Source organism: Chironomus tepperi, unplaced genomic scaffold, assembly GCF_022539635.2.
Source record: "Chironomus tepperi strain 1889 unplaced genomic scaffold, CSIRO-AGI_Ctep_v1 contig_364, whole genome shotgun sequence".
Taxonomy (NCBI): Eukaryota; Metazoa; Arthropoda; class Insecta; order Diptera; family Chironomidae; genus Chironomus; species Chironomus tepperi.
The window spans coordinates 1,497,231-1,641,409 of record NW_027226486.1 but is presented as its reverse complement, the minus strand read 5'-3'; the positions used below and the strand labels follow the sequence as shown (position 1 = coordinate 1,641,409).

The 144,179-nt window shown below is 35.3% G+C and overlaps 9 protein-coding genes and 1 non-coding gene across 10 annotated transcripts in view; 4 read left to right on the top strand and 6 right to left on the bottom strand.

Annotated features, from left to right (window-relative positions):
* Window positions 1–14,432, top strand: part of LOC139095388 (uncharacterized) — a 15,122-nt gene extending 690 nt beyond the window's left edge. Inside the window, exons 2-5 of the mRNA XM_070646720.1 lie at window positions 7,449–7,602; window positions 8,653–8,864; window positions 8,929–9,321; window positions 14,087–14,432. Coding sequence (XP_070502821.1) covers window positions 7,449–7,602; window positions 8,653–8,864; window positions 8,929–9,321; window positions 14,087–14,160 — 833 coding nt within the window. The 3' untranslated portion in view covers window positions 14,161–14,432. The remainder of the gene's footprint in view (window positions 1–7,448; window positions 7,603–8,652; window positions 8,865–8,928; window positions 9,322–14,086) is intronic.
* Window positions 14,433–43,546: 29,114 nt separating this feature from the next.
* Window positions 43,547–52,738, bottom strand: Dnai2 (dynein, axonemal, intermediate chain 2). The gene is made up of 7 exons (XM_070646801.1): window positions 51,989–52,738; window positions 51,462–51,599; window positions 48,151–48,750; window positions 46,139–46,408; window positions 44,959–45,105; window positions 44,580–44,772; window positions 43,547–43,875 (listed from the first exon to the last, which is right to left on the bottom strand). Exons 1-7 carry the CDS (start codon window positions 52,331–52,333, stop codon window positions 43,547–43,549), a joined length of 2,022 nt encoding a protein of 673 aa, XP_070502902.1. The 5' UTR covers window positions 52,334–52,738.
* Window positions 52,739–55,055: 2,317 nt separating this feature from the next.
* LOC139095448 (putative fatty acyl-CoA reductase CG5065) lies at window positions 55,056–58,901 on the top strand. The gene is made up of 7 exons (XM_070646800.1): window positions 55,056–55,113; window positions 55,726–55,781; window positions 56,632–56,937; window positions 56,999–57,251; window positions 58,023–58,378; window positions 58,632–58,702; window positions 58,772–58,901. The coding sequence occupies exons 1-7, from the start codon at window positions 55,056–55,058 to the stop codon at window positions 58,899–58,901; spliced, it is 1,230 nt and encodes a 409-aa protein (XP_070502901.1).
* Window positions 58,902–76,472: 17,571 nt separating this feature from the next.
* On the bottom strand, window positions 76,473–80,206 carry LOC139095447 (maltase A1-like). Its single transcript, XM_070646799.1, has 4 exons — window positions 80,184–80,206; window positions 79,687–79,718; window positions 77,496–78,511; window positions 76,473–77,150 (listed from the first exon to the last, which is right to left on the bottom strand). The coding sequence occupies exons 1-4, from the start codon at window positions 80,204–80,206 to the stop codon at window positions 76,473–76,475; spliced, it is 1,749 nt and encodes a 582-aa protein (XP_070502900.1).
* Window positions 80,207–80,247: 41 nt separating this feature from the next.
* LOC139095446 (maltase A1-like) lies at window positions 80,248–82,002 on the top strand. The gene has a single exon (XM_070646798.1). It carries the CDS (start codon window positions 80,248–80,250, stop codon window positions 82,000–82,002), a length of 1,755 nt encoding a protein of 584 aa, XP_070502899.1.
* An 858-nt stretch (window positions 82,003–82,860) lies between these two features.
* On the bottom strand, window positions 82,861–95,109 carry LOC139095275 (calponin homology domain-containing protein DDB_G0272472-like). Its single transcript, XM_070646572.1, has 8 exons — window positions 94,864–95,109; window positions 88,594–89,602; window positions 86,643–86,662; window positions 86,271–86,467; window positions 85,567–86,212; window positions 84,172–84,428; window positions 83,905–84,109; window positions 82,861–83,280 (listed from the first exon to the last, which is right to left on the bottom strand). Exons 2-8 carry the CDS (start codon window positions 89,600–89,602, stop codon window positions 83,086–83,088), a joined length of 2,529 nt encoding a protein of 842 aa, XP_070502673.1. The 5' UTR covers window positions 94,864–95,109; the 3' UTR covers window positions 82,861–83,085.
* A 281-nt stretch (window positions 95,110–95,390) lies between these two features.
* LOC139095565 (U2 spliceosomal RNA) lies at window positions 95,391–95,591 on the top strand. The gene has a single exon (XR_011544880.1). It is a non-coding gene; the product is annotated as a U2 spliceosomal RNA (small nuclear RNA).
* Window positions 95,592–95,666: 75 nt separating this feature from the next.
* Window positions 95,667–97,493, bottom strand: LOC139095445 (maltase A1-like). The gene has a single exon (XM_070646796.1). The coding sequence runs from the start codon at window positions 97,491–97,493 to the stop codon at window positions 95,667–95,669; it is 1,827 nt and encodes a 608-aa protein (XP_070502897.1).
* Window positions 97,494–97,741: 248 nt separating this feature from the next.
* On the bottom strand, window positions 97,742–99,660 carry LOC139095444 (maltase A1-like). The gene is made up of 2 exons (XM_070646795.1): window positions 97,966–99,660; window positions 97,742–97,765 (listed from the first exon to the last, which is right to left on the bottom strand). The coding sequence occupies exons 1-2, from the start codon at window positions 99,658–99,660 to the stop codon at window positions 97,742–97,744; spliced, it is 1,719 nt and encodes a 572-aa protein (XP_070502896.1).
* A 1,099-nt stretch (window positions 99,661–100,759) lies between these two features.
* On the bottom strand, window positions 100,760–102,463 carry LOC139095443 (maltase A1-like). Its single transcript, XM_070646794.1, has one exon. The coding sequence runs from the start codon at window positions 102,461–102,463 to the stop codon at window positions 100,760–100,762; it is 1,704 nt and encodes a 567-aa protein (XP_070502895.1).
* Window positions 102,464–144,179: the final 41,716 nt, after the last annotated feature.

Here is a 144,179-nt window from a genome sequence, read left to right as displayed (position 1 = left end):
TAAATGTTAGGGTCTTTGATTTTATTGGGGAATTTTCCTCAATGTTTACATTATGATATGAAGGTTTTTGTGTATGAATTGAAACTTTTATTGGAGGAAATGACGTTGTGTAATGGTAAAGGGACTTTAGAAACATGTGACAAGGATGTGAAAGTGAAATACAATTGACAATGCATGTCAGTAATGAATAATCATCAATATTCTTCAATCATAATGACAAATAAGGGTTTGAAAATGATTAAATTGTCCATCAAGATTTATCATTGATCGAAAGTGCTCAAAAATGATTCAAAAATGTTTAAAATGACCAAAACTGTCCATAATGGATGAAAGCACATCAAAATGGTTCAATAAAGGTTCAATGATGTTCAATACTGTTCAAAAATGAATAAAAAAGATCAAAAGAGTTCAAAAAGCTTCAAAGTTGATCAAAGCTGTTCAAAAATATACAAAAATTGACCAACATTATTCAAAAATGATTATAAAGGTTCAATGAGGTTCAAAATAGATCGTATATGTTCAAAAATAGTTCAAAAAGGTTCAACAACGAACCAAAAATTCAAAATTTGAACAAAAAGTTCAGAATGGAATCAAAAAGGTTCAAAAATATTCAAATTTGTTCAAAAGGCTCATAAAAGGATCAAAAAAGTTCAAAATTGATCAAAACTGATCAAAAACTGACCAACAATGTTCAAAAATGATTGTAAAGGTTCAAGAAGGTTCATAATTAACCGAATATGCTCAAAAAGGTTCAAAAACGACAAAAAAATGTTCAAATTTGTTCAAAAGGTTCAAAAGTTTCCAAAGAGGTACAAAAATTGAACGAATGTTCCCAAAATTATTCGAAAGGTTTTAAAACTATTCAAGAATGATTGAAAAATATGAAAATTGTTTTGACAGAAATTGTCTAAAATGTGAATTAATGTCCAGAAACTATTAAAAAATTTTAAACTCTTCATATTTAGTGACAATACTATTAAAGTACTTCAAATATTGAAAACATGAAGAAATCACAAATTAAACAGTCAATACAACGACATTACAATCAGTGTCTACATCCATTAATCAACATTCTCAAACATATTCACCTCATCAACAATCCAACATGTAACATCATCTCTAAAAACTCAACCTTGAATTCTCTCCAACCTCTCAAAAAAACCCAAACATCCAACAAACCTCTCTAAATTGCATCTTCAACAAAAAACTCGTCCAACAAACCCACACCACATCACATCACAGGTGTCCTTGAACAATTTTTTTCAAGTATTGACGCATTCAAAATTCCATTTAAAAAGGGTTTTTTTGTAATATGATCATTTGATTGGCACCAAATGCTCCAATTCAATTTTATTAATAAAAAAGAAAAGCCTTACAATAAAGGACGTAAAAGTGTTTGGGGATGGGACAGAGAGCACATGATTGTTTGTAACAAGAACAAGCCATTGAATGAGTTTCCATTTGAGTAAGCTTATGACTTTTTTTTTACATGGAATTATGAGTTATGTAAAGGATTATGTGAACTGTATTAATGCATAAGGCCGAAAATAAAGTTAATAAGCCTTCATAATCATCTTTGATAGAGTCAGAATGAGATGATTTGTGTTGGCATGTAGCATGTGTTAAATAGTATGGGATTGTGTCAGATTAAAAGGAGTTTTGTAATTAAAATTGAACTTATGTCCTGTAAAATGTTTATTTTTAGAGTCAGCATCTGCCTTAGAGATATATTTAGGAGCAATCATCTCAAGATGTCTGTTATTTTTTTGTACAAGATTACGATTACTTAGAAATATTCAGTCTTACACAAGCATCATAGATTAAAAGCTAATTATTATTGTAATCTGACCGTGATTAAGCCTACAACATTGATTATTTGTTGCTTCAACATTGTTTTGAAATCATCAACAAGAAACATCCTCACCTTGGGTTATATACCCATGAAAATAATGTCGTTGAACTTTAAAATGATGTAAAAAGGGAAGTTTTTAAAATTGGGGAATTTTAAAGGATGTTAATGAATTTTGTCATTAGGGGTGATTATTTAGAGGTCGGTCATTTAATAAGTAATGTGAAAAATCGACCCTCCTCCCCCTTTGTGCCTTGAGGTGCCGCAAAGCTTCATAATGCCACCCACCAACCCTCCTTCTTAAGAAAATTATGTAACAAGAGAACGACCCTTTAGATGGTGTGATTCTGGGACAAAGACAGAAATATTTTGATAGATAGTGGACGGAGGGGTAATGTTATGAATTAGGGAGGGGTAAGGAGCATGGAACTTCAAAATTATGCTGGATTTTTGCAATTTTAACTCAAAAAATACGTCTAAAATTGAAGAAAATTGACCAAAACAAGAAGAAGGGGAGAAATCCAGCAGAAAGTGATCTAGTATTAAAATCAGATATGTGTAAAGGTACCTGCTGTGATAAAGGGTATGAATCCCCAAAATTGAGCAGGAATTTTGGTCTTTTTCCTCAAAAAATACATTAAAAATTGAAGAAAATTGTCTAAAATAAGAGGGAGGAGAGGAAGCAAGCGGAAGGTGATTTAGGGTTGAAATTGGATATGGGTAAGTGTCCCTGCAGGGTTATGGAATATGAGACTAAAAATTTAAGCGGGATTTTCGTCATTTTTTCTCAAAAAAACCTAAAAAAATTAAAGAAATTTGAATAATAAGCGGGGAAATAGGAAGACCCCAGAGGGGTTGGAAGATGCTAAGGGGTCAACTGGACACACCCCTGCAGATCTATGTTATGACTCCCAAACTTCATTAAAATTAATTTCTCATATCTAATTCCATCTATCTAACAAACTTATGTGTACCTACAAAAAAAATTAAAATTTCAAAAAATGTTTTTACATAATTTTCCCATCACACTTGCAAATTATCCGTTCCAAAATTTTCACATCCAGAACAGTTTCCAACAATAGAAATTTTATTCAGCTTTCAAAAATTAATTTGATGTTACACAGTAGATAATGATAATTTTATGCATGATGTGTGCATTTAGACTCCTTCATTTTTGTAGAAATTGTATGGACTTTACAAATTTTCTTTAACAATCTTTCCACCTATATTCCTATCATCTATTTACATTTTTATGTCTCATTCTCCCTTTATCTCGTGCTGTCTTGTGCGAGATAATTTTCAATTTATGCAAAATGTATAATGAAGATGTTTTAACAAGCAACTTTTTGGAGCTTTGTAAGCTTTTGCTATGTTTTGTGAGGGGGAGGAATGGGGGAATTCAATTATGATGTCTTGTAGTAGGAGGGGTAGAGGATGCGTTAAGGTGTATGCTAGCTTGAAGTTGAGTTTTGTGTGCTTGTTGGACCATTACCGTTGGTAGAGATTGTCTAAGTTCGAAACCTTCAGAGTTGTTTAATGATATAAACGTCATTTTCAACATATCCATTCGAATCCATTGCTTTTTCCTACCCTGCATTGCTACATGACCTAGAGTACATCAATTCAGGATAGCTAGTCACAATTTGTGAATTGCGAATCGTGTCGGTTTACGTAACCGAGTTGATGTAACAGCAAATAAACTCTGAAATCCCACTTTCCCTGGATTCGAACCCGGGTCGTTAGATTTTGTTGGCCAAAGCTCTTAAAACTAAGCCACTGCTACATTTTTGCTGTATTGCAGCTGTGTGCGCTAGCTATTCTTAAGAATCTGACCAAGAGGATGAGGTAAAAGTAATAATTAAACTAAGTTTTAACTGGATTTATTGACAAGCAGTGATGTATCTAATGTGAGGTTTCCCGAAGTCTTGGTTGCGAGTTGTGTTTGACCTTGAAACACAGGCCTGCATTTTGAATCCTCAATTTTGAAAAACCTCAATGCATATTAAGATCAGGGTTTTAAATCATTTAGTGCGAATGTAAAGCACCAGCTTGGCATTTGGACAAATAATTTTAGCATCTTCATCCAGATTGGGTAAAATGCAGAAGCTAAGTGTCCGAAATGATAATTTATCATATCCAGGAACAGTCTAGCATCCAAAGCAGTAGACCAGCATTCAAAAACAAGAGTTTGTCGACTTTTAACTGCAATTCATCTTTGAAGTCATCGCCTTATCACCATAAACAGGTGTCTAAGCCATCTCCACAGATCATAATTCCAAAAATCAAATTTTTCTATCAAACCTCACTCATAAACCATCCCTGAATAAAAGACAGAAAGTCATGGAAGAAAAATTTCATTATTTGCCTTAAAAATTGTCTCTCTCTCTATCCTTCATGCTTTACATAATATTTACATGAAAATTTTTCGTATTATTAAGACTCATTAACAAAATTCAAACACGAGAAATTCTCGAGAACTTTTTTAAATTCCTTAAAAAACTGTGAATTTGTAGATTGTGTCTCTCGAATGACTTAAGAATTTATTCTTGGAAAATTTTTCGTGAATGAGGATTGAAGTGTAAAGTCTGAAACTTTTTTCAAAAAAAGTTTTGTCTGAAAATAATTTCTTCGCGTGGATTGAGATGAATATCTATCAAGACAATGATGATTGTAATGTTGAGTTGAAATTATGACTGATTTTAAACTTTTTGCTTGATTGTTCCTTCATTTTGGAAGTTTCGGAATGAAAAATGTTTTGGGATTCAATTGTTGAGAAATAATTTGGGAAGAATGGAACTGCTTTTAATATAATTATGACTATGAAGGTTGATTCCTGCAGAGTTAGATGCTGCTAAGTATATGTACAAATATTCGGAGACATTCTGACAAGAGCGTACTAAGGAAGGGCCAAAACATCCTCTTTTAGACAAAATTCGTTAATATTTCCAGTGGAAACATCGCAAAGATATCTGATGATCTTGGAAGATCTCTTACTTTAACAGCACAAATCGGATAATTGATCAATAATCCAGTCACAAGTCGGCATGACTCTGACTTAGTGTCGAACAGAGTTAGTTGGACTCCATATTGGATTCAGACACTTGTGAAGTCTTATTGGAGCACAGTGGAGCTGATTCAAGGGATTCTTCTAATTTTACTGTCTATTTCGATTTCCATCTGGCACCAGCTCAGGGTTATGCCTGCTAAGTGTCAGATTTTGGATCGATTTGGCGACTTATGCTTTTTTTTGGATAAAAGCTCATCGCGGTAGCTGTTTTAAGTTGTTGTTAGTTAGATCAAGCTTTGAAAGTATAGTAGTATCCTAGTTTTGAGGACTAAAGGTGCTGTATTCCATCCTAGGTTAGGTCAAGAGGAAAGCTACTAAAACGATCCTAAGAAGGCAATATTTGCCATCCGAAATTCATAAGTAGTCTCCTAAATTGAATCTTTGAGTCCTTTGAGCTGGATGTTATCCATTTGGTCGAACTAATCAACAAGCTATTTCCTTCGTTTGGCGTCTGTTTGGTTGCCATACCTTAATCTGCTGTTGCGATTCCATAATCCTCTAGGGTATTTAATTCTGAAATTGAAATGATCTGAATTCCGGGAAACATCACTGGACATACAGCCAGACACACATTTTAATCCTCCTTCTGATAACCCGTGTTCTGTTAAATCCTTGCTCTGCTATAAGCTAGCACTTCATTCAGAAAACCCTTCAGTACAGTATGACGGTCAAATAACCAACAAAGTTCCAGGAAAACTCTTCTAATCCATTTTTAAGTATTTCCTGCAATCTAAACAACTCAAAAAAGCAACAACTTACCGTCCCCCTTCCGAGAAAATCTCTTCAAAAAATAAATTTCCTAATAAGCCTTAAACCTCTTATTAAAAAGAATTATTTAGACACTTGTCACACCAACAGCAAGTGGACAACAAAGGTGAAAATGAGAAAATTTTCCTCACCGCACGAGAAGGAAAAACTTTTTTATTTTCCTCCTTTTTTTTCGTGTTCAAAAAAGTGGGAACCGAGACAAGTATCAAACAATGAAGGAACAAGAAGAAGAAGGAACAAAAAAAAAATAAAACTTTTTTAAAACCATAATAAGTTTAATTTGGATCATGATTATAATGAAAACATTTATTGTGAAACGAGAAGCTTTCCATCCAGCATAGATGTATAGAGCAGGTGCAAGTGATTTTCATTCGTTTTAATTCATCTTTTTTTTTTGGTGTGTATTATTATACTTTGCGGGTATACAAGGAGGAATTGATATTGTGTGAAATTGTTGGAGTGACTGGAGCGCAGTTGGGGAGAGTGAGGATGTGATTTTATGGATGAAGTGCAATGTTATGTGTTGTATATGCCAATACAAAGGCAATTGGCTGCAGTTCAAGGGAATAATTGGCTATGCTAACTGTGTCAGACTCACGACTAATTCGGCAGTTTCTTTAATCTGACAATCAAGGGCCGGTTACTCAGATAGAGTTGCAGTATGGTTAAGTACGGTATAGGTACACCACTGATATGTACCATCGGTGGACCATTAGTACAGAATGGTGTGACTTTGATATTGGAATGGTGCAGTACTGCACATTGTTGCAACGTACTACACCGTTTCGCATCATACTGCATAATGTCACACTATACTGCACCGTGTCACACTGTACTGCATCGTGTCGCACTGTACTGCATCGTGTCGTACTTAATTGGATCATGTCACTCTGTACTGTACCTTGTCACACAGTATTGCATCATGTCACACCGTACTGCACCATGTTACACCGTACTGCACCGTGTCGTATCATACTGCACAGTGTCACACCAAACTGCCATACAGTGACCATACAGTGTCACTTAGTAATGCACAGTGTCACCTCGTAATGCACAGTGTTACTTCGTAATACACAGTGTCACACTGTACTACATCATGTCACACCGTATTGCACCGTGTCACACCGTACAGAACCTTGTCACATTGTGCCACACCGTGTCGCACAGTGTCACACACTGATGCATGTGTTACACTACATCGCAATGTGTCACGATAAGTCGCACTTCCCGAGAAATCTGCCCCAATCCAAACTGCATCTCTAGTCTAATAACTCCATTCCAAAAGTAGCATAACTGTATAACTATGTGAAAAAGAACCGACAACATTTTAAAAGTGCACAAGAGTGGTTTTGGTGGAAAGGCGCTTAAGTTTATTATTATAATTTCTCCTCTTATTCCTCTTGATCTGTGCTTGTTGCCTGCATCTCTCTATTCATAGTGCGAGCAGAAATTATTAATTTATTAAAATTTATGCTGCTCTGGAGGAGCACAGAAAGAATTGAAAAAGCGGGGTACATAATTAGCATTTTATTAATTAAAAAGAGCATAGGATTAAGCTTCAGTTTTTTTTTTGGATAGAGCTTTATGTTTAATACAACAATGACCCTTTTATCCGCCATATTCGTCATTCCTCTTTATGCTGCTCACTGTGTACTTTAAAGAATTATTCAAAAATGGAAATGGAACGGATGAAAAAATGCTAAAAAATCCTTTCACACTTAATACCAATTAATTTATATTTGTTCTTCTCTATTCTACTTCCAGTGCCATCATATACTAGAACTCTTCATATTACAAACATTGTTGTACCGCCCTTTGTTGATGTGCGAGACGTTGTTATGCTGTCCTGTAGCTATAATCTTGGAACACAGAAATTAAATTCTGTTAAATGGTACAAAAATGATAAAGAGTTTTATAGGTGAGTTTTTTTTGGGATGGAATGAAGGGAAGTAACCTTGGAATTGATTAATATGAGGTGAATATTGTCAGAGAGTGATTATATAGTACAAAATTGTGAAAGATGTGTCTGTAAAAAAAGATGTCTTGAGGCGCATACAGGGAGAATTTTTAAGGGTCCAGCCCCTCTTCTCAAGACAAGCTTTAGATCAGTGGTAGGCAACCTTCCTTATTAAGCCTCAACCAAAATCGCATACGGTTCATGGCATTTTCAAATAAATTTGACGACACACTAGGCGGCAAAGGTTGATCATCGCTGCCCTTGATAGTGTCTAGACAGTCTAGGGGTAGTGTTGGGATTTGGTGACTGGTTCTTGGATTTATTTGGAACCCTAACAAATTTCAGATTTGTTCCAAAAGGGAGGAAGGTGGTTTGAGAGTCGTAATCTCCCTTCTACTTGAATATTCCCTGTCAGAGCTCGAAGTCGACTCGAATTTTGTACTTTTCCATACAAAATCCGAGTCAACTTCGGACTCTACATCTTTGTCTAATTAAAGGCAATGTTAAGGTTTAGGGAAAGTTCATAAATGACGTAACGCTTAGGATGAGATGACGAATAAGCAATTTTGTGACGGGGTATACCTTTTGGTTCATGATTTTGTTGTAATACGTTATGGTGATGGAGAGAGGCAAAGGCATTGCCAGAAAATAAGCCATTCTCAAAGTGGGAAGGGCAGCGTGTCCTCAATGGTCCTCTCTTAGTTAAGTCCCTGGAAAGAGGGTCAAAATGGGCATTTTTACATAATTTCCGAACGATCCCTTATTGAAGATTCAAAAGTGAATACTGTAGCAATAACTACATCCCTATAAGCAGTGTCTTTTGAACCCCTGATGCTGCCAAGTGAAATAATAAACAACACAACCTGCTACAGGCTGTTGCAGACACAATGAATCAATTTACTTCCATAAAGTCACCAAGAATTTAATAAATAAAGTCACACAATGCTGTAAAATTGAATAAAAAATTTTACAAAAAAAAAATATTTTTTTAATAAATCCTGTTCACCACAGGTATTCTCCTCTGATGCCAGCACAGCAACAGTACATGCTATTTTCAGTTGATGGTATCCATGTGGCATCAGATCACATGTGCAATGAAAAATTCTGTACGATACATTTAGATAATTTAAGTGGAGATACATCGGGTGCCTATCGTTGTGAAGTCAGTGGAGATGCTCCAGAATTTAAACTGACACATGAGACGAGTAACATGACGGTTGTTGGTAAGTCAATGAGAATTAGAAACTGAGGAATAAATTTAATTAAATTCTAATTTATATCATCCAGTTCTGCCGCAAAGTGATCCAAAAATTGAAGGAATCGAACGAAATTATTACGAAGGTGACTTCCTATTTGGCAATTGTACATCAGACTTTTCATTTCCACCGCCAATAATGAGTTGGTATATCAATGAACAAAAGGCTGATCCAAGTCTATTGCAACCGTCACAAGAGACAATTTTTGATGCTTACGGTTTCAAATTGTATCAACGTAGCTTAGAAATTCGATTTAGAATTGACAAAAGAATCAATCCGTTCATAACAGATGGAAAAATTCATATGAAATGTGTTGCACAAATGCGACAAATGCCATCGCAATTACGTGAATCTAATCATATACTATATGTGTCGTCATGGGATGACTTACGCAATCAAAAGTTAATTAATTGGAAGAGTTCAGGTGAGTTGAGGGTTTTTTGTGGGATGCTGACGATTGATTTTTAATTTTGGTCATGTTTCATTTTGATTTTATTTGTGAATTTTGCAATGAATTTGTGGGTGGTTTTTGTGAAATAAAAGGAGATGTTGGATGAATGTTTCTGTTTGACCGTCGGATTGGGATGTTATTGATCATTTTCATGCTGAATTTGAAGGTATTCCGAGCTGCACAATGAGGTGCATTTCATTTTCTGTCTTAAAAATGGGTGTAAATCAACCATCATGATGACGTCTGGGTAAATTCGTGTCTAATCGTTCATACGGCGACGTACCGTTGTCCTAGCGAACATAGTGTGTTGTTCGGGTATACTATAAAGTTGTTGATTTTCAATGGAGCGTTAGGACCTCAAAATTACTTCTACGTCCATAATTTCACTCATTTTACACTCGTTTTATGCTAATCAATTTCCAAAAAATAGAATCAAGTCTCTGGTTAAGACTTGAGCCCGAGTAGCACACCAGTTTTGCTAAGACATCGCTGCGTCGTTAGTCAAATGATGAGTGGCTCTGATGGCACAATGAGGGATTATTTCGACCAATTTTTATTCCGAAAAATGTAGTCTGCCGCAATGTGCTACTCGAAAAAAGAACTTCCCCAGCAACTCAGACAAGCCGTCTTATAGTCTTACCGTTAATATGGCATGGTGGCGTCTTGACTTCGTAGCCGTACCCTATTGAACATATTGCATTGTTTTGGCTTCCTTTTAACTTATCCCAAATTCAATCTCCATTCATCACTAATAAAGTTTTCAATAATTTATCTTAAGTGCTCCAAAACTTTTTTGTTCTGCATAAAAAAGGAATCAAGTAATCAATAGATCTCCCAAAGAAATTCAACATGAAGTACATTAAGATAAAATGAATCAAGACTAAAGAAAAAACTATCGAACAAGATAAGAAGTAGAATTCCATTCATCTGAGGGGATGAAAACATGAATTTCATCACCTCATTTGGGGCAATGAACAATGTTCATTTACCCAATTTTTGTGAGCAGCATAAACTTTCTCTACGACTATAAATTTTTCATATTAAAGTTTTTTTTTTATTACTTCTAACTTAAAAAATAGGAAATATTTTACAGTCTGAATCAGATAAATTTTGAGCTCTATTCAGAAACTTATTCTATTGTAAAGGCTCGGGTAAGACACAAGGAGGGTGTGGGGTAGGAGCTAAATGAATAGATGACTGAATTCTATTGAGGAACAAAAAATAATTTTTCTTATGTGTCGCAATCGCTTCTTTGCCTCAGATTGAAATACGTATCGAAGTGGAAAGTGTAGATATATATGTGACTGAGACATGGAGTTATGGGAATAAGTATATAAACTATAAAAGTTGTTAGCTAGTTTTCAACAATATATCAAACGCAAATTAACAGAATACGCTTTCAATGCTCATGTTTAAGCACTTTTTTTTTGAATTTTATTTATCGTTATGGGAAAAGTTTGGGAAAAGTTTTTTTTTTTATTTTATTTCTTTTAAATTGAACATTTATCATTGGAGTGGGTGAGAATGCTGCGCATTTTCTTAAGGTTTTCGTGATGTTGTCGTGATTATTGTGTGAATTTGTTACTGTATTGACAACAATTTATTCAAATGAATCAGAATTTTTGTGCATCTAATTTTGATTCGATTCAAATTCTATTGAAAATTCAGTCTATTGAGTTTTGGTTGATCAAATCATGTCTACCTATCTAATTGCAATGTCATGAGCATCGGGTGAATCCTTGTCATATTAACAACACTCGATGCAATGATTTAGAGATCGATCGCTGTTAGGAATCGAACCCACAGACTCACAAATGAGTGATACAGGCATCTAATCTACTGCCTAACCACTAGACTACAGAGGACTTAATCTCTCATTGGCAAATTTACCTATATAATGCTCGATACCCAAGATTCCATTCTTTATCAAATCTTCAAATAGATCTAATGGTTTTAACGATTAAACTAATTCAGATACAGTCTTCTTCCTTTCGTATATGCTTGTACATAGGGTTTCCCATATTCTCGAGACTGAGATCGAGATTGAGACTGAAATGAAGACTATCCGGGAAGTCTCAGTATTGATCTTACCATCGGTAACTCTTAATTAAACTTTTGTCCCAATCTGTACAGCCTGTTCGCTAGAATACAACTATGTTGCCGTATTAACGGAAAAACACAAATTTGTCCTGGCATCCTCGTGACGATCCATTTTTATGATCAAAAATGACAGTTTGCCGAATTGTGATGCACAAAATGTGATAATTCATAGATTCTAACACAAATCAGCAGCTACAATTTCAATCACTCATAATTCACCTAATTTTATCGACCAGAACACCCTCAAGCCCTCCGTTTAATATTCATATATTTCCAAATAAATTGCACACATCTTTGTGCTTCCCCCCAAAAAAGAGCTCCGCTGAGATAAGACAACTAATAAGCTATAAATCATCTAAAAACCGAGAAAACCGTACCCAGAACGAGGCGAGAAAATTTTAATATGTGGAAAATGTTCATCCTTATCTTCACATTTTTAAATAGTTTCGAGCACTTTATGTTGTTTATAAAGTCATGCAAGTATTTTAAGCAGTGCTGTGTTCTGTGTGATTTATAAGATTTTAATAAATATACAGTAAAAAAAGACAGGAAATTCCTTTTATAAACCTTTTTTCATGATATGATTTAGCGAGATGCTTGTTGTAGACGGTGGAGTAAAAAAAAGAGAAACGACGAGAAGGAGGAAGGCAAAAAGAAATTCCTAAAATATTTCATCTCACCAAAAAAAAAATAAAAGAAAGAAGCTTTTAACTTCTTACAAGTATGATGAAGACGATGATGATGATGATGAAAAAAGTTTCAACTTATTTATGTATATAATGCTGTGTGAATGATGAGAAAGTAAAGTTAATTATGTGTCAGGGGTGAGAGCTGAAGATGGAATTAGAGCTTGAAGTGTCGACTTACTACCCGGATAGCACAAGTCGTTTAGTTGGTTCAAATTCCAATACCAGACTGTCGTCACACTGACATGGTGCTAGGTTGGCATAGTGCTAATCTGGCATGGTATTAGGCTGACATGTTGTTACGCTGGTATGGTGTTAGGCTGGCATGGTGTTTGGCAGGCGAGACTCAGGAATGATGTCGGATTTAAACTAAATCTGGAACCATGACAGAGTTATGCCATTCTAAGATTCGATTTTTGATCAATTAACTGATTCCAAATCCTCATTCCCTGTAAGTACATCTGTTGAAACCTATTCTGAGTCAACTTCGAGCACTGGAGAGAGGGTCCTCATTTGGATCACTTGAAAGATGACCCCTCATATAACCTCAATCAATCATACGTTGAAGAGTATCCAGGTGGGTTTGGGGTCATAATCCTCAGCCTCATTTCTGGCTCTTCCCGGGTGCACTTCTACCCGCCTTTAGTCAACCATTGGAGCGTACCCAGAAAGATTTTGGGTCATAATCCTTCTCGTTCATTTCTGGCTCTACCCGGGGTCACCACGACTCCTTACCTTTACCCTTCAAATTCCTGTTCCACAAATCATGCCCCTTGTCACACCTTCACTAAACCCCACTCTCAACCCCAACATCTGCTCCTACCTCACATCCAACTACGCTCAGCTCCTCATTCATCTCAAGACTAGAACGGAATGTTGTATTCATTCAAAAACAGAGGGGAAGCTAAAAAGGAAATTCCTTTCCTTGCTAGTTCATTATTGTAGCAATTGTTGAAAATAAATTTACAGCATAAAGAAAAATATAAAGTTTTTTTACTTACCTACTTACTTGCATTCCGTTTTCCGCTTCTTTTTTGTGTGTCTATATGTGTGCTTGTTGTGATGGAATTTGCCATTGGGAAATTGCTTCTCTGAAATATTGTTCGTTTCTCAAAAACCGATTAAAGTTTACTTACTACTGTTTTAAAACTTCTTGGTTGTCTGTTCAATGCTTATAGTTTGATTGATCTTATAAGAGTTTACAATTGTTCGATTTGTCTGTCTGGAGATGAAAAGTTTGTTGAAAGTCGATTGGGAAGATTTTATTTTGAACAAATTTAAAACTTGTAAGTCTCGACTAGAAGCTCAGCATTAGGAGTGAAGTCCCAAATTTGAAGCTCAGCTTTAAGAATCAAGTTCCAAATTTGAAGCTCAGCTGTAAGAAAGAAGTCTCAATTTGAAGCTCAGCTTTAAGAATAAAGTCTCAAATTGAAGCTCAGCTTTTAGAATGAAGTCTCAAATTTGAAGCTCAGCTTTAAGATTGAAGTCTAAATTTGAAGCTCAGCTTTAATAATAAAGTCACAATTTGTAGCTCAGCTTTAAGAATAAAGTCTCAATTTGAAGCTTAGCTTTAAGAATAAAGTCACAATTTGAAGCTAAGATTTAAGAATGAAGCCTCAATTTGAAGCTCAGCTTTAAGAACTAAGTAGCTTTCTTTCTCGAAGAATTGAAATCTTGATTTAAAGCTGAGCTTTGATTTGAAGCTAAGCTTCAATAATAAAGTCTTGATTTGAAGCTAAGCCTTAATTTTCAGAAATTAAGTTCAATAAAGACCGTTAAATGCGCTATAATCACAAAAAAGTAAGCAAAAATCGCTATCCAGCTTCCTATCTTTAAAACCACTGTTTTGAATCATTGCATCGTTCACAAAAAGTTTTAATAAGTTTTCTCCTTTCTCATCCAATCTTAAGCATTACTATATATTTCCACTTCTTTCCTTTTTCTCGTTTCAGCTTCGCAACTGCAATCACTAAAGAATGTTTTCCTTATCCTGAGCATCATCATTTGTGTCAGCAGTAAGTTATAGTGTAAATAAAAAAAAAAAAATGAAGAACTCCAACATCGATGATATTAAAAAAAAAAAGCGTGTAATATTATTAAATTGCTGTAAATAAATTTACTTTTTTTCTTTCATTCTACAACTTACTGACTTTATCAAACGATGTAAAACAAAAAAAAGCATGTGTTACATATAAATTTAAAAAAACGAGCAAAAGAAGCAAAAAAAACAGTGAAAAATGTCATAAAAGAATGGATAAAATTATTGAAAAAATTCACACCAAGAAATGTGTTTATTAAAAAAAAGTGAAAAATGAATAAAAAATGAAAATTGAAAAAATATTAAAATTGGACTTTTTTTCAGAGTTGCGAAACAGGTGTCTGTGACAGGCAAAAACCGTACAATTTCTTGATAATTTATATGGTTTTCTTTCAAAACCATACAAATTACCAAGAATTTGTACAGTTTTTGCCTGTCACAGGCACCTGATTGCAACTCTGCCTTTTTTTTATTTCCACCTTCCGAACAGAAAGAGGAATTTCGATCGGGATTTTAGGAATTTGCATAAGAATCGAACAAAAAAAAAATACATTGAGGTATGGATTACACATTCAGGAAATACACAAGGTTGTGGGATGTACATAGATGATTGAAAAAAGAATTTGTGGGAGAATAGCCTGTGGATTAATGACTGAAACGGAAATTCTACTAGGGAAAAATTCATGACATAAAAACAGGCCATAAATGGAATGAAACGTCAAAAAAAGTTTAAAATTAGAACTGAAAAAGCTGGAATATTTATAGCAAAAAGTGAGATGGACATCTAGTACAGAAGTCAAGGACAATCCTCTGAAATATAAATAGAATCAAAAGTGCCTTAATAGCTCAATTAGCAAGGTGCGGGTCATCTAAAATTGATATTTTGAGACAGGGTTCGAATCACTACTGGCAAATACAAAAGATACTTCAGTTTCTAAGTATAGCGGTTTAATGTCGGAAACTATGAATGATGCAGTTAGAATGAAAAAGATACGAAAGCTGTAAATTGACCGTAGAATTCTTTTATTAGAATGAACCTTAATATACTGAAACTTACTGAATAATCGAAAAGAAAGCTGATATTAAGGGTTCTCGAGATCAAGAGAAGACTATTCAATGTCAGATTTGTCTAGACTGAGACTTCGAGAAATTCCCATTATTCTCAGTCTTAGTACCAGTCTCAGTACAAGTCTCGGTCGCAGTCTCGGTTTCGGTTAAAGTCTCCAAAATTTGTCAAAATTGATACGAGAAATCCTAGCTAGTTCTATGGATAAAATAGGGTTTCTAATTGACTGTCACAAATTCATTTGAGAAGATTTTGCCACTACCTCCCATTGTTTAGAATATCAAGTTGACAAACAGCAAGTTTGCATGATACCATGATGGCATGCTATGTCGCTTAGATTCTAGCAATGTCCAGAAGCTACTAATTTTAAAATCTGCTTGAAACCTTCTAAAGTTAATTAATAACAGTAAGTCAGAGTCAACTTTCGTTACATAAAGCAGCATATCAAATTGCATCTAAATATCCACTAAAAGCTCTCAAAGAGCTTAATGAAGAGCTTTTTTTTGTACAAAAAAGAGCTTTTATAATTAAAAAGCAAATTAAAATTCATTAAGAACGCTCGAACGGTTCCTTTTTTGGAAGCGCAACATAGAAAAAAAGCTCTTTTTTAGGTAATAAAAATTTCATTAAACCTGCAATCATAATTAAGCTTATGAATAAAACATTCTAATTATTAAATTCATAAATGTAAAACCTTTATCACTATTTTTTTTACATAGTATGTCCCGAACGGGAGCTGTAGGATGATGCAGAACAAAAAAAATTATCAAATTATCATAGAAATGAGCATTTTTTATGCTGGATTATAGTCTGCATTTAATGGGGATATAATAATTATACCAAAACCACGCTTTACGCTCTAAAAACTATTAATTTTACCAATTATTCATTGTGTGGATATAGAAAAGTGGATTGGGGTTGAAAAATTATATTTTTTGTGCATTTTTCTTCTCTTTGCATTTGCAATTCCGCGCCAATTTAATTGTTTGCGATATGAGGTTTTAATGGATTTTGCATTGGTGACTGCTGCCAAATATTTTGTGTATGCTTTGAATTTATGATAATATTTTGCAATTTTAAATTCTTTACCATCAGTGAGTTTTTAGTTGCTTTATTTTTTTGGTGTCGTTTTGAGGGTAAAGTTGGTGGTGGACATAGTGTTATATAAGATGGTCAAGAATTTTTGGGAATGTTTGGTTCAGAGTTGTTCAATCTTTTATGTGTCATGGCACATTTTGGTGGTAAGTTGCGACCTCAACTGCATATGTAGCAAAGGCAGTCGCCTAAGACGCATACAAATATGCAACATAGGCCTATGCTCCACTTAGGGCATGTATCTTAAGACAGATAGGACCACAATGCCTTAATCCATTGGTGAACTACCTTTAATTTTTCACAGTACACCTTGGTGGTAAGTTACAGCCAAAACTGTACACGACATACAGTTCATGGCATTTTTCAAATAATTTTTAGCCGCACAATGGTTGTCCACCACTGTCTTAATTGGAAAGAAATGAATGGAAAGTAAATATCATCAGATTTACAGAATTGAGACACTTAAGTGACAAGTCTAATGACCATCAAATTATAAACCATTTCTTTACTATCTCCAGCACCAGATTATCGTCATTTTAGTTCGAAATCTTTGAAATTGACTTCAAAATTTTCGAAACTATGATGAAACTTATTGAAAAACTTTACTTAAAGTATTTTAACGGCTAAATAAAATTCAAATTCTTTGTCTAATTTTCGAAACGAATTTAGAAGTTTTAAACATCAATTTCGGAATTTTCGGCCTTAATTTCGAATTTTTCAGCATTAATTTCGAAGATTTCGGCCTTAATTTTGAAGCTTTTGACCTCTTTTGAACTCGAAAGTTTTAACATTAATTTTGAAATTTTCGAGGTTTTCGATATAAATTTCGAAGATTCTCAATATGCGATAATCAATTTTTATAATTTTCAATAATCTTGAACAACCTCAACTCTAGTAGATTGCTAGTTCATCAAAAAATCTACAAAAGTTCCTTTAAATTCACACAAATTCAATCCATTCCCAATTGGTATATATTTGTGGTCCTTTCAATTCTATCCACAAAAATGTATAAAAAAGTATCTTAAAAATTCATAACTGGAAATTCGTTTCATTCTAAGCTTTCAATATCTCAAATCCACTCTCGTCATCATCATCAAATGTTTGTCTCTATTTCAATTCATCCTCAAATCCTGATATTGACGTGATTTGTTGCTGTATGTTTCAAATTTTAAATTTTCATTGACTAATAAAAAATAATTTTTTATGTCTGTTGTGTTGAATGTCTAGCATGTTTGCATTCTAGCTTTATTAATAATTGATAAATATGGCAAATCTGTGTATTGCCAATTCTACCTAACCAATAAACTTTGTGATTTACTCATGAAATATACGGAAAATGGAGCAGTTTGAAAAATGGATGAATGAACTGTGAGTCCATTCTAAATTCATGCATTTTGCGGGGATAAATTTATGTGTAGAATCGCTTTTATATTTTGTTCTGTTGGCTTCTTGTTTTGGGGCATCGGATTCATGATGTAGGTTATAATGATAAAGGCTGATTAATGGAAATGGCGGATCATTTAAAGTCCTTGAATTTCAGATTCCAGGGGAGTTTTGCAGGCTTGTCAATATTTGAGTCAAAGCTCGAAGAAATCTACGATTTTATATGAGAAAGTCAATTTGAATGGCTTTCTGTATAAAATTCTAGACGATCAAGGCACATGTTCAGGAAGAGTTTGGGGATCAAACAACTTCTTTCTCCTCCCAGAACATAATTGGTTGGATTAATAGCTGTCCCTAATTGGCTATCTTAGCTCCTAAGCGCTCTCACACACAGGTTGCTCACCTCTGATGTATTAAAACCTAGCAACATGTCTAAATCAGCAAAAAATCACTCAAATCCGACTAGACGGTTCCTAGAATCCATTTATAATACGCAAACTCTTCATCAAAGCTGTAAAACAGTGTAACTAAACGACATGTCTGTATTCAAGCTTTAACGACTTCGTAGAACTTTTTCAAATCCTTCTTTGCAAAACTCACACGTTCAATACACATTGCTGTTCCTGAAAAATTGTTTTCCACTTAGCGATTTCCTTGAAAAACCGCAATATTTACATCCAAACTCCTACACATCACTTAAATTTGTTTAAACATACTTTTTTGTTTCTGCTACACCTCATTTTAATTTCATGTTATTGTGACAAGAAACAGAACAAAAAAAAAAAACACAATTACGAAAATGTCATGAGGCGGAAAGTCCCTAACAACATAAGAAATGTTATGACAGCACGAAATGTCCGCAGGCATGACAGTTTATAAATATTTAATTTAAATTGAAACAATGTTGCCTTGCTTCCATATTGTCCTTGATGAATTTTTATCTTTTGGTTTACTCTTTTTTTTTTTTTGTTGCTCGTATTTCATTTATTTAAAATATATTTTGGTTGTTGTTTACTTGTTTTCTTCAGTTGTGGAAAGTAAGGCTGAGCTTTAGCTTATTGGAGCTGTTGAATTTTGGATAAAAATTTTGGTTTTCTGTGAAATTTAAGATTTGAAATTTAAAGAAGGCTTTAATAGAGTTTGTATTGAATAGCATGATGCGTCAACATCAACATAGAGCATAGATAGGCAACCTGTGTCTCGCGGCACACCAGTGACTGCTTACCATTGAAATAAATCACGAATTTCCTAATGAGCTTTCGTTTCAATTTTTTGAGGGCATGACGTGATACTTTCAGATCTGATCTTACAATATTCAAATTTTAGGACAGTATTGTTCATGGATAGAAGCTATCGAACGAGGTAGTATTGCATTTGGAATCGGAAATTCGGCAAACGGTAACCAGCGATGGATCTGTGGCTGGATTCAGCGACATTTAAGGGAGGTCATGGACGACAACTGATCTGTACGGCTAAAAAAGTAAGTAAATAAAGCAGTATTGTAGCTCTCGTTCCTATTACTCTCGCTGCACTTCAAATTCCTAATACATTACTTATATCCAACGTTGTCTAAAGATCCAATTCATAGTTTATCTATTACATTAATCAGTAGAAGTATCTAAAACTATCGATTAAGCGCAAAATTTTGATATGACTGGGATTCGAACCCACCACTGTCGAGTTACCATACAAAATTTGAGCCAATCATCTTAACTCCTTGACCAGTAACGCACTTAACTGCTTTGATATATCTAGGACTATCGGTTGTATAGTTGATAATCATCCTAATATTGGACGTACCCAGAGCTTGAAGTCGACTCGGATATTGTATCATACAATTTGTACGGAAAAGTAGACTTAATTCGACATCAAGCCCTGGATGTAACTCATGAGCAGTCCATTAGAGAGCGAACAACCTCTCCCCTTTTTAAAGCTTTACGTAATAGGTGAACATCCCCTTTAATCAAAATGACATTTTTAAACCCATTTTTCCAGTTACTTCCGGATATAATTTTCAACAATAACCATTTAATTAAGATGAATTTATTTTATAATCCAAACAACTTGCTCATTTCACCGTCCACATTATTACCGTACCTACCTTGACAAAAAAAAGAACGTATACATCATCATGTAATAAATGTGTTTCAATTTCACTTTGACAACTGTTTGCTTGAAAAATATATAAAAATGAGTACTCGAGGATAACAATCATGAAATGTTTATTTGTTGTTGACATTCTGTCAAGTGGACTTCATTAACATTAAAAACGATACAATGCATTCATAAAATGAATAATGAAATTGCAGATGAATGTAAAAAAAAAGTTCATTTAAACTGGATGATGAAATGAGGAAGTAAGATGGAGAGAGTAAATGCGCTCATGCTGATAATACTACAAAATGGACAGTTGCGAATGCAGTAAATTTATGATATTTGATATTGCTTCCGTTATACATTACAACAAAAACTGTCGCCTTAAGAAGAAGATTGTGTGATTTTGGGAATCATTCATATGTGATGTCTTTAATCTTAAGACAGTGGTGGACAACCTGTGTTCCGCGGTACATTGATGTGAAGTAAATAATCTCAGCTGTTCTGTAAAACTCTTGCTTAATTTGGTGAGTCACGAAAAATTTAATAGGACTGAGGTGTGCCTTGACACAAAAAAAGGCTCACCAATATATTCTAGGTCATATGATTGTCTAAGACGTCCATAATTCCACTTCGCAGTATGTCCAAGAAACAGATTACTACCATTTGTTGCCGAACGTCTAAGTGACTTGTTTTATGTAAAATTCCAGATGCTTCAGACCTGAACGATTCTTCGTCAAAAAACAGAGAAATAGCCACCTTTTCTCAAGAAGGTCATTCAGAGTTTTGCTATTAAAATGATGGCTAAGGTGGACTCTATAGACTATCATGTGCAGCCAGCAGATGAATGGTGCAATTGAGTTTTGTTGGAATGAGATTCATGTATTGGCCTATCAAGAATGTATAATTGACACTTCGAAAACGGAACAGTACTCCAGGAATGCCAGTTATATGTCTAAACTGAGAATTTGTACAAGCTTTGTGATACAGCCAGCAACAGTGTCAGATGGCATTTTGTAGCAACCCAGGCTCTAAGTCGGAGCATGGTTCCAGTAAGTAAGTAAGTACTTGGCCATAGAGTTGAATATCCCCAGATAGCTCAATGTTAGGAAGATTCGACTGCAAATCGTACGTCGTGGGTTCAATTCCCACTCAATATCCGTTATTCGAAATCATACTTTTTTTCTGTTTGATCATAGATACTCATCATAGATTGAGTACAATACAGACAAACCTAGATATAAGCAAGCTATCCCAAAGAAAAGCGTCACATCCACCACCATCCTCACATCACTTTCCTATTTACCAAGCTTATTACGCTGCAATAAAAACGTCCAACATAAAGCAAATAGCTGAAGGAAGATTTCTTGGTTGCAATGAGAAAAAAAAAATGTTGCAAAAAAATAGCAAATCAGAAAGCAATTGGGTAAAAAAAAGGCAAAAGGCATTGAGTATGAGAATAGAGGATGTGAAGAGTTAACTTTAGGAAGCGAGGAATCATTCGAACGTGATGAAAATATAAAAGATGACTTTCAAATATTTACTGCTCTCTTTTCAGTTCGTTTAACATTTCATTATGACAAAATAGTTTTTTTTTGCTGCTGCTGCTTCTTCTTCATATTATATACAATATAAATACAGCAGCAGTAGCATTAAGTCGAAAGCTATACGTGTAACATTTTGTTCGGGTTCATTCAGTTCACAGAATTTTGCACATTGCCATCATGGTAATTAATGTTTTAATTTTTTTTTTTACTTCTTATTCTTGTGTCATATTCTCTCATTTTTTTTTATCTGTAGTCACTCCTTCCATCCTGTTTGACATTGTTTGAATAACAAGTAATCGTGAGCAGTGATAGCCATGATGGTTTATTCAGACCGTGAATGATATTTATGGTGGAATGCTTTGGTGGAATCCTGGAGATTAGTAGAATGTTATGAGGTATGATGTAATAGTTGATGACATTTTCTGGGTTTGGATCTATGCTAGATCTAATTGTCAATGTGGATGACAACCGAGAAACAGGATGATTAGTTGGGACTGTTTGTCTGCAGAATGAAGCGTTTAAGATAGGGATGGGTTGGGGTTTTTGGCTTCAAAACCATTGAATTTAGTTCAAAAATTGGCAAGGCTGGACACCAACCTCGATCCTCTTCTTCGTTGACCCCTGAATCAAACAAAAATTCTGATTTATATTGTAAATACTAAAGGACGTAACCCTTGCAGCACAGATCAATAGTGATCGATGATCTCCATCAAATGACGCCCATAGCTGGCTCTATTGATGGCTATTATCTGTCAATTGCTAATATTAAATGTAATACTGTTCCTATCGACAACTTCCTTCTAGGAGTTCTTTTGTCTTTCACGAAATCTTTTATCGCTAACTACTGCTTCATTTATGCTGTAATTCGGAATTAATCAGGCACACAATGGATCACATCGCTAAAAAACTAGGCTTAGCATGGACCTTGCTATCATGTCAGCGCAACACTTACTCTAAGCCACATTTTGGTTATTTTGACCAATATGAACGACACAAATGAAAAAGGCTCCGTAACTGAGCTTCTAAAGTTCTTTTACTTACGTCAAATGGATGCTGCCTCAATTTGACAGCCATATGGACACCAAATGAAACCAGCTTCCATTTAGTGTTATTAATAGTGCTTTAGCGGTGCCTGAAAAGCTTCATGACAGAGCCATCTTCATTTGTGTTGCTTGGGTAAAGAAGCAGACCTTGTGGCACTATACTCTATGGAGAAAACTGGGAAAAACTGGACCTCCTTAATCTAACATCCTTAAAACATCAATATATTAAGCTCATCCCCAAAAAATCCCACGGTGCGAACACAAAAAGCATTCAGAACAAAGCACATCAAATACACACACAAAAAAAAAGCATTCTTGTCGCTTTTTATCGCATGCAAATGCTGCTGCTTGCAATTTTTATCATTGTTTATTTGCCTTTAATAATTTGTAGCTTCTCTTCTCCCATGCATTCATTTAACATTCTTTTTTTACTGCTTATTCTTTTCATCGCTTTTTTCGCATTTCGTTTGCTCTTTTCGAAATAAAAAACAATATTTTTGACCCTAAATGGAGATAAAGTGAATGAGAATATTTTCTCACAGTTTTATTATTGTTGAGCTTTTTATTATTAATAATTTAATAGAATCTACTTATTTTTTATTAAGGTAAACAGATGCTTGGAATTTAAGAATTATGAGTAGATGGAATGGAGGAAGTGGACTTTATGGATGAGTTGTGAATATGTTTTGATGGTTAGATAGTTTATATCAGTTGTACAATGCTGTTGTGTCAATTCAACAGTTCTTGCCAATTTTCTCAGGTGTCAAATTTTGAGCTAATTCGACTCGACTATGCTCATACAAAGCCAGTGCCCGACTTTGAGCTATGTTCCACTCTGTTACTGAGTTAATATGACTAGGATCCGCAAAAAAGTACCCAAATCCGACTATCCTTTCCCTGGGATCGAGCCGGGGTCGTTATAGTCGTTAAAGTCGGTAGACCAACACTCTAACCACTACGCTACTGCTGCTTTTTCCCTGACTCTAATCAAAACTCAAATCCCTTCAAAATTCACATTCCTCTAAACTTCAATTCAAATATTAAGAACTATTAAGTACCAAAAACTTAAATGAACACAGTAAGTCACATGCATTTTAGTCACATTTACTGCAAATTTACTTAACTATCTAATCCCAAACTCTTCGATGTTTCAGTAACTATGAATAAATATGAATAATTTATTCAAAATTTACTAACTTACTTAAAAATAGATATAGAATCCACACGTAACCTTATTGCCATTCATTAAATGGGCTACAAAACAAAATGTAAATTAGTTTTAAAAATAGATATGCTAATGCTGATAAAGTTGAGTGTGATTTATGTATTTTTTGAATTTTGAGATCTAATTAAAAGTTTATATTGCAATTTGCATGCTATGTTAAGGATGAAAATGATAAAAAAAAACTTCTAATTGGAACCAAATCACGAAATCGAGTTGAGAATTTGAAGAAGCATGAAATTGGGTCAAGTTGAGTTGAATCTTTGGTATGAAGCTCAATATTTGAACATAATTGAAGAGATAATAAGCAAATCAGTCTGCAAAGTTAATTAGGTCTTACGATTGATGACGAAAGTGCATCCAGAAGGGAAGAGGGAAGCTGGGGTTGTACTAAGGAAGCTGGGATTGTGTGGAAGCTGAAGTTGTGGATCGAAACAAGATTGCATTCGAGCAGTTGAATGCAGCCTTTTTGATATGGATTACAATCCGCATCCCTTAAGTCCACAAGACAGGGTCTTCAATAGCGAATTGTGGTAGTGGCCAAAGATGCATAGTTAAATAAGGATTCGTACCAACGGTTTGATGATGGACTTGCACTTTATCCAAGCAAAGCGACTTAAAGTAGCCAAAGTTAGAACTACAGGATCCATTATTAGTCCTTAAACACTTCGCGTAGCTTCCATATGTATGACAAATTGAGCTATCAGATTGTGATTCCTTCTAGAAAGACATCTTTGCATCTCAAAAAAAAGCCACAAACAAATTCAAAAATTTCCAATTAAACTCCACAAATAAAATAAAGTCGCAGATTATATCCAAAAATATATCCACGACACAAAAAAAAATCTTCCAAGTAATTTCACAGCAATTACTCATCATTTCACAATCAACGGGAAACATAAAGTAATTCCAGATTAAATTTTTCTCATTATAATCACAAAGCTCAACATCCATCTGTGCTTAATCATTTCTATGACAATTTTCACATGAAAATTTTTCTTGATGATTTTAATATCTTTAGATATGATTATATGCCTGCCTTACAACAACATCAAAAGTACGTGAAAAATTCTCCCTACGAGAATCGAGGGCACGGCATAGAAACTTTCTTTTTTGTGACATTTTTGAGAAGCGAGAAGACGCAAAAATAATTCTTGTAGGAATGAAAATTAATGAATGTGTCATATTGTGTCACTGTCTGTTAATTCAAATGAATAAAATTTTCTTCCTCGCTCGTTCTTTTCCCACGATTATTTCCCTCATACAGCTATTCTTGCTGATAAAGCGTTAGATTACAGGGTTGGTGATTTGGATGTGAATGTGATTCATAAAAGGGGATGTTGCATGGTTGCCTGGATGTTGCATGGATTCTTAGATGTTGCATGGATTCTTAGAAGTTGCATGGATTCTTAGATGTTGCATGGATTCTTAGATGTTGCATGGATTCTAAGATGTTGCATGGACTCTTAGATGTTCTTCCCTAATTACAACACTGCATTCGATAGAGCAAAAAATAAAGGAAGATGAAGAAGAAGATGTACGATGAGAGATGTTGGTTAGGTAGGGATATTGCGGAAGAATGAATGAAAACGTGGAAGAGACACAAAATAAAAGATAACAGGGGAAGTTGTTTAACAAAAAAATATTTTTTTGCCTTCCTTCCCTTCATCATTCCGTGCCTCTTTTTCCTCATATTTTTTACGACATTTAAGTGGCACAGTTGTAGACATAACAACATAAAAAACATCACCCAATTGTACATTGTTGTTGTTGTTGAGCTACACAAGAAGTATCGTGGAAAGGTTCACCTTGATCCCCAATGTCTGATTTTTTTTATTGACGATTTGGCGAGAATAACTTTTCGTTGTAATTTTCGGTGCCTTTTAAGAATAAGAAATTTTTTATGACTAATGGAGCATTAAAAATCGATGGATGTTATTGGTGCTTATTCGATTGAGATTTATTGTCATTGTCGGAAGTGTTTTCATTGTGATTTAATACTGAATGATGTATGAATATTTATGATAATATTTTGTAGGATGTTATGGATACTTTTGGATTATAAATGTTCTTGGATGTTGACATTTGTGTCCCTGACTTGATTTGAGTATGAATATTCAGCATAGCTATGTCTGTAGAGATTTTGAGACTAATTTCATGGAAATTACTATGAATCATTGTTTATTTTGAATAGCGATGCAAATTAGCAATAGTAAGTCAAAACTTGTCTACACCTACACGCCTAGGCTATCCGGAACACAATCTGCATTCAAAAAGTACTTAAAAATAGACAATTTCAAGAACTGGATATTTTAATGATTTTATTTGCGTTGACTAGCCTCTGGTAATTAACATTTGGCAAAAGATTCATTGTAAATTATTACATTTTTAGATTTTTCAGAGCTGCATAAGCTCATAGACAGCAAATTTAATGAATGTATTTTCCGTGAATGTGTAGGTGAATGCAAAATTGGAATGTCCTACACATATAGCTTATTTACCATAAAACGTGCATTTTTGTTCATTAGTAATTTACATAGAGAGTTGATAGCTGTAATAATCTGAGGGAGAATGATGATCTGAGGCTGTAAATAGCGTTTCTAGACCCCTAATACATCCAATTTCCCTGAGTCTTCTGGTTATTGAGTATCGAATATTTGGTTGCTGATGAAGTATCTTCAATAATAAGGTTATAGTGTTCTGATGACTCTAAAAAGCTTCCGATCGGCACATATTGAAAAATTGACATCACGGTGACGAGGTGGCAATATACTTATAGCTAAGTCGCAGCCAGTTGGAAAAAACAACCAAAGTGAATACTCGAGCAGCACAATACAGTTGCCAGGGCATAGCATTGATGACAAGACGAAACTATGCCCTGACGGCTACACGTCGCCTAATTTCGGACCATCTAAGGTCCCTAAATCAAATTTGACACATAATGGTGTTCAGGATAACTGAATTCAGAATTTAAGAAGAATGTCACTTTAGGAAGCATTCAGTCATTGAAGAGTTTGAATATAAGTAACACCAAGGTCGTATTAAGGATAGCAAGGTCAAAGGTTTGAACATTTGATCCTTTTTAGACAAAATTCTTCAAATTTTTAGGGATTTTTGTGACAAAGATCCAATCCCTCCCTAAATATTGGCTCCCCTGAGTGACTGGAACCTCAAAAACACTCTGTCTATACCCAAGAGGAACACCCAATCCCATTTGACTAAAGAAGCACCCTCAAAACACAAAAAGGCACAATAGTGATAAAAGAGGCAAAAAATTACATTTTTATCGATAAGCTATTAAATTTGACAGAATGAACATCCTCTAAATGGCCACCCTTCCTTCTCATCCTTTATCCTGCCTGAATATATAAAAAACGGCTTTATTTGTTTAGCACTTAATTTGATTTATTTCTAATGCTAACTAAAAGATTTATTTACGTCTCTTTCTCACTTTAATTTTTCTTCCATCTTCAGCTCTGCCTTGTGCTTGTTTTGTACGATTTATTCCAATTTTCTTCGATTATTCCTTCATCCTTTATTTTTCCTCAAGATGGAAAAAAGGCGGACTAAATCGATTTTTTGTCTTATTTTTTAAACGAAATTTTGTTCTATGATTTTTATATACAGTAAGTGTGCGTGCTGGCTGCAAATGAATTCATTAATCTTATTCTTTTGCCGCTCTTTTTCGATTCCATGCTTTTTGATATTAGGAAATTCGATCCGAAAATTTATTTATGAATGCTTTTTCTTTTGGGGTAATGACAATAATATTGCTGCATGATTTGCTTGCTGTGATTTCTGGGAAATGAATGTTGCTTGAAATTTGATTACTAAGGAATAATAATGAGGAATTGAGTTACATGGGGGATATGGATTGTGATTTTAATTGACAATTTTTGATAGAAGAGTCTTTTCTGGTCAATTCCTGGTAAAATTTAGGTTTGTCGTTCTTCATTACTTCATGCTTGCTTCATTCAATGAAGCATTTTGTGTAAAATTTAACAAATTGAGAGCTTTAATTCAACTTTAATTATTGTAACGGCCATTTGAAATTCGAAATTTATTTGCGTCAAGTTTACCGAAACTTGGAGTCAACTTCATGTTAATCGGAGTAGTTTAAACCGAACCTTTAATCAAAGAAAGCATTTTGAAGTAAGTTTTAGTGAAATTTAATGAATTAAACTCGAAAGCAGGCTCTGAAGGCTACTTAGGAAGATTATTAAGGATAGACAAAGGCACGAAGGATCTAAGCAAAGAGGAAAAGCTTGAATCCAAGGTAAAAATGGTCAAATAAGAGCAAAAATTAGTTAACTAAACATTATCTTTAAAAACTTCATAAAAATTTAAGGTTTTAGTTCTAAGATCCACGATTTCAAGCTGTTTTACCCATGTTAGAATGTTCTAGTGGCATTAATGTGTCATTCGGATATAAAATTCGGAATAATTGCATTAAAATACAAAAAATGATTCCAACTTCAAATTTGAGATGCTAAAAGCATTTATGCCGCTCCTGTATTGAACTATACCCTGGAAACCATACAAAACTCTTGCATTAAAGGTCTTTCCTAAAAGTCATTCACTTATTACGTATTTCTAAAGCTTTAAACAATAGATTCTACTAGAAAAATTACTTAATAACTAAACGTCACTTTAATACATCAAACCGCCATCCCCATTCCTGCCTACTCATCAACCATTCCAACCTCTCATCATCATCATCATCACAACCATCACATCCAACTAAATAAAGAGATTTTGTGTATTCAAGCTCTGTAAATACAAATCCTTCCCAAAAAAAAAACTTTGTCAATCGCATCTCGAAGATGATGACAAAGACTAAAGTATGTAAGAATAGCAAGAAAGATTCTCATGTCAGGAGAAGAAAATGAATCTCATTCCACATAATTTTTTGTCATTGTCATAAAAATCATGAAAACGAATGTCTCAAACTATTTACGCTCTCATTTTTTTCTCATCAATTTTTGCCTGCACATACACATATAGATCTATACTTCCGTTTTGTCTTACATTAGCAGAAAAAAGAATATGTGTGTGTCTATGGGAATGAGGAAGAGCAAAAATATTAAGATGAAAATGTTATCTTCCTTATGGGTTTTGAATGTTGATGATGTCAAGGATCTGACTATGATTTTAGGGATATAGCATGCTATGAGAAGTAACGCGGTCCTACAATATGGACTCAGAATAGTCCAGGAAGGACTGGACACCAGAGTGGACCATAAAACATCTATCCTGAGGTCATATATCACTTAACCTGACTCAAGGACTGAATAACGCCTTCCTGAAGACGGAAGCTTATCCTATTCTAGACCGTGTCCTTTCTGGGCTAGTTGTCAATTGCGGATGTGACTCAAATTGCCTTCTAAATGGTTTATTAGCCATCCAAAACAATTATTGGAACCTTAACTCATAGAATCACATCATAAGTATGTAGAATAAGAACATAAGATGCAAGATTAATGTGCATCACATCAAACAATTGTGCAAATCCAACATCCAATACCCATCACTTTCCAATTGACCCTTCAAAAAATGAGAAATACGATTTAGAGAAATGATTGCTCATAAGCTTAAGGCTTAAGCCTTGGTTTGATTTTGAGGAGAATTTATGGATTTTTTTTTGTTGCTAAAGACAGATACTTTTCTCTCCTTATAAAGCCCTTCATACGCTCAGGATGGGATGAAAAATTATTGGGGGCTATTTTTGTTGTTGGAATTAAAACTTTGTTCCTTAATGGCTTTGACAGTCCTTATGACCTTTTTTTGAAACTCTCTATCCAGCCAATGCAACATAATTTTTTGAAGGCTTCGACAGGCTTTAAGGATCATAAAGTTTTTGGGCTCTATATAATCAGTCATGAGTCTTTTTCTTTCCTTTCCTTTTCCTTTAAATCGAAGCTTTAAATGCTGAAATTGATGAACATGATGTGGGTGGTGTAGACAGTTTGATGCGAGACTATAGCTAGGATATTTACAAATACTTTTTGATGGGCATTTATGATAGAATGTAATTTGGAGAATTGAAGGCTAAATCTACAGTCTGTGAATGGTTTGGTGTGGGATTATTGTCTGGGATTCGATGGATTTGGATGTATTTAAAGTATGTGAAAATGGCATAGCTGTTGAGTACAAGTTGAGTATTGCGTCATGTCAGTGTTGTTCAAACTTTTTTGTGTCGCTGCTCACCTTTGTGGTGAGCCAAAAACGAAACCAACTATTTGGTTCAGTGGTGTTTAAACCACTGTTTTATTGATTATAGCGCATCTTAGTGATCTTATAGCAACGACCGAAACCACACACGGTATAAACGCTGGTAGATGAATGTGCAAGTAGATAATATCCCATGTCGAGACTCTAAAGCTTAAGAAGCACGTTTTTCGACTCGTCCAGTAGTCCAAGTTCAGTAGTCCAAGTCCCAATCTACTATTATAGAACATGTTCTAGATATTTAGATTGATAGGTCCTCGTCAGACCGTCAATGTGACCCTAAAACAGCTTTCAAGAAGCAAGAGGCCAGCAACACGTCGTTTTCATGTTCAGACGTATACATACCATAGGAAACGATAAGCATACTCACCTAAATCAGCATTCTCATGAGTATACTCGATCAACATGCTTAATTTTACATCCCAAACTCTTGAGCATCTGCTCGATCAACTCAACAGTGTCCTAACATCCACATACGACATGTGGTTCATGACATGGATTCAACAAATTTCGACAAAACAGAACGCGGTTAAGTAGTGCCACGGTTTTCACACAAAATTGATGGATTAAACAACATTGAAAATCCATAAACATAAAGGCTGCATATATTTGAATGCAATGCTGTTAAAAAATTTAAGGCAGTTTTCCTGATTTGAGACACTAGTAAGGAGACCAAAATCTTCTGATTCAAGAAAATCTTAGAGAGTGTTTATTGATACCTTCAGAGATATAAAAATGCTTTAAGAATCAATTTGCTGAACTTTTCATATCGAGTCCAAAGAGACAATTTTGACTATGACAAAACATCATTCTGGAAATTTCCCTCATCCATTGACAACTTAAAGAGGCAAATTCACTGATTCAATAAAGTTGCTTTTGTAGTTTCATGCATCATGATTCAAAAATGTGCAAAATACCAATCCAACAGTAGATAATATACCATGGCAAGACTCAAACTCAATGTCTGCTGGATCGGTATTGTCCAATGATTCCATGGTGAAAAAACTTATTATGTCCCGAAGAACACAATAAAGTCCTACGACACCGAGCCAACTTCGACTTGTTCAATAAAGGATCCCAATCTACTATTAAATGAAAGTGTTCTAGATATGTTAAGATAGATAGTTCCACATCAGACCGTCAATGTGAACCTAAACCAGGATTCATTTTAATGGTCGAAGCCAGAAGCCAGCACCATGTCGTTTTCATGTTCAAGACGCATTTTACATACTACATCTCATTTTAATGCAAAAAATGAGCAAGTATTCTCTTAAATGGTCTGCATTCTCATTGAGTCCTATACTCAAAGTCAACATAATAGAATGGATCATGCTCAATTTGTTCTGGAAGGTATATGGATCCTACATCCATTTTAATGGTCAAACTCCTACGCATACTCCTTGTATGCTCTGTTGGTCTCCTTGTCAGTATCAAGATGGATCATCGAGAAGTGAACTCAACAGTGTCCTAACTTCTAGAAGTGAACATCCTGTTGCCCTGCTCCAAGATATCCTACTTCCATTTTAATGGTCAAATCTCCAAAACAATTACTCATCTTATTTATGTCAAAGTTTACCTCTGAATTATAATGTTCAAAACCTTAATCTTAAAGTCTTTAATTGAATCTAAATAAACGAACAAATTAAATCATCCAACTTCAAGCCTATAAACAACGTTACTTGCAGCTAAGTGATTTACAAATTTTTCTCCCTTCAATTTCTGTTGAAATAAAGGCACAAACAAGCTTGTTAAAAAACAAATTTGTTTGACAAAACATCATTCTGATGAAAAAAAGTTTCCCTCACTTTTCCATCCATGCTTCTGTTAGGACAACAAAAACAATTGACGGTAATTTTTCTGATGATTTGCAAATTTATTTTTAACATTGTAAAATTCATGAGACACCCCACTTGCTTGTAAGTCCGACTAAATATGTTCTTATTATTTGTGAAAGAAATTTGACTATAGAATTTTATTTTTATTTAGTTCACAGTCAGTTCTGTTTTGACTTGAGTGAATTTTACTTGAGGCTGCATCTGTGAATGTCAAGGGGAATTGACTTTTTGGGTTTTATCGGGTTATTTTGGTTTTGAAACCGGTAAAAAGTCGTTTAAAGTGTTCTAAATTGTTCTAAACAGTTCTAAATTGGTCTAAATCAATTCTAAATCGGCCTAAACAGATCTGAATTGGTCTAAATAGTTCTAAATTGGTCTAAATAGTTCTAAATTGGTCTTGGCAGTTCTAAATTGGTCTTGGTAGTTCTAAATTGATCTAAACAGTTCTAAATTCGTCTAAATCAGTTCAAAATTGGTCTAGCTAGTTCTAAACTGATCTTAAACAGTTCTAAATTGGTCTAAACAGTTCTAAATTGCTCTGAATAGTTCTAAATTGGTCTATATAGTTCCAAATTGGTCTTAAATCAGTTCTAAATTGGTCTAAACAGTTCTAAATTGGTCTAAATTAGTTAGATTGATTCAATTAGTTCTAAATTGATCTAAAAGTACAAAAATCACCAATTTCTTCAGAAATTGACCAACATAACCTCAAATCATCCTCCCATTGTTGCAAATTTGTTGTTCCTGTTTGCAAAGGCGAAGATAAAAAAGAAATTCTTTTCGATTTGCATTTTTTTCTTCTCTTTTTTTTATTTTATTTCCACACCAAAAAATTTCAACAAACAATTTTGCAGCATGCAAATTATTTCCTTTCACTGCTGCTCGCCATAATCACAAAATAGCTTATGGCAAGACGATTGGAGAAGCAAATACTGTCCTAAAGATGAAAAAAAAGAAAAAATTCTTTTGTTTAAAGAAAAGTTTTCAATTTTTTTTTCTTCCTTTATGCTTCTTGTGGCTGTGGGGATGATAAAGTTTTATCAAAACTTTTTAATTCTTTGATAATTCAATTCACTTTTGACATTCTGTGTGGCATTCTCGATGGCACTTAAGAAAGCATAATGAATGCAAACAATGAGAATTTATTCAGTTCTTATGATCTTAATATTTTTAGCACTTTTTTTTAGGTGGGGTTGAATGTTTACTGATTGATTTTGTGTTGGCTGTGGTTGAGTTCGGGTTTGGAGTTTGTTTGTTGATATTGTCTAGTTGGGATTGATTTTAAGTGTGATTTAGGTTTACTAGTCATTACCAGGAAAACATGGTGCAGGAGGGCATTCAAAGGGGTAGGAGGGTTGGTGGTCATTCCCCTCTAACCGGATTTAGGTCAAAATTATTCAATTTTCGATTGTTCTTCGCGAAAAAATCCCAAATTTAATTGAAATTCATTCAAAAACTACTCAAACCAACCCTCTTCCCCTACCCCTTGGCTACGCCTCCGGTACATGCTCATGAAATCACTCACAACCTACCAAATATGCACTCCATCCACAATTATCACTCAACATCCCCCCAAACTCTTACTTATCGAATTTTATTTTCAATAATCATTAGGGGTTTCAATCCCGGGACAAAATCTCAATCCCGGGATTACGGGATTTGAAATCTCAATCCCGGGATCCCGGGATTAATCCCGGGATTGGATGATGAAAAAAATATCAAGTTTTTAGTCGAATTCAAGTGCAAATGTAATACTAATAGTTTTATTAGAAATTTTGAGGATGAAAAAAATCATTTCCAGTACACAAAAATGTGTTCTAAATAGTTAACAAAACAAATTAATGACAAAAAATTGCCAAGATTTGTGATTTCAAAGCCGAAATCAAGATGTCAATATCATGCTTTCTCAAAATCCCAATTTCGATAGATTTTTGGGATCGGGAATAGAAATTTCTCGGGATTTTTCGGGATTCCCCGGAAAATCCCGATATCAAGAAAGCATAATCAACACAGAATTTGCCTAAATTTTTGAGATCTTTGGTGCGCATTAACAGAATTTTAAGAAATTACAAACAAATAAATTTAATTTCTGGCCTTTCAAAACATTAAAAATTTAATATGAATTTTTAAAAAAATTTTCAATCAATTTTTGTTATTTGATACTGAAAAGCCTCATTTTTAACTTTAACCTGAAAAATTGTGGATGAAATTACTATATTATATTATTAGACATGATTTTCAAACGTGTGGTTCTTAATTTTTTTAAAATTTTAGACTTTAAACTTGAAGTTTTTGTATCAACTTCAAATAAATTCTCAATCCCGTAATCCCGGGATTGAAGCTTCTCCAATCCCGGGATTTCGGGACCGGAAAAACGTCCGGGATCCCGGGATCCCGGGATGCGGGATCCCGGGATTGAAACCCCTAATAATCATTCAATTGCTTTCCGCATTTTTAAGCGCGATAAGCATGTCCACATAAACGCTGAAAAATATTCAATTAAAAAATGTGAAAATAATTATAAACTGGATCAATTATCATTTCAATTCAGTATTCAGCATTAATATTCACTTCACAAATTATCCATTTTATTATGTTTGAAGAGTATAAATTAATAATGAAGCTGAGGATATAAAAAAAAATCCATTTAACTTTTTTTTTTCTTCTCCGGATTCGAGTGCTTCCGGAATAGCTTTATGCTCTTTTTATAAAATGTATAAAAGTATAAAAGTTCACATTCCCATTGGATTATGTAAAAATGTGAGTTTTAAAATCGTAATTTGTGTAGCATTGCTGTTAAATTTATAAATAAGTGACGATGTGTAAGAATTTTATGAGTTTGCTACGCAGTGCTGGAAGGAGCTGTGTGGAAGGAATGTTTCTCTAAGAATGATATTTATGATTTTATATGCAATATTTGTACGACTTTTTAAACGAGTTATAGTGGCTCGGTGGTGGAATGGTTTAGTACTTAGGTACCTAGTTATTGGAATACCGACCCAGCGGTCATGGGTTCGAGACTCGGCAGGAGAAATTCTTCGACAGTCCTTTTTTGACTCATTTCTAGTGTAAACACCGCTCATAGCAGAGTTTGCGCACCTTTTAAAGGCAAACAGGCACCTGTTTCAGTCCAAAAACCGTACAATTTCTTGATAATTTGTATGGTTTTGTAAGAAATTGTACAGTTTTTGTCTGTTACAGATGCCTGCTTTGCAACTCTTGTTCATAGCCCTCTTTTGAAGGCAACAAGCAGTAATGTCATCAATTGAGTGTTTCTGGTTCTACTATAAACTGTGAAGGCCAACTAAGTGCGATGGTCTGGCGCATCTTCACTCAGTCTTGGTCTTAGAGACTCTTATAGTCCTCCAGACACTCATAGAGAGCTCTCTTAGCTTGAAAACGTTCATAATATGTGAACTGATCCGAAAATTAAGTATAAAAGACACTTTACTGAGATCACCTATCGTCCTGTCATGTTAAACGTATTTGTCTACAATATCCATGAATTCTCCTATTCTAGACACTTATATCAACACCACCACTGCCTCTATAAAAGCAAGCATACCTTCGAAAATTCTTCATCTTATTACTCCCAAAAGGACCTCCATTGCGTTTCTCGCGTTATCGCTCCCAAATAGCAATTGAAAAAATTTTCTATTGCGATGGCAAATTTTCTGTCTTACTGCCTCCCATCCGTATACACATTTTCTCACCTCTACCATTTGCAATAAATTTTAACTGAAAATGTTTTTTATTATTATTCTCCTTGTTGATGTTGATATCGCTCGTAGGGTTTTTTGTATTTTCATTGTTTGCTCATGTTATGTGTTATGTGGCAAATAAGTTAGTATGAGACGATGGGAAAAAAGTATACATTGCAAGCTAATTAAACTTTGTACCATTCGCAATAAATTAAAATTTTCTCTCTATTCACTTCTTTTTCTTCTTTCCTCTTTGCTTCCTTTCATTTTTCTTTGCTTGTTTATCGCGTGCCTGTATGTATCTCATGTTAACAAGGCAGTCATAGGAAAAAGGGATGGAGGAGATGAAGAAAATGAATCAAGTGTGGATGGTTATGAGGACTTTTAGGGTTTAGAGCGACTTTTGGAAGGAAGGACGGACAGCGTTCGGACCTAAACTGACAGCATTTTAACTAAAATTGTCAGCAATTGAACTAGAATTGACAGCAATTGAACTAATATTGACAGCATTTGAATCAAAACTAACAGCAATTGAACTATAATTGACAGCATTTGAACTAAAACTGACAGCAATGGAACTAAAACTGACAAAAATTGAACCAAAACTGACAGCAATTGACCAGCAATTCCCAAACTGCTCAAAATTCTTCAATCTCTTTCCTAAATAATCAGCTACAAAAAATGAGAGGAAGCACAAAAATGGCCATAATTCATTGTAAAAACAAAAGAAGGCGAAAGTTCACAAGCGTGATGGAGAAAAGAAAGTAAGGAGCTTTATCGAGTGGAGAGATGAAAAAAAAAAGCTACGTGTACAAATTCCAGCAGCAATTTGTAGCACTTCATAAGAAAAAAGGGAGCCATTTTGATCGTGAAGGAATGCCCTTGATACTCGTAGAAAATTATAAATTTTTCGTTCGTGTAATTAATAGCTTAGTATCATTCTGAGACAAGTACTTTGCGATTGCATATTAATGAAGAGGAAAGAGGAGAAAAGTTCATGTTTTTGAGATATATTTCGTTATGAATATGATTATTATATGATGGTGAAACTAATGAAATTGCTTGAGATGAATGATTAATTATGAAGCAATGGTGTGGCTTGATGCATAAATGAGAATGATTTAGAAGCTTTTAAGCTGCTTTAGTGATACTTTCATAGAATAACGGTTATTTGAAGTTTAAATTGAGTTGATAAATGGATTAAAATTCAAATTTTAAGGGTTTTTAACAGCATGTCTTGATTTTAGCCTTTGTAATGCCGGGAGCGTCATTAAGATCCTTGTCACATCGACAGGATTCTGTGCATCGATTGGGAGATTGGCTTCTGATGTGAATCGAACCCACGCACTCACAAAATGACTCTTGATGATCTTTTGCCTAGCAGAGTCGCCCATATATGGCTACATACCCGAGATTCCACGCCAATCAGACACATCAATCCCATCTGCAGATTCCAGCATTGTCTTGATCTCAGTCTCGTCACTTCAAGCCCTTACTAATAAGTACTCACAACTCCATCTATTCCCAACACATCCAAGACACCAAGCTACACACCATATCACAATCTACACAAAATAAACAATATTCAAGCCCAAAAAAAAACAAGTCAAAAAAGAAGAAAAGAAAAAACATTTCAAATTCATATCAATTTAAACATCCAAAAACATATGACAGAAAAACGAATTTTCATTGATGAAAGAAAGCATTTACGTTAAGAGGAGGGGATGCAAAGAAGAAAAAAGGAACCCTGAATTGGGGTTCAATGATGTGTTAGAATAATATATGAAAGTAAAGAAATATTCATCGATGAATAAAAAAAAAGGGATCGAATTACATTCTTGTCATCATTTTTCCTCATCTTCTTACAGCTGATGCTCTTAAAGTTAATATACATGATAAAAGTATGGTTGTACATTTCCTACATACATGATTTGAGAGTTTGTTATGTTGATCATTTTTTGAGAGGCTTGTTAAAGGAAATTTTGTGAGTTTAGAGTAGGTATGAAGCACATGAATGGTGTTGGAAGGTATGAATTTGGATTTTGGATGTGCTTTAGATGGTATGTGTATTTAGTATGGCTTTAAGGTAGCCATGCGCCACTTATGGAGAAAGAAGGAGTTTTACCGATAAAAAACACTAGAAAATTGAATAATTTTGTCCAAAAGAGCCTCCTGGCTTATTCGACACTCTTTGATACCCGCTGACACCCTCTGACAACCCATGACACCCCCTGACACCTCATGACACCCATTGGCATCTCATGACACCCTCTGGCATCTCTTGACACCCTCTGTCATCTCTTGAGACTTAATGACACTCTCTGAAACCTCTTGACACTCCCTGACACCTCATGACACTTTCTGACACCTTCTGACACCCCTCAACAGCCTTAGACACCTACTGATACAACCTGACACCCTCGAAATCATCCTGGACGATGGGAACTTTCAGATTTTTGTCTTAGCAATTTGAGGTTGCCCTAAGAATGAATGGAAGGGTATTTGCACCCAAAAATCCACCAATGCTTGCCAGTTACACCTCTGTACTCTCTACTTTGACTCCCCAAAGCCAATGCCCGTGCAAAAAGAAATCAAATTTTCCTCTTAAGTGCATAATTTGCTTCTTAATCTGCTTCCATGCTCATCCATGTCTTTTGCTTTGAGTCGTCAAAAGATGACATTTTAATGTTCAGTTCTTTCATATTAAATATCAAAGGAGAAAAAATGTAGTTTTCAGCATTGACGTCAGTAATAAATTTAACATATCCCGAGCAGCACAAGTATGTTGATTCATTCGAAGTCAGTCAACAGGTCGACATGATCCAATCATGATTGGAATTCCAAGATCAAGCTAGAATCATGCCAACCTGAAGCCTGATTTTTGATCAATTAACTAATTTATGCTCCTCGGGATTCATCTCCTTCGACTAACATTCTATGTCACTTTTCAGTATCAATTTGCATGAAGCATACTACTCTAAACTTTATCTAAAGTTCTATGATGCAAGTTGAAATACTTTGAAGCGAGCATGGCTGTAGAAAAAAATGGCATTCAATTTGCTTCATCCAAGCAAGAAGTTAGATTGACAAAGTAAATGCTCATAGATGAAAGTGTAGGATGTTACTGGAGTCGGGATATGGATGGATGTGGCGCAATGGATGGTGTTAGATGTTAATGGCGGTTGATCTTATTGAATTTGAGGGCATTTGTCATTAGTTGGGTTGGGTTAAGAATTACAGGCCTGAATTACTTGCGTTTCAGGAAAACAGGTCCGCAATGACTGCATTTAAGAGTCACAGGAATGCATTTCTTGTCTTTTTGAGAAGCAAATCTGAATTTTCTGCTATTTAGAGACGCAGGCCTGCATTTACTGAAATTTAGAGGCGCAGGCTTGCATTTAATGCCATTTTGAGGCGCCGGGTTGCATTTTCAGTTTTTTAAAGAGACGTAGATCTACATTTCTTGAGTTTTAGATGCGCAAACCTGCATTTTCTACTTTTTATAGGAATTTTAGAGGCTCAAACCTATATTTCCTGCGTTTTAGAGACATTGGTCTGCATTTATTGCGTTTCAGATGCTCAAGAATGCATTTACTTTGTTTAAGAGACACAGAACTGCATGCTTCGACTGTACCTTGTAGTTTTTGTATTTTTGCCTGCAATTCTGCGCTTTTGGATGAATTCTAATAGTTAATGACTGTGCTAACCCTCGAAATCCTCTATTTTCATGTTCATGCTGGAGTATTAGCCATTATAATCCAGAAATTCATTAAAAACTAATCCTAATTGAGCCAGCACCTGGGGTATGGATCGTAAAAATGGAAGAATTGAGTTTTGACTCCCCAGAACCTCCACATCCCCTGAATACTTCCCTTAGCAGCACAGTACATCACAAAACGAGCTAAAAAGAATTTCCATCAATTTAACAAATTCATTCCGAAAGTTTTACGGCAACGATTTCAAAAGAAGAAGTGAAAGAAAAAGGAGGAGGAAAGGAGATGGAAATTTAACAAAAAAAGATGAAGATGATGAGAAGCAGTTTGTGTGAGCGACGAGAGCAGCAGTACTGTAAAAAAAAGGGAATATATATGCGGGGAGGGTAAACTTTTATTTAATTTAAATGTTGAAATGGAAAATTATTAATGGTTCAATGCATTTCTCTTTGTGATGTGAAAAGAGAAGAGATGGAGAATGAAAAAAAAAAGAATCGCTTTTGCTACTGAAATGTGAACGGTTTGGCTGACTGATGGAATGTAATGTAATGCATTCATTCATTCAGGATCGAGTTAATGGAATTTTTGATAGCAGAATAATTTTTTCTTTCTCTCCTATCCATTCTATGTATTTATTTATTTTTTCTGTCTCCCTTTTTACTCTTTTTCACTCTGTTTTTTACGTTTGGATGTCCTCAGTCAGAGTTGGAATGCCATGTGGAAATGCATGAATTTATGTTAATTTTTTGCTGGAATTTTGACAAAAAATGCTAAATTAGGACGAATCTTGAAAAATTCTACCAAATTCTATCAAATTTCATGGACTGCAAACAAAACAAAATGCAAACCTGGAGCCTGCGACGATCTATAACAATATATAAGGTACAGCCGAAAACTACAGGTCTGTGTATCTAAAATGCAAAAGATTCAGTCCTGTGGTTCGTTGCCCAAAGTTTTAAAATGGAAGAGGAGTTCAATCAACTTGGATCCTCGATTAATTCGACATCGGATGTGAGTTTGGAAGTGCGTAAGCGGATGCAGTCGCGATATAGTGCTTTCAGAACTCTTAGGCACCTTTTAACATCCAAAAGTTTATCGAGAGTCACCAAAAAGAATATTTATAAAACGTTGATTAGAATAATCGAATTAAATGGATCTGAGACCTAGAATACAACGGCTGGAGACAAAGGAGCACTTGGTGTCTTCGACAGACGTGTATTGATAACGATTTATGATTCCACCAAAGATGGCGAGGAATTTGGAAGCAAATATCAGAATGAACTTGATGAGTTATTTTAGGATGCTGGATATAGTGAAAAGACTGCGAATAAATCGGTTAAAATGGGCTGGTCATGTCAAAAAAAGACCAGATGATGCCTTAATAATTAAATTGACAATCTATTCCTTCTGAATGGAAAGAGATCTCGAGGAAGACCAAAGACCTCATGGGATTGCTGTGTGAGTATCGATGTAAAATTTTTGGGCAACGATGTAAACTGACAAAAGTTACCTAGAGACAGATCCAGCTTCCAACGAACTCTTAATGCTGCAATGGGTCCTCGATCACCTTCGTCAAGAAAGTAAAAAAATTCCAACTGTCCCCAACCCTGCCTGCATCAAAGAGAGTTGAAGTGTTTGAAGATTTTTTTTTGTACATATTTTATTTTCAACTCGAAAAATTGTCACGAGGAATTTACAGAATCCCAATCCGATTTGTGACACGTTTAAAAATATGTGTATATAAATTTCAATGATATAAAAAAGAATTCAATTCATCCAGCCACATCATCTCAATTTGTCGGTGCCTATTCAATCATAAAATAAAAAAAAAAAAAATCCATTTCCATCTTATTCCATCTTAATTCCTTCACAATTAATTCACGTCGATTTCAGATTCAATTAAGTACTTTAGTTTTAAATTAACTTTTAATTAAATTTGCTTATTATTCATTCTTGAATGCACGTTTAAAATAATTGGACGATGAATAATGATTGCATTTCAATGAATATATAAAGGATGTACGAAGGAGACGATGAAAGAAGTTGAAGAAAAAAAAAAAAATGAAGATAAACTTTCCACTTTTTTATTTTGTTGTTGTTGTTGCTTCCTTCACTTTGTTTGTTTGAAATTTTTTTTTCAGCTGCTGAACTGACAGCGCTTACAGTTGGAAAGTTAATTAACTTTTTAAGATGTGGAATGTTAATTATTTAGAACACTTACTTATTCATAATTTATTAATGAAAATTTCTTAAAATGTTATGGATTGAGTGGCTGATGAAGATCTGTATTGTTGAGGTGGTGATTAAGAGGTAGACATGATTGGATTTTTATTAAGACTTTGGTATTGTTTGAAGCTAATTCGAATTGCATAAATTGGCATATTGAGCAGAAATCAGACCTCTGGACTGCTTGACTCTGATTTGGTGTCAGATACTGATTATGGCTTCTTTATGGCATCTTACTTACTTCCTTGGCCGGGCCGAACGGGGGCCCATTGCCGTAGGGCTGCTTTATCATTCGATAACTTCTGCCAATTCGGAATATTGAGAACTCTAACATCCTTATCAACACAACTAATCCAAGACATTTTCGGTCTTCCTCTTATGGCATCTAAAGAATATAAACTATGACCATTTTAATCATTATTTGTCTAGCAAATAACAATCTCCTCCCTTAAAAATGCTAATGAAATGAAAAATCATTAGTGTCCATTCTTAGAGATAGTTTTATGATTTAAAATCAGTCGATACCAGAATAATTCGATGACACAGAGCTAATGCTTCAAACTATGATGTCTACTTGTCGATATATTACGCCTCGTTTTGCCGTTCACCATGCCAACCAAATAAAGTGCATCAGAGTTAGTAGGACTTCAGAAGTCGGACTCCTCTGTATTCCAAAGTCCGACTCCATGAAGGATTCATTTAGGACTCCATTTTAGACTTTACAGGAGTTATACTTAGGATTCCAGAGGACTCCGACTTCCGGAGTCCTTCCAACTCTGTCCATGATTTGCTTATGAGATTGACGTCGATCCAAATTTTAGTTTGAATCAAATTTTCGACACTTTAAGGGAATTCTTAGAAAATTCAGTCTCAAAAAATCTCAAGACAAAGACCAAGACTTTACAGTCTAAGTACTGTTCCCTAGAATCCATAGCTCAACTATGCAACCCCCCAAAAAAATCAATTAAAATTCTCACATTTTCATACAAACTTTTTCATAATTTTAAATATCTCGTCACACATCACATCCATACATGCACAACTATAACGATGCGGAAAAACTTTCAACTTAAAAAGCAAAAAATTTTCATCCTGCTTAGCGGAAGTTTTGTCATTAATTCATATAAAAAGGAGGAAAAAAAAAATTCTTGCTGACAATTTTTCTCGCTCTTCATCCTCAATTTTTTTAACAATAACTTTCTCATTTGCTTTTGTCATAATCTTGTGCATCTCGTCTTCGTCTACGCTTCATTCTTATTATTTTCTTATTCTGTCACTCTTGAAAGTTTCTCTAGCATCGCTGAATTTCTTTTTTTGCGTAATGAATATTATAATCTATACTTTTTTCTAGGTCTTTTCATATTGTAGTTCGTGAATTATGAAGCAACGTCAATGGCTTAATTTATAATGATGAAATGTCTTCCTGACATACTTAAAGTGTAGTGGGAGTTATGAACAAATTTAGAATAGATATATGTTGTCTGAATCTGTGTTGCTCAAGGTTTTATTGTGGTATGGCATACCGTGCGGCAAAGGAACAACACATTCTCTTCTTATTTGGTGGGTATGGGACCATGACACATCCTTGGAGACAAGACAAGTCCTTAATCGTCGACGAAAGATTCAATACTTCTTATTCTCCTTGGTGGGCATGGTGTCAAGGCACACATTAGTTTTTAGCCACCGCTGAAACCAAATACGGCAGAGAGTCAACTCCCGCTCCCTATCTCAATCTTTGGTGCACACGGTGCTATGACACATCGTGTTGGTAAGCCACGACTGATATCGGAAACTGCAGGGGCTTGCCAGACATTTTTAAAGGGGGTTTGGGGGTCCACTTCTTTCAACCCTATCCACTTCTCCTCTCCCATCCTCCCATCATGTAGAGGGGTTCCCCATCCAGTCATCATGAAAACGTCTCTAGCACAAATCATGCGGAAGTAATACGCACACAGTTTGACCAACACCGCATCCATATGTCATGCCGCTGCACACAGCTTGCACAACACTGTGATCTCTAAATGACAAACTATCACCCAAATCCCTTCCATTCCCACCCATTTCCCAAAAATTACCTCCCATTCACATAACAAGCTTTACATTCTCATCATTATTGAACTTTATAATGTTGGTCATTTTTTTTTTTTATTATTATTTCAACTGTTAATTTAAACTACATACAATACTCGAAACTTAATGGATGTAACTACAATATTTTTTTTTAATTGTCATCATTATGGTCATTGCCATTTTCAGTTAATTCATGATCATTGTCATGTCCATTCTCATTATCATGATGACCATTTGTAGTTGTTCCATTTTCATGAATATCATTTTCATGATGTCCATTAACTCCATTTGTTGTTACAGGCTCCTCTGTTGAGTGCTCTAAATGTACTTCTGTGTCAGTTCCATCATCATCGTGCTTCTTCTTGTGACCTTTTGACTTTTTAGTCTTATCATGTCCATCATTTTCTAGTGCTTTGATGCGTCGTTGTGTCTCTTCGTTTATCATCGAGAAGAAGTCCTTGTCGGCTGTTTCGATGAGTGCTGGAAGGTATGGAATATTAGTATGAGAGTTATTGGTCATGTCTAGTGCATTAGAAGCATTGAGAGGATCTGAGGAGCACGAGATGGCTCAACATTTAGGAAATATGTATTTAACAGACTATCTAACATAGTTATTGCTCAGATATCACCAAGGCATAGACAGCAGCTGTGATTAAACTGCATTTTGAATATATAGACTAAACCAGTGGTGCACAACCTTTTATTTTTGGCGGCACACCTTGGAAATAAGCGTCAATCATAATTGCACACATTATACGGTTCATGGAACATAAATCAATTATTGTCAACACACTGGAGTGCCGCGGCACATAGGTTGCCCACCACTGACCAAAACTCATATAATTTCTATGCACGACACATAGACAGTTCACAAAAAAGTGCCCAAAGTACTACAAATCCACTACAATAAAAAAAGAGAGTCCATAATTCACCAAGACAATCTCATATAAAGCAACAACAATAGCATATCCTTACGGGGGAAATAACCATTATGATAAGATATTTTATAACCCGTACAAATAAACTAGATAAAGTCATGTCTATGTTCATTGATTGCTCTCTAAGGAACATGAGATTCAATCTTCTATATAATGCACATAAATCCTCAATAACAACAACAATAAGCATGCAGCATCAACATTAACACACCATAATAATCTGCAATGTAATAAATTAAAACAAACCTTGAACTAATTCGGGCTTGATCTTGGGTAAGTCATCTTGTACTTTATTCTCCTCCGGCGGCATTTCAGCTTGCAATTGCAATAAATCTGAAACTTTTGCATCCTGCAACTCGACTTGCTTCTTTAGCTTTATTTTTATTTCACGCAATTTTCCTTCGAGAATTTTCTCACGTTTGCTTTCACGATCGAGCATCTATCCAGGAGGTTATATGAAAAAGGAAAGAAAAAGGTTGAAATCTATGCACAGCAGCACAGCTCCTTTCTTTAATGAAGCATCATAATAAATGTGGGACTATAAATCGACAGGAAATCGCAAATGCTTGCGAATAATAAAAGGAACAAGAAGGAAGATGAGAATGAGGCACGGCATTTTACTCACAGCATTTAATATCGCTTTATCATTCTTTGCACTGAAACTCATGTTCTCTGATACTTCCATTAAATGTACGAATCCGCTTGCGCTACCACATGCTATCATTTTGCCTGATTCGTGGGGCTTTAGGCAACTTATGGCATGATCAGAAACCTAAAAAAAGAGAAAAGGAAAGGAAATGACAGGAAATGAGTAAAATGAAGGAAGTTTCTTCTACATCATTGTGCATCGTCATTCACACTGTGTTCATTCTACTTCATTATTGCATTCATTCCTTTAAATGTAGATGATGTCATAGACTGACCATTGAGAAATCATTACTACACATTTATATCACTTTATATTATTCATTCACAGTTATGGACATGTATGAAGAATTGCAAATTATCTAAGGATGTGGGAATTCAGATGGAAACAAGTTTGAGATGAAGGTGACTGGAGCGCATTTAGAGACTTGCTTACTTGGTAAGTTAAAACTAGATTTGGCTCGTCAAATAAGCAAGTAGGTTGACCGGGCAAGTTAGCAAGTAAGCATGTTAAGCTAGTCAAATGTCAAGTTTCAAGTCGAGTGTCGAGTCAAATGCCAAGTCAAGTATCAAGTCAAGTGTCAAGACAAATATCAAGTCAAGTCTAGTCTAGTCTTGCAAGTAAACAAGTTAATCAAGTCAAGTGTCAAGACAAATATCAAGTCAAGAGTGAAGTCTAGTCTAGCAAGTAAGCAAGTCAAGTGTCAAGTCAAGTAAGTCGAGTAAGTCAAGCAAACCAAGCAAGTCAAGTAAGTCGAGCAAGTCAAGTGAGTCAAGCAATTCAAATCAAGTCAAGTCCAAGCCAAGTCCAAGTCAAGTCCCAATTCAAGTCTCAAGTCAAGACACAAGTCAAGTCAAGTAACAAGTCAAGTCAAGTAAGCAAGCAAGCAAGCAAATTGCATTAATCCTTCATTACAGCTACTCTATCCCAGCCATCTGCTCCTTCATCAAGATAATCATTCAGCTATTAAATCAATTGGTCACTCAGTCAGCATGAGATTCAATTAAACATTAAGGCATTCACCATATATACACACAATGAATTCACAATCAGACCAGCTATCATGCAAAAAAAAAGAAAAAAATGCACAAATGAACAATTAGATGCACAGACACACAAAAAAAATAGAGAAAAGAGGAAATGACATAGAAAAAGGAACCTTAATAGTCAAGATTGGCTCGCTCTGCTGCTGCAATAAATCCCATGCTTCCACATTACCATCCATACGACTAAGATAAAATAATGAACATTTTGTTGGCGACCAACAGCCATCAGTAAGCTCAACATTGCAATATTTTGTCCATATAATGGAACTCTCTTTACAATCTTCCGACCAGATGCGAGCATTCCAATCTCCGACTGTGATGAAATTTTTAAAAAACGATGGATTGCGGGCTAACGTGTAGATGGGACTAGCATGACATTGCATCTGAAATGAAAAATTAAGATGTATAATGTGAGCATGTATATATCTTTGCTGGTCGTTCGTTCAAAACGAACTCATGCTGATGCCTGTTGTATATCTCGAAGGAAATATGAATAGGAAGAGGATGAAGAAAACCTTTCAATGACTAATTTTACATTCAATTGGTGTGTTTTCAGTTGCTGATGGGAATGAATGAATCTAGCCAAAATATACAGTTAGGGACGGCATCGAATTATGTCATTTTGTCGACAATGATGAACTTTTGTCACGAAATGTTGCGTTTTTTGCACTGATTCTGTTTATGATAACTATGTGCAATAAACAAGATCATGTCATTATATTGATGTAGCTTACAAGAACTGTAGATGAGACATGACATTTGCATGACTGTTGCCATTTCTGTTAATCAGTTTTAGGATTTGATTTAAATATTTTTGTCAAAATTTTTATTGTCAACTTGAGTGCAATTTTGTTGTTGTAGGACATGATTAGCAAGTACTGGAAGAGATATTGCTGGATATTATGAGATATTGCTGAATATTATGAGAAATTGCTGAATATTATGAAATATTCTTCTCATTTGGGTATTTGTACTGAGAAGTAATTGGTATGGAGCCTGGATATCCAAAATAGGAAGTTAGTCTTGTAATATGATTAGCTCAGGGGCCAGATTAGCTCAAAGGCTGAATTTAGATATATTTAGACATATGGACGTAATGATGTTTAGACACAGTAGAGTGTTGTTAATTTGGCATATAATGGGGCAGGTTACCTACTGAAAAGCTAATGAATCACTGTTCTGAGCTGTCCTCAACAGTGTGCCGCGAACACTAATGTGCCAAAAACCGTATTCCATGTGTAATCTCGGTCGCGGCTTATTCCCAAGATATGCTACTGATCTGCCTACTGTGAGTATCCACTCACAGAAAGGCTAACTAAGGTTTAATATGATTTTAGGCTAAACTAAATGTGTAAGTCGAAGTGCCACGGTGGCGTAGTGGACTCATTCATTGGTCCTTAACTATTTTTCACCAATCTAATGATCATGGGTTCGAGACTCGGTATAGGAAATATTTTCATATGTCCTTTTCTCAAACTTTATTTCTTGGAATTCAGCTTACAGTCTTTTTTAGTAGCCTGAAGGCAGTAATGTCGTCAAACAAGTATGGAGCTTAGTTGCTGTAACTATGAACTGTCGCTCCAAGCTTGAGTAAGAGTTTGGATGAACTCTAACTAGTTTAACTGCCACTATTCATCTTAAACTTTGATTGACCCAAGGTTGATGTCTGGATTGCATACATTTCGATCCCAGGATCGACAGCCATACTTGTATTTGAAGGATGGAATATCTACAGTTTGAGGATACTCCATACCCAACAGGAGAACTAAATGCATTAATTGCAGATCCAATATCTTAAGAATCTTATACCAATTCTCAGTTCCATCACTAACTGCGTCTTTAACACCATCACAATTAAGTTATATCCACACTCTATCTACCAAATCTCCAACATTCCATTCTAATGTCTTATAAGATTTCTCAATGGAACTTAAAACAATTGTCATGGAATATCTTAAAACAAATTTTTTGTTTTGTTCTATACAAAAAGTCCTAACCAAAAGATTTCTCATTTAAGTAAGACGTAGTATCCATTAAGATGTATATCTCGTCGGTTTTCTTCATTCCATCTCGCCTTTTTTTTTTACATTTCTTTCATCATCATCATGATAATATCAGTCCTTACCCGCAAAGTGATTTTCTCCATGGGTGTCTTTCCTTTACGATTGCAAAAGAACAGCATGCCCTGTTCAGATCCAACCATAAAACGAGTTGGTATTGTTGTTTCATATTCAAGAACAGAAATACCATAAGAGCGCTCAAGAAATTGTTCATCTGATTTTACAGGATCCATATAAAGTACATCAAGTCGTTCCGTAAACTTTCTCGTATCCCACCATATAACTTGACCATCAGAACCACCCGAAAAACACTCACTGCCTGTTTTACTGTTAATCCATAGGACAGAATTAACACTTTCACGATGACATATTTCACGCGGTGTACTTGCCACACATAACGGACCAGCACGTGTATCAAATGTACAACATTGTCCATTCTGTTGTCCACTAACCAAAATATTTGTATCTTTTTGATGATACTCAATGCATGTTGATGGACTCGTTGGTGATATTGTATAGAGTGGTCGATTTGGATTCTCTGTCTCCCATATGTATGAGTTGAATGATACACGACCGAATGCATTTTTTTGAAAATTTGTATCACAATATGTAATGGCTAGTTTGCTACCTCCATCTCCTGACCATGATAAATGGCTAATTGGACGCTACAAAATAAAAGAACAATGAGGACATGAGCTTTTAGTATAGGAATTGTAAGCAGACATCATCATGAAGATGTGTAATTCATGTGCTGTATATAAGGAATAGCATTGGAAGTGCTCATTAAAAATGTAAAATGTAAATATTTATGTTAATCTGGGTGGGATTATTAACTGATTAATTATTCAAGGCATTCGACATCAACTTTTTTAATTACTGTTCCGAAGAAAGTTAAAGCCTAGGATTTTTTTGTTAAGAAAATTGAATGAGGCATTGTAGATGTGGAAGTTAATGCCATGATTAGTGTAAACAGGTGCTTTGAAGGAACAAGAAGTCAATAATTCAAATGTTTGTAGTTTTTGTGGGAAGATCTTGTTGTTGTTGTTGTTGCTTGAATTAAGTGAGATTTACATAACTTTTGGGTTTAAAGTAGCTAGTAGGAGGTAGGGAGGGTAAGTAGGAGGGTTCAATGATGTCAAGCTGATCAAAAGCTTATTAATCATGTGAACATTTTCGGTAATTTAATTAGTTCTTTATTATTTGACAGGAGCTCATTCCTCTGGTATTGGTACGGAATGGTACAGGAGTATTACTCTGCCATGCTGCATAAGTGGACGATTAGACTGTTCCATGCTTCATGCAGCTGTACAGTACCGTATCATCTCGGAAAAATCGTCCAAAAGCTCAAAGTTGACTCAAATTACGCAAACTTTATAATCAGACTCAATTTGGAGCTTTGATCGGATGTCTCCGGTTTGATACGATGTCGTATAACCACAACGTTGGAACAGGGTAATGATGTACTTAGCATGACAAACAGAGTTGCAAAAAAGGCACCTGTGACAGGCAAAAACCGTTTTTGATTACAAAACCATATAAATTATCAAGAATTTGTACTGTTTTCGCCTGTCACAGACACCTGTTTTGCAACTCTGATGTCAAAGGAGTTCATCTGTTTGTACCAGAGATGTCAGATAGGTGCCTAGCTGTATCATGGTAACAATTGACATTGTCTACACTTTACCTATGAATAGGCCAACAAATTTGCATTCTTGTAGGTGCTAGAATATTGCTTTCGATAGATGACAACTCTGGTATGTGCAATATTGTACCAATATCTGAGAAATGAGTCCCTCACAAAGAGTTAAGTTGCTATATTTTGGATATAAACCCTGAATATGACACTGTCATGAGTTCTCAAGATAGCATCTAGTCATCCTGAACACATACTGCAATTTTGACAGTTGTACCCAAAAAAATTGAGCCAAAAACCTTATTTCCCATTTCCATCCACAATAATTAATTGGTATCATCTAGTTATCAGGACATAAAGTTTGACATGAAAGAATTTCCAAAATAATTTTTCAGTTTCCGATGTTTTGTGTAAAAAAAACGGAAATTTTTTAAGAAAATTGTAGAAAATCGGGTATCGTGCAAATTATGAAAATGATAAATTATGTCAATTTGATGCCATTTTATGTCATTTTAAGTTATTTCTCAACATTCCGTGACGTGAGTTGGCATGAATAATATGAAGTGAATTATTGCGATGTGATAAATTTGGGTTGGTTGAGGAAAATGTTATTTTTAGAAAGGAAGGTTCAGGAGGTTATGTTGATACTTTAAGGCAGTGTTGGGCAACTTGTGTGCCGTGGCACACTAGTGTGTTCTCAAAAAATGTTAGAAATGTCATGAGCAATATGTCGTGTGCAGTTTCTGTCAAGGTTTACGACCAAGGTGTGCCGCGGCACACAGATTGCCCAACAGTGCGTTAAGATATGCTTTTTCGTATAGCCTTGGTCGTCGTTGATAAGTCCTGCGTCATCTGGAGCAGGTCTATTAGTTATGGTTTTTAAATTTGACTTTCTATATGCCAAGAGAACGCGAGGGTGACCTAGCAACTCCTGGAAGGATAAATTGTGATAGGGATAGTGTTGCAGTTGTCCTTAGAAATCAGCAACTTGATGCAAGTGGTACAACCAGCTTCATGCGTCATCTAAGGGAGTATATTAATCACAATTGTTCTGTACGACCAGCGAAGCAAGTAAGTAAGTAGTTAACGTATGACTTGGGAGTATTCAGAGAGTATAGGTGGTGCAGTATGCGGAAGTAGGATCAATCTCCCCAGATTGAACTAAATTCCTCAATTTTCTAGAGTTTTTGACTTCCCGGAACATTTTTAAGTGAGTTTCTTACAATTGTGTTCAGAAAATTGGAATAGTCTGTAAGTTCCATAGATGTAGAAGCACCAATCTGCTCACCAGCCTACCTACCAACCCACATCACTTATCAAAGCCTTGTCTTTATGCTTTATCTACCTTAATAAATTCTTAATTAAATAAAATCAACAAATATGGCATAAATATTTAATTTAAAGTTATCTCAAGCATAAAACAATAATAACAATAATCATTAAGGCATAAAATATACACAAACATTTAAAATTTAAGTATAAAATGTAAATTATTTGAATACTTAATCAGTTTCAATCATGTTTATATCATAAACTACTTTATATTATGTTAATTGTCATGTTATTTTCATGAGTGCCTTTATATCGATTCCATACTGATGTATGCTTATGAAAACAAGTCATTAATATTGATAATGGCACAAAGATAGAGAGAGCAATGGAAATGCCACAAGATAAATTAAACAGCCTCAAAGAATACATATGGAAAATCCAAAAAAGGATCAAGTTAATTTATTTACTCACCGGAGTCTCCTCGACATCCTTGTAAACATACATCGTACGAGAATGACATCGATCGATAATTGGTGCCGGATCCAGATCCGAGAAATATTCCTCATAGATATTTACAGAATTATTTTGTAAAATGCAGAACTCGACTTTCTGTTTGGGGATTAGAATGTTGGTAAATATTGTTTTGGATGTAGACTGTTATGAATGGACATTTGACAGAGTTGGAAATTTGTCGAACTTAAAAGGACAAAATTATTGAATTTTTTCCTATTTTCGAATTTTCGAAATTCGAAAAATTCGAAATTAATTTCGAAAAATTCGAAATTCAAAATTAATTTCGAAAAATTCGAAATTCGAAATTTTAAACCTCAAAATCAAATAATCTTACTTGTGACGCAGCAAAAACCAAAATTAGGTAGAAAACCTGTTTAAAGTACCATTTTCAGCCAGACTGTTCCCAAAGAGGACCAAAATTCAATCCAGAAATCCAAACATTCTTTATTTCCAACCCTGCCCCTATCCCAAATTCCAACACTTACCTCTCCCATCCTTGGAACCTGTGTAATATACGTTTCATCCTTCTCCAACTTTCGACGATAACGCAATGTCTGTTCACTGTCTAAATAATTAACATCTTTTGGCCATCCACCCTCAGTGTGTAAAATTCCACGATTTTCTGTTGTCGTTGAGACTGTATTGACTTCACTCAATGAAAATTGTTTGCCCAATTGTGTTCCCTCGGATACTGGATTTTTTAATATATAGCTATTAAAGTCATCATAATTTGATGGAATTGACACCATAAGATATTTTTTGTCAGCAAATTGACATTGTCGACCAAATTCCTTTCGTTCTTTTTGATAGGCATATTGAAGGTCCGTCATTGTGTGGGCTGTGACTCAAATTCTTTTTGATTGATAAACTTTTTTTTTGTGACTTTTTTTCAATTCTGTCTTGGTCGAGAAATTCCTTTTGAAGTTTGAATGGAAAAAAAAAAATATAAATCACAAAGATGACTTTGATTGCTTTTTTTTCGTACTTTTTTCTAAAAATTCCACATTTAAAGCAAATAAAAACAGATTCACAAATATTGTGGAATAGACTCTGTGTAGCACTGACTCAGGGTAGAAGTAAATTGGCTTCGATTAATCAAACAACACAAAAAAATAACAAGAAAATGTGAAAAATGAAAATTACTATAGTAACGATGAGGTTTTGAGGGGTTGAAAATGTCAGAAAAAAGTATTCAGTCTCACATGTGATGCATGTTTGTAGTCCCTGTGGTTGGATGTTTCTTTTGTTTATTTTATAATGAAGAAATTCGGATTTTATGGATTGGAATTTTTTGAGGTTTAGGGATTTTAGGTTGAATTTGTAACGGAAAAATTCAAAAATTTTGAACTTTAACGGAAATTTTTGAATAATTTTTTGAACTTTGATGGAAGAAAATTTGAAATTTTGATCTTTGACTGAATTTTCTTGAACTTTTTCATGAAAATGCTATGAATTTTTGAACTTTAACGGATTTTTTGAACTTTTTCATGAAAATAATTTTAAATTTTGAACTTAAACGGATTTTTTTGAACTTTTTCATGAAAATGATTTGAGATTTTGAACTTTAACGGATTTTTTGAACTTTTTTAAGAAAATGATTTGAAATTTTGAACTTTAACTGAAATTTTTGAATTTTGTTCAAATTTCAAGTTTTACAAACAAAAAATAGTTTTCAACCTTCATCCATATCATGCACAAATCACCATAAAACTTTCCATTTCCCATTTTCTCCTTACCATACCCAACATAGTGCCATAAAATAATTTTTCATTTGACAACATAAATAAATTTTCAACAACTTTTACAAAGACTAAGAAGACGACGACAAGCTACAGATCGATAAAATGCGATGAAATCAATGTTGTCAATGTCATTCATACTTCCGCTAATATTACTAAGAATAAATTTTTCAAGCGCATTATGACAAAAATATTGTGTTGTGCTGGATTTTATTAGATTTAGCTAGCTGTTGTGCCTTATTTATTTGATGTACATTGTGTGGCATGGCAACGGAAATGTATTGGAATTTTGAGGAGACTTTATGTTCAAACCGAGCAGCACAGGGCGGCAAATTGCATTTTTGGGTATAAAATGGACCAGTTGTTATGACATTGGTGGGCAACCTGTGTGCCGCGACACACTAGTGTGCTGCTAAAAGCCATAAACCGTATGCTGTGTGCGGTTATGGTCAAAACTTTACGGTAAGTCACAAAATATACAAAGTTGCCCAACACTGTGTTGCTGTGACATTAGAGCAACTGTGTGTCCAACTGTTGCGACATAGTGATGCGACATACCAGTCCCCCAAGTGACTACACTGTGCTGTTCGGTCAATGCCTTCAGGACACCAAAATTATGCTGACATTTTTCGATCTGCAGCTCATTAAAATTCCGAACTTTTAATGATCAAATATTTGCTTTTAATTCCTGCAGAAACAATTTTTAATTCATCAATTTCACGTCGCAGCACTGTCAACAGCATCCATCGTAAGTTAATTGATGGTAATGCATCAATAACTTTATTTTTTATTCAGCTCCTTTCCCGTCAATTAAATATTTTTTTAATTGAATTATTTTATTTTAAGTGAGATAAAAAAAAACTTTTTTTTTTTGTCAACTTTGTCAATATTTCAGACTGAAAGGTGGAAAGAGGAAAATTATTAAAAATTAATTTCCACGTTAATGAGTCGTAATTAGTTCATTGCATTTTTTTTTCTGCATGAAATATTGAATTTTCCTTTTTGTATAATTTTATGCATGTGTAGTTTCTATAATATGCACTCGTTCACACGTGATCGATAATGAAAGAGCGAGAGAATGACAACTTCTGATGGCTGGTTTGATTGAGTAGTTAATTAATTTGAATAAATAACGGTCAAAATTAATTTGAAAAAATAACGGTCAAAATTAATTTGAATAAATAACGGTCAAAATAAATTTGAAAAATTACGATACTGATTAATTTGAAAAAATAACGGTCAAAATAATTAATTTGAAATTTAGAAGTCAAAATTAATTTGAAAATTAAATTTATTTGAAAAATAACGGTCAAAATAAATTTGAAAAAATGACGGACTTGACATCATTTCCACAGGAATCCCCTGCCAACTCCCACCTCTTCAACAATCAATTCCAACTTCATAAATAAACAATTTAAATTTTAATTCAATTTCACTTAATTATTCATCAATTTCAAGTCCAATAACAACCAAAAAAACAAAAATTCAAGAACCGAAGACAACAGAAGTCGTGAATAATAATTATGCAGACACAGAACCGAATGCAAAATTGAAATAGCTTAAGGTCACAATTTAGGAATGTAAATTTCGCTATTTAAGTTCATAATTAATATAAACAAAAACAATTTTTGGAGCTTCTGTGTGGATTTATGAATTTATAATATTAAGGCACTCGTCATTCACTCAGTTGCTTTTAAAGTGCCGAGTTGAACAACATTATAAAAGTGCTTTTCGGATAGAAGCTGTAAAACTTTTTATTACTATTTACATTTATTTTTTGGTGCAACAAAAAAGGAACAAATTACTTCCAATCATGATTACAATCCCGGAGTTTTATAACAACCGAGATATATTCATAACTGGTGGCTCAGGTCTGACGACTTAAGTTGATTAAATGATGTGTAGCATGGATGTGGAAGTGATTGGAATGGTTTTTTGTCAATTTTTGATAATTTTTCCATCAGTTCCTCGTCCTAGAGCTTAAGTGGAAGTTGGAGTGTCTGTGAATTTACCCCGGGCGGCACGGTGCAGCAAGGTGCAACAAGATGCAGCAAACAAAATTGAGTCAAAAAGCAATTCAATCGGTTCCATTAGGGCATCTTATCCATATTTTGTAGTTTAGCCGTCCATATGGCAAACCTTAGATGCACTAGTGACTATGTTGTGCTGCACGGTGTCAAATTGAGACATAAAGCAACTGAATCAGTGCTATTAGGACATATTAGCCATATATTGTAGATTTGCTGCTCATATGGCAAATCTATCTAAGCACTAGTAATTATGTTGTGCTGCTCGGGTTACCCCATGTCAAATTCGACTCGACTTCGAGCTCTGCTGGATACTCAATACTAAAAAAATCATTAAAACATGATTAGAACCAATAACCCATTCCAATCCAAATCCACAGCTTCACACTTCCTAACCCCCTCCATAACTCTATGCTTCTTTAACTTGAACAACTTTCCATTCTCTCAAATTAATAGGTTTTGTTGGTAAAGTCTTAATTGAAAAACTACTCCGTTCATGTTCTGAGATCGAGGTGTCTTTGGGATTGTGACAATTAACGAACTCTAGGAATAGATTCTATTAAACCAAACTGTAAGTACTCTGGTATCGGTCACCGTCTCCGTCGACATATTGTCTTCGTCTCTGTCGACATATTGTCTTCGTCTTCGTCGACACATTGTCTTCGTCTTCGTCGACATATTGTCTTCGTCTCTGTCGACACATTGTCTTCGTCTTTGTCGACACATTGTCTTCGTCTATGTCGACACATTGTCTTCATCTCTGTCGACACATTGTCTTCGTCTCCGTCGACACATTGTCTTCGTCTCTGTCGACACATTGTCTTCGTCTTCGTCGACACATTGTCTTCGTCTCTGTCGACATATTGTCTTCGTCTTCGTCGACACATTGTCTTCGTCTTCGTCGACATATTGTCTTCGTCTCTGTCGACACATTGTCTTCATCTCTGTCGACACATTGTCTTCGTCTCTATCGACACATGGTCTTCGTCTCTGTCGACACATTGTCTTCGTTTCCGTCGACACATTGTCTTCGTCTCCTTGACCATGGACAGTCGATACCCAACTACACACCAAACAACACAATTCCATCCCAACATAATTGAACAGCGTGCTAACAATTTACTTAAAAAACAAAACCTTCAATGCTTATAACCTCTACAAAAAAAAAACTGTTCATTCATCATTCCTTAATTCATTCATCACCAAGCATGTTTCAATCTGTAATTTCTTTTCTATTTTTTTTTTCGATTTTCTAAATCGACAATCAATCAAATAGAAAGGAGAATCATGAACAAGGCAATTAGAGACGAGTGAAACTTTCATCTTCATTAATTTTTATCTATTTTGCTACTCAATTTCCAGCTGTTCAGTGGATTAATGGAAACAGATCCAAAAGTTTTCAATAAACTCGTACCAATTGAAGGTGATGTGACTGTCATTGGACTCGGTTTAACAGATGAATCACGTGCAATATTGAAGGATGTTTCGGTTATTTTTCATTCAGCAGCGTCTGTTCGTTTTGATGAAAATTATAAGACTGCAATAATATTAAATACTAAAGGAACGCATGAAGTCATTAAATTTGCTCTCACGCTCGACAACCTGGTATCGTTCGTGCACGTCTCAACGACTTATTGTTATCCGGATCGTCAATTTATCGATGAAAAGGTAGGAATTGCTCTTCATGTCACTTTTCTCTTCCTTTTTTACTGCCATGTCATTCTTATAGCTCTATACAGTACCTGGTGACTGGCAGGAGACAATTAAAATTGTGGAAAAAATTGATGATGAATTATTAGAGTACTTTATGCCAATTTACAATAACTTCAAACCCAATTCATATGTGTATGCAAAGGCATTAGCTGAGCATGTTTGTGAAAGCTATAAAAATCAAATTCCAATTTGTATTGTTCGTCCTTCGATTGTGGTTGGAACGGAATTGGAACCGATTGGTGGATGGTGTGACAACTTTAATGGACCAGGTATGAAGAGGGCTCTAACTTGTAAAAAAGCTCATTTTGTTCAAAAAGCCCAATTATTTTTTAAAAAGCTTATCAAAAACCAAATCATTCAAAAAGCTCTGACTTGTCAAAAAGCACGTTTTGTTCAAAAAGCTCAACTATATTTCAAAAGCTCTGTATTTTTCAAAAAGCCTTGTATTTTTTAAAAAAGTTCTGAATTTTTCAAAAAGCTCAATTATTTTCAAAAAGCTCTGACGTTTTCAAAAAGCTTGTCAAATTCAAATCGTTCAAGAAAACTCTGACTTAAAAAAATGCACGTTTTGTTCAAAAAGCTTTGCATTATTCAAAAAGCTCTGTCGTTTTCAAAAAGCTTACCAAAATTAAATCAATCTAGAAAGGTTTGACTCGTCAAAAAACACAATTTGTTTAAAAAGCTCAACATTTTTCAAAAAAGCTCAAATTTTTTCAAAAAGCTCAGACTATTCAAAAAGCTTGTCGAAATTGAAGTGGTACTAAAATGTTCTGACATGCCAAAAAATTCCGACATGTCAAAAAGCCCCGACTTGTCAAAAAGCTTACTTCATTCAAAAAAAGCTCCAATTTATGTCATTCAAAAGCGTAACCTCCCCATTACTCCATAATCCTCAACCATAAAATCCAATAACTATAAAAAATCAATATTTCCATTAATCCTTGTCACGCTGCGATGACCAACGCAACAACTTTACATTCTTTTATGATTTTTATTTTTCCTTCTCATTCTTTCCATATATCCAACCGCACAATATCTAGTCGGTCTTCTAACAGCCTGTGGACTAGGCATTATGCGAACGATGTATGCATCTAACAAAGCTCTATTGAATTGCGTTGCTGTCGATGTTGTTGCAAAAACTTTAATTGTTGCGGGATGGAAAACGGCAATAGACAATGGACTACAATCTGCTATGACATTAGGGGAAAGTGCAAAAGTGGAAGTTAATGAAAATTGTGAACAATTGCAGGTCTACAATTGTGCATCGACACATAACATGGATCTAGAATTACTGGTGTATGATGGTCAATATAGAATACGGAAATATCCATTTGAAAAATGTGTATATTTGCCAGGCGGTGGAGTTACATTATGTAAAGTCATGAACTATTTTCGGGTGAGTTTTGGGGCTGCAAGGATGCTTTATTGGCTGTAGGCATGAGGGCATCTGGAAATATTGTAGATGACTCGAATGTTTGTGCAAGTTTGAGCATTTTGATGCTTAATTTCATTGGAATGTGCCTGACTTCCTCAGAATCTCCAACATCCCCACTACCCCCTCCCCTTACCTCCACAGCCAATTCCATCACAATTTTCTAATTTGTTAAATTCACCATTCATCTGTAAAACTGACTTCATTCTCTTTACAGATCGCTTGCTTCCAACTAGCACCAGCTGTACTCGTTGACCAAGCATTGATATTAAAAGGAAAGAAACCAATGTAATTGCAAAATGCAGACTGCTTCCTCTACTGCAAAGTAATACTTTATTCATTGTCATTTTTTTGCAGGCTGATGTCGCTTCAGAGAAAAATTGCGGCTGCAAGTGTTGCATTGAGGAATTTTGTATTCACAGAATGGGAGTTTGGAACAAAAAACTTTAAGAATTTGGAAAAGATTATTTTGGCTGAGGACTTGTGAGTATCGAAATGGTTTTTGTTTGAGATGATGGAGATTGATTGGAATTTGGTTAGTGGAAGGATGGATTTTTAGTGATGTTCAGGTATTGCTGAGGATTACAAATTTGAGTTCATTTTTGTTTGGTCCATTTCTTTGTCAAAAAGCAAGCATTCTTCTAAAAAGTTCTGTAACTAAATGGAAATTGACAAGTTCAAGCATACTTGCCGTGGTTCGATTCCCAAAAATTATTCCTAACTTTGCATCAATTCATCCTTTCACCTTTTTGCTGATCATTATTGTGTACTTCCAATTTGGATGCTTAAGAGCTTCGTCAACTAGACTAGTCACTTAGACAACGCCTATCCTAACATATCATTTAGCAATACTATAAACATCCTAATTCTAACAATACAAATTTCCATTCAAACCCTTCAAGTGTCTTCAATATCATCTCAACATCACATAATCCTTCCTCATTTCACAATTTTTTCTCAAAATATTTCAGGAAAGACTTCAGTTTAAAGAGGAGAGTGAAGAGCAACAAAGAGTATTACGAAATACAAATTATAGGTAAATTAATGAATTTATAACAAACTTAATTCTATATTTGAAATGAAACAAAGAGCATCATGAGAAGATGTCGTGAAGATTTATATATTTGGGGGTCCATGATTTGAATAACATGAGCTTAAGCATGAAATTTTGAATTAACAAAAATATGTAATAATCAATTAATTGCAAGTTATTGTCCAGTCGATGATAATTTTGAGTTGAATTTGAGAATCACCTGCATAGACATAATTATTAAAACCATGGACCCCCTCTCTTGTAAAGAATGAAACAAAAGGCATTGCTTTGAAGTTTCACTCAATTCTCATGATTTATATATTTTCTCTCATGAATTTATTATTTGTCAATATGTATGCAGCATGTCATATTATTGTTATTAAAAAATATTTCTTATTCCTTCCTTTCCAAAAATATTGAAAAATATCTTCGGCACATCCACACAACACACTTAAAAAAAAAGGCGCTCGAAGATATCTCATGAAGGAGCCCGATTCATCGATTCCAGCATGTCGTCGAAGGATTTATCTACTTTTAATATTTGACAGATTATTTCGTATTGTGCTGTTTGGATACATCCTTTATTGGATGGGTAAAAAGATCAATTTGTTTGACAACAAAACTCCCTTTTTTGAATACAGCAACGATACAATTATTCAGAGAATTTAATTTAATAACCTCGAGCAATTTGAATTTTTTTATTTTATTGTAGATTTGGACCTTTTTTGTTCGGTTCCATTTAAATTTGTTTTGTTTATGCTGAATAAAAAGGAATAAGTATCGAGAAAAAAAATTTAATTTTGTTTTGTTCTTTTTTTGTTTCTTTTGACTTTGTTTGTTACAGAATAAAAAAGTTTTCAATATCCGCAATTTGCTTATTTGACTGTCGTTCTGTCTACCTGTCGATCTGTCATTCATTTTGTCCATTTGTGTCTGTCTTGGCCAGCCGGAGTTCATCTTGTTCCATTTTAGTTCATTTTAGTCAATGCGAATTTGTTTTGGTTCATCTTAGCTTGACTTAGTCTTTCTGAGTCTGTCTTTGGCCACCTGAATCTATCTTAGCCTACCTGAGTGCTTCTAGTTCCTTTTGACTTCGTGTTAGTCCGTTTGAATTTGCTATAGTCCATCTTAATCGGCCCAAGTCGGTGTCTATATGTCTTAGTCTATTGAAAGAATCCATCTGAATCTATTTTGTTCCATTTGAGTCCATTTTGGTCTATCTGAGTCAGTTTGCGTCCGTCTGGATCCATCTGCATCTGTCTTAGTCCCTTTTAGATCGACCGAAGCCGTTTTAGTTTGTATGAAGACGTTTGAGTATGTTTGAAGCAACCTGTGTCCATTTACGTCTATTTGAGTCTATTTGAGGCTGTCTTCAATTTCAAATGACTCTCTTTGAGATCGTCTTAGTTCATTTGAGTCCGTCTTAGTTTTCTTAAATCATGGTAAGACCACCGAATCCATCTGGATCTATTTGAGTCTATTTTATTTCATTTGAATCTGTCTAAATCCGTCTTAGTCCACCTGAATCTGTCTTAGTCCTTCTGAGTTTATCCTAATTCATCTGTGTCCATTTTTATCCTCATATGAGAGTTCATTGGGATTTTTTTGAAGGCTTCATGTCGAATGGCATCAACAGACACAATAAGTATGTCAAAAAACACCAAAATTGATTCTATATGAAGTCTCAAAGCAGGTTTTGTTCCTTAATTCATTCAAAATGCGCCTATGCCACTCAGAATTAACTCCATTTATTTACAACTGCAAATGGCCTAAGCAAGTAAACAACAAAACTTTTCTGTTTACAAATCATGATTTAATGCTAAAAATAATACGGTTCTACTTAATATTAAGCATAAAATTGTACAAATTAAGTTTCAAATGCACGTTTTGAATTTCATTGTTGTCAATTTAACTTCCGGGAGCTCATTAGGATCAATTTGATATCTTCAATGAATTTGCATTACTTCCTTGTGATTCATGATTTGAAATCTGATTGTGGGTAATAAAAAGTTTGTAATTGTAAGGCTCAATTTAATTATAGGCGGATATAGCATTATAAATTGAGATTAGAGGGTTTGAGATGAAACTGGGTAATCGAAATTAGGAGCACATGCAGCATTATTTGTTGATCCTTATGTGTTTGTTGATGAAGCCTTAGTGACAAGGACATTGTTGGGAATTAAATAGGAACTGAGTAATACATAGTGGATCATGTAGACTAGGCACTGCTGAGGATGATGGTGACTAGATTGATCTAGCAACGCGACACACATTCCGAATAGCACCAGTGGGTTGATCGACCCGCTCAGCTCTGGCATGGTATCGAATTTACATAGATGACGTCGGCCTGGGACCAATTTTTGGATCTATGAGCCAATTTGTGCTATTCAAGCATCCCCTCCCCTAAATATTGTTAAGTAATAAGACAGCAATCCCCAAAATTAATTTTCAAACTCTCTAAAAATTCTCAAAAAATATTTTGCATGTTCTAGCAAATCATACTTCACAGAACACCAAACAACACGCACCTACATAACTTCCACTATCCCAATTGACATATAAAAATTGGATTATATACATGAATGATATTTTTACACACACACACACACACACACACACACACACACACACACACACACACACATTTGTCATATAAAATAAAATTGTAAATGGCAAAGAATGAGAGAATGAAAAGGCACAACAGAACAGAACAGAACACAACATGCAAAGAAAAAAAAAATAATCAAAAAATATCACCAGGGAAACATTTATTCCAACTTTTACATCACATATAACTGTATAGCTGAATATGTGAATGCACAAAAGCCCCAAGAAGAATGAAACTTTTTCATCATCTTCGTTGCGGTCGTTTGAAGGAAAAGGGAGGAATTGTATTGCACGAAAGACAAGCACACAAAAAAAAAGTGAAAGAAGTGCCATCAATTACGTATGTATCTTTGACATTCCATTGTTTCATTCTGTGTGCTGAACATTCCATTAGCGGATTTACTTTTAAAAACTGACATGCTGAATAAAAAATTTCGCTGGAATGAGATGGTCGTAAAAAAACTATTTAATGGATGCTGCTGTGCATGCTTTCGTGCTAAAATGTAATTTTTTTTGTGTGTGTGCTTCTGAAATTGATGCTGCTTGTTAGGAATTCGAGAATCTTTTAAAAGTTAAATTGAGTTAATTTTTTTCTGAGAAATTAGATTGAATACATTTGGAATGTACACGAGCATGTCTCAGTTCCGCTGAAATTTAAGAATAATTTTTTTTAAAATATTCTCTCAAATGTCAAATATTTTTGCAAATTCTATCCTTTTTTGTATTCGTTTGAAAAACCCACAGCTTAAACAAATAAATGTCATCTAGAATTTTTGAGAATTTCTTCCACCTACCATAATAAAGAGCCACAAAATTTGCATACAAAAACATTATGTATCGAGTTAAACAGCTTGAGAACTTTTGTTCTTATCTCAGCAACCCCATCCCACCTCCCTTGCTTCTTTTTGTCAAATACACGTGGCATTCTACTCTTGGAGAGGACAAAGAGGACAGAGAGAGGACAGGGAGAGGACAGAGAGAGGACAGAGAGAGGACAGAGAGAGGACAGAGAGAGGACAGAGAGAGGCAGAGAGAGGGCAGAGAGAGGACAGAGAGAGGACAGAGAGGGACAGAGAGAGGACAGAGAGAGGGCAGAGAGAGGACAGTGAGAGGACAATAAGGTCAGAGAGAGAGAGACAGAGAGAGGACAGAGAGAGGACAGTGAGAGGACAGTGAGAGGACAGAGAGAGGACAGAGAGAGAGGACAGAGAGAGTGCCAGAGAGAGGACAGAGAGAGGACAGTGAGAGGACAGTGAGAGGACAGAGAGAGGACAGAGAGAGGACAGGGAGAGGACAGAGAGAGGAGAGATAGTAGAGACAGGAGAGAGAGATCAAAACTTGCTTGATCTATTCACTAAGCTTAATTGCTCCTCAACTCGAAATTCATACCTATATCTCAACTAAGTCTTGAATCTCTTCTAGAACAATGACTAGACATAAAGCCAAAAATCTACTATTCTCTCCGACAACTACTTCAAACGACGTCTAATAACAAAATAGATAGCACAAAAAAGTTTTCTAAAATTTTATTAATCATCTTCTACACAGGAGTAGAGTAAACAGCAGGTCATTCATGACAATAATGTCCTCATTTTTCAATAAAGTATAGAAAATTCAATTAGTTCTTCCATGAACTGCACAGAAAAAAAAGCCACAAAACTTTCTAATTTATTATACGGTCTTGATGCTCCATAGTTCAAGTAATTCTATTGGGGGTGTGTATATGCTCTTAAATTACATTTTTTAGTACCAACAACAACAAAAAAAATTATTAATTAAATATTTCTCATCTCTTCCTCCTACTTTATGCTGTATTTTTTTTTTTTCGAGTGAGCATCGCGAGAGTAAACACTTGTGCTATAGCATTCGATAATTTTGTGTTATTTATTGATGACCTTTTTCATCTCACATAATGTTCCTTGAGATATATACTTGAAGCACTTCCCCTCCTCCCCCACTCGGCCCCCCTCGATGTGTTTCATCAAAATTATAAAAGAACAAAGCAAAGACATTCTCATCGTCATGGATGAAGCATTTAAAGTTTAATGGAATTTTTTTTTTGTTCTTGTCATAATATTTTTGTGAATAGTAAGGATGTGATGTGGTAAAGAGGATGACGAAATATGAGTATTTGCTTAAATTAAATAGCTTCTTTTGTTTTAAAAATGGATTTTAGCAAAAAGTGCATTTTTTGAAGGCTTATACAGAGTTACTCAGTTTTGACATGTTTTGTACTAGGGAGGTACTTAAGGGACATGCTCGGGAATTGAACCAATGCCACTGATTAAAGAACATAAAGTGTAGATCAGCTCAATCTTATTACTACTTCTGCCAGTTCTTTGGCTATGGAGAACACGAAGGCTAGTAGTATGCCATGTTGAGAGAACGTCTGTAGATTCAGCTCTACGGATTACTTTAGCCAGTTCTGGATATTGAGAACTCCAGCTTGAAAGTATCCATTAATCAAGTTTCGAACCCTTGACTTCAGAATTGGAGCAAAGCAATTAAGTCCCCAATAACTAATATACTTTACAGTCTAGACATTTCAACCCATCTAATTCCCACATAATAACCACAAAATACTTAACAGCTGACATTATTATTCTAGTTTTACAGACAAAATATGCGCTGGAACCACCAAACAAATAAATTTTGTGTAGCTTTAGTGTTTTTCTTCATAAATTTTGCATTTAAGACAGCATTCTTTAAAATGGAAAGCACACAAAAAATACTTAGTGCTGCGATGCTTTTTTAATGCATTCCATGTCGCTTTGTATTTTCTAGGTGAGATGTTGTTAATACAAAGAAGAATAAAATACATAAAAAAAACAAAAAACCAGCAACTTTATATACCATTTGTGAATAAGAATAATGGAAATAAGTGTAAGTTGACTTCATTGTTGTTCTTAAAAATTTCTTGGTATTGTTGAAGAAAATAAATTAAATGGAATTTATAGTGCAGTAGTGAGACAGAATATGGAATGTTGAGTTTTATTTTTGAACATTTTTTTGTAATTTAAGAAGTTTTGCATTATTTCTTTAAATTAAAGTTCAAGTAAAGTTGTTAAGTTGAAGTTAATGGTTCAGGGTCGAAGTGACGGTTGGTCTTATCACTTTGTGATTTAGAGGTCGAGTTGGATTCGATAAATTGGGTGCGCTAAGAATTAATCAATATTTGAAAGAATTGAATATTATGCTTTACAAATGGCAGCAGAATTAGGAGAACATTGGAATATATAGCCGCACAAGAGCGTATGTAGGAGTATAAGGACGTGCATAGCGGCATATTTAGAAGTATAAGGTATGTTTAATGGGACAAGGGCATACATAGGAGTATAAATTCATGTATTGGAGTGCAAGGGTATGCATAGAGGTATAAGGGCGTATCTAGGAGTATGAGGGTATATTTAAGGGTACAGGGGAGTATGTAGTGGTATATGGTCGTATAAAGTTAAATAAGAGCATATACAGGAGGACAAGGGCATAATGAAGAGTGCAATAATGATGCAAGGGCGTATATAAGGATGTAAGAAGGTATATATGGGTACAAATGCGTATAAATGTGTACACGGCCGTATATAGGGATGCAAATTCATATGTAATGATACAAGAGTGTATATAAGGGTATAAGGGCGTATATTGGATCACAATGGTGTGCTTTGGAGGCCAAGCCTTTCTTTTTATTAACAAAATTCTTCAATTTGCAATGTAATTCCAAGTTAAAAATCTCTTAGCACCGACACGTCAGAAAACTATAATTAACTTCAAATAACAATTGAATTCCCTCACTTATATGCTAATACCTTTCTTGATGCTAATAAATTCCCCAATACTAATCAAAAATCAACAATGAATAGCAAATTGAAAACTAAATCTCGCTAATTTGTTCATAAATTTCCAATCCCTCTTCAATATGTGCTAAATTCGACTATCTAAGATCCAAAATAGTTTGCATTTTCAGGAGAAAAAAGGAAAAACAAAGAAAAATTCGTCCTAGACGTGTATAGAAAATACATAGAAAATCAAGTGATGCTTAAATCATGTTGTTGTTGATGGCAAAAATCAACAAAACAAGGAATTGTTTTAGAATATTCAGCATCCACACATTTTGCAAATTTATATCCGTCGTCGACATCGTCTTCACTCCATACCACACATTTACCTCCCGATTCTCGTTGATCTATGATGAAAATAAATTGAATTTGTTTATATCTACACATAAAAAAAATAGCAAGCATAAGAAAATGAATGAATTTGAATATAGCATTAGTACTGCTAAAAGTTAATTTGCATGTATGTATTACGTGAGTGAATAAGGATGAGAATAGGATGGATAAAAAAAAGAATTTGTCTATTTACCTTCATACTAATGTCTGTAGAATCATCAGGAGTTGATAAGGAATGGACCGAATGCAGGAAGATAATAGGTAATTAGGCAGGTAAATGAATCACTGAAGCATTCAAACATGATCAAGTTGCCGGAAACAAACACGATACTAGCAAATTAGGGCATTAATCTAGTAAGTGCAGTGTCTGATGAACCACTTAAATGTTACGTAAAACTAGCTAATCGCTGGATATCGCTTACTGATTGCCAGCTTCTTTCTAAGATATCTTATATAAGTGGCTATCCAAAGACCTGTTAGAAAGAAGCTGGCAATCGGTTGTCCACAATATTTCAACAATATTCATTATTTCCTTCAAATCCGTTCCTGAATAGCCCAAATCGGTTAGTTCATCGAAAGTCCGGTACCAGGCCAGCGTGATGGTCACGCTTAATGTCGGAATCGGTTTGAATTTGGCATCATGTCAAAGTCACGATGACCTGGACCCTAGCTGTGCTCTTCGGGAGTCCAAAACAATAAAAAAGGTGGAAAATGTCTCCATTTTCCTTCATATCAGCATTGATTCACAGCTTCAAACCTTTATGCTAATGAAAAAATATTTTACGACAAGCCTGGCAATAAAACGACAAACATGAATCATAAGATAAGAGCACACGTATACAAGGACATATACACGCATAAATATGTTAATGAGAAGAAGCTGAAAAAAATGAGTAGCAAATTAATTGAAATATTCAGCATCCTACTACCCATTTTCATCTCAATTCTCTAATTTAATTTTCATTCAAAGGAATTAAGTAAAGTCAAAAGTAAACAAAAAATATTTTTTGGATGTTGTCTGTATGTCTTGAGATGTAGATAAAGTTACTTGAGCAGATTTTCATTCATTTACCCAGTGTGACATTTATGTTACAGACTAATATGAGGCAATTCATTAAAAATTAAAATAAAATTTGGAAAAATAAGAAGAAATTCACACAGAGTTGAGAAAATTAATGGAATCGACATCAAAGAAAGTTTTGTACTTAAATTAATGCTGATGTAAATTTTCTGTTTGGGTTTTGTGGTAACTATGCGAGGATTTAAATATCAAAGTTGATGAGTTTGAAGCTGCTGATTTAAGAAGAAGTTTGGATTTTTGTGATTATTTAGAGGCTGTTTAAGTATGACGCTCATTTAGACTAAGATGGAGATAAGAGTTCCTTCCTGGAAGGCACAGGATGTGAAAAATGGCAAAAATCAGGCTCCAGGCTGACGTGAGTCTTGCCTGAATCTAAATTTCACTGAATCGGGGTACATACTAGTGTCAAGCCGGTCTAGCACCACATTTTTACGCCTTGTGCCTTCTTGATTACCGATCTGGGAAGATCCATTCTGTTTAGGACTCAAATTAGTTCATATTAACATGAAAAGCACAACTCGGTTGAACATTCCAAAATCTGACTCAATGCCATCTTGACTCCGATATGGTGCCTGACTTAAACCGAGTTCAGAATTAAATCTAATTATGACCTAAACTGAGTTTGAGCTTAAAGTTCGAGTGCGGACTTAAAACTCGAGTCCAAAACTTAAAACTCAAGTCCAGACCTTAAAACTCGAGTTCAGACCTTAAAACTCGAGTCCGGACCTCAAAACTCGAGTTCGGACCTTAAAACTCGTGTCTGGACCTTAAAACTCGAGTCCGGACCTTAAAACTCGAGTCTGGACTTAAAACTCGAGTCTGGGCTTAAAATTCTAGTCCGGACTCAAAAGTGCGAGTCTGGCACCAACTAAGAGTCTTGCTGGATTCTAACCAAATCTGGTACCAAGTCAGAGTCATTCCGACTTAAAGCCCCTTCCTCCCTTTGTGCCTACACTTCCTAGGAAATCCCACAAAAATTTCCCACTGGGTATCTCAAAAAATCTAAATTAGACAACAGCAAACATCTTGAAAAACTTTCTTATTCTTACTCTCTTTTATTGTTTCTTTACAAACAGTCCTTTTCATTCATTTTACTTTCTACCCAGTGTTTAGCTGCTCTTCTTCATCCGAAAAAAAAAATAAGGAAACAAAAAAAAAAGAAAATCTCATCAAGCACAACAAAACAAATGTTCTTGAATGAATGACACAAGTAAAGAAAAGAAAAATAAAAAAAATTATAAAACAATGGAATGAAGATGGGGAGAAAGGGATGGAGTTGCTTGAGGCACCGAGCGGCACGCTGAGTAAAATTTGGTCCAAAAATAGCCATTTGTCATTTAGAATTAGGAAAATCTCAAAATAGATCCTAAATCCGCTTAGAAATAGAATTTACGGACCCATCTGGACACTTCCACATCACTTTGACAATTTGCTGTCAATATAGATTTATTTGTGATGTCGTGAGCAATACATGGATCTATGTCATATCAACAATACTGTATAATGCTTGTGACATCGAGCTTTGGGGGATTGGTAAGCTGTAACTTACTTCTATAACTAGCTGGAAGCTAGCCTGAGCTTGAAATGTTTATGAATCTGTCTTATGAAGATTGGAAAACTGTAACTAGCTGTTGTAAACTAGTTTGATGTTAGCTTGAGCTTGTAATGTTTGAGAATCGATCATATGGGGGATTGGTAAGGTGTAACTAGTAATAGGAACTAGCTTCAGGGGATATTTATGGAATATGATGGATTATAGTTGATCTGTAAGGTTAGTGAAGTACGGAAGACACCCGAAATTGGTAGCGTTGGCCGAAATCGTATTCGAGTATATTCAAATATTTGCCCAACACTTGAATTTGGTAGGAATCGAACCTATTGCCATCACAAATTGCCCTCACTAGAGAGAAGGCTGCAGATTTCCAGAATGATGTCTAACCCTTCGGATACTGAGGCCTTAATCTCGGATTGGTAGTTTTTCCTTTATAAGACTCGATATACCAGATTCCATTTGACATCATACCCGAATAACCAAAAAGTTGGTTCAATGCCAGTTCCATGTTGATCCATATCTTACTCAAAGCAATAGTTTTGACAGAAACGAAAGCGATTTATTGCTTGATCGAGCATGCATTCCTAGAGAATTGAGGGAATTTTAGAAGAACTCTACCGAACAGCAAAATACGGGGAAAGTCAGTTTTCGTTACAAAATTTGGACAAAATTAGCCGTCCGGTAGCATTTATAGCACCTTCTTGACTTGCCATCAACGCGGCCCATGTTACTATATGAATTATGCGTCTCCGTTCATACATTGAGTATTGAGCATGACTAAAGTATCAATACCTAAGCATGATTACTGAAGGATAGCAAAACGATGTCCAATCGACTATAATATGCTGCTCGGTACCTAAAAAACAATTTTTCTTCCTCTCTAATTTCAGTTTTAAGACAAAAAAAAATCTTATAATTAATATTTGCACAGTCCCGAGGAAGAGATCTTCAAGGAATATATATAACATACCAAAAATGCTATCAAAGAAAAAACATATTTTGTTCTTTAGGCAACAAAAAAAATGAGCAGTCCTGCTGGCGATTGTGCCGACGAGCTTAATTTTAATTGCTTTCACATGAAATTGCATTTTGTCGTTATCACATTTCTGACGACAATTAAATAAGATGAAGGCATGAGAGGAAGGGAAGGGAGACAAAAAAACACAATTAAGCTTTTAGGATGGAAAATAATTTTTTTTATGTAAAAAGAGAGTATTATTGGACATACAATGGAGATATACAATATTCGTTCCTTTCTTTTTTTTTGGCACAGAGAAAAGGTTATAAAAATTTTCTGGCTGTAATGTGCAGTTGATATTGATAAGAATTCTTTCGGAACGAATTTATGACTGGATAATGCTCGGTCTAATCTTTGTCGCTTTTTCCAAGCTCCTTTTTATGGCATTTGAATTGCTTTCGTCTATAAACGGGCTCTTTTATTACTTACGGGTTCTAATTTTTAATGGATTTTTCTGAAAAATTTTAAAATTTGATAGTTTATGGGTGGATGGGATTTAAAATTTTGTTACCAATTCTGTTTTGGAAATATGCTTTTTTTAATTACTATGTGCTGTGCTTTTGTGGTCATGCTTAACATTTCGTGAAACATAAAATTTAATTGATATTTTGATGGGAGTTTTTTTGGATCTTTTTTGAAGGAACTTCGCTTTTATTGTCGTGGATTAAATAAATTTCAATAATGGATCCTGAATGGGAAATTGGTAAGCTGAAGCTAGAGTTAGGGCTAGTTTCAGGCGGCATCTGAGAGAGTTTTGATTTCTGTACCGCCAGTGAAGCAAGTAAGTAGTAAGTAAGTAAGAGTGGGACTTGAACCCACGTCCTATGATTTCCAGTCGTATGGATCTACTATTGAGCTATCGATGGATTCCTTTTTGCTTCTAGGTAGCAAATTGGCATATATAAATTTAATCCCTTGTGAATGACTACTGCAGTCCAATGATATACTCTTGAAAGGACCCAGGAAAGGATTGATGTAGGTTAGTTCTTATTGATCCATTGTGAATCGTGGGGCGTTAATAAAGCGTTTTAACAGGTTTCTGTTCCTGGCTTACTTAAACGGCTACTTCTGCTAGTATTGGAAGGGAAACCCATTCCAACAATGTTCGTTAATCAACTTTCTAGTTGTTAATATACTTTTAGAAGTCAAAATGATGATGCTTATTGGTCATACAGATTATCTGTGATCCATCGTCTTACTCAGCTGTGGTTTAAAACTGGTATTTTTACTGGCTGCCAAGCACCAATTCCAAATGCTTCATTGTCTCTTTCAACAGCCTTTCTTCAAAAGTAACTGCACATCAGGATTTACCAATATCTTGTCATAAACGGCACAATGCAGATGATTTTATTTTTCACCGTAAAAATGGACCAAAGACAGTCATCACGAAGCTGTCAGGACACCCAATTGCCTTTCCGTCTAAGCAACCGTCTATCATGTCCTATCATTTACATTATGCTGCTCTCTTTCAAGTCACTAAAACTAACAACATTACGAAATTCCCAAAAACTCCCTTTAACTGTCCCAATATTCACAAAAATATACATTTACACCATATATTCATTAGCTCATCCATCCAAATGCATACCCAAAAAAAAAAAAAATATCCTTCTAACATAATTAAACCCACAATTACACATCCCATACCCGATCCATTAATATAAATTCGTATACACCAACAAGCAAGCATTACACCTCTATCCATTCTATCTGGCTGTGAGATCCATTTTTGCGGTGCACGAGTATCATGTTAAGCAATATTCAAAGTGTATAGAGACTGAAAAAAAATACATAATGTAGAATGTGTGAAGAAGCAAAAGAGGAAAAAAAGACGTCTCCATCGAGAATCATTTTTGGGAAACATGAAATTTCATGATAATTTCTAGTACATGTATTTGTACTTGTGGAAAGACATCAAATGACATGTTTCCTTTCCCCCCATCCGCTTCACGATACAAATCTCACAAAAATAACTAATTTTTATTTCCTTGGCAGAATACAGCACAACATACTGTCATGTGACCTCTTCATTCTGCCAAAAGATATTAAACACAAAAAATATATGTAGATGTACATACATACATAAATGTGTGCTTGGTGCTCACTATAGACGACAACGACGGAATATGTTTGCTTAAAATGACGAGAATGAAAACAAAACATAAAAAAATGTCATGTATGTATTCAATGTAAAAAGGCTTTTGGTGTCCGATTCAAGAGGAGTTGGAGGAGATGAACAATTTTTATCTTTACTGCTCTTAATCTTTACTTCTTCTCTTACCCTTTATTGTGCTTGATGAAAAAGTTTGGATGGGATGGGAATTTGTTGGTGATTTGGGGAGCATTTGGAATTGGATTTTGGGAATTGAGTTATTGTGGAGATTTCGTGATATGCTCATCAATTTTAAGTAACATAACCTCAAAATTGAATAACATAACCTCAAAATTGAGTAACATAACCTCAAAATTGAGTAGCATAACCTCAAAATTGAGTAGCATAACCTCAAAATTGACCAACTTAACCTCAAAGTTTAGTAAAATAACCTCAAATTTGAGCAACATAACCTCAAAATTTTCCGAAACTTTGCTTTAGACCAAACTTATACTTAAGCTTGATTATTTTGAGTTCTAATCTAAGTATTACCTAAAGGTGAACCCATGAGGATGGGATATTCGGGAGTCAACCCTTCGGACCTACCAGATATCTACCAACTTAAAGTATTGCAATCCTAAATATCCTCTACCATCCCGACAAAACACCAACAAATCCACAACATGATAAAATTTTAAAATCCCCTTTTAAAAACGAAAAGAAAAGAGTACTTGACATGACTTGAGAGATCAAGAGCTATGCTATGACAAAACACTGAAGGATGAGGAGATGAGATGAGATGAGAAGGAGTCTAAACAAACACACAAGCTTTCTAAAAAGGGGAAAAATAAATGAAGCCTTTTTTTTCTTAATTTAATTTTTGTTATCTCTTAAACTTACTGTCAAAACATGAGAATGACATTTCATCCTCACTCTACTCAATTTGGCTCTTTTATACACACTTGCTAAACATTTCGTCCAATATAAATAATTCAATTAAATTTCTGATTAATTTGCTTCAATTTTTTTTGCCTGCCTGCCTTTTTTTTTATTTTTGCATGCCTAAAAGTTCATTTATCGTTGTCGACTCTTTGGGTATGGTAAATATTCTTATGTATTAGGGTTGATGTTGCATTGAGAAATGGGTATGGGGTGTAGTCAGAGATGAGCAGGGGAACAGATGAGCAGGGGAGCAGATGAGCAGAAGAGCAGATGAGTTGCAACTACTGGCACCGAAATTGAGCAGACTTGAACCTCTTCTACAGCACAAATTGGCTACTTCCTAACTTCGCTGGTCGTACAGATCAATTGCGATCCCTAACCTCACACAGATGTCGCCTGAAGCTGATTCTACACACAAATTGACTGATCGATCAAAAATCCAACCATAGCCTCACCAAATCCTGACCAAACCCTGTCTTGGTACCGGAAATAGCTCAAAACTGGCCAGAGTGACGCCATCCTGATGCTGGAACAGTCATCCAACTTGTCAACCAGATAATCCAGTGATTAGAAGGTCTGGGCTGAAGCTACTCGCACTTAAGCTGGCTATTCGAGCTACTGAACGTATCCTCTCTAATATGGATGCTTCAATAGCAGGATGATGTCATACTGGCCCTTGTGGTCCTCAGAGTCATACTGCTCAAGTCATAAGTACCATTTCATCGATTCATCTTGCCAATGCTCCTTCCAATTGGTCATTATGACAGGGGCGACTCTCATCAACATTCTATCTCCATCCCTGCATACCGTACTCTAAGTCTACTATCAGAAAAAGCTGTGTAGGATGAGGTAAAATGACTAAAAATTTCAGTTCTTCTTCTTGATAATGAATGACGAAAAAAGGACAGAGAACAAGTGAGTACGAGGATGGAAGAAGCAAGCAAAAAGGAAAGAAAACATTTAAATTTAATTTGCTTGATGAACATGAAACGAAATAAAATTAAATAAAATGGAATGGATAGTTTTGTGGCTAAAATTAATTATTTTAGAGAAAAATCTTTAGAAAATGGAAGTAGCTCGTAGGATGATATTTAATTAAAACATTATAGAGCCATGACATTTCAACGTAATTTTCTAAACTGTAGGCGTTTTGGATGGTTTGTGATGTGTAATTATGCTATAAGATATATAAACTTATGATATGGATTTTATGGAGCTTACTACTAAAATTTCTATTTATTGAGCTTGGTTGGTGAGTTTCGGAGTAATTTTGTTTATCTGTATCACGTTAATTAGATTTAATTGATATGATTATGGATGATTGTTGGGTTGAATATGGTTGGATATAATGTTTAGTTGTTAAGTAACCCAGAAAGCACATGGCGTTGGAAATTGCCTAATATTCAGCGGCATATTAGCTTCAAGACTAGTTTTGAGACTCTAAATTGGATGCCGGATTACATTTTCCAGTGGTGGACAACCTGAATTCCACGGTACAGTTGTGGACCACCTGTGTAACGCGCTACAGTCGTGCACAACCTGTGTGTCGCGGTACAGTCGTGCACAACCTGTTTGCTGCGGTACAGTCGTGCATAACCTGTGTACCACGTTACAGTCATGCGCAACCTGTGTGCCATGTAACAGTTGTGCACAACCTGTGTACCGCGGTACACTCGTACACATCCCACGCTCGTACATACCCTACAATCGTGTACACTCTACACTCGTGTACACCACACACTCGTGTAGACCTCAAACTCTTATACACAGCCATAGATTTTTGGAAATGCCATAAACCGTATGCTGTTTCGTTTCAGGCTTACCACCAAAGAGTGTCGGGAGTTTTGAAAAGCTACCCATCCCTGTCATAATTGTGCGTGGGGTGCATGGACCTAGTACTAATTGTTTTATGGTGAAAACCTTTTAAAACCAATGTGCAGGCACATGAAAGCTGCCCACGAAGGGCGTAGATAGCTTTTGGAGAAATTACTTTCGAAAACGGAACCCAACCCACTCCTACCCTCCTTAATACAATACACTCCAGTTGCCCCCCACTTAATACACTCCTTAATGCAACCCAGCTGCTCACCACTTCCTCACAGTAATCATCCAAATCACAACATCATGTCAACACATCATGCAGTCCATTTATCATCACCCAACCAAATTTTCTGATTCCTTACAAATTGAATAAACTACAAATTAAACTACAATTTCTCGTCCACCATCACCTGCTTATACCACATAATGAGCACGCCATTCAACAATGTAGAATTGAGAAAATTTCCCCAATGCACAAAATGAATCCACGTCAGACGTATGCAAAAGGAGCACTTATCATAAACCACTTTAATCAACAGACGCCACACCGAGTAAATTGTACATGAATTGCTATTATCAAACACTTTATATAAATTATGTCAATTATTGAATGCAAATATAAGTCTGATTCGTGTAAAGTTCCATGTAAATATGGATACAGATTGATGTGTTTGCATACTGTTGAGTGAAAATTTATATTAAGTTTATTCAGTGATGCGAATATTTGAGATTGGAAACTTTTTTTATAAAAGGAAGTGATGGATAAATTGGTTGAATCAGGTGAAGGTGTAAAATGTAATTTCATTAAGTGGTACAAGATATATAGTTTGAATTCAAGATATCCAGGGTTATAGAAGGCTATGGAGAATACTTATCGAGGGACATAATGCTGCAAATTACATTCTTCGGGTGGAATTGGGTCAAGATCAGGTGCTGTCAGGGTATCTTTGAGACTTGCCTAAAGGATGGTGACGTAGAGCTGGTAACTGCGTACTCTTTTGACTACGGTATGTTGCTCGGGCTTGTATTGAAGAAGATGAGTTGCGAAAGCTGCGTTGCAGAAGCTTCGTTGAAGAAGCTGCGTTACAATATGAATCTATGCGACATGATGAGAATAGCAGATGACAGAATCGTACCCAGGTAAAGTATTCCAAAGTTTAGATGATATATTGGTAATTTTGTCAGCCAAAACCCTAATAAATTCAAGAATTATGGAGAAATAGCAGAGGACGAATTGACCAAAAAGCCTCCTTGCTTCTGGACACTCCCCTAGAAGGTGACATTGAAGTCGAACAACAATGAATAGTCAACAACATTAAAGACATTGAATAGTGGAGAGCATCTTTCCCCGATATCACCGAATCTGATACCAAGACAGAACTCTTGGAAGATAGCTGTCGATAGAGACATTATTGAACTTGCTATGGGTAATGAACAGACAGAAGACAGCGATAGAGCCAGCTTTAGGCGTCATCTGAGTGAGGCCATGGAGCAAAATTGGTGAAGTAAGTAAGACATCAAGACAGAGTCACGCCGACCTGAAGTCACAATACATATTTACTTACTTCCTTGGCTAGGGTGCACATGGCCCCATTGCTTTACTTAAAAGTTCCTACAATATTGCTCAAAAATTGCAAATTTTCTAAGATTTTATTAAAATTCAAGCATTTTCTATTTATTCAAATTCTACAAACAACTTCCTACAAAATTAATCACATCAAGCAATTGACACCTCCTACCAAAACCCTATGTCACAACAACATTAGTCAAAACGACAGCCTTATTAGCAGCAACAGTAACACTACTCAATGTTTGTGTTGCACCTTCGGTAAATGTGTCAAGTGATGCTGTATATACAGTCAATTGTGCAGGCAATGTCTTATCCGGATATGCATCAATTACATTAACAGATTGAGATGAATCCCCAAAGTTCATAATGACAATTGCTACATCATTTCCATACGATCGATAGTTCACAATTACATTTCCATCATTTACCAATTTCAAGTCATATGCTCCTTGTCTCAAGACATTTTGCTTCCTTAATTTTGTTAATTTAATGAAAATTTTCAAATGTGAATTGCTTGCTGCCTTCTGTGCCTTTACATTCATTGTCGTATAGTCAGTATTAACTGGTAGCCATGTCTTAGATGCATTAGAGAATCCAGCATTTGTTGAGTCATCCCATGGGAATGGAGTCCTGCAGCCATCACGTGATGCCTTTTCATAATTAACTGGATCTTGTGTATTACATGCACTTGGATCGACTGTTTCCTCCCATGTGAGATGAGTATTAAGTAATCCTAATTCTTCGCCTTGATATGTAACGGCAATGCCTGGAAGTGTTTGGAGTAAAATGTTTAATAAGTCTGTACGTTCGACACCGAGACGTGTTGCTAATCTCCATTGATCGTGATTGCCGAGCTGGAAATAGATGGAATGAAATGTTTGTTATTATGGTAGACCCGAGCAGCACAAGTTAGTTGCTAGGACAAATTTATGTCGCTGCGTTGATGGAATGACATAAGTGTGCCCTGACAGCACCGAGATGGCTACTATTGACCAATTAGTATGGAGACCCCAGTAGCACAAGGCAGTCGCTAGGACACAGCTACGTCATCGCTTTGATGGTATGACGTAATTGTGTCCTGACGGTACTGAGATGGACGGCACCACAACGTCGCCATATCAACAGAATGAGTGCAATTCATAGGATTGTGCTGCTCGGGCCATGATTAAGTTGCATCTATTCCTAACTATAATACTCACAACCCAATTAGCTTGTAGACCTTCAGGAACTCTCTCCAACCAATTATTAATTCTCGTGAAGTAGTCACTAGCTGTACTTTCAGAATTGACATTACTAATAAGCTCAAAATTAAATGGAATATGACTTCCCAAACGACTTCCTTCACCATAAAATCTTATCATGTTGTCAAGCGATGTGTAAGCTTCCGTCATAATAACTCGTGCAATTTTATCGCTACTCTGTGCAAACTCATCCATCAATGCACGCCATTGATAAATCATATCATAAGTTTCACTTCTATCATTTGTATAGACATGCTGTGTATAGCAATAATCATCTGGATTTGTACATGATGCACCTGTCAATGGCTCATTTGGAAAATTTCCTTTTGCATCAGCTTCAACTTCAAACATGAATGGAACAGCATCAATTCTGAAGCCAGAGACACCTTTACGCAGCCAAAATGTGATAACGTCCTTCATTTCCTGCACGACACGTCTATTGCGATAATTCAAGTCAGGCTGCTTATCCAAAAATGCATGATAATAAAATTGTTTACGTATTGGTGACCACTTCCAGCCTGAAAATCGGAAGACACTGACCCAATTGTTGGGTGGAATGTGTTCGCCTTTTACAGGATCAAAAGTACCGGGATGCCATGTATAGTAATTCTCATAGCCAGGTACGCGATTCTCTGAATTTATAAACCATTGATGCTCATCTGATGAATGATTCGGAACCAAATCGAGAATTAATTTGACATTGTTGGCCTTACATGCTGCTAGCAATACATCAAAATCATCTAAAGTTCCATAAGCTGCTTCAATATCCGTATAGTTGGAAATATCATATCCATAATCAGCTTGTGGGGATTTCATGATTGGCGATAACCAAACACCATCCATACCAATTTCAGCTAGGTATGGTACTTTTGATGCAATACCCAATAAATCTCCCAAACCATCAGCATTACTGTCCATAAAGGAACGCGGATAAATTTGATAAAAATTTCCACCTTGCCACCATTCCAAATCTGCTGCATATGAACAATGCACAGCCAAATACAGCAACAAAAGTTTAAAATGTCTCATGATGGACTTTAACAAATAAAACTTGATACAATTGTGCTGCTGCAGTGACTATTTTTGTCTTTATATACAGCTTGAATTGTTCTCACAAACAAATGAATGTTCAAATGTTGGTTGATAAAAATGATAACTGTATCTTGATTACACATTATATGCCGCAATGACACATAAAAGTGCACTTGAAAGTGCCATTTTTCCTTCATGCTTCTCTCTCTCTCTCACTCACTCACTCGTTGAATGTTTTTTTTTTGTATAATATTATGACTTTTATCAAGCCATCATGTGAATGTTTCTATTCTATTTATTTTGCTAATGCTTTAGGTATTTTAATGCACAATGGGTGGCTGTGCTTCATGTGGAACAGGTTGATGTTAGAATGTATGAACAAAAGGTATGCAAATTAAGCAAATGATTTGTTTATGCTGATGAGGATCTGGGTGGTGGATTGTTCTTTAGATGGTGCCCCATGGGGAAAGACGGGGTGGATTGTGGGGTACAATATTAGGGTATGTACTAGTCGACCGGATATTCTTGGACACACTTTCGTTTTTTGAATTTATTTTATCACAAACAAGAATTAAAAAGGTTCAATCAAGAGCCCAAAGGCTACCTTTCCTGTATTTTAGGTACAAAGGCCTGGAGCTTGATGCTGTGCCTTACACCCCGTCCAAGGCTGCAGGCCTACAGTTTGGGATGAACCCTAGAACTATCCTTACTTTCAGTAAGGTGTCATGTCCTCGTCAGGATGATGTAAAACTGGATTCAACAGAGATCTGGCACCATGTTGGATGGACTCTGTCCTTAGGTCACATTTTGAATCTTTTCGTGATCTGATCCATCCATGTCAAGGGTCAGATACTATATCAAAATCGCAGAAATCGTGATTTCTAATGGAACAGACACAAATAGTGCTTGACCTCAGATACGAGTAAAGAAGGATATCACGTAAATCACTAACCCTGACAGGTGTAGCGAACGGACTTATTAACTAGCAGTTATATAATTCTAGAGAACTGCTCACTATGCAGTTTCTGTTCCAACGTAGATGGAACTTAAGATTGAACATTGGAGTTGCCTATCTCTTAGGCATTCTGCCTATGTCTACTACACAGACTATCAAAACCTACAAAACCCAAGCAACCCCAAATGCACCTCCTAAAACTCCAACCAAATCAGTCATTCCAACTTCCAACTCAGTAGAAAAGAGAGCAAGTTCCAGCATATTAAATTGAATTTCTGTACTTATTGTTCACACAACAATAGAGAACAACGATGACTTCCTGCAGCGATATCTAAATAATCATCATATTCTCAAATATCTCTCACTTAAAATGCTTTCATGAAACGAGATGAGACATGCTTGATAGTCAGTGACTCGTTAGTAAAAAAAAAATAAGCATGAGAATTAAAAGATATTAATTAAGATTGTGCTAGGTCATTTGTAAAATTTAATTACATGTTGCAGTAAAATGGTGTTAAAAGTGTGACTTGAGTGCTGTGCTGCACAATTTAATTCATTTTGTAAACAGCGGAAACTGATAACAAATCTTAAGTGCACTGCAAATCACCTCGAGTGTAAACAATTTAGAATCAATTTTTAGAAGTGTCTATTGGATATACGGTCCAATATATTGAGCAGACATAATGAATTTTCAGTTAGTCTTAATCGGAATTTTCCATTAAAATGACAAAAATTGTAATTGTGCTGATTATAGCAGCTGTATGTGCTGTAAATTGTCAGGATCTTGACTGGTGGGAAGGTGGAAATTTTTATCAAATTTATCCACGTTCCTACATGGATAGCAATGGTGATGGCATTGGTGATTTACAAGGAATCAAATCGAAGCTTGCTTATGTCAAGGGATTGGGTATGGATGGTGTTTGGTTATCTCCAATCTATAAATCTCCACAAGCTGATTTCGGATATGATATATCGGATTATCGTGATATTAATATTGAGTATGGAACTCTCGATGATTTCAATGAGTTAATAGCTGAATGTGAACGATTGCAATTGAAATTAATCCTTGATTTTGTACCGAATCATACATCCGATGAGCATGAATGGTTTTTAAAGAGTGAACGAAATGTATCTGGATATGAGGATTATTACATCTGGCGTGATGGAAAGATTGATCCGTACACAAATCTTTTAGTTCCACCAACAAATTGGTTAAGTTTCTTCCGATATTCAGCATGGCGTTGGTCGAATATCCGTAAGCAATTCTACTTACATCAGTTCCATTATAAACAGCCAGACTTGAACTACCGAAGTGCTAAATTAGTTCAAGAAATGAAGGACGTATTAAGCTACTGGATGCACAAAGGTGTGGCTGGTTTCCGTATTGACATCATTGTTTGCCTTTTCGAGACAATGTATTCAGATGGAAGTTTCCCAGACGAGCCAATTGATAATCCAAATTGTGACTATAATGATCCTTGCTATCTCAATCACATTTATACCCAAGATCAAAATGAGACATACGATATGGCTTATCAATGGCGTGAATTACTTGACAATTTTAAAATTGCAAATGGTGGCGATACGAGAATCATGATGACGGAATCATATTCGTCTGTTGAAAAGGCACAGAGATTTTATGGTGATGGAGATAGGAAGGGATCTTATGTCCCATTCAATTTTGAGATTATAAAGAATTTGAATCAAAACAGCACGGCAAAGGATTACAAAACAGTTGTAGATTCATGGTTGGATCGTATGCCCAAAAAAACAGGCATTGAAGCTAATTGGGTGATTGGTAATCATGATCAGCATAGAGCAGCAAGTCGGCTAGGTGTGACTCGTGGTGACTTGCTGAATATTTTAGTTCAGACAATGCCAGGCATTGCCATAACTTATCAAGGTGAGGAACTGGTCATGACAAATGTCCATTTGTCATGGGAGGATACAGTTGATCCACAAGCATGCAATACACATGATCCAGTCAATTATGAAAGTTCATCACGTGATCCAGCTAGAACTCCATTTCCATGGGACAGTACTAAAAATGGTGGATTTTCAACAGCTGACGTAACATGGTTACCAGCTGGCACAAATTATCAAACAGTCAATGTAAAATTACAAGAGGAAGCGACAAACAGTCACTTGAAAATATTCCGTAGACTAACGACAATTCGTAAACAGCCTGTATTCCGGCAGGGAACTTATACTGGCATTTTACTGAATAATGAAAATGTTTTTGCATATAAAAGAGAATATGGGGATCAAGTCGCGGTTGTTTTATTGAATTTTGGTACATCACAGCAATCTGTTAATGTCGCATCGGCATTTAGTGGAATTCCTGCGCAACTGAAAATTTATACATCATCATTATCATCAGGGATGACAAACGGTGCGGAAGTATCAAGCACAAATGTTAATATAGGCAAAGATATTGGTGTGGTGTTGTTGTCATCAACCGTTAATGCTGAATATTAGAAAATGGAATAAAGCTATTATATGAGCTGTTTGTTATGTGAGCTCAAAGAATAGACAGAACGTTGTTTAATGTATTTATAATGTTTGCCAAAAGTGCATTAGAATCTGAAATAAAATGAATTTTCATGTGGAATATTTTGAGATTTTTTGAAATGCGAGAAAATGCTTTTGGGAATTATGAAATCATGTGGGGAATGTTTGGAAGTTATGTAACGCTGAAAAGGCTCCCCACCTCCTCCTCAAGATTTTAGGTCCAATTTTACTAAAGAATCCAAATTTTGGTCTACAAAGTGTTACGGTATGGAAATATGGTCCTATAGTTAGCGTTACGTAATTTCCGAACGTTCACCAATTGCTTTGTGCATTATATCTCTTATCAAAGGAAAGTTTAATGTAGAAATTTGATAGTTAGATTATGATCATTAGTTTTGATATGCTTTGAAGTTGCAGTTGGAGTTGTTGGGTTTTTAATATGTGCTGTGGGACGGTTAACTTCCCGATTGGACTATGGTCATGATTGAATACGTTAGAACTCGAAATAAACTTGACATTGACATGCCGCTCATTGATTATAACGTATTTTTGTCCCCTGGAGCTTATTATGCAAGGCGAAAAATTCCCGGCACTAACTTGGTGACTGATTTGTTGCGATATTTAGTTTAAATTCTACATGACTCGGTTAAAAGCCGACAATGGCTTGGTGACTCTGTTTTGACACAAGATTCGTCATGTCAGTCATCATGTCAGAGTCACAACGATCAAGTGCCGGAACTTGAATCGAACTTGAATCGTTTAACCAACTGTGTCAATTATTCACTTCCAGCCAGTCCACAACAAACACAATAAAACAATACAAAATTTACATAAAGTCAAAACTGACCTTTAATCCATTTTTATTATTACCATACCGTATCATCAAAAATTTAATTAATAATTCATTCATCAATAATTAATATAATTTTATTAAAAAAAAAAATTGTTATTGTGCATAAAATCAGCTGCAATTTACTTTGATAAAATATAACAATTACCATTAAAGAATAAAAATAATTTCATTATTTAATCCATTTTTTTTGTATCTATCTAGCATAAATCAATTACGGAGTCGAGATCCGCCTGGAGGGCGGCACATTTCTCTTTGTGATCCTTAATCTCATCTTTGAGACGTTCAACGTTTGCTTCTAGTAAGTAATTGCCCTTCTTTAATGATGATAGACGACCGTCGTGACTCTTTACACGTGGATCGAGGTTCGCCTTCTTTTTGTGGTCGTCGGCGTCCTGGAAATAGTGAGATTAAGGTGGTTAGATAGGGTTATGAGAGAATTATTGGAAATTGAGGGTTTATGAGGGTTTTAAGGCATAGCTAAGTATATGGCTACTTTTTGGACAAAATTAAGATAATTTGCTTCATTTTGGGGTTTTATGAGGTACTACATCTATAAGACAAGCTGCTCGAAGAGTCAGAAGTCAAGTTGAGTCGACTCTAGTCGAATTGACGGGTATCAATTGCTTTTAAGTCTACTAGATTGAACTACAACTATGTAGACTTCATACTCTGGCCATACTTGCCAATTTTGGTCAATTTTTGGAATAGTTCCAATGCATAGCAACCCGAATACCACAAATTGATCCAATGTGCGATTCCAGACTGGCGTGACCCTGACTTGGTGTAGAAATCAGTTTAGAACTAGAACTTTCCCAGAGTGATGCTAGCCTGGTACTAGATTTTGGATCAATTAAGCTATTTGTGCAACAATTTCCCTAAATTCACCCCTCTCCAGCTATGTCGGCTAATGTCGGCTAATGTCGGAATTTGGATCAATTAACCGACTAGCACAACATGTCACTCAAACCCAGCCCCCCTTCCTCCCACTTCCCTAACTATTTATAAATCCAACTTACTTCAGCTTCCGATTGACTTTCAGTTTCACTTTCGCTTCCTGACTCGCTCTCATCTGATTCTGGCTCTGATTCATCCTCCTCTTCCTCTTCTGGCTCCTCATTCTCTTCATGCTCCTCATCTGAATTTTCCTCTTCGACTGCTTTCATCATTGCTGCCATTTTTTCAACTTCCTTTTGCAATTTTTTGAATTTCTTCTTTTCGTCTCTGTAAATATTATTGAATAATTTGATCAAATTAAGAGTAAATGGAAATGCTTATTAAATTACTTGAGAATTTGTTGATTCTTCTTCATTCCGTCCCTTAATGATTTTCTTTCATTTCTTGCATTTTGTTCCTTTTCTTTTAATCTGACTAATTTTGATCGAAGCATTTCAACTTCACGTTTAAGTCGTCTGGCAGCTCGTTCAGCTTTCTGCTCTTCTGTTTCATCTTCTTCCTCTTCTGATAGAATTAATTCCATTTCTGGTGAGCTTTCTTTAGTTTGTTGGGCTTCACTTTGACGACGTGATTCAATGCCTCCGCCCTATGGAATATAATTGTTAAATTTTAATTAATTTTTATATAATTCAGGTTATTACTAGACTTGTGACGTAAGAACACATCCATAAGTTCCACAATAGACATTTTAAATCTATACATAAAGTTATTCTAGCATGTTCCACACATAAGAAGTTAAATATAAAATTTACGTAATTTTCTATGACTTATCAAACCATAAAATTACAAATTTTACAAAGCAAATTGTTATTATTATTATGGTTAGTTCTATTGAAGATTAACACATAATTAATAAAATGTTGTCAACACGACAGCCAAGCTGGTTATGTAGTTTGAACAAAAGGTTAAAGTTGAATGGATTTGAGTCAAAATTAGAGTCGACTTCGAGCTCTATAGGAATCAAGCAGCACTTGAGTAGCATTGATGACTTGATAGATATCTTGAAGCTCCTTTTGAACTGTTCGGCAATTTAATTGCGTAATGCGACTGGTTGACTCTTACTTCCTCCTTCTCCTCCGATGGCCCTTCTTAACTGTTCAAAATTCGGCAGTCAGCGTGACTCAAACTTGTTGTCGGATTCAGTTTGAATCTAGAACTACCAAACAGCACAAATACGTTAAAACGTTACAAAGTCCGACAACAAGTCAGCGTGACTCTAACATGGAACTGGATTTAAACCGATTCCGTCACCAAGACAGTATTTCTCTGGTCTTGTGCTGTATTTTTGATCGATGAAGCGACTTGTGCTATTTTGGCATGTACGGCCAGGATAGTAGCGAGCCTGACTCTCCTAATAAATCTTATAGAGCACCATGTCTAACCTTCATGCATTGTAACTACCATCACACAGAAAACCAAACACATTTGTACCCCATTAATGACAAAACACCAATAATTGTGCCTTTATATCCAGCAATCCAGCACTAATTTTTAAAAATACAAATTCAATAAAATGCCAAACAAAACGACAACCAGCTGCATCATGTTAAAATTTCATTACCTCATTTAAAGCGTATCCGCTTTCCTCATAGGTCTAAAATTATATTATTAATAAAAACAGCCGAGAAAATGTTCAAGAGAGAAGAATAAGAAGCATAAGCATTGTTTATAGTAAATAAGCCAAAAAAAAAAATTATTTTTATATCCACAAGACACAAACTCACATTCAATTTCTTCTCAAGATTAGCGATATATCTCTTCTGTTCCTCAATTTCCTTATGTGCATGATCTAATTGTTCAGCTGCTTCATGATACTTCCTTTCTAAGAACTTTGACTGTCTCTGTGCTTCATCAGATTCCTTCTTTAAGGTCTTAATCAATGCATCATCTGTAGTTCCATTTGATAATGAAACTGATGGCTCTGCAGCAACGCCACCTCTTGATTGTTGCAATTCAGCTTCCAATAATGCAATTTTAGCAAGTAATCTCTTATTTTCACGTTCCTGTGCTTCTTTATTTCTCAATTCTAATGCCAACATTTGTTTCGTACTTTGCAAGTCATCACGAACACGATCGATGTCATCGAGCTCATCCTCCTCGTCCGGTAGTGGTGATTGTGGACATTCTGTATTCAGTACAGCTTTTGATGCCGATTTCTCAAGCTGTTCCTCAATTGTCATCTGACGACGGAATTTCCTTAAGCCATCTAATACCGGTCGACTACGATCATTTGTCTTTGTTGGACGCAATTTAACTCCACTTTGAATTTCATGCAGTAAATTATCCAATGCTGTATTTTTCTTTTCCGTTTCAAAGACATATTGACCTTGGACTTTTGTCATTGATTTGCATGTTATTATTGGACTTGAACTAAAAATTTCACTTTATTATAATATTTATATGCCATAAATAACGAGTCATTCCTTACCGGTCATTGCATTGCACGTGTCTCAACTTTTTACCGTCTCTCATCATTTCGACTTCTTTCATCATTTCTGACCAGTCTGGACGCCGTCTTGGACGAGTTTTTAATTTTTCTATTGTCTCACGGCGCTTTTCAGAGATTGGCTTCTTATCGAAGTCTGGTGGTGGTTTGAGGCCCGGAGGAGGTGGTGGTGGTGGTGGCTGAAATTGGAAATTGGATAGAACAACTTAGTGCTTTAAGTTTTGGACTGTCCAAAGCAGTTTTAGAGCTATTTTTTGAATTTTACAGGAACATAAGAACTTGCTCTTGATTCCAATGCGTGATGCTGACTGGAAATTTGAAAGAGATTTTTGAGATTATATTTTAAATACTTACAGGTGGTGGTGGAAGTGGAACTGTAAAATAAATGAGATTAATAAAGAAAATATTGAATTAAAAAGATTCTAGACGTAAATATTTGTGATTAAAGTAAACATCATGGGTTAATTGAGGATGATGTCTAATGATTAAAGTTGGATTGAAGGGATGTAGGTCATGAACAGGATATGCATTTTTTCTAATAGACAAAGGCTTGATTTTAGGTACAGTAGAAGTATGTGAGTGATATTACGGACAGTGCGCTACCTTCAAGCATTCTTTGTGTCTGTTGGGATTTTGGATTCTGATTTTTATCTGGCTATCGATAGAGACAGTGGCAGTTAACGATATAGCTAGTTTAAGACCTCATAATCATGGAAAGTGAAAATCGGAAGAGACACGGCTAAAAGCGTGTAAAAAATGTGGCCTCATCCTGGTGTGACTGTGATATATGGTCAAATTCACACCAGCATCCACATTTTTCACATTTTGTGTGTCGTGCTCCTTCTGGGAACAGATTTTGAAACGTCCGAAGCTTTTCAATGGAAGGACGAGTACCCTAACAGATAGGATGTTTCATTAATTCAGAATAACCACCACTGTACCTTAAGAGCGGTATATTTGCCTTTAAAGGCTAAGTCCTTAGACATATGCATGCTCACATAATTTGATTAACTATACTCATTTAGTTTGCATATTTAGGTAAAGCACCGTTTACTTATTGTGTTAAGGGAGAGATCGGAGGGAATATTATTTCATCAATAGAACTTCCTAGAACACAATTGTTCTTTTTTGAAAAAAGTTCGTCATTTTCTAGGTAAATAAGTGAACAATCCCTAAGCAACATTCTAGTCTATATCGAGAAACTGCATATATTCAAAAATGCTTCATTTGTCTTCTTATTGCGTCAAACGATTAATTTTGAAAAAATATCGTAAATTATTTTTAAATAACAATGCAGTCATGAATCACTAGCCAAAATTCTAAAATAAATCTTAATAAAAATAAATACAAAACAATGCAAAACTGTCTAGTCATTCCTTACGAAAATGCTATTAAAAATTCTTTATAAACAAAAAAATTGAGGAAAATGTGAAAAGTGTGAAAATTTAGAGTGAGAAAAAATATAGCTGGAATCAATAAATAGACAATGATAAATTGCCTCACCAAGAAATGAAGTTTTTAAGTAAATATTTAATAAATGAGCATTTTCTCACTATTATTTTTGATATTGGGGATACAGAGTTAGGAATTTGGATAGATTGACTGTCTGGGGTGTAGTCAGGGTAGGAAGGAAGTCATTTAGGATCATTTCCTTCACATTTTGGACAATCGCCTTCAATTTTTTATGATTTTTTGTGAAAAAAAGGCCAAAATTTCTCCTAAATTCTGAGATTTTTGAAGGATTGAGTGACTATGTAGTTTGGGTATGTAAATTATCCTTTCAAAAATAGACTGAATCTAAAGAAATTCTAGGTCCGTTAGCCTCAACCCTAAGCAGGCAAAGAGTATGCTTTCAATATCAGATCAATCTGAGAATATAGCTAGTTAGCATGCTCAGCTAGTGTATATTAGGGTTCGTACAACACTGCTGTTATCCACGTCTACCAAATAATGCAGGCCAGCAGCCTTAGACGAGCTATGGAGGACAGCCAAAAGATTGAGGCCTGTTCATCTAAAATTAAGGAAATGCAGGCCTGTAGCATTAGACGAACTATATGCTTCAGTCAAAAATAACAGGCTAGTGCCTCTAAAATGCAGGAAAGGCAGGCCTGCGGTTCAAGACTGAACTCTAATACATTTAAGGAGAGCTCGCTTTAAATGAGCTCTAGTGATCATGTCTTTCAGCAGCTAGACCAAGACACCAACTCTGACCATCATTCACACTAAACTAAACACAATCAATTCCTACAGTCAATGACAAAAATGACGCAAGAAATTCTTCAAAATCAACCATAAAAATACTCACTTTTCTTGCTACTTTCAGCACGCAAAATTGCAGGCTTAAGAGGAAATGCCTCTAAACTCTTCTTGGTCTCAAATTCCATTTGCTTTGATGGTGCCTTCTTTAATTCAACAATAGGTATTTTCTCACGTGCTGGTAAATTCTTTGTTCGTAATGATGACGGAACTTTTCGTAATTTTGGCTTAATAAATTTTGGCTCAGGCGATGGTGAACGTTCGCGTACAATTGTCGGTTCTTTTGTGACGACTTTTTTAAGTTCTGGCTTTTTAAATGTAAATTCGGGTGATTTTGATCGGGTCTTCTCTGGCTCCGGTTCGGGTGCTTTTTTGACTTTCCTCAGAGCGGGGATGATTAGCTTTTGTTTACTATTGACTGGGGAAGGTGGACGATACGGTTCATTGTCACTAAAATCAAATTCATCGGAATCAATTTCATCTTCTGAGTCTGATTCCGTTTCTGATTCGGTTTCGGTCTCTTCCTCCTCTTCTTCTTCTTCTTCCTCATCTTCGTCAGAATCTTCATAAGTTTCTGGTGTCTTGCTTGGTGACTTTGATGGTGTTGATGCTTTTGATGGTGTTGGTGACTTACTTGGTGTTGTGCTGGGTGTTGACTTACTGGGAGTCGTACTTGGTGATTTACTGCCAAACTTTGGTGGTAGCTTCTTGTCAGCAACTAATGATTTTATGTCTGGTTCCTTTTTGACTTCAACAGCTTTTGGCTCTGGCTTCTTTAAAATTGATTGCGGCGGAATTGTCTTTTCCACCTTTAATGGCACTTTGATTTCTCTAGACTGCAGTTTTGCTGTCACTTCCTTTTTAGGTTCTGGCTCCTTTTTCACTGCTGCTGGTGAATCTGCTTTCGTTGCATCTGTTGATGCCTTTCTTTGCCATGTTCGTGTTGGTGTTGGTGTTGGTGATGGTGATGATGATGATGCCGTTGCTGATGATGCTGACGTATCTTTTAGCCATGACGGCTTTGATACTGTAGTTAGTCTTCCGTTGTTTAAAGGCATCTAAAATTGGAAAGATTTGAAAGGTTATTGAAAATGGCAGTAATTGAGTTTGAAGGAGGATGTGACGAAATTTTCCAAAATATACCCGATTTGGGGTCTGTTCCTAAATTTTGTCAATTTTTCAATGCTAAATGCTAGAGTGTCTCAGACCTCCAAACCTGAGTATGTCCAGCTCATGTCCATTTCGAACTCATTTCTGATCACTCTAGCTTGTCCATTCCAACATCATATGCCAAATACTTCCTAGACTTTTATTCCATTTCCAACTTAAATTCCCGTACATTCCAAACAATTAAGCAATGATTCATGCTAACCAAAATCATCTTCTGGAATGTTTATGCAAATAACTCATACAGCATGTGCAACAATTGTGGTTAAACGCCAACCATAATTTGTAATACACAAATTTGCTCACAAAATTTAATATTTCAATTCTCGTAAATTTAATTACAACAACAAAAAAACTGCATTCACATCGCGAGAATGACGATGATGATGAGAAGAAAAAAATTTGAGGATGAGTCAGAGATATTTATAGACGTAAACAGAAAATGTGATGAGAATTTTCTTTGAAAATCGCGCATTTTCGTCGTTAATTTGTAGAAATTTGTGGAACTTCCCATATGAGAAGTACATTGGAGTTGCTGGGATGTTGTTAGGTTGCTGACAAGACTGAAATCATTATGGTATAGATTCTGGGTATAGGAATGAGTTTAAGACACTCTGGAACTATCTAGATCTCGAAAATTGTAGAATTCAATTCATCAGCAACCAATAGACTACATATCAGTTCAATTCGTCGTCATTAAGATCCTGTCAAGTGTCAAACTACATCATCAGCTTCCATATAATCACCCAAAGTCCAACAAACCCAAAAATCATCAACAATCTGTGACTAATCACCCAAATTCCTAATCAAATCACTTGTAAATTGACCAAAAACTTGCCCAACATACTTCTGAGGTCAACAAGAGCACTCAATCGGTCAAGATTGACTAAATTCCAAGTATTAACAGCCACTCAACCTCAATCCTCTTTTGAAATTTTATTGATTTACTTAAACCCCAAAATTTATTTCCGTATACTTAATAAATAACCAAATATCTCCATCATGACCATTAGGAATATGATTTTAGGAACAGATGTTCACCACCTGTTTATTGATTTGTTATAAAATTTTCTGGATTATTTGAGGCTTATGTGGTTGAAGTAATTCCATTTATCCATCAGATATCATGGTTGAATTATTTGAGGGGAGGCAGCATGTGTAAGATTAATTGGAATTGAAATAATTTGCATAGTTTGGAATAAATTTTGATGATGTAAAGGATTTTGAGGAATTTATGTAAGAGAATGTAAGTGAGGAATTGGAAGTTTTGTGGATATTGTAATTTAGATTGTTGTGTTTAAGGATGAGTTGGGCTTAAAAGATGGTTAAATAGCACGTAATTGGTATAGGAAGTTAGTAAGCTGTAGACAGCGATAGAGGAAGTTTCAGGCGACATCTGAGGGTGGCTAAGGATCACAATTGATCTGTATAGTCAGCGAAGTTAGTAAATAAGCTTATAAAATATCATATTTGAGGCTAAAGAGCTATGAGAAGGGTCCTGTTGAGAGAGGTACCATTGAACTCGATGTTGGTCATTAGCATGCATTAGCCAGCTATATAGTCAGCTTCCGGAAAGTAGAACTAGTCCATAATGAGTCTAGATGGACTCCAAATGGATTTTGTACCTTTTATGGATTGGACATCGTTGGTTTTATCAAGGACATAGGTATTTTGTAGAAAATTTGGTATGGTACAACAGATCATCAATCGCAGTGCCGTTGCGCAAGCAAACCCTACATTATATTCTATTCTATGGATTTTAAGAGAAGCCTGGTGCTCAATTGGCTGGTTGTGCAGCTAAATAGAGCTCGAAATTGACTCCAACCCACTTTTCCATACAAAATAGAGTCGATTCTGAGCTCTGCAGCAAGGTAAGTAGCCTAAGATGACAAAATTGCGTCATATCACATCAATATCCAGTTGATGACTTATTTTAAAGTATTTTTGTAAGTAAACTATTGACGCAATCATATAAGGATGGCCCAGTCTCAAAAATCATTGAAACCAACACAAAATTTTTGGACCATTTCATTGATTTCCTTCACTAAGTCCTTGAAATGCTCTCTTTTCTTAAAATGACATCAATAATATTTTACAAATTATTAATATATTTTTTTTAAAACTTTATAACATCATCGCTTATTTCAGCATTGACATTCACTCTTGAACGACTAATTAAACTTTTAATTGGCAAGCGAATTGAAAATATAAAAAAAAATGTGGGAAGTTGCTTGTACTTATGGAAATCAATTTTCTGTAAGTCTTGAAAAAAAAAAAAGAATTAAAAAAGTTGATCTTTTCATTTCAATAGCAGCCATGAGCAATAAAAATGGATTTCCAAAGGGGGGATTGTTTAGATGTTATGTAACTTAAAATTGTGTTTCTAACTCTCGGTAACTGACTCTCTCTAGGCAATGGATAGCGCTTGACCTTTACAGCTAGCGAATTAAGTCAGCAACAGATTCTCTATATAAATAATTTTGTAAGGCTTGATATAATCTTAATCCTCTTCCCTACTGTTTCTCCCTCTAAAAGTGACTCCAAACATGGCCCTTCATGCTAAAACGGAAGTGTTGCAATACCATAGCCCAAATAAGAGCGTCTGCTTCAACCTTCCTGTACACGTCTGTGACTAGAATTGCAAGTCGTTTCCAGGCGACATGGAATGAACATGGCGTTATGTGCCATGTGACTTCCTGGAACCGGTTTATCAGTTTACCTATACCCAATATAGATACCTATAACTACCTTTGCCTCTAACCTAAGATATACTCTAGGGTATGCACCAAGTATAATCATAGGAATAGAAGTCTACCGATAAACCAGCCGTTGAATACGCTCCTGACTAGTTTGTTTAGTTATAGAGTTTACAAATCGCATCTAAACGACATTCCTGGTATGCATATGACACAAAAACAAGGTCAGATGGCTCTGGCATTGGGCCAGATTACGTGAAGATCGGCCTCAAGCCAGACTCACACCTTTTGGATTGTTAGCCTTTTGTATGTCTTGCTACTTTCGAGAATTTTGCTTTCTTGTTCACTAGGATTGAGATAAGGTTAGTCTAGGGGTGTATTATGCTTGAATGAGTTTCCTACTACATAGTAGATGCCAAAAGAGAGTAGAAGAACCGAATTTCCACCAGACATCACTGACAAATAACCATAAAAGAAGAAAAAGACTTCCTGACATCTTTGATATGCGATTTCCTATTTCTCTGAACTTTTTTTTTTTGACATATTATTTATCGATATATCGTCATGTAATGTCACTCATATGTATCAGTTATAGCTATAAATTGATTTCCACAATGAGAGCCATGAGAGCGAAACAGAAAATATTTTTTAGTAAACATAAAAAAAAGATGGAAAAAGAAGTGAGGCACATAGACGCATGAGAAGCAAATTTTATCACAAAAAAATTTTTATTTTTAGATTTTTTTTTTCTCTTTCCATTTTCATTTCTGTATTTTCAGCAGCAGCAAATGTTTAATGAACAAAAAAATGTCTCAAATTGCAGAACACAGGAAAGAGAAACAGTAAATTGATTTGTGATATATTTAGACAATCTAATGTTGTCACTAGAGTAAAATAGACGGCATTAATGTGTGTAAAGATTTGACTTTTTTATGTATTGGCAACGACGTCATCGTTTCAGACGAAAAAGTAATTGGGTCATAAGTATTCTCACTTATTGGTTTCTGTTTCTGTTATTTTTTTGAGAATAGTAGGAAAGGTCATTGTAAGATTTAAGTGGGTGATGTCGAGTTGAGGGCAAGGATGTGGTTTAATGAACTTAGAATCTTTAAAGGGTTCGGTCATGAGCTGCAGGTCTACATTTCTTGCGTTTTAGATGTGCAGGCCTGTACTTTCTGCAATTTTGATGTTCAGGCCTGCATTTCCTGCATATGAGTTAAGCAGACCTGTATTTTACGGCTGTATCTTGCAATTCGTCTAATTCTGTATGCCTACAACTTTAGACAAACCTTAGAAATTTTTAAAACATTTTCTTCAATTTTTCAGCACATATTTTCATCAAGAACTGCGATTGTCGTCAGTTTGTCTACAATTTGGCAATGTTTATGATTAGATCATTCACCTACTAATTCTGTCTTAAGCTTGCGTGGTCAGCTTTTCACGAAAGGGTCAATGTCCAGTTGATGCCTAGTTTTAACGTTTTTTTTGTATACTTGCTAGATTAAAATGTATATATTGAGCTGTTCTTGCTAAAACTAATATCTTTAGCTAGTATATGGGCTATCTGAGAGTGGACTTTACAAGACTTATCATACAGTTTGTGATTTGTAGAATATGAGTTATTGAATATGTAAATTTGCGTCAATGAACTAGGCATTGTAGTTGAACGGACACAAGAGGCGAAGCAAGTATTTTTTCGTAGAATGACAGGTGGGCTTGAGGTCAAACTTCTTTTAACTGCCTTCTACTTGCCCTTGATTGTGAGGATAATTAGAATCAAGTGTCATTTGCTTGGCAATTGCAGGCATAAGCCATTGAACACTGTTCTGAATGATTATTGCTACTAGATAGTCTATACTCGACTTACAGCCTATCAAAGTGACTGTTGTCGTCATTTCTGTTTCAACCAAGAGTGTAAAGCTAATCATAATTGATAGAAATTTAGTTGATCAGCTCTGCAGCCTTGATTGACTCTTAATATGTGTCATAAAAATGCGCTTCAAAACCACACCAATGCAGATTTGTTACTTCCAATTTTTGTTTCCAATTTTTCGTAAAAAATAAATAAATAGAGCTGATATAAAAGTATATCAGCTCTGCACCCTTGCTAATTCCTGCTTGTAAACAATGATCTTAGAAAATGCGCTTTAAAACCAAACCAATGCAGCTTTTTTACTTGTTATAAATTTTTTTTCCAATTTTTTCTCATCACATTCTGAATCCAGAAATTTCATCGTCATGCTAACAAAACCCATCCCATCCACAATAACATCAATTAATGTCGAAATAAGCATTTTGACTTATAACTTGTCCAAAATATCCTTCACACTTTTCATCTTATTACAAAAGAAAATTTCAGATTTTTCATTCAAAATTTTCTTCTTGATTTTTCATCACCTCCATTTTGGAAAATTTCATTCAATGAAAAATTTTTTTCATTTTTTTTTCACACTTACAATTTTTATCTCATTTGTTACAAAACTATTCAAAAATTTCAATTCCTTAAACTTTGCGGCACCGACAATAAAAAATTTTCCCGTTACATAAAAAAATTTACATTAAAATTTTCACTTTTATGAAGAAAATTTTTCACTTTCCCGAGACTAATTTTTCTTTTCTGTTCCTTTATTTTCTTCTTCTTCGCTCAATGTCCACACACATTCAATGTGTGATTCGATCGCGAGTTAAATTCTGTCTGAAAAAAAAATATAAATTGAGAGTTTTTCTTGTTTTCTGAAAAATTGCGAAACGAATTTTCACGATCACTTTTGCAAAAGAATCACTGCCTTTTTTTTTGAGGAACATTTTCATGTTCAGTGATCGCGAGAAAATTGTGAGAAAATGAGAAGAAAATTCTTTTTTGAATTTATGTGATGTCACAATCAATACAGCCGTAAGCATCATTTCCTCTCTCTCTTTGCGTCTTTGCGGTTGGGTTTTAGCGGATTTTTAAAAACTTTTTTATGTCTGTTGATCAGGAATGATCGCTTCTCGGCTGTAATGGCTAAGATCAAAGTGTTGTAGCTGTTCTTATCAGTTTAACATCTGATGACTCCTGCATAGCAAGGGGTCGAATGTTATACTGATTTTTGAGGAATTGATGGAAATCATGAAGCCTGTTTCTATTCTGTCCGGGTTAGCCTAGAAGAGCAATATGGGGTTGATCGAGAATGAATCAAAATTTTTGACAATTTATGAATTTTTATTCCAAAAATTTCAACAAAATTCAATAAAATACTCAAAAATTCTTCAAATTTCTTCACAGAATTAAGAAGGAAATTGAGAATATTAACAAAATAAGATTGACTTTGGCCATCGTCGATGAGTTGAGCAACACAAGTCCAATGTTTCCTTTCACTGTAACTTTTGATGCGTCCACAATTTCACCATCTGCAATTGCAGACTCAAGTGATGAAGTATAAACTTTCAATTTTGATGGAATTGATGTAAATAGTGAAGACACATCCACAACCTCCTGACTCTTTCCAAAATTCAAAACAACAACAGCAAATTCATTCTCATGCTGTCGCTTGTATGAGTAGACATTGTCGTTATTAGACAGGATACCCGTGTAGTTCCCAAATCTGAACATTGACTCCTTTCTGATTGTTGTGAGCTTCTTGAAAATCTTCAAATGACTGTTTGCAGCTGCTTCTTGTGCTTTAACATTGACTGTCTTGTAGTCATCACCAACCGGAAGCCAAGTGCTGTCAGCCTTAGAAAATCCTGCATTTTTGCTGTCATCCCATGGGAATGGAGTTCGTGCAGGATCTCGTGATAATTTCTCATAATTTACTGGATCATTTGTGTTGCATGCTTTAGGATCTACAGTATCATTCCAAGAAAGATGAACATTTGTCATGACAAGCTCTTCACCTTGATATGTTATGGCTGCTCCAGGAAGAGTTTGAATAAGAATATTAAGCAAGTCTCCACGTTCGACTCCTAACCTTGAAGCAATTCTGTGCTGATCGTGATTTCCTAGGACCCAATTAGCTATGTGTCCAGCTGGCATGTTGTCTAGCCATAAATCAACAGCACTTTTGAAATCTTCTGCTGTGCTGTTGATGTTTGTGTTTTTAATGAGTTCAAAGTTGAATGGGAAGTGTGCACCAGGTGTTGTTGCGTTTCCATAGTAAATCATGTTCAAGTCAACATCAGCATATGATTCCAACATTAGAACCTTACTTCCAACCTTGTTTTTAGTTGCAAAATCATCCATCAGATTCCTCCATTGATATACCATATCATATGTCTCTGGCTGGTCACGTGTACAAATATTTATCAATGAGCAGTGATCATACTGATCGCAGTTTGGATCATAAGATCGTGGCTCACCTGGAAAACTTCCATCTGGGTTCATTTTCTCGAAAAGTGTTCTGATTGCATCGACACGGAAGCCATCAACACCTTTGTCCATCCAAAACTTGAGGACATCCTTCATTTCTTGTACAACTTTAGGATTTCTATAATTCAAGTCTGGTTGCTGATAAACAAACATGTGATAATACATTTGCTGTCTAATCTCTGACCATTTCCATGCTGAGTATCGGAATCTTGACATCCAGTTGTTGATTGGAACTGGAATATTGGATACTTCATCAATTTGTGGGGTTCTCCATATGTAGTAGTCCTCATAGCCCGAAATATTGCGTTCACTCTTCTGGAACCATTCATGTTCATCTGAGCTGTGATTCGGCACAAAGTCAAGAATCAACTTCAAACCTATTCTATTACATTCAGCAATCAACTGATCAAAGTCACCTAGATTGCCAAATAATGAATGTATGTCACGGAAATCAGAGATGTCATAGCCAAAATCAGCATCAGGTGATTTATAAATTGGCGATAGCCATACGCCGTCTATCCCTAGATCCTTCAAATATTGTAATTTTGACTTGATTCCTTGCAAATCTCCAATGCCGTCATTGTCGCTATCCATAAAAGAACGCGGATAGATCTGATAGAAATTTCCAGATTCATACCATTCGTATGAATGTGCAGCACAGCAGAAAGCACTTACAGCTAATAAAATTTTAATGAACTGATGCATTGCAGTTATGTATAATGTACTAAAGTAAGGCATTTATTTCTAAAGAGCTTTATATACTCACTTTACTTTGCTTACTGGATAAAAACATCAATTTCATTTGTCAATATTTGTTATTTACCTACTTGTTAGGTACACTTAATTCCTTGCAACCTGCCTTGATATAAATTAGAAGACTTTGATAAGAGTGAGAGATTATTTTCACATGATTTGAGGAACTTAAATTGAATGCTGCAAAAAAATTCTAAATTATGGAACTAGAATGAATCCTAGCTGAGTTAACTTTACAAGTCTGACATGTCTGATGCCTTTGGATAAGAAATAAATGGAAATTTTTAAAGTTTATGAATTTTTTATTTTATAAAATTAACAGAACTTAATGAAAAGTTTGAAGACTCTACAAATTTCTTTTCAAAAATAAGAAAGAAATTGAGAATATTAGCAAAATAAGATTGACTTTGGCCATCGTCGACGAGTTGAGCAGCACAAGTCCAATGTTTCCTTTTACTGTAACTTTTGAGGCATCCAAAATTTCACCATCTGCAATTCCAGATTCAAGCGATGAAGTATAAACTTTCAATTTTGATGGAATCGATGTAAATAGTGAAGACACATCCACAACCTCCTGACTCTTTCCAAAATTCAAAACAACAACAGCAAACTCATTCTCATGCTGTCGCTTGTATGAGTAGACATTATTATTATTCGACAGTATACCCGTGTAATTACCCAATCTGAACATTGATTCCTTTCTAATTGTTGTAAGTTTCTTGAAGATCTTCAAATGACTGTTTGCAGCTGCTTCTTGTGCTTTAACATTGACTGTCTTGTAGTCATCACCAACTGGTAGCCAAGTACTGTCAGCATTGGAAAATCCTGCATTCTTGCTGTCGTCCCAAGGGAATGGAGTTCGTGCCGGATCTCGTGATGCTTTTTCATAATTAATTGGATCGTTTGTGTTGCATGCCGCTGGATCTACAGTCTCTTCCCAAGAAAGATGAACATTTGTCATGACAAGTTCTTCACCTTGATATGTTATAGCAACACCAGGAAGAGTTTGAAGCAAAATGTTTAACAAGTCACCGCGTTCAACACCTAACCTTGATGCTATTCTGTGCTGATCATGATTTCCTAATACCCAATTAGCTATGTGTCCAGCTGGCATGTTGTCTAGCCACAGATCAACAGCACTTTTGTAATCAGCAGCTGTACTATTGATATTTGTGTTTTTAATGAGTTCGAAGTTGAATGGGAAGTGTGCGCCAGGTATTGTAGCATTTCCATAGTATATCATGTTGAGATCAATCCTAGCACCAGATTCCAACATGAGAACTTTACTTCCAACCTTGTTTTCAGCTGCAAATTCATCTAGTACCTTTCTCCATTGGTATACCATGTCATAAGTCTCTGGCTGGTCATGTGTATAAATATTATTCAATGAGCAATGATCATTCATGTCACAATTTGGATCATAGGATCGTGGCTCGTCTGGGAAGGTTCCATCATCATTCATTTTCTCAAAAAGATGCGGAATCGCATCAACACGGAAGCCACTGACACCTTTGCTCATCCAAAACTTGAGGACATCCTTCATTTCTTGTACCACTTTTGGATTTCTGTAATTTAAGTCTGGCTGTTGATAAAGAAATATGTGATAGTACATTTGCTGTCTAATCTCAGACCATTTCCATGCTGGATATCTAAATATTGAGATCCAGTTATTTATTGGAACTGGAATGTTGGATACTTCATCTATTTGTGGTGTTCTCCATATGTAATAATCCTCATATCCAGATTCATTGCGTTCACTTTTTTGGAACCATTCATGTTCATTGGAGCTGTGATTTGGTACGAAATCCAAAATTAGCTTCAAGTCTAATCGGTTACATTCAGTAACTAATTGGTCGAAATCGGCTAATGTGCCGAACAATGAATGTATATCACGGAAGTCAGAAATGTCATATCCAAAATCTGCATTTGGTGATTTATATATTGGCGATAACCAGACACCGTCCATGCCTATGTCCTTTAAATATTGTAATTTAGATTTGATTCCTTGCAAATCCCCAATTCCATCATTGTCGCTGTCCATAAATGAACGTGGATAGATCTGATAGAAATTTCCAGACTCATACCATTCGTATGAATGTGCAGCGCACCAGAAAGCACTTAGAAGTAAAAAAATTTTAATGAACTGATGCATTGCAGCTTATTTAATGTATTAACTAAAGCAAGGCATTCCTTAAAGAGCTTTATATACTCACGTACTGGATAAAAACATGAGTTTTATTTGTCAATATTTGTTATTTACCTACTTGTTAGGGGTTGTGCTGGAGTGACGTCTAATTGAAAAATGGAGCTTTTTTGAAGCGTCTTCTACTTTGCCGTAACTAGTTCCAATAATTCGAGAACCCAAATTGACTCTTCCTTATCCTGGCCACGCCCCTGTCTTCTATTGTTGACAATTGTTCCTCTACGAATTCTCTTGGCTACCAAACCTCCTTCAAATCCTTTCAAAAGTAAGTTATGGTTAATGATAAACCTATGCATGCACTTACTGTATTTACTTTTAATTGCAATTTGTATGGGCACTCAAATTCTCAACGATATATCAGTAGCCTTTGATAAGATTATGTCTACATGATTGGCGGAACTATATTGCATACCAATGAATCAATATTTGTTTGATCTATTGCATCATTGCACGTGATCAGTAGCTTTAATGGGTTACCGATGTATTTCCTTGTCTCGATCTCGAGAAATTATTGATACAAAGACTATAGACGGGAAACTTTAGTTGATATGGAAAATTTTAAATTATATAATCGACTCTCCTTTTTGAAATTTAAGGAAGTCCATTTCAAATAGGATGAAATTTACATCTTTAGGTGATATAAGGTTTGATAGCTTTAAAAAATTAAAAAATTCATCGTATTTCTTGTGTGAAAATGAGATTTTATTCATTATTTTAAAATTTATATGATGTCACAATTTATACAGCCACAAGCATGATTGCAGTTTAGTTTCAACTAAGTTTTAAAAATTAGACAAAAATTCTACAAATTTCTTCTCAAAACTAAGAAGAAAAATGAGAATATTAACAAAATAAGGTTGACTTTGGCCATTGTCGATGAGTTGAGCAACACAAGTCCAATGTTTCCTTTTACTGTGACTTTTGAGGCATCCACAATTTCACTGGAATTGAAATGAATAATATTTTATCAATTTTACATGCTCCAAGCTAGTATAATGAATAGCAGGAGCACTATTGATCCATGGGTAGGAAGTGATGAACAAAAAACTTACCCATCTGCAATTCCAGACTCAAGTGATGAAGTATAAACTTTCAATTTTGATGGAATCGATGTAAATAGTGAAGACACATCCACAACCTCTTGACTCTTTCCGAAATTCAAAACCACAACAGCAAATTCATTCTCATGCTGTCGTTTGTATGAGTAGACATTATTATTATTCGACAGTATACCCGTGTAGTTGCCAAATCTGAACATTGACTCCTTTCTGATTGATGTGAGCTTCTTGAATATTTTCAAATGACTGTTTGCTGCTGCTTCTTGTGCTTTAACATTGACTGTCTTATAGTCATCACCCACAGGAAGCCAAGTGCTGTCTGCTTTTGAAAAGCCTGCATTTTTACTGTCGTCCCATGGAAATGGAGTTCTTGCCGGATCTCGTGATGCTTTTTCGTAATTAATTGGATCATTTGTATTGCATGCCGCTGGATCTACAGTCTCTTCCCAAGAAAGATGAACATTTGTCATGACAAGTTCTTCACCTTGGTATGTTATTGCAGCACCTGGGAGAGTCTGAATGAGAATATTCAGCAAGTCACCGCGTTCTACACCTAACCGTGATGCAACTCGATGTTGATCATGATTTCCAAGGACCCAGTTTGGGATATGTCCAGCCGGCATGTTGTCGAGCCACAAATCAACAGCTTTTTTGAAATCAGCAGCTGTACTGTTGATGTTTGTGTTTTTAATGAGCTCAAAGTTGAATGGGAAGTGTGCACCAGGTGTTGAAGCATTTCCATAGTACAGCATGTTGAGGGCAACCTCTGCATATGACTCCAACATAATAACTTTACTTCCAACTTTATTTTCAGCTGTAAATTCATCCACGACCTTTCTCCACTGGTACACCATATCATATGTCTCTGGCTGATCATGTGTATAAATATTAACTAATGAACAGACATCATACCGGTCACAATTTGGATCATAAGATCGTGGCTCATCTGGGAAGGTTCCATCATCATTAATTTTCTCGAAAAGGACTGGAATAGCATCGACACGGAAGCCATCAACGCCCTTGCCCATCCAATACCTGATGACATTCTTCATTTCTTCTACAACTTTTGGATTTCTGTAATTTAAGTCTGGCTGCTGATACACGAAATTATGATAATACATCTGTTGTCTAATGTCTGACCATTTCCATGCTGAGTATCTAAATGTTGACAACCAGTTGTTGATTGGAACTGGAATATTGGATATTGGATCTATCTGTGGGGTCCTCCAAATGTAGTAATCCTCATATCCCGAAACATTGCGCTCACTCTTCTGGAACCATTCATGCTCATCTGAGCTGTGATTAGGTACAAAGTCAAGAATCAACTTCAATCCAATTCTATTACACTCAGCCACTAATTGATCAAAATCAGCTAGTGTACCAAACAAGGAATGTATATCCCGAAAGTCAGAAATGTCATATCCGAAATCTGCATTTGGTGACTTATAAATTGGCGATAGCCATACGCCGTCTATTCCTAGATCCTTCAAATATTGCAATTTAGACTTGATTCCTTGCAAATCTCCAATTCCATCATTGTCGCTATCCATAAAGGAACGCGGATATATCTGATAGAAATTTCCAGATTCATACCATTCGTATGAATTTGCAGCACAGCAGAAAGCACTTACAGCTAATAAAATTTTAATGAACTGATGCATTGCAGTTATGTTTAATGTACTAAAGTAAGGCATTTATTTCTAAAGAGCTTTATATACTCACTTTACTTTGCTTACTGGATATAAACATCAATTTCATTTGTCAATATTTGTTATTTACCTACTTGTGAAGGGATTGTACGGGAATGATGGGTTAGTGAGGATTGGGAGTTTAAGGAGGATGTCTCTGTGTTGGATGGTTCTAGGAAAGAATGTAGAGGACTATTATGGGGTTGTTGAGAGTCAAAAAACCAGTCTGGACCAGGTTTCGAGGATTTTTTGGAGAAAACCAACAAGCAGGAGCATGACTTCTAGGTCCACAGATTCTTGGCTCTTTGCTATTTGGTTTGAGATTCTAGATTCACTGAAGCTTAGCCCCTTTGTCATGAGCATTTCTAGCTACGCTCCTGGCTTGATAACATCCGCTCAACTGTTTAACCCCCTCTCAATATCCGCTCTAGTCTGAAGTTAGAAGTCATTAATCATCAACTCCCACATTAATGTACTTACTTTATACTTTTCAATGCTATATGGCCACTCAAATTCTCTTCGATGTATCAGAAGTCTTTGATAAGATAAATAGATTGAAAGATTACTTCAACATGATTGGCGGAACTATAGTGGAAGTCGATGAAAAAGTAGTCTTTTAAGTAGTTCCACTGATTTGATTTGTAGAGCTATATGAAAGACTATTGGATGCAGATGTTCTGTTTGATGACTTGAAAAAAGGAAGTTTTGGTGCATTAGGAGACTAGAATGGATATGATGGACATTATGTCATGATAATCCATAGAAAATTGAAGATTTTGGTCCAAAAAAATGAGTAGGATGGTTCAAACCACCACTAACCTCCCCATCCCTGCGTACGGCACCGACTAGAGTTATCCAGTGCTTGTACATAAATCAACAGCCTCCAAGAGCCATGTCCTGTCAAATAAAATCACATAACTATTTAAATAATCCCTACCTTTCCCAAATCAGGAGAACAATCTTCAGAGCAGTGCTGTCCACCCTTTTATTCACTACGACACACCTTGGTGATAGTCTGCGGCCTAAACAGCACATGGAATCCGGTTTATGGCATTTTAAAACATTTGTGTACGGCACGTGCGGTAGCACACAGTTTGGACACCACTACAATAAGGAGCTACATTACATCCCATCTCCATCATCTCAATGTGCCTTTAACTGCTCATTTAAACTTCATTTCATTAACAAACAATTGATTGTTGATACAACCTAACCGAAACAATTTGATTACTCCAATCACATCCTGAGAAATGACAATATGAAATGGCATTATTCAAACATCAAGCCTTAATCTATAGACAAATTCAAAATCTACATAATTGAGCTAGCTTGAAGAAATAAAATCAATAAATTTCATCAAGAATGAGGAAGGTCACTGATGGATATTATACAAATGCTATCTAGTACATTACATCAATAACAGAGCAAGACCAGATACATTAAATAAAAGATGAAAGCAGCATGAGGCAACAAAGAGAGCTTTAACATGTAGTTAACATCAATTTGCAAATAGTAACAAAATATACATACATACAGACAGTACCGTAAAGTACAATCAACCTCACATTATACATAGTATGTATATTATTTAAGGATATACATATATGTTGTTAGAGGGAGGAGAGATTCATGCTAGATAAGAATTATCTATTGAGTAGTGTTGTAGGTATACATAATATTTATTTTGTAGAAACAGCATCAACATTAGAAGTAAAGTAAAAAATGAACGATTGGTGATGAAGGCGCATTTTGAGTTGGGAATGGTGCTGGAATTGGCGATTCTGGAGATGTGGATTTATAGCAGATTTAGCGGACTGGAAGTTCAAAGGGTGTTGAATTGGAAATTAGGGTTGAATTGGGGTTAATCCTACACTGATGAAGGACAACCCGTCACTGATGAAGGAGTCAACCCCAGACTGATGAAGATCAAATTCATTCTGATGAGGTTCAACCCTGTTCTGATGAAGGTCAACCCTCCACTACTGATGGTCAACCCCAGATTGAAAGAATCAACCCAACACTGAAATCCACTCTTTTAAATTAACTCTGATGATGGTCAACCCCACACTAAAGGAGTCAACCTCACACTAAAGATGGTCAACACCTGATTGATGAAGGTCAACCCCAGGTTGATGGGGACAAACTCTGTTCTGATGAGGGTCAACTCCAGACTGATGAAGGTCAACCCCAGACTGATGAAGGTCAACTCCAGACTGATGAAGGTCAACCCCAGACTGATTAAGGTAAACTCCAGACTGATGAAGGTCAACTCTAGACTGAAGGAATCAACCTCACATTGATGAGGGTCAAATTCATTCTACCCGGGGTCAACTCTCCACCCAACTTCCTTCTATACGTCCCTGACAAGAGATCAAAAATCAAAAATATCCCCGCCAAACCTCCACCAATATCCCTCATATTCCCACAATACCATGGTACAGCATATATAAATGCACTTGAGAAATGAAGTCTCATCATCATCATTTTCGTCATCATTGAAATGATATGTTTGAGGCACGTTTATAACATGACTGAATTGCTCTGTAAATAAACACATGATAAAATTTCATTTACGATCGATATCAATATCAAATATCGTGGAGAGAGAGAGAGGTGTAAGTACATGTATTTCTGTGCATGTATGGTTACCACTGAATAAATATTGAAAAGCACAAAATGAGATGGAAAAGAAGCTGTAAGATGTTGGGGGCGCACAAATAAAAGTATTGCGAAAGAAGTACTTGAGGCCTGTAATAGCATATCATATCGTCATCATCATCATCATGTGTACATATTGCCTATATTATATATTTACTGTACATTATATCCCTTCCTATCATTTTCATTTGATGCCAATTTTATTACATTCCAAAAAAAATAAGGCGATACTTTATACACCCTTACAATATGTAAGCAATAATACCTGCCATGCCCTTGGTTATTTGCACTTCAGATAGATTATTTATTGATTGAATGGATATTGTTGAGAGTCTAACAGACGAAAATAAGCCTTAAAAAAAGGATAGAAGTTGTCGTAATTTACTTAAGTCATAAAATAAAAGGATGAGACTGTGGATATACCTTTAGTATTTTTTGGAGAGAGATGGATGTTAAATGGATCCAAAATTGATAATTTATGCTTCATTTTGTGATAATAAATTATTAAAGAGCTTTCATCAATGCTTTTGTATCTTCGAAGCTTACTGGTGTTAATATATAAAGCTCATTATGTTCCTTATGTAAAATATTATGCTATATTCTATACCAGTGCTGGATAACCTTTTAATTCTCGCAGCACACCTTGGAGATAAGTCTCAACCGAAACTATACACAACATACGGTTCATACTTACATACTTACTTCGCTGAACGTACAAATCAACTGTGAACAACGGCCTCCCTCAGATGTCGCCTATAACTGGTTCTATCGCCTGCTTCCGCCTGCCAATTGCCAATACCAAATGCAATACTGTCTATCGACAGCTTCCATCCAGGAGTTTTTCGGTCTACCACGAGCTCTCTTACCATCCACAAAGTCTGATTTAACGACATTATTTAGTGAAGATTCTGCATACGGTTCATGGCATTTCCAATAGTATTTGGAGGCACATAAATGTGCCTCGCGGCACACAGGTTGTCAACCTCTGCTATACTCTATTCCAGAATTGTCCAAAATGTGTGGAACGACAAAAAATTTTTTGGATTCTATAAATTCTATGAAGCTCTTGCCGTGTACGATTAAGATCTTGACTACCAAGGTGTACCATTGCACAATAAGGTCGGACAACACTGCAATATACTATCATACTGTTGTTGTTACTAGGAATTTTCAAGTATGTAGCTTCTGAAAAGAATCTTCGATAAATTACGAATAATGAGTACAATGAATGGTCTTACAGGTTTAAAACCTAATCTTTCTATACACTTAGCAAGGAGTTAGTCCAAAATTCGAAGAGGAGAGTGAAGGATTTTGAACAATTTTCATGTTCGACCAAGAACCGACATTTCAAACGTTTAAGATGCGCAGACCTAGTCCTGATCATCTAGCAGAAGCTATAGAATCCACAATTTATAGTTTCTGCCAGATAATCCTCTCTCATGCAGACCTGTAGTTTCCTGTAGTACTTTACAGTTTGTCCATGGCTATGAGCTTGTGCTGTCTCCTGGTCTAAGCAGTTTTTGACTACCTTCTTTATATGGATATTCCTAGTAAATTGAAGAATTTTTAACCAAAAGAAGTGAGAATGGGGTTGGGGATGGGTTGTTATCCTTCTGAATACTTCCTTGATACCATCAAGCTCATTAATTAACGCTAAAGCTGCAAAGAAATCTCAGCAAAATTCTTATAATTTCATTAAACTCTGAATAATTTATTTAATCATAACAGCTGTAAATATATGCAGCATAAAAAATAAATTAAATTAATAAAGAATTTTCACAAAAAAACATTTCACAAGAAATGCCACAAACAGTCTGCAACAGCAGATAAACAACTTCAATCTTCAAAAATTTAAATTATTTGCATGCGAGCGCTCATAATCTTCATCCAAGATATGCTGTTGAATCTTCAAATGCTAATTGATATAAATCCATCTTATCTATCTTAATAATCAACTTATTTACCTTAGATAAAGCCAAGATAAAGCACAGAAAGTCATTCCACCATAAATAATAATTCATCCGTTGCAATGCATGCATTCTCACAGTCATTCATTCATAAAAAGATGAAAGTGCATGTTTACAGCAGCAAAAGAAAGAAACAGACAGTTAAAAAAAATCTGATGCTGAATAGTTTATAAGCTACACTGCATAAGTCAGTCATTAAAATTTCTTTTCTGTAAGAGCTTAACAAAAAAGAATTTGTAACAAGGTGCACCACTCATACAGGCAGCTACTGTAACTGAATAATTCTTTGAACATTCTTTCTTACATTTTTAGTCAGATGGAAGTTTGGATGGAAAATGAGGGGATTGTGCTTGGTTTGGCTAGGTGACGTTTTCATATAGGAATGACTATTTACTTGACATGGATACGACTTAGAAATATTTAAAAGTCCAGCATAAAGCCGGTGTGTCTCTGAATTGACATGACATTATGTCATGTGTCTTTCAGGTTATCCGCGGGATACATTGCCAAAACTAAGTGCATATCGTTCCTTCTAATGGCAATGGAACTTTCCCTGAAGGCACACAGTGTAAAATCTGATTCCAGGTACACTTGACACTTGTCTCAGGTCATAAAATCTGGCATCATGATCTGACATCAGGCCAAAATCAAGTTTATCTGGGAACAGATTTATGGCCACCACTGGGACTCCATATGCTGTGAGGATATGTCCTTCTTGTCCGTTACAGGCTGCATAGTCCTACTTTTGCATTTGCAGATTTGACCAAATTTGGTTTTATATCCCCAGATTTTTCTCTGATCTGAGACTAGTCAAAGATGAAGAATCCTGCAGCATTAGCATGCAATGATAGAACAACAAGTTGTTGCAATTGAGAAGTAAGTGGAGTTGAATCAGTCACACTACAAGCACAAAACAATACAACATAAAATGGCAAACTTAATACTGCCAGAAGGCAAGTTACACTACTCATACAGAACAAGAAATAGCAACAAAAAAGCACATTCAATGCGCTTCCTTCCCTCCAACCCTCAAGCATTCCATGCCACTCTATATTTTTATCATTGCATATATATTCATTCACAAGTAGCAATATAGAAGAAAACATGGAATGTGAATAGTGCATGGCAAGGTATCATAAAGGAACTGAAAAAAGAAAAAGCATAAAGGAAGATAAGGAGGGAAAAAAAACTGTTCCTTGTTCTATGAAAAATAAACATAATTTTTCATGCATGTGAGAAGAATAATAGCAGCCAATGGAGTCAGAATGAAGGAAAAAGTTTATGCTGTAAAACATAGATTGAATAATCAGATTTGAAAAACTTTCTCGCTTGCTTGCTGCTTTACAAATTTTTTATGAGCCAAAAATGTTCTTAAAAATTATGGATTTAAATAAGCATCCTGTGCTTAATGCTGTTTTGGAGCTTCTGTATTCAATCATCGATATTATTGAGGCTTTTTACTTAATTCCTTTAATTTCACCCCACACAAAGTCTTACAAAGTTTACAAAACTTTTTAACGAAAAGGTCACTAGCATTGTAAGCAATAAAGCCACTGAAATGAATGAATCTGGACCTTTTACCGATGTGAATTCATCAAGTCAGTACGGTTCACTTGCAGTTAAATGAATATTGAATGTTTTGATTGATTTAGTTCTATTTTTAGATTGAATAAAGGAAGGAGCTTCCAATATTTCAAGTTCAAGGTGAATTTTCGGGTGTGGGATGTCGTGTTGATGACGATAATCAATCACAAAAGTATTTCTCAATGCTTTTTGCATGTCAAAGGTATCATTTGTATAAGGAGCAAAGGATGTTAGGTAATGTTGTGATATGTTGGATGGTGGAAATTTAGGAAGTGGAAGGGAACGTTCGGAAATTATGCACTTACTTAGTTACTACGCATGTCATACAGATCATCAGTGATCCATATTCATTGGCCTCTCTCAGTTGGGGTCTAGATCTTGCTCTATTTGTCGGATATTACTTAGAACTAAAAAAGCTGTTTCAGACCCCAAGTTACGCTACACTCTACCACGTTACGGAACTTTTAAACGCTCCCTAATAGTATTCGGAAATCTTGAATACTGATACTTTATTACTTGATAGGAATGCATATCAAGAGTGTACATTAGGAGAGTTTTTGGGGTTTAAATCACGCGTGTAGGTGAACATTCGAAAATTACGCACTGCGTAGGAGATTGGAGCTGTGCTATTTTGTTAACAAGTGCAAAACTGCTTGGGATGGAGAAAGTCTGATTTTGTAGATATCAAATCAGCACAAGGACGGTCAAGGAACTCTTGGAGAGAAAAAATCTTGATAAAGATAGTGAAGCATTTTGTATTAGGAATTGACAAAGGGCAACTAGCGATTGAGGCAGTTTTAGACATTAACTCAAAAGGGCCATGGATTACAGATGATCTGTAGAGTCAGAGAAGTATGTAGGTAAGGAAGAGAGGGTGGTAGGTGTTAAAAAATAGCATTTTATGCGTTACGCAGTCTCCGAATGTTCCTCTATTGATTCTCAAATTCACGTGCCTGTGATTTGCTTTAATCCTCAGATCCACGTGTCTATGCCACAACAATATTCTCTAAACCATGATAAATCTCATCTTCCTAAATCTAGATGCCAGATCCTCAAAAACAGAAGCCTCATAATTTATATTAAATCTATTCATACCTAATCAAAGCTAGAAGCTCAACTTCCTTTGCATCCTGCATGCACTAAACAGAACACATAGAAATTTTTCATTATAAAATTTCACATTTGATTAAAAGTGCAAAAAAATTAGCCCATAAAGCTTTTATTCATCTCAAAAATGAGAAAAGGATGTGCAAAAAATGACACAATTTCGTTTACTTTATGGAATGTTTATCATATTACAGAGCATATCTGCATCTCGTTATTCCTTTTTTTATTTTTGTTTATTTATTTTGTTTTCCATTCAATTTCTCATCCTTACATTTTTATTTTGTAATAAAACCCATATACAGTTTGATTATTTGATAAAAAAAAAAAAGATGAAAAGAGAAGGAAAAAAAATTTTTTTTTACGGCGAGTCATAAAAATGATGAGGAGCATGGATGGTGGAAAATCATAAAAAGCAGCACAAGAAAGTACGCGTTTAGTAATCCACATATAAATATCCATTTTCATCTGATATTACTTTTTTCTTGCTGTGTGCTTTAGGGATTCTAGAATGTTATCAAGCCGAGTCTAGCCGAGCCAAGTTGAGTCAATCCAACCCAATCGAGCTAAGCTGAGTTAAGTCGAGCTTAGTTGAGCTTAGTTGGCCTAAATCGATCCAAGCCAAGTCGAGCTAACCCCAGCTAAGTCGACCCAAATCGAGCTTAAATGATTTAAAACGATCCAAGCCAAATTGAGCCATGTCGAGTCAAGTCGAGCCATACCGAGCCAAGTCGAGTCAAGCCGCGCCAGGTCGAGCTAAGCAAAGCCAAATCGAATCAAACCTTTCTAAGTTGAGTTTAGTCGAGCTAAGTCGAGTCAAGCCGACCCAAGTCGAGCTAAGCCGATTCAAATCAAGATAAGGCGAGCCAAGCCAAACTGATCCTAATCGAGCCAAGTCAGGCTATACCAAGCTAAGCTGAGCTAAGCCGAGCAAAGACGAGTAAAAACGAGCCATGCCGAACAAAGCCGAGCAAACTCGACTCAACCCGAGCGGATCCGAGCTAAGCCGAGTCAAACCGAGCAGAACCATCCGGAGGCAAACCGGATAAAGCTAGAATAAGTCATATCATGAACCCCTATTCCCATTCGCCATGTGTTTTAGATTAAGAGAATAAAAATTTATCATAAGTAGAGACAGATAAATTTCGCATCTATTTTTTGTAAATTTCGCATTTATTTTTTTTGAAAATTAAAAATTTCGCTGAAATTTCGCATCAATTAAAAAAATTAATTTTATTGAATATTTTGGCAGAAAAAATATATTTAAAAAAATTACAAATGATTATAGCATAACATTGTTGTAATTTCAATGTTATTTTCTATGAGATTCGCACATAAAAGTTTTAGATATTTTGAATCTCAAAAAACTGTTACTAAAATTCTTGCAGGAAATTTTTTTTTGAAAAATTTTTATGAGATAGAATTAAATTTTCGTAACAGAAATCATTAAAATTGGGCCCTGAAGTTACATATTCAATTAATTTACTTTGAAATTTAATATTCATTAAAGATTTCCGCTAAAATTTCAAAAAATTTCGGAATTTCGCATTTGTCTAAAATTTTGTAAATTTCGCATCTATCGCCAAAAAATGCGAATTTTCGCAACAATTCGCGGAAATTTCGTAAATACGAAATTTATCTGTCTCTAATCATAAGCATTACTTAAAGGCTATTATGATACATAATGTTGTGTAAAATTAAAGAGATATTGAGTAAAAAAAAGAAGAAAAGTTTTTCATGATTTTTTATATGATCGATCAAACTACACGAGTAAGAAAGAAAGTTTCATAGCTTTTCCATCTCATGATAAAATTTATTGATCAATTGAGATGAACGAGAAGCTTTAAATGAAATAAAAGAGGAGGAGAGAAGTTCTTCATTCTGCACGTTTATGGTGTATATCGATTTAAGCAAATGGCTAAGCTTATAAGTTTTTTTTACCATAAAAAATGATTTGATATTGCTTGGGTAAATATCATAAATCAGATTGACACTCTTGGGGATGATTTTGAAGGATATTTTCGGATGAATGAAATATTTTTTTGGATGCTGTAGATATTTATCACTTACTTATGGACAAACAACAAGAAGAGAGGAAAACTAGCTTTGATTTCACCTAGACTGGCTGAATTTAAACAGCCTTAATAAAATCCCTAAATTCATGTACGAATAAATTTTTCATGACAGTACAAAATGTTGTTCCGCAAATCTTCACCGACTCAAATGCACAACATAAATCAAAATTTTGAGGAAGACGAAGAAACAATTCGTGGGGACTGTTGATAAATGGTGTGATATTTTTAAGGTTTTGAGGAGGAAATGGGTCAGGAACCATATACATAGAAGATTGTGATACATAAAACCGATAGAAATTCATATTCAGTTTAGAATTATATCAAAATTCGGCCAAATTCCGACCAAAATCTGGCCAAAATCGATGTTCGGACAAAAATTGACCGAAATTCAGATAAAATTTTATCAAATTTCAACTAAACTCGCAACGAAAATCGGCATTATCTTGCAAAATTCTGATGAAAATCTGTCTAAAGCATCATCCGAAATCACAATGAAAATTGAACTAACAGGACGACCTTTGACCAAATTCGGATGTAAATTTAGTCAAAATCTGATCAGAAATCTGTAATTTCTGACAAAACTTTGGCCAAATTCGGATGAAAATCCGACTAAAAAATCAACCAAAATGAAATCTTACAAAATCTGACTGAAGTCTTACCAAATTTCGATGAAAATTCGGCTGAAAATCGGCAAGATCTGAAAGAATATGCCCGAATTCTGATGAAAGCCCGACCAAAAGTTCCTATACCATCTTATAAACAATGCCCAATCTTTGAATGAATCCCATCCTCCAATTTCCATCATTTCCTAACAACTCCCCCATTGTACATACAAGACAAGAAGACGCAGAGCGAAAAAAATTACATTATAATGAGTATTTGGAAACATTTATCAATCCACTGTATGAAGCATGAAACATGACCGACATGTACATAATAGCATAAGACAATCTATAAACCCGTAAAAAATATATACTCACTGAGCCACATGTGTTATGTATGTAGATATATGATATATGTAATATATGAAGCAAGTCATTCATTCACTCACTGAATAAAAATGTAATGAAAGTGCGATGAAGCCATTTAGTTCGTATTTCATGCACACCTGACCACCGACACTTATGAGTCATATCAAAACATGATTAAAGACTGACAAAGAATGGATGGTCTTTGCTTTTTTCGGATGTTCAGCTGAGGGTGATGTAGCTCACATTGTATTAAAGTGCACATTAATCATTGCGTTTGGGTCGGTTTTGTTCTTCTTTGATGTTCTGAATATTTGTACTGTAATCGGAGAATATTTTGATGGACGTTGTAAATGGGAGGCTGGGTAGGTCTATGGCAGTGCTTCTCAAACTTTGGTTCACGATACTTTAGTGCTGTTTTGTTCGAACTTTCTTGGGTCACTACACAATTCAAGGCGTGTTTTGACTTAAATCGCAGATGGCATACGGTTTGTGACAATTCAGTACCGCGGCACACAGTTTTGACAACACCACCCTAAACAGTGCATTTCATAGCTACAATCTTAAAGCATAAAGCATCGCAGCAATCAAAATTTATCTGAAAAGGTTGAGCAGCACTGGTCTAACTAAATATACCCGAGCAGCAAGATGTAGTCACTAGGGCGCCGCTATATTGCAACTATATCACTAACATTGACGGTAAGGAGTGCGACTGACTTGATGAGTATTGTCCAGATTCTCAGCTTCATCCTTTCATTAAAGCACTTGCTGACATGCTTAAACTTGAACAATATACATGCCTAGACTCAATAGTGTGGTTATTTCATAATTAAGGACCAAAAACAATAGCAATGGCTAAATTCTTCTGACCAGGCTTCTGACTTTTATTGATACAAATCAAAAAAGAAGCAGGAGGCGAATTTTATAGCTGCATTGGCATATCCAAACCGAGATAAATGATAATGGTCGAACAATCCTCTTTTTTCCTAGCCACAGCATCTTCGTGTGCGTTCGAAACAAAAAAAGGCTGATTTAACAAATTTTATGTCCACTATGACGTATATTCATGGAACGGACGATGTTGGACATCCAAAAAATTAGAGATGAAAAATTTCCATCCACTTTTCATGGCCAGTAAATCTTTCATCTGTAACATGCATGTCAAATTCCCCCATATCTTGATTCCTTCCCTGCCATCCTCTTCTGGTTCTTCCCAAGAAAAAGTCATCAGATCTACAGTCACCACAAACTGTCACATAATTGCCACAGAAATCATTAATTTAACCTTTTGTAGTAAACCCCCTAAAGCCCTTTTTGTGGTTGATTTTTTCACTTTACATCATCCTTTTAACTTTTTCATTCCTCAACCAAAAGAGAGACAGAGAGACAACTTAACATGGGGACAGTTTGATGTGGGATGAAAGTCTTTAGAACGTTAATCATAGTGAAAAATGTGAGAGAGGTCAATGGGAATTTTTTTGAGATTTTTTTTTTTGTGGATGCAAATTAGCAATTTATATGAAAATTTCAAAATGAACAGAACTGTTAAGGTGAGTATGATGCATGGCTTTCAGACGTGACATAGAATGTAGCTGCTCAAATTCAAGTCTAAGTCAAGTCCAAATCTAGCCTAAATAAAGTTCAAGTCAAGTTCAAATTAAGTCCATGTCAAGTCTAAGTCAAGTCAAATCTTAGTCAAGTTTTAGTCAAGTTTTAGTCAAGTACAAGTCAAGTCGAAACCAAGTACCTGTCAAGTCTTAGTCAATTTTCAGTCAAATTCATCTCAAATCCAAGACCAAGTCAAGTCAATGTCAAGTACAAGTCCAATCCCAAATCAATTCTAAGTCAAGTTCAAATCAAGTCCAAGTCAAGTCCAAGTCAAGTCCAAGTCAATTCCAAGTCAAGTCCAAGTCAAGTCCAAGTCAAGTTCAAGTCAAGTTCAAGTCAAGTCCAAGTCAAGTTCAAGTCAAGTCCAATTCAAGTCCAAGTCAAGTCCAAGTCAATTCCAAGTTAAGTCCAAGTCAAGTCTAAGTTAAGTCCAAGTCAATTCCAAGTCAAGTCCAAGTCAATTCCAAGTTAAGTCCAAGTCAAGTCCAAGTCAAGTCCAAGTCAAGTCCAAGTCAAGTCCAAGTCAAGTTCAAGTCAAGTCCAAGTCAAGTCCAAGTCTAGTTCAAGTCTAGTTCAAGTCAAGTCCAAGTCAAGTCCAAGTCAAGTCCAAGTCAAGTCCAAGTCAAGTCCAAATCAAGTTCAAGTCAAGTCCAAGTCAATTCCAAGTCAAAAACAAGTCAAATCCAATTCAAGTCTTAGTCAAGTCCAAATCAAGTCGAAATCAAGTCAAAGTCAAGTCGAAGTCAAGTCCAATTTTAATCTAAATTCGGGTACAACCATCAAGTCCATCCACATAACTTCATGTCAGTAGAAAAATTTGCCAGAAAAAGTCAAAAAATTCTAAACTTTTTTTGTCATCCCAATAACAATTTCTCTCCCTCTTTTCCTGTCTATCTCTACAAAGATATGTATATACAATAAAAGTAAACTAAGAGAGGCGTAGTACGCGTTTGTAACAGAGGGCATATCTCTTGACATAATCACCATTCATCTTAACCAAGGCAAATAATGCTTGACTAGAAATTGTCTGTTATAATATTATATAAAGGAATAACAGAATTGTGCTTCCATAAAGAACAAGTAAATGTGATGCTATTAAAGGACACCCGAGGCGCAATGTGGTTTTGTGTCTTTGAAGAATAGTTGAAAGGAGAAGACTGAGGTAGATGAGTTGATTCAATGGTTTCTGAAGATGTCAAGGAGGAAGGAAAAGTTTTTTGTCAAATGACAAGTTTCTTCAGTTTTGTGAATATTAGACAGATTAGAATGATGTGATTGAGTAAGATAGGGATGATGGGAGGTATGGTTGGTGAAGGCAAGGGGTGTGGAACTGATGGGTGATGTTGATGGGATCGGCTGAGTTTTTGGTGGAATTCTGTTACATTTGAAGCGTTTGTCAGGAAGACAAGATTGAAAATTGCCCATAATTAGCCCCTAACTGCACGTAAATGACGGAATTTGGAAGAATTTCCACTTTTCTGAACAAAATTGTAAAGAATTCAGACCAAAAACCTTCAAAATTAGTAGTTAGTGGGAATTTCCATTCTGTTGTCGACATGATGTCGATTTTTCTGCCAAGATCTGCCATTTTTCCGACAAAGTTCTGTCGTTTTTCCTACAAATCAGATGAAGTTGTCCTAATAACGTCCCAACCTTTGTTAGAATCTTAAACGACTTGAGGGGAACTAGTGGGGAAAACAGTCCTGAAATTGCCAATAACTACAAAACAATCGTGGAATTTTGAAGATTTTAAGACTGAACTATTACAATTTTGTCCAGGAAATTGAAATTTCTTCCAAATTCTGTCCTAAACGTGCAGTTAGAGACCTAGTCAGGGACAATCTCAAGCTTGTCGTCGTCACAAACTCCTTTCTAATTGCTGCTGGAGATGAATCACATCCGAAACAGATCTACCACAATTTCATCAATTTTGGATCACTTTAAATCAGTTCCTCGTCCTTGTCGATAGAAGCTAGATCACATCTCAGTAATAAATAAGCTATTAGCACGTTAAAGCCTTTTTGCTGCTTCAAATTGCTTTACAATGCCTGAAATAGATTAAAATTTATTTTAATACTCACCCAAAAATCCAGCCAGACCATCTAAATCCACAATCAACTCCACATATATTCCCTACCAACAAAAAAGTCAAGCAAATACAGCAATGAATTGAGCAATTCTCGCTCTTCCTATTTGTGTGACACGCACGCACACAATATTTTTTCCTCATCCTTAACTTATTCCTATATATTTTCATTGTGTGCCCAATGAATGATAATTATTATCTTTATAGCTCAAAGTTTTTAATTGCTTTTGATAAAGTTGAAAGTTTTTTTTTTTGCTTTACTTCCATCGTCTTCAGCTATTTCGCAAGTTTTATCTTGGTATGTATGGAAGGAAGCCGCAGATTTTTTTTTTTGTGTGCTCTGTATTGAATGAGTAAAGGCAAAAGAATGTGGGGATGAAAGGAAATAAAAAAAAAAATTGAAAAACTTTTATACGCTACATCACGGTAGGTGGAATGAAATAAACAAAAACAAGGCAGGAACTAAACAGAAGGGAATTTTTATATTTTTTCATGTTTTTTTTGTTGCCACATTAACTTTTACATGTAGATGAATAAAGATGATTTTGATTTTTTCTTGTAAGATATTTCTCATTAAGCATGTAGGTAAGTGAATTTCTATTTCTTTTCGACCCCTGAGACACGTTCCTGCAATTTTTTCTTGCTTATTATTAATTCTTGTAAAAAGTTTCTGGCATTTTCCCCTCGGAATAGTTGAGAAAGTATTGAAGGAATTTTTTGGTTCAATTTGGTATTGATAATTGACTGGATGGATGATTTGCAATTGAAGTTCTTTTAAAAGCTAGGTTTTGGCAGAACAGACCCATTCTTGATGCTCTTCTTGTAATTTCCAAATACAAATCCCATCTGGAAGTAGGAAGAGGGGATCAATTTCATGCTATAACCACTAAGTAACACATAGTAGGAGGAAGTGCACAAATGGCATATAGACAAAGTGCATATAGAGCACAAATGGTCTTCGGACTATAAGCAGCGAAAAAGCGGCAATGGTCAAGTAGTTAGAGCCTGGTTCGATCCCAGGGAAAGCCTAGTTGGATTTGGATGCTTTTTTCGCTGTTCTAGTCACGCAAACTCGAATTGTATGATTCGGGACACATAAATTGTGGCTAGATACGTTGCATTTTGCCCTGGGTTATGCAGTGTGCAGATTTGGAGAGAGTAAAACTTTCTTTAGAACATTCAAAAAACATTCATCACGTCCTTCGAACTATGTATGGCTTACAAATGGTGGTCAATTGGAACATTAAGTCAATTCAAAATTTCCGTATTGAGAAGTGGAATCTAACGAGACTCTGAGTATTACAGGGTGCATTAGCTTAGCAAACCGTCATCCTTAACTAACAGCTAAGAAACTAAGTCATAGATTACAATTGATCTGCACGACCAGCAACACCGAAGAATTACTGGATTGGATGTGTTGAATAGGACGTTATAGTCCTTAATATCCCGAATTGACAGAAGGTTTCGAAGGATGGAGCTGTCTTTAGACATTCCTTATGTGCGGCAATGAGCTCTCGTACGCCTCAACTAAGGAAGTAGGTAAGCAAGTGTACGACCAACAAAGTAAGTAAAACGAATCCTCAAAAGCTCAGTGTTGAAGCTTCTTTGTTTGTGTTGCTCGGGCTATATTCCTATATAAGGGTACATACTACATATATATGCTCTATAGTCAATATTATCCTATAAATTGCATTCATATCCTTAAACTTAGTAAACAATCCATAACTCAAACAAAAAACTAATATGTATTCCCTCAAAAAAATATTATTTCATACTTATCAATAGGATTAAATGCATCAATAAATGTTCAAAATTTCCTCTCATTTCTCTTCCTACTAACTCCTTATATCGTGAATGAATAGAAAAAACTTTTCCTTCTTCTTGTGCTTCTGCTTTATACACCAGCGTAGAATGAAGGAATCAAAAAATTAAAATCGTGAGATAAATTTTTAATTAATATTTTTTTTCTCTTCCTGCCAACTTTTCCGATGAGTTTTCAACTTGTTTTCTTGATTTTTCCTTCTTCTTGCTTCATCTTTTTGACTTCTTATGGATTTGTTTTGTGCATGAAGAATCAGTAAATATGTGAGAAAATTTCTGGAAAATTGAGAAGGATTTTGTAGGAGTTTTGGGAAGATTTTGAGGGATTTTTTGGGTATTTGGCAGATGAATGGGTAGTCTGAGGATCTGGGGTGTGTTCAGATGGAGTGGGTTTTAAGTTCAACCTCTCCCCCGACTCATTTCTTACTTACTTACTCACTTCGCTGATCGTACAGATCAATTGTCATCCATGACCTCCCACAGGAGTCGCTTGAAGCTGGCTCTATCGCTGGCTTCCACTTACCAAGTGCTCCCTTCCTTATCATTGAAAAAATCCTTCAATTTACTAGACATTTTCGTACAAAATGGATACCGAACTTTAGATCGATTAACCCAGTTGTACAGCAAGACCTACTACTGCAGACCGAAAATGTCCTAGACTGGTTGTGTTGATAAGATCGCTAGAGTTCTCAATATCCCAAATTGGAAGAAGTTATCGAAAGATAGAACTGTCTACAGTCGTTTTTCAAACGCGGCAATGGTCTTTCGTGCATCCCAGCCAAGGAAATAAGAAGTAATCCATTTGTCATATTTTCGATACCTACGCGTATAACCTACGCGCATTCCCTTCCAAAATATCCAAAACTCATTCCCATTTCCTCTAAAAATAGACATTAAAGTTCCACAAATTAAATAACAATAAATCCTGATCAAATCAATATCATCAATAAATTTAATTCCAAAAAAATATCCATGCATATATTGGAAACCACAAAAATAAATGTAGCTTTGTAACAAGCACAAAGCCCCTTACCAAAACAATCATGAAATCGATGTAAATATCACCAATGGAAACAACAAACACAATAAATATGGTTTAAAAATTAATGCAAAATAACAAAATGAGAATTTAATTGAATCCTTTCCAATACTCCTTCTTTTTTATATGCCATTCCCTATGCAGTAACCACAAATTATCGATGATTGATATGTTATGTAAAGCTGATTTGTAAAATATTTTAAACATGCTTGAAAATAATGGGAAGAGATTGTGGGATGTGAAATTATGTTCTATATACATTAATGAATTGAATTAGCATAAAAAGGAGGAACGAAAATCTTCTTATCGTATGATTGTATTGATGACAATAATGCTTGTATAATCGGTTCCTTGTATTTGTAATTTTTAAGGATTTTTAAGTGTTGGAGCTTCCAAGTAAAGCTGCATCAATTAAAAAGATGTTATACAGGTCAACCCGTAAGAAATATCGAGGAGTACCACAGAATTCCTGGATTGGGTGTGTAGAGTCCTTAGAATAAAGATTAGGTTCTGTCGATGACTAAAGTGCACTGAGATCTACAATCTGTTGTACCATCCCTTAAATATAATAGATACCTAAGCGGGAAGAGCAGACGACTGAAAATCTTTGGACGCGAGTTCGATTCCCATTCGGAACAGGTTGTTTGGAAAGTGTTCATTTCTCCTGTTACTACCAGTGCTGTGCTATGCAGTCAAGACTCATGTTCAGTTCTATTTATTAAGAGGGCTACCCGGAAAGTCCCTGACTCGGTCTCACGAAGTTTTCATGACCGAGACGTGAAACCTTGTACTGTTTATGAGTTTGCTGTGAGCATAGGTCTGATTGCATGGACGTAGATCCTCTAAAGCCATCCTTAAGAAGAAGTTGTGTTCTTGATTCTGCAAATGCTTGATTGTAAGCCTTTATCATTGCTAGTCATTTTATAAAAATTGTAAATTTGAAACTTAAAAACCAGCACAAAAATGTAACAACATTATTCAAAATTCTATTTCCATTTGAGTCCATTCCCAAAAAAAGAAACTTCAATTCACGGTGACAGATTTTTGTATCCATTTTTTTGAGTTACATTTTGCTGAATGAATTGAGGTGAAAGATTGATAGATGTTTATGTTCGATACGAATTGAATGTTAAGCAAACATTAAGCTCAATGACGTGAGAGATTGATGATTTCATATCGAAGCAAACGAGAGAGAAAGCAGCAGCAGCAGCAGCAAAAAAAGTAGAAGTATTGAGAATCAAATCAATCTTTTTAACGCAAGAGCTTTTCATGTCTAACACGTCGTTTTCTTTTTTTTTTTCATACCTTTAACAGCTCCAAAAATTGTCGATGCATACACGCGTCGTTGGAACTTTAAAAAAAATTAAATTGGATACACGCTATTGAGCAACAACATATTGTTAGTGTTTATCATGTACATGCTTCGACATTGTCACAATGAACAGTGAAAAATTATTTCAAATTTTCGATCCTATAACTTTTATATACACGTACCGTCAGGTGTCAGGTAATTACAGGTGATTCATGTGCTGTTTTATACTTTTGGGGTTGATTTGAAGAATTTTGAATTTTTAAGGCTTGTTATATCGGATTTTGAGAGATTTTAAGCGGAAATGGTAGGAATTTGGGAGTTTGGACTCAAAGACTATAATAGTGCCTCTATTAGAGTTTGGACTACAGAAAAGGAGCCTCAACATTGGAGTCCTAGTCACTCTGATTTTCAATAAATGGTAGAAAGGAACATATCAAGAATAAGACGAAAAGTAGTATCCCTAGGCCAATATGACTCTTAGTTCGAGTCGGATTCAATGAAATCAGGTCCCAGGCAAGAGCCAGACTGGCATAGGCACACTATTTGTCGACTTTTTCAGACCATGTGCCCTTCGGGCTCAATCATACTATAAACCAAAAGGGACAATGCGATAAACCGCATTTTGGGTGAAAGTCAGCCGCCACGGTGCCGTAAAAGCTGCAACATTGTGGCGACGTAGCAGAGGTTTAGTTCAACTATAATGGCTTTTTTGTCACTGCCTAACATCACAACCTATCAAAACCCCCGAAAAGCACCTGGAAGCTTCCATTTAATATCAAAAATAAATAGTACTAGTGATAAAATTGCACAGGAAATGCCAATGCCTTTATTAAATGATTAATTCCTTCATAATTCACATTGTAAAATTGAAAATTCTTTGAAACCCAAGCATATCATTACCCCAGCTGTCTAATTAGAAATAATTTCACTCAACTAACATGTAATTTTGCACTTACCATCCATAATGACATAGGAAGTCAAGTCTATACTTAAATCACAAAGGCAAATATTAACAATCTGTTGCGTATCGTCATTTTTTATTGAAATTTCATGAATAATTCTTAGGATTGAAGTGCCTTTAAACTGAGCTACCACCAAAAAGGACACAAAATGTCCCCAATCATCAGTCAACTCATTGTACATAATATCTACATACACTTTGGCGAGCACTAACCACAAAGCATTCAGAAATTAATTAATATGGTTTTGCACTATACATTAATTATGACACACTGTATGTATATGTTCCTCTCTTCCTCTTAAATGTACATGAAGTCGGGAGGGTGACCTGTTGCGATGCATAAGCACACATAAATGAGATAAGAGATTTAGCAGGTATTTTTTATGCTCATTTTCACTTTTTTTGTTCGGCATTAACAAATAAGAACAGGATGTATTTTTAATGAGGATGGTGGCATAAAATTGTTGGTGTGACTATTTTTAAACGGATATTGTTTTATTGAAATGGGGTTTCGGGGGTATAAGATGGGGTGGATTATTCCTTTATATGAGACTGCTACTGCCATACAGCAACTCAAATATGTTTTATTGAGGATGAAGTTCTAAGTGGCATTAGGATGACACAAATGCTGAACTAGCCACGCATCTGCCAAGCATTAACTCGAATATGTGTTCTATTGAGCGCGAACTTCCGGGTGGCGTTAAGATGACGCAACTGCAGGACCAATTAAGCCTCTGCCAAGCATCAACTCAAATATGTAGTTTCCAAGATAAATTCATAGTTTATCTCCTTATTTTAGTCTCAATATCATCCATTCTCTATCAAGACACATTTCTTCCTATCCCCAAAAAAACACACCTAAATCCATAACATCCTTCCAATATATATTTTCGACATCACAAAGCAACTCGATTAAAATTGAGATTTTTATTTCCATTCAATAGTAAATGATAACAAAAAGGCACCGCAATCTAATTTTACAATTTAAATGCATTAAATTTCAAACAGATGAACCGTCTTGTTGAGAATCAATAGCAGCATCTCCACATATTTTTTTTCTTCTTTTCCTTTTCATTTCATCTCCTGTGCTGATGTTTATATCGACTTCTTTTACATTCGGTCATAGAAAAAAAAAAAATTGTGCTAAATGTGCAATTCAATTTATTTTTTTATTGCTTTTCATTCAATTGCAATCTTCTCTCTTTTTAAGTTCTTCTTGATTTTTTTTCTGAAGTGATGGCTTTGATAAGTATAAAAAAGAGACGATCAATAGATTATAAAGAAATGGGAAGGAATTTTATCATATCGATTGAGATTCAATTGGATTTCTTTCTTTTTACCTCTTAATTTTATGCTGTTTTTTTGTGAATGATGGAAACTTATGTAACTAGATGTGAGGTATTCAGACTTAAAAGGTAGTTGGAAATTATGGATGCACTATTAGGGAATTATTGATCAGTTTTCGTAACTTTTCATCAATTTTGAATATTTTTGGACTTTTTTGAACATTTTAGAACAATATTGATCATTTTGTATCAGTTTTGGGTTTAACAGGCCCTGTATCAACGGTAAGACGGGAAGTCTAACAAAAACTGATGGTACTTTGACGCCTGAAATCTTGAAATCGAATTGACTTCAAACTGTGCTTAGAAGTAAGGTTTAAAATGAGCTACGGACGCATCCGAATGTCATTAGTAGTCCTTGTTACTGAATATTGCAAAAGAGCTTCCAAATCTTTTCTAAAACTCTCGAAATTTCCATCAAAAATCACAATTTAATCGTCAGTTCATTAAAACTTTTGCTCAAAATCTGTTAAAGATAGGATGGAATGCTGCAAAGAAAGAAGACACAGATTTCAATTTTCATACAAAAAATTTCCAACATAGTCGACAGTAATTTCTCATCAAGACGTTGCTGTCGTGAAGAAGCAGCACAAATTCATTGTCATAGGGACATAAAAAAAAGATGAAGGAAAAATGATGATTGTTAAGTTAAATTTGTTGGAAAGAAATTTTCAAATTAATTCGAAATTTCAATTACTTGCTGACTTCATCGTGACTGTACATTTTTTTTTTAAATTTTATTTTCATATCCACTGGATCAAAACTAATTGCATGATAAAAGAATTACATAATGTCTTGAAATTTTTTCAATTTTCTTCTGAGATGATTTTTAATAAGAAATTGTAATTTAATGTTGATAATTTAAATTGGAGTTGAGAGGAAGTGATTGTGAATTTGTAGGATTTAGTATATAGTAGGGCAAAGACTCTGGTAGTCAAGTGGAAATGATACATTGCTTGGATCGCTAGGTTACAGCACTTATAATCGTCTGGGTTCGATTCTACCCGGAACAGCTCAATGAAGTCGCTAAGACAATCTAGTCAAGGCAATACATTGAGTGCCTTGTTGCCTACGTTACAAATGATTTCGACTTATTTTCAGTCTGTAAAATGAAATTTGCTGAATCGGGCTGTTCCGGTTATCAAATTGTTGAGTCCAAAACAACACAATTAATATCATAGAGCGGCGTAGAGGACGGAATTCGACACCAGACCAGCTTTAGTCTTGAGATTATGCCATATTTTAACCGAATCTGACACAAGACCAGCTTTAGTATTGGAATTTTGCCAGATTTCAACCGAATCAGACACTTGGCTTGCGGATTTTCTGAGATTATGCCAGATTTTAACCGAATCCGACACTAGACCAGCTTTAGTCTTGTAATTATGCTAGATTTAAACCGAATTCTGCACTAGACCAGCTTTAGTCTTAGAAATATGCCAGGTTTAAATCGAATTTGGTACAAGACCAGCTTTAGTCTTGGAATTATGCCAGATTTCTACTGAATTCGACGCCAAGCCAGCGGTACTCCTGGAATTATGCCAGATTTCAATCGAATTCGGCACTAAATAAGGGTCACGCCTTCCAGAAACCGGATTTTTGATCGATCAACAGATTTATGCTATCCAGCACCAAATTAAAGTCATCAAAAAATGCTCAATCCTTATTCAAAAATTGCGAACCAGACGTTACCCTCCCAACAACCCTTATCATTATGATTATGACAATAATCATCAAATTGAGACATCAAATGCACAAAAAAAAAAAAGAATCTCATGTAAAAAAGGCATGAATATGTTAAATGTCATTTAAATTCATCGAGATATAATCCATAGAAGATATGAGAATCAAGAGAATGTGAATTTGAAAAACAAAAAATCCTCTTTATGTTATCAATAACATTAAATCTTTACCATTCCAGCCAAAAAACTCATGACAATATAATTCCGACAAAAGTCGGTCTCTCTTTCTGTCTCAAATATTATTCATACATGGAAGTTGTTATTAAATGATATAGAGATGTCTAATATTTATCGAGATATCAGATATATACCCATTTATTTTATGCCTCAACACTCTCTTTCCTTTCATATTTCGCAACTGCCGTTTAAAATAAATCAAACATTTCTAAACGGAAGCAATGAACATACACAGATGATAAATTGGATATAAGAATAAAATAAATTTTTACTTTTATTGCCATTGCCATTTTTTGGTATTTTGCTTTAATGCGTAACCCAAATTCATAAAATGAGAATTTTTTAGCTTCTTCTTCATCTGTTTTGCAGCTGGGTTGCTGTGGATTTCATAAAAGCTCAAGGTTAGGACGGAGAGGCTGAATTGTCAAAGATTTTGATTTTAATTAAAGTAACTTAGACAAGGACAATGGAAAGGTGGATAAAGTGGGGAATATAGCATTGTATTTATGTACGAGTATCCACTAGAGTTCGAGTTTTGTCTGTCTGTATGTCTGCTCACCCGCCAATTCATCATTTGTTCCGAAAATCCACCCCAGGCCAACATGAATCTGGCTTTAACCTTGATTTGGTGAAATCTGACCTTAAATCATAGTCAAGTCGACCTGGAGCCGGATAAATCCTCTACTGATTGGTACCGGTTCTTGAAATTTTAGGGTAATGTGAGGGGACCCCCAAAATTCCTCCCTGATTTCCCCCCTGCTGGTATTACCCAATCATTCAACATTAAAGACAAACGTAGAGATTGCTGAAAATTGTTCACAAATTCACGGTCATTAATCATAGCTTAATCTTAGTGTCTATACTTTGATTTTTTTTCCCTCCTTCCTACCATCATCCGTCTCATGAGCCTTTTTGTGAAACGGAATGAAATGAATCGTAAGTGCCTTTGATACGAGTCAGTATAATGCGATTATTGATTGACTGAAAATGCTTGCGTTCAACGGAGGACGAAACAAAAGGAAAGAGGAAGAAAGAATGAGAAAAAAAGCTCATTTCAGTATATCCTGAAGCCGTGCTCCTCCCCATCACTTTTTCTTGTGCACGATTGATGCCAGAATGAAAACAAACAAAAAAAAAAAAGCTAAAATTATTCGGATAAATATACAGACGTGTTACCATAAATGTCACTAACAAATAAATTGAAGCAATGAAAGCTAAAAATACGAATAGAAATGGAATTGGATATAAAAAAAAAAAACATAGCGACACTTGAATGACATTAATGAATTTCCTGCTGATTGTTGACTTTATGTGAAATGTTGAAAATTTTATAACAAAGAAGTCCTTAAAATGACAGTTAAATGTTGAACATAATGAATGAGCATTTCAAATTAAATAGCCGCAGTGCCATTGGAAATTAAAAACAATATTTCGTGTCATTATTTCGATTTTTAATGAAATATCAAAATTAATTATACGCAATAAATTCAAATACAAGCTGATAAATGGCACTGAAAGAATAAATCAAACAAATTTTCATCATGCATGGACTTTTTTTGTTGTGTGCGTGGCTTGTTGTTCAATTAATGAGAAATACATGAAAATTAAATTTAAAAAATTTGGTTTATTGATTTTTTGTATTATTTATAGCAATTTTTGAAGGTCCTTTGGCATTTTTTGGTGAAATTTTGACTTTTGTCAGAATAATTCCTAACTGGCAACGTGCATACTCATCTAAATGAGAATCCCTTTGAGTAGACTGAACTTTTCTTACTTCCTTGGCGCAAGAGAGCCCATTGCCGCGTGTAGGGAATGTCTGAAGACAGCTCTATCCTTCGAAACCTTCTGCCAGTTCGAGATATTAAGGACTCTCGCGTTGCTACTCTAGCATGCGATCTTTTGCCTTCCACAAAGTCAGAAGTAGTTGCTTTAAAGACTGGGGCGTCACTTGGCCTTCTGTATACATGGTCTGCACACCAACTCAATCAATATAATTAAAAATGCTGAATTATGAGAGCATATATGTACATGGACTTACTCATTTCAAAATCTGACACCAGACTGACCTGACCTAAGTCACAAGCAGTGTCTGTGTCAAATTTGTCTATATATTATCAAAGATTCTTAGCCACATTTCCTATTGATTTAGTAAAAAAAACTAGCTATTTAGTCTCGAACGGCACAATAAAATGCAAGCCTTAACAAGCAACAAGACCGCTTTCAAGTACCGTAGTGGTATTTCTGTACCATCAAAACATGATCTTTGCCTGTAAGAGCAAGTTGCATTGACAGTACCGTGACGGTAGATTTAGACCCATTTTTACAACTAAATATGTGCAGTTGCAGAGCTAGCCAGTAGAAATGAGGAGAAAACCGGGAGATGCGGAAGAGGAAGTGAGGTTAAACCAGCATTTTCTCATACTCAAGGCCCGCTAAAGACATATTTAGCACAATTCCTTCAAAATTTCACAAAATACCTCTCAAACTCCTTCAAACCCCATACCTAAAACCCCAAAAAACGGACAAAATAACTCAATGACCATCCTTAATAATTTCATAAAATATTCTCAAAAGTTAAAATATTATTTCTGCTTCATCTCAAATTAAGTAAGAAATGTAAATTTTCTACTTCCATTTCCATCATTTTTCTTTATATTCTTCCTTCTTTCAATATATTTATCTTCCAAATGAATTTACTTTGAGATGGGAAAGAGTCTTTTACGGAAAATAAATTTTTTTTCCTTCTTTTATTTTATTTTTGTTACTTCTGATGCTTCTTTCATGAAGCTCATAAGATTTGTTAGTGAATTGGCCCAGTGAATAATTTACTCATCTTTATTCTCTGACTACTTTCAAATTTTTATTTGTTCTTTATCCTCTTGAATCTCTTTTTGCCTTCTTGTCACGAGAATCTTGTGTGTCTTTTTACTTCCTTCTGTTTCAGTCTACCGAGTAAATTATGCTTTTTGAGGGGTGGTGGTGGAAAGGGGGAAACCGAGGGGTGCATGATTGGAGTGGATTTTGAAATGGGACTGGTTTTGGATCAGTAGATGGTAGGTAAGTAGATAGTCCAGTATTTCTCAAACTATGGACCGTGGTATACTACTGTGATGCCAATAGATTCATATGTGTAGCGAAAAGTATAGCGATACAACTAATTTGCATGAAATACATGTAATTTACTGTGTCATTTGAGAAACACTGAACTAGTCACTAGCTACACAGCCAGACTTCAGGAAAACAAGGGTTCTGCTAAAACTACAGGCCTACGTAATCTTAAACTGCTTCTGAATCTCAAAGGCAGCCCTTCTTTAGATAAATATTACTAGGTACTTTAAGGGACTATTTAAGGTAGGTATGACAGATGGTCGAGTCGAGCTGGATGCAGTAATATGTCTCAAATTCGTTGTATTGGAGCTGAAGTGCCGTGATCTGACCATTCCAAGAAGACTTAGAGAAGGCATCTTTCTTACAAACCCAATAAATACAGATCGGGTTTGGTGACTAAAACTATTGGCATTCTCATTCAATGTTCTCATTCCACTCTACCATTTTCCCTTTAATTTCATCTTCCATTCCATTTTATTTAATATATGTAGGCATTTATATTTTATACAGAAAATGATGGAACAAAAATGAGGCAGATATTAAGTCTGCAAGATCAGTCGAGTGTAAATTTAAGTTAATTTTCTCTCTCCGTCCAATTTTTCAATTGCGGTTTTGGATTCGGGAGGAATCTTTTTTTTTTTTGTTTCCCTTCCTTTTCCCCCTTTTTTCGTTGACTTTTCTTATGGTTATGGAAATAAATTTTATGGATTTTCATAGTGTGACCTCAAGTTGACAGAAGATATGAAGCAAACTTTTTTTTTCTTTTGTCATAATGAGATTAAGGCATAGACATCTTCATCATTGTCAATTCGTCTTTTGTGTTATGCTGAATTTAATATTGCTTTTTAATCTGTAACATTTGATGTGGAATCTTCTTCTTATGGATTTAAAGGCGATAAATTAATTGAGGATTAAAATTTAATATGATGGGGTTTTATATCTTGATGGATGATTGAATCTTGATGAGGCATGCATGAGGGGTGAATTTTTTGATACTCATTGAATTAATTATTTTGGTTTTGTGACATATTTTGTTGGATATTATGGACTTTTTTGGATGTTTGGAGCATTTTTTGATGGAAATTTATCATATAGCTATTTAAATAAGAATCTTTGGATTCTAGGATGTCTGATTCTGAAGAAATACTTACTTACTTACTTCGATGACTGTACAGGTCAAGTGTGATCCATGGACTCTCTCAGTTGGCGCATGAAGCTGGTTCTATCGACGACTCCCGCTTGCTAATCACCAATTCCAAGTGTGATACAAATTCTGAAGAAATTGAGATTGAAAATTGGATAAGGCGGTTTGAGACTCGAACCCAGGCATTCTTAATTGCCTGGTCAAGTGTTCTTACCAACTAAGCTACCTGAGACACCTCAAGAGTGTGACACAATGCTTACTTAAGCCTTCTTCTTAACACAATTCTCATTGCACAGCTCTAATAATTGTATTACACCAATTATTCCAATAATTACTATCAATTCCTCTTCCACCTATTAACATTCCACATCAATACATATGACAAAATAATTACCAACTCTAATTGATATGCCTAATGAAATTAACATTAATGTCCATGAATCAAATAAATGATAATTTCCCTTTTTTACATTCACATAATTGTATTCATGAGCTCATACCTAGCAACACTCAAAAAAATGACACATTTATAGCCAGAATATTTTATTGTCCACTTTCATAAAGGATATAAACATAAAGAAACATAATACAGCACAAAAAAATGTGAGAAAATAAACGTCTTTATTGGTTACGCAATAAACGTAAAAGACACACAAAAAAATGACGAAAGCACGAGTAACTTTTTTTTGTTGCGACTCTCCACTTGGGGGGTCACGACTGTTTTCATGTCACATCGTTGTCACAACCATTTTGTCAGCTCTCGCCTGCTCTACATTTTAACACTAAACAGATGGAAAATGGGGAAATTTTTGTGGTCATTTTTGGTGGGCAGATGGCTAGGATTAAAGTGGGTTTGTGGAGTTTGGAGTCGAAATTGAACATCAATTGCCATACTTACTTACTTTGCTGGCCGTACGACCAATTGTGAACCATGACAACCCTTAGAGCCCCACTTAATTCTGGCTCTATAGCTGGTTTCCGTCTGCCGATTTCTAATACCAAGTGTAATATCAATTCTTTCGACAATTTCCTTCTAAGGGCTCTCAAGAGTTGGTATGCAGATGGAAATGATCGACAAAAGCCTGTCTGCGGTACAAAATCGGAACAAAAGCATATCTACGAAAGGGGCTATCGGAGAACAGTAGCAACCAGCGGAAGAGGTTATTTGGGGAAGATGGCAACCTGGTGAAGGGACCCACCTGCAGAAGATGGATTTTGAAGCGACATAACCCTACTTTTGTCAACTGCACGTTGGAAACAAGCATGTCCATTGCCAGGAACTATTCGAATTAGGAGTTTTGAGCTTTTACTACCAAAATTTTAGCAAATTCATGAATTTTTGGTCAGCGAAGGAAGAAGTGGAGCAGGGGTAGGAAGCGGTTGATCCCTAAGCCTCTCCTTGACTACACTGTTGTACAAACTTCATTTGTAGCCAGTATCAAGCATATTTATACAGCATCATAATTCATTGATATTCCATAGTCACATGCGTTACATCCCTTAATATTCCTCAATCCTTTCCCTACGAACATTGTGTTTGAAAGCAGCGAGGACAAGAGGCTTTATCATCAACACACAACATAAATAGAACCAAAAACAAAAAAATTGTATAATTTTTGTTCCTCATTCCTTGGTTATGCTAAAATGTGTAGCAATGACGATGGATTTTGATGGATAAATAAATACCAAAACGTGATAGGAATATGGGAAGTGACATAAAGGAACAAAAAAAAAATAACGAATGATAAAGAGGATTTTATTTCAGGCATGAATTATTAACACTATCACATCATGTGCATAATTCTGTGTGTGTATGTGCTGTGCATGGAATAGTGTGTCACAAAAATAGAATTTAATTCCATTCCATTCCTTTTACGTCATTTTAAAGGACATTTTTATTCATCAAACTATTTCAGTCATTTCACATCGTCGCAGGCATATAAAGTGCATTTTGCGCATCATTTTTTTTATTCTATTTAACACATGCTTTCATCACAGCCATTAATTTTATTAACAGAGCAACAGCAGTAGCACCAAAAATAAGTAAAAAAGGCATTATTATGATATGACGTATACTTTATGACAGAAAGGAGCTTTAAGTGAGGATAGTTATTATTTTTAGTGCTTTGATTACTTTATGGCGTGAATAGGAAGTGCCAATAAACTTATTTTTTATTTTTAGACAGAGGACATAGACATTATTGAGAGGATCTGTATGGTGATTATCTGAAGTAAATGAGTCTGATTGTGTGAGTAGATGTAGTCGAAACCCTTCTTACTTACTAACTTCGATGAGTTGTGATCCATGACCTCCTTCAGGAGTCGCCTGAAGCTTTCGCTGGCTTCCACTTTTTTGCCAGCAATCATTTAGCAATCCTTGAAAGAGCCAGCTTCAGGCAACACGTATGCGATTTAATGAATTGCAATCGATCTGTATGACCAGCGAAGTAAGTGGCTAGTTGGTTACCTTACTTATAGTGCTTTAGTTAGGAGAGAGACACAAGCTTGGTTGATATTTTCATCGGATAAGACGTCCTGGTACTCCATAAGCAATGAGGGTTATGAAAGAATGTCAAGCATGGCCTGTCCAAGCTTTGTGATTCGGTCATCAATAGAGTCAGATGGAAGGTACTTTGCAGCAACCTAGGTTCAAGTTGGATCTTGGTTCCAGTAAGTATGTAAATAAATTGTCTGTCCTTTTTGCTTCCTTAAAGTGTGTGACTGAACTAATGACACTTCCTTCTACTGATATCGATTGGATACAATTTAGAGCTATTAATAATCCCAAATATGCAGCACAAGTCAGTGCATCGATCAAAAAATCCGATCTAAAATCAGCATGACTTTTGCATGGTACCGTATTTAAAGGATTTTAGGGAATATTTGAAGAATGACTAGAGTCAATTTAGCTAGTACTGCTCAAAATTAGTACCTGACTAAATGTAATAAGTCACACAAAACCCCCTAACCCGAGTTCCAAATTTCAATTCCCGTCATCAAAGTGACCCAAAAAAAGCTCCATTAAACCACTCAGGTCAATTCCTGTGCCACCAAATCCGCTACATTCTATCCACATATATCCAACATCATCGCCAACAAAATAAAATAAAAAAACGCTTGTACATTAAACCGTATGTGCTGTTTATAGTTCTAGATTCAAATAAAGTAAATGATCATTACATAGCAAAAGCATCAGCATTATAACAGTAAGGCGCACCATTTTTTATGGCATTTTTTCACATTTCCATTCGATTACATCGCAACATCATAAAAACGGTGTTTTATTTTTCATTTTCACTAGCTCACCATACAATAACGTATGCTTTTAGTGAATCTGTGACTCGCTGCTGTTGTTGTTGTTGTTTGTTATGGTTTTATAGGAATAATGAATGATTTCATAGCAGCATCTATCCAGCCCATATGGTTTTAGTTTACTATGACTCAATCAAAATGAAATCATTTTATATGTGCCGTGCATGTATATGTGACTCTAATTAAGTGTGAATTGACTCTTTGAAGCACATTTTCATTAGGGGATATGCCGATGGTATATGTGATATATATTTATGGCGGTAAACATGAAAAATTTATTGTTTTCGGGTTTATTGAAATTTTAAGACAATCAAGCTACACATTTAACGGCGCTGAAGTAAATGAGAATTTTACAGCTATTAAAATCTGAGCTTACATATTTACATATTTACATCCAATGAAATCCCATTGTGAATATGAATTTTGTGTAAAATATGTAGGAAATTATGAATATTTTCTCGCCTATGTTGTTGCTGCTGCTGCTGATGCCATAAATGCTAAAGGAATAAAAAAAAGGTTCTTGCATGTATGAGATATACATATTTGTAATATTAAAATAGCTTTACCATCTTTGAATACTAAGCATAAACATTCACAAAAGTTTTACAATACATGAAACAACAGAATGTTTGTATACATATATATAAAAAAAGGATTGGATATTTTCACAAATGAATTACAATTTGAGGAACAAAAGATTCTTTTTTTTATGGAAAATAAGAAGTTACAAAACTTATTCATGAATAATCATGATTTACGATCAATGGAAAGTTAAAGTGTGAAAATTTGTAGGTTTTTGTAATAATTTGTAGTTGTTGATTTAAAGGGGTTGTTGAGGAAGCTGTAGTAAGCTTGAATTTTAATTCATTTCTATGGGTCAGATCCAGTTTAGAACTTGTAGCGAACGGGTGATCAGCAAATTGTCTAAATCGGTATCTGGAAGATAATGTCACTAAAAGGCTTATGTCTATAGGAATGAAGCTAAAAGTTACATGAAGTTACATATATTGACGGTTTCTTTAGGGATTCTTAATGAACTCAGATACTAACACCTAAGAGACAAAGTGCATACCCTCAAGATCTTACTCTGCTTAAATATACTAATTGAGCATGTTAACGAGTATGCTCTCTGCTTACTCTGTTCTTGAGAGCATGCTCATTGTTTGCTAGGGCATTCGAGTGGCACAAAGCGATAAACTGAAATTTACGCCGTAAAAATGGGCCTAAACCAGCTACCTCGATGTTGTCAGGGTAACTTAGCTTCTTGCCGGGAGATCAACAATGGAGCAAGTCATTCCACTATTGGTTTCATCTAAAAATTGTGAAAATTATGCCAAAAATTGCAATAATATCGAAAAATTCTAGAAATATTCTAGACATATAATTCTATAACTTTATTGACTTTAAAATGTGATTTATCTCATTTCTATATGCTCAACTTCAAACTTTTAAATATGTGAAATCACTCTGTTAATTTAAGTACATCTAAACAACCCTCAACAAAATGCATCAACAATCTATAATAAAAGTTAATAACATTTTTAATCCAATCATTCTCATTTAGAGAATTTAGAGTTGTTGCAAGCTATTTTGAGATCATAGTAATGCAACTTTGTAACGATGCTTAATTAAAAACTGTTGCTATATCTTGAATGATGTAGTATGAATGTGTTTTGGAAATGTTTGTTGAAAGCGCATTATTGTTGCTTGGCAGAACTCGATGTCGAGTTGAGTCGACTAGAGTCGACAAGAAAAACCGACTCGACTTGAGCCATATCGACTTCGAGCTCTGTTGCTTAGTATTGAAGTCACTGATCCATGTTTTCTAAGAAAAATCATTTAGACTCAAATATACGTTGAGATTTTAGTAAAGAATAACTTGCAACTGTCATTCAGGATTGCTTTTAGGACTTTGAGTATAGACATAAGTTCTAAAAAGTCATCAAAACGCCCGAACAGTGCAATGCAGCAAATATCAAATTTTGCCATTAGAATAGGTCAACAACAGCCTTCATGGATCCGCCTGAGCAATCTCCTGTATTTTCATTACCGCAGGGACGTAAAAGCACATTGAAAAATACTTTAAGCTGTTAAAGGGACACTAATACATATGATACTCAATAGACCAGTCAATATGAAGCGCAACAAGGCACAATACCCGCTCTAGCCCTTCTTATCCTCTCCTCAGCATGTCTGCCTTTGCCATTAAGCTAACGACTCCTAATTAGATAACTTCTAAGCCGGAAGACCAGTCTAATGCAAATGTCTACAAAATATGGACAGAAAAGTTAACAAACGAATGAAAATACTATATAGACTGTACAGAAACACAGACTACAGACTAAAGACAGTCATTAGATCCCTATCAAACTATAAAACTGCTTCATCGACTAATCTACAACTCATAATTAAAACGAGATAATGTAAATGTTTTTTAAATACACTCGAATCTAAGAAAAACTTATTTAACTATAAAACTTACATCATATATTGTGCTAAAAAAACTTACTCTTAATATGCATAAAATGCATTGAAAAACGGACAGCAAGTCTTATATCACCCACAGAGTTTAATATGTGCATTAACTCTCAGCATTCTCATTTATTATCTTTCCTGCTCCATGATTCATGAAAACGAACAGAAAAATGAGAAGTTCATATTAGATGGAAGGAAGCAGAAAATGAGAAAATGGAGGGGATATAAAGGAAGTAAACGATTTTCGTGAGTAAACTTGAGAAAAAAAGAATATTTCCTTTCAATTCTGTCTGCATGTTGGACATGAAATTGGATATTGTAAGGGGGTATGTAAGTAATTTTGGATTCTTCATTGTTATGGCTAGGTATGGATGTAGTTCAGGGGATCGTAGGATGTAACAATAGCCTTATTAAAGACGTAGCCTCAATATAGACGTAGGTCCGATGTTGACGTAGCTTCAATATAGACTTGTGTGCTACAAGAGGATTTAGTTAAGTTCTAGACATTCTAGACGATTTTTGGACTCTATGACTAGGGCGTGGAACCAGAAGTTAGGGGCTCGAGTCCCCAAAAGCTGCTCCCTCTACCTATTTCAACTGAGCCAAGTCTGGGGCAAAATTATCCATTTTATCCTAAGATGTAACAGGAAAAATGCACCAAATAACGCAAGGCTACTCCTAACAGCACATTGTGTCCGCTAGGGTACCAAAGCGTTGTCCTAATGCGCACCTTAATGTTCAGGCGAGACCGTGGCGTAGGATTTTAATCCATTGGTCCGTTCAGGTACGCCCCTGTGTTCCAAGTACAAATTTGATTCTAGTAAGACCTTAACAATTCCATTAAACTCTAATCAAGGTTCAATCTCAATCCTTTACTTCCCCAACTCATTAAATCACATCCACCGATGCCCATTCAGTCCAATTCCCCCTGAAGACACAGTAACTAGATACCGACAACTGCATTAAAGAAATTTATCACTGTCTTTTCTCTTCCTACTCACTCACTGCTGTTTAACTTTTTCCTTCTTTTTTGCTTCATCTTACTACAGAGAGTCTATAACTAGTCAAATACCGTACCAAAGTATTTTATCGTACAGAACAAAATATTGAAAGCACATATTATTATTATTGGAAATAATTTTCTATTATCATCATCAGAAACATGCACAATTTATGGTTTTATAAAAAAGAATTCCTTTTTCCTTTTACTCCGTTCATCTCCACACACTCATCTTTTGTCTGCATGTATGAAATGAAATCCATATCCGATCCGAAGAACTACAAACATATCAGAATGCAGAAGTCATATTAAAGCGAAAGAGATAAAACTGATTTATGCATTAATTTTTTTTTATTTCTATGCTTTTCTTACCATCCTTGTGCTTCCTCAAGTGAAATGACTCCGTTTGGTTCTTATGAATTGTATGTGCATGTTCCCCTAGCTATAAATTTCTGTTTAATCGTTGTGAATTAAGATGGAGTTTTGAATAATTGAGTGCGTTGGATTTTTGGGGAGACTTTAATGTTTGGGGCTGAATATGACGCATGGCTGGTGACATATTTAGAGCTGATCTTCGAGCCTTAATGATTTTTGGTGAATTTTTTGGTTTTAGATGCGATTCGTGGCCTTTGGTGTCATTAACATGTGTAGAGTAATATTTTGGACAACCTACTCTATTAGATGACCATACCCAACCTGCACCAATGACAAAGCCCTACTTTAGATAGTGACCAACCTCTAAAAACCCATAACCCCTAACATCCCCCCAAAATCCACCCAAGGGATGTTTACGGAATAGAAATCATTTTCTCAAATTTCCCTGTTCAGACGATGAAGCAAAAGTCTTTTCTAAGACGACACTTCAACCCATCTCTGTGTGTGATGATAATTGAAAATCTTGTCTAAGTTCACATTTCATTTCATTTCTTCATCGTTTGATAAATTTGCAAATTTATGAGACCGTAAATTCTTTATAGAAAATATGGAAGTTATTAAGCAAACATTTTTAAGACTTGCAAGTACATTAATTTTTTGGCATGCATACTGGAATTATTTTGGGAAGATAATAATAATAATGACACTTTTCATGTTGGGATTGTTGTTGTCGTGGTTTGTTGGATGGGAGATTTATGGGGTTAATGAATTTTTATGTGTTATTGAGAGATAATGGATCGTTTTAATACGAAGTATACATAGCTTGAAAATATTAGAAAAATGTGTTTTCAGACTAAGATGAATATTGAATCAAGCGTTAGCAAAGACCGAATACCGAAGAGAATACAAAGAGAACCGAAGAGAACTGAAGAGAACCGAAGAGAAATGAAGAGAACCGAAGAGAACCGAAGGAACCAAAGATAACCAAAGAGAACCGAAGAATACCAAAGAGAAACGAAGAGAACCGAAGAGAACTAAAGAGAACCAAAGAGAACCGAAGAGAACCGAAGATAACTAAAGAGAACTAAAGAGAACTGAAGAGAACCAAAGAGAACCAAAGAGAACCGAAGAGAATCAAAGAGAACCGAAGATAATCAAAGAAAACCGAAGATAACTAAAGAGAACCAAAGAGAACCGAAGCGAACTGAAGAGAACCGAAGATAACCGAAGTGAACAGAAGATAACCAAAGAGACAGAAGAGAACCGAAGACATAGAAAAGGCCGAGGACCTAGTCATGTCTACAACTAAATGTTGTTGACTAATCGTAGTCCTTTGTTCCTCTCGGATTTCTCAAAATCTGCAAAAGCTCAAAAATTTTTTTATGTGCTCTAACTCAACTCCAACTAATTAAAAGCATAATTACTAATAAAACTCTAGCTCACAAAATTTATTTCATTTAAATCCAGACATTTCTGTCAATAAACAATGTATACAAAGCAATATGCAAACTAAATACAGTAATTATTGTTCTGCCAACTCAATCCAACTGTAAATATAATTAATTTAAATTATTCTCGAATTTTGACAAAAAAAAAAGAGTTTCTCATATTTTTAATGGATATAACAATTTTTTGAGTTGACAATTTCATTTTTCAGCAAGCGCTTAATTAATATAGCAATTACATATTCCGAATGTAGATAAAGAGAGAAATCAACATCGTCAAGGCAACCAAAAAACAATTACACAGTGAAATAATTTTGTGAAAACTTTTCAAATTTTTGCCGTAATTTTGCATAATTCATCAAGCATGAACTAATTCATTCATAAGCAGGAAAAATTTTGGATTTAATTAATTGATTTATTATATTTTGTCCCAAATGAAAATATTTTCATATCTCATGTCTCATATGGTATTTGCTTAATAAATTCTTGTGATGCCTTATTGCTCAAAATGAGCTTTTATTTTGATATTTGGGGGGTGGTTTGGAAATGGCGTCTATGGATAGTGGAATTTTCACTTTTATACAGGCTTTAGATTTATCAGGGGCGCAACCATGCGACCGGTGAGGGTTCAGGGACGCGCACCAATAGGACCGTTGAGAAGTGTGGGGTCGACACCTTCTGAAATCTCTGCGTCTGGGGTCAAATCTTTTTTAATGTCATGCGTTAGAGGCCAAATTTATTTGGAGAAGATTCTTCAATTAGCTGGGTTTTGGATTTATCAGGGGTGTATTCCCATGGATTAAGGACGAAGGAGTTTGAGGTTGATCCCCCTCCTAATGGACTTCATTTAGTATCCAATTCTAACATCACTTTCATACTTTCTTTCCTTAGAAACTATTTGGACAATATTTTTGAACATGCTGGAATTTGGATTCATCAGATGCATATCCATAGGTGGGAGAAGCTGGTTTGAGGACGATTTCCTCCTAAAACTCTGCATTTCCTGGGATTGTTAAACCTACTCCTACTTCTTATTTTTATTTTTAAAAAATCCTTTAATTTGCTAGGGTTTGAGACGACTAAATCCGCACCATGCTAAACCTCTCCCCCTCCCCCAACAGACGTATAAATTGGGGTCAATCCCTTTCCTAAAATTCTGCGATTGGACTCAAACCAACTTCTCAGACATCCCCTATTTGCACTTTTGTCTCAAAAATCCTTCAATTTGCTGGAGTTTTGGCATGAATAAATCCCAACCCATCGCTCCCATCCTCTGCGAGTCACAATATAAAATCCCAACCATCACCATCATCGCGTCAAGTCTGGTCTGTCTGTCTGACTGTCAAGTCCAATTTTCAGATGGACATCACTTCCACGACTCCTTAACGACTCCTTAGCCTTGTAATGACAATGAAACGTGAATAATAACTCTTATGGGAATTAGCTTTACGACATTTTGTTTAGATCTTACTTATCATGTATTAACTTCATAATAATCATTGCCATCATCATTCGCCCTTACTTCCACCTCCCCTCATTCCATATCGACGATTTTTCATTTGTCAAATTTTTTCTTATTTTTTCATCAACAACTAGCACGTACAAAAAATAAGTGAGAAAGAACGATGCGAGATGAGAATAAAGTAAAGTAAGTAGTAAGGTTGGTACGGCGATGTGATGATGATGATGTGGAAACGCTTAAGCATCCGCATAATAAATGGCCAAAGCTATTCAAACGCATTTATCATCAGAAGCAATCACGAAGTGCTTCTTATTTCCTTTTTTTTTTGTCTTTTTCAATCTCTTCTTTTTCACACTTTTGCCACTTTTCTTTCTTACTTCCATTTATTTTTGCTCCTGTCTTTTTTTATTATTTTTATTTGTTAGCTGTGACTTTTGGGGTGGATGCGAATTGGGATTTGATTGTTGTTTGGCTGGAAAATTGACATTTTTAAATGGAAGGGACACGAGAGCATGTAGGAGTTGATGTGTAATGAAAATGGCTAATTATAAGGAAGTAAGGTTCTCGAGTCATTTGTGTAACTTGATCCTAACTAGCCAAATTACCTAGTTGTCCATTCAGAGCATAGCTAAACTTCTGAATGAGCATATACTCTTCAAAATCATCACAATACCGTGTCTATCCTCACTTTTAAGGTCTCAAACTCTTTAGACTCCTATGTATGTCACTGGTCATGTACCTAAATTGATTCTCATTTGCCCCAGAGTTGAGGTATGAGTATGAGTAAAGTGTCCATACCTGATCACTAATAAAGCTATTTTAAATTGATACAAAACCGTCGAAGGCATACGACGTAAAAATGACATAAAATCCTACTCTAGGCCAGGGTGGATTCTGTCCTCAGGCAAAATTCGATAAAATTCGACATCAGACCAGAGAAGGGTGATGACATCTGTTGTATTTATGCCGGGACACTGTTGTACTTTTCTACCTTGCTGCTGTGTCTCGACAAAGCCTCAAAATGTCCCGATTTTTTTCCAGAAATTGTCCTGATATTTTGCTGAAAATCCTACTCTAGGCAAGGGTGGATCTGTCCTCAGGCAAGATTCGGTAAAATTCGACATCAGACCAGAGTCAAGTTGCCTATGTCTAATTTTTTTGACTATTTCTGTGCCATGTGATGTACTTTCCTGGAAATTTGCTCAGCAATTCTACAACAGATCATAATTGTCGATTAATTGTAGCTTTCATACTTAAAGCAGTGTCTTATGCCTCAATATGCCCTAAAGAGCACCTTAACAACTGAATTCCAATAACTATAATTCATCCTGCGTCCAACAAATGCTCTCCAAACCTCTCTACATCCATAAACAATTCCATACCTTTATTTTTCATTTCTTCATCTTTCTGTGAGTCTGAATGAAAGACAACCGCACAAATGCTGAATATTAAATGAGATGAAATACTGGAAAGAATGCAATGAAAATCTTCGCACCGTCAAAAAAAAGAAAAAGAAAAGACAGTAAAGAAAGGTTGTAGATGGAAAAGGAAATGAATGGTTTCGGATGAAAATAAATGGGGAAAAAAAGGGAAGAGACAAGTAAGAGCGATTGTTTTACTGCCATAGGGGTGAATTTTCTAAAATTAATGCCTTTTATCTTGTGCTGCTTGGGGAGGATGGATAGAAAAAAAACAAACAAAGAAGTTGAATGAAGATGAAAGATTTGAAAAGTATGGGTAACAAACTATGTTTATGAGATCATTCACTTTAAAAGCTATAAAGATGTTTGACTTTAAATCTTATGGTAAGAAGATGCTTTGAGCATAGTATTGGGTTACTGAGAAGTTTTTTAATGGAATGTCAGATTTGTTGATTTTTGAGTGAATTCAAAAGTAGAATTACTTGAGTTGAAGTGGTGAAATTTTTGGATGGCATCGAGTTCCAACTGTTAAATCTCGTTGTTAATCGCTGTAATTAGATAGCAAAGTGTGAAGAGACAGCATTCAAGATTACTATTTGATTACTATGTTCAAGGGCAAATTACATACTTTATGATACTTGCTTTGTAGTGAATTTGTTTGGAATTGGTAGGTTGTAAGGCTTACTATCTTGGTTATGGAGTTGATACCTTGTAACAGCCTCACTTCTTATTCAGACTTAAGCTTCCCGAATCTTCCGAGATGTTGATTCATAGACGAATCTAGAAGTCCCGAACATCACGATGTGACGAAATTCATTTCTTGTCATAAAAATGAGTCAGAATTTGCAGTCATGTTGCTGTCAAGACAATCTCATGTCTTGCCATCAAAGCAGCAACGTAGCAGGATTTTTGTCATCAAAATCTCCAAATCACCCCTCGTAACGTCCAATTAAAGAGCAAATTTGCGTCGTTTTCAATCATTAGCAGGTTTCTTCACCTTTTCGGGATACCACACCCTTTTTTTGAGGCTACTCCACCTATCATGATCTAGAAATATTAGACACCTCTTAGGAAAGCGTCTACTCAAAAGCTTCAAGTCGAATCAAGTCGACTTCAACCATATCGACTTCGAGCTCAGATCTACTCTATCATAAATATCAGTGCTTACTCTACCTCACCTTATCCTAGGCGTTGACCCTAGGAGTGGAACAGATGCAACTAAATCTAGAATAGGTCAAGGAACTGAACCCAGAAACTAACAATTTGTGACAGTTCCTTCCAGAAACTTCAACAAATCCTTAACATTCTAGTAAATCTAATTCAACTCACGACAACCATCTCCAGAACAATCAGAGAATCAAACATCAATTTCACATACTTTAATTTTTACAAAAATAGACTTGAAGAAGGTAACACAAAAAAAAACATCATGAACAGCAGCACATAAGAAAGCTCCCTCGGAAGCGAGTAAAAAAAACACAAATTCAACCCTTTTCTTCTCAATTCCTTTTTTTTACATGAATATATGCTAAACTTAAACTTGTTGAGCATAACCATAAAAAGGAAAGTTTTCAATATTTTATTGTATAAGATGCTAAATAGCAACAATAAGACGATGAAAGCGATAAAAATGGCATTGAAAATATCGGAAAGAAAGTTTATTTAGTTGCCACTTTTTTTACAACAAAGGAACTGACAAAAAAGAAAAACTTCTTGTTGAATACAGTTTTTAGGTCAAATTGGTAACGGAATTCGAGATAAAAATGGGGAAGTAAAATTATTATTTATGGGATTTGAATGGCAATATGTGAACTTTATACCTATATGTGTATAGAAAAGTTATGCTACACGACCTCTTGGGGACTGGAGTCTTTGGAAATATGTACACAACTTTTTCTATGACATGAATTGGCCCGGGAAGGACATGAATGTTGGGTATATCTTTGAAGGTCTACCTCATATGTCTTGATTCTGGTTGTTTCGTGCTGGATTTCAAGTTTCTGGCAATGTAGGAGAGCTGGTCATCTTGACTAGTTCCTCATTTGGCTCTTGATCTGGTTCTTAATGCAACGGTACCATGAGTGACAATTTGGGTTTCATATCCTAAAAGTTTGATTGCTGAAGTATCCAAATTACCGGAAAAATTACAAATTTGAGAATGAAAGGATTCGAACCAACAACATTCAAGCAACCACACAAAATTGGGAATGTAAGGATTTGAACCTGCAAGCATTAATTAAACATACAAAAGCCGAATAACTCTCTGATTACACCACAGATGCTTTTAATTAGCGGTTTACACTGTTTGCTTGTTCTGGATATCATGTCAGTATTATGCCAGCATCTAGTCAGCACTGCTCAACTTTTGGTTCAATCTTACCCTACTTTATGGACCAAAAATATAAATTTCTCATGACAAGAATTTTGGACAGTTGTAAATTACTATCGTGCTGCCTGATAAAGTTTGAGAACCTCTGGGTCAGTTCCAAATTTACAAATCGCTAACGGATGTATTGACTCCAACATCCAATACACATGGACTCTTAAAATGCATGTGTTCCCCGGGACATTCTCATATATGTCTAAATATACAATAAAGAAATTCCATTCCATATCTACCCATCTCCACACTCAATAGCTTCTTCATTTTCATGGAATGCTTATATGAAGTCAACACAGAAAAGTTGTCAGAGTCAATTAGCATTCTGATCTTGATCACAACGATTATGATTGTAAATTGAAAAAGTTTTCTTTTTCTCTTTCCCGTTACTCGATTTATGAACAAGTGAGCTTCCTTTTTCTTGCCTTGTTGCTGCTTCTTCCAAAACTTTTTTCATTATCGATTCCGAAAAAAATAAGAATGTACTTCTTCTTATTGAATGGTGAATAAAGCATAAAGTTATTTGCAATTTACAGCAGTGAGAAAAACATTTCAATTGCAGATAATTTGAAATTGAACGAAAATGATAAAAGATATAAAGTATAAAGGAGGGAAGGAAGGTTGTGAATTAATTTGAGTGGAAATTTTGGAATGGAAGTGAAAATATGAATTGATATCCTGGACAAGGTGAGGATTGGTGATGAAACTTTTTTGTGTTAACTTTTTAAGTGATGTAGTTTACAAGCAAGACTAAGGAACAGAGTAGCATTCGGCATGGGCAATAATATTGCTAATTGGCAAAGGAAAGTCAATGATATAGCCAGCTTCAGACTATGCTTTTTTTGCCCGAGAAAGCATACTTCAGACGGCAACTTAGAGAGGCCATTGATCTCAGTTGGATAGTACGGCCAGCAGTCTGTAGTGAAGCAATCATAGAAGTAAAGCGGAAGTGAAAGGAGCAGATGAGTTTGCCTCCAAAGTCACCAGAAATATCAAGAATTTTTTTAAAAATGGACCCCAAAATACTCCTAGATAAGCCCTCGTAGTACTAATACGTACTCTACATAGTCTTCATCTTATGGCCATTTCCGGATTAACTATCAAAGTCTCAAACTCCCGAGTGGACAACAAGATGTATAGTTTACTTAATGACTA

Excerpts from the sequence above, each read along its gene's own strand:
- Dnai2 (XM_070646801.1), bottom strand. The coding sequence starts at position 52,333 with ATGACGGACCTTCAATATGCCTATCAAAAAGAACGAAAGGAATTTGGT. Across the intron at positions 48,751-51,461 it reads AGGATGTCGAGGAGACTCCG|CGTCCAATTAGCCATTTATC; the intron begins GTGAGTAAATAA and ends TTTATTTTGTAG. Across the intron at positions 44,773-44,958 it reads ATAAAGCGATATTAAATGCT|ATGCTCGATCGTGAAAGCAA; the intron begins GTGAGTAAAATG and ends CCTCCTGGATAG.
- LOC139095448 (XM_070646800.1), top strand. The coding sequence starts at position 55,056 with ATGATTACAATCCCGGAGTTTTATAACAACCGAGATATATTCATAACT. Across the intron at positions 55,782-56,631 it reads GTTCATGTTCTGAGATCGAG|CTGTTCAGTGGATTAATGGA; the intron begins GTGTCTTTGGGA and ends CTCAATTTCCAG. Across the intron at positions 57,252-58,022 it reads TGACAACTTTAATGGACCAG|TCGGTCTTCTAACAGCCTGT; the intron begins GTATGAAGAGGG and ends CACAATATCTAG.
- LOC139095447 (XM_070646799.1), bottom strand. The coding sequence starts at position 80,206 with ATGTCTGCTCAATATATTGGACC. Across the intron at positions 79,719-80,183 it reads TCTGCTCAATATATTGGACC|GAGGTGCATTTGGGGTTGCT; the intron begins GTATATCCAATA and ends TTGGAGTTTTAG. Across the intron at positions 77,151-77,495 it reads GTCTACAAGCTAATTGGGTT|CTCGGCAATCACGATCAATG; the intron begins GTGAGTATTATA and ends ATCTATTTCCAG.
- LOC139095446 (XM_070646798.1), top strand. The coding sequence starts at position 80,248 with ATGACAAAAATTGTAATTGTGCTGATTATAGCAGCTGTATGTGCTGTA.
- LOC139095275 (XM_070646572.1), bottom strand. The coding sequence starts at position 89,602 with ATGCCTTTAAACAACGGAAGACTAACTACAGTATCAAAGCCGTCATGG. Across the intron at positions 86,468-86,642 it reads TTCCACTTCCACCACCACCT|CCACCACCACCACCACCTCC; the intron begins GTAAGTATTTAA and ends TTCCAATTTCAG. Across the intron at positions 86,213-86,270 it reads CACGTGCAATGCAATGACCG|TTCAAGTCCAATAATAACAT; the intron begins GTAAGGAATGAC and ends TGAAATTTTTAG.
- LOC139095445 (XM_070646796.1), bottom strand. The coding sequence starts at position 97,493 with ATGCCTTACTTTAGTACATTATACATAACTGCAATGCATCAGTTCATT.
- LOC139095444 (XM_070646795.1), bottom strand. The coding sequence starts at position 99,660 with ATGCATCAGTTCATTAAAATTTTTTTACTTCTAAGTGCTTTCTGGTGC. Across the intron at positions 97,766-97,965 it reads TGGATGCCTCAAAAGTTACA|GCATCAGACATGTCAGACTT; the intron begins GTAAAAGGAAAC and ends TCTTATCCAAAG.
- LOC139095443 (XM_070646794.1), bottom strand. The coding sequence starts at position 102,463 with ATGCCTTACTTTAGTACATTAAACATAACTGCAATGCATCAGTTCATT.